Below are 121,896 nucleotides of genomic sequence, written 5' to 3'. Positions count from 1 at the left end.
GAACTGCAGATGCTGGAAAATCGAAGGTACACAAAAATGCTGGAGAAACTCAGCGGGTGCAGCAGCATCTATGGAGCGAAGGAAATAGGCTTTTCACTCAGGGTGGTGGGTGTATGGAACAAACTGCCAGAAGTGGTCGTTGAGGCAGGTACAATAACAATATTCAATAGACACTTGGGCAGGTCCATGGATAGGAAAAGCTGAGGGATACGGGCCAAATGCGGGCAGGTGGGACCAGTGTAGATGGGGGATCTAGGTTAGCATGCAAGCTGGGCCAAAGGGCCTGTTTCCGTGCTGTACAACTCGATACACCTCCGAACCTCAGAGGATGGTGGGAAGAGGGGCAAGATTAAAAGGAGAGAAATCCTCTGCAAGAAAATAATGCTCATTGTTAGAAGAAAAATGCCATTTTAATTATATATTATCTTTATTTATAAATATTTAAAGCTGCTTTCAATTTTATACATACAAAAGGTAACATATGGGAAAAGGCAGTACTACATACACTAATTTAGATTTAATTACAACAGTATATAGAACTATCTGGCAGAAAGTATGGAAGAGTGCCATGGGAGAAAGATATCTATTTACATTGAAAAGTAGGACAGAAGAAGAAAAAAAATGGAGGTGCAAATACTAACCAAAGAACTTTACAAAAAACCTTTTCAACCAAGTACAAAACCTGTTGATATCAGAAAATAATAGTTCTATTAATTTTTTGTTGAAACTTTTATAAAGTTGCCCAGGTTCCGTTTAGTGATCAAAAAAGGTTCTTTGTCGTGATTTCCCCGAAACTTACTCTTCAAACTGGAAATTTTAAAGATTCAAAACTTTACAGTAATCTACATTCAACTGGAAACATTTCATTATCTACTCTCATTACAATATGAACATTTAAACATTTTTTTTAAAAATGACCAATTTTCAGATGACAGACCAACTCCCCTGCACAACTTGCATCCGAGGTCCTGTGCTCCAGGGATAGTGGCGGGAGTGGAGAGCAGGGGGGGCGGGAGCAAGTTATTTTTACGAGGAACGGTTTGACAAGCAAAGGATAATCTACCAAGTAAGGTAGCCGAGCAAAACACAAAGTGCTGGAGGGACTCGGCGTTGCCAGGCAGCATCTGTGGAGGGAGTGGACAGACGAGGTTTTGGGTAGGTACTAATGGAGGTGTAGTGAGGGTGAGGGAAAGGGGTGGGACAAGACCTGGTGAGGGATTTATGGATGAATGCAGTTTTCTTCCTCTTCCTCCATCATCCCAAGCCCAAACGTCACTGTCCATTTCCTCCACAGATGCTGCCTGACCCACTGAGTTACTCCAGCATTGTGTGTTTTGCTCAGGATTCCAGCATCTGCTGTAACTTGCATTAAAGCTGCTCGTCAGTGTGGGGTAGAGGATATCCAGCCCCCCCCCCCCTCCACAAAGGCACAGACCCCGCACTGAGGGGCATCTGGTTCGGGCCACTGCTCACACACATGTTGGGGTGGGGAGGAAGAGGAGAGGCAACTTACTGTGATCTCTTCCCGTCTCTCACTCAGTACTGAGCCGGGAAAGGGATTTGGAGAGGGAGGGAGGGAGGGAGGAGGGGAGGTGATAACACAGGGGGAGAGGGGAGGCATGGGGGGTCACTCCCTCTCTTGGAAGCTCGCATCTGAAAAGCCCTGGCACTCTTGCGGAAATCTGTGCGGTGAAGGGGGCTGAGACAGCCATTGATTGCTGTCTTGTGAAAAGCCGTGCTTGAAGGCTAAAGGTGGTGATAGAGCGACTGAAGCTGTGGACAGGGAGTGGGGGCTCTGTCACGAGGCTTGATCCACACTGGAGAAGATGGCAGCAGGGACCAGCGGCAGGGGAGGAGACTATGAGCACCGTCTAGGACTTGATGCAACCAGCACATCAGGAGGTGGGAGTCACAACATAGCTTTTTTTTTTGTGCTTTTTCTAAAAAAAAAAATAAACTATTTACATTTTTACATAGTTCAGATCCATCACACAGTCAATCTGATACCTACCTCAGTTTACAGGTAATATTTACACTGAGAAAGCAAGGGTAATAAACCTTTAAATGACAAAACATACAAAAATAAATCCGATTCCTGAAAAACTCAGGCTGCTGCACTACATTTTGTAATGAAAAAAGTACAGAGAGCGCGCTCGGAAATCGCTCTCTCATCGGCTTTTATTTGGCTGTACAATTGTGTTTTTTCTTTTTAAAAAAGCGCTCTCCTCTTGCCTGCCTGCCTGCCTGCCTGCCTGCCTGCGCCAGGTGAGCTCAGCACAGCACAGCTTCCTCACGAGTCCCTGGGTTCACGAAGGCCAGTCCACTCAGTCCATGTCGGTGTTGTTGGCAGTGAAGGCGTGCAGGTTCCCCATCTGACTCAGTCCACTCTGGATGTGTGCAACGTGGATTTCGACATTGTTTTGGAAGCAGCTGCAAAAAGCAAGGACAGGAAGTCAGATGCAGTTTTGGAAGAGTTGTTGTAGCATTGCGTTGATGGTTTGGTTTACAGATGCAGGCCCTCCAGCCCACCAAGTCTACGCTGACCAGCCATCGCCCGTTCACACTCGTTCTATGGTCTCCCACTTTTCCCCATCCACTCCCTATACATTTGAGGCAATTTAGAGGCCAATTAACCTACAACCCCATACGTCTTTGAGATGTGGGGTGGTGAGGGGGGATACAGGAGCACCCAGAGGAAATCTACCCGGTGGCAGAGAAAACGAGCAAACTCCACACACGGACAGCAACCTGGGTCTCTGGCGCTGTGAGGCAGCAGCTCTAACAGCTGTGCCACCCTATTTGAAGCATTGAGTGTAGTTCTGGTCGGCCCACTACAGGAAAGATGTGGAGGCTTCGGAGAGGGTGCAGAGGTTGTTTACCAGAATGCTGCCTGGGTTAGAGGGTAAGGTTGGACAAACTTGAGGTTGAAGGGAGTCCTGATAGAAGAATATAAAATTGTGAAGGTAGACAGAACCTTTTACCTCTGGGTGGAAATGTGAAAGACAATGGAGGCCAAAGCTTTAAGGTGAGTGGGACAAAGTTTAAAGGAGATGTGCGGGGCAAGTTTTTTTTACACAGGTGGTCAGTGCCTGGAACGTGCTACCAGGGGGTGGTGGTGGAAGCAGATATGATAGTGGTGTTTGAGAGGCATTTGGATCGGCACATTGATACGCAGGGAAAGGAGGGAAACGGATCATGTAGGTATGTTGCAAAGCCTACCTGAAGCGTCCTTGAAAATCTTCCGTTGCGGGTGTGCGCGATTTTGGCGCCGTTTAGAGGGGGGCGGGTTTAAAACGCGATTTTCTCTAAGCTGTTCCAATCGAAAATGTTCAGCCTAGTTAATTATTAACGAAAAATCGCTGGAAGACCCCGTCGCAAAAGCTATTATTAGGTTTAAAGGCCTTGAATAATAGTTATAGTAGTTTAAAAATCAATCTCTAAACCCGCGACCGTCAGCAACCGCAGGGTCTCATAAAGCAAATAGCAGAAGTTAAGTTGTATATTTTTACATTAAAAAGGGCTTCTAAAGATCCCTTTATACAAAGTTTAATATTGCGAGTAGCTCAATTTGGGCCCATTATATCCCGCAGTATTTTTCTCGGCATTTGGGGCACAAATCTAGCGCAATGTGAACGTTCTAAACCAGCGCGTTCCACAGGGACCCACTGGAAAGCTGATTTAAATGGGCATTTATTTACAGCAATTAAACACTAAATTCCTTCCATTTGGCCTATAAATTAATGTAAATGAGATTTAAAAATCATGTTTTATTGTGAATTATTTGTGAATATTATTTGGACATTTAGGCTATTTAAAAATGTTAATCATTTATTAAGAAATGGATAGATGTTTAGATCTAGTAATTGAAGTCTGAAATTAGCTACAATTAGGTAACTAACTAATTATATGCTTTAATTTCAGGTCATCCAAGTAAGATTATTTTATATTTGTTTCAGAATGCTTCAATCTATGATAACTGAAAATTTCATTCAGTTCTCTTAATTTTTAAGAAAGTTATGGGCTTTTGACTGTTCACGGTCACAGCTTTTTTGTTATGTCCATAGAAAATCAATAGGGAACAAGATGCTCATTTCCCAGTATGAAAATGGCCATAACTTTTTAAATACTTGAGATATGAAAGTGAATTAGGTGTCAAATTAAACTTATTTTTATGCTTTATCTGATGGGATAAATTACAGACTTGATTTTTAAAATCTCAAAATTTTGTAACATTGCTAGATCATGTGCAGGCAGTTATGATCTCTTATTGGCATAATGTTCAGAATGAACATCATGGACCGAAAGGCCTGTTCCTGTTCTGTGAAGATGCAAGGAACTGAAGACACTGTTTGACCTCCTGTAATGGGGCAAAGAGCCAGAAAATGAAGACCAAAGAGTGCCAAAAGCTGACTGTTATAGAGTTATATACAGCATGAAACAGGCCCTTCGGCCCAACTCATCCATGCCGACCAAGGTTCCCCATCTAAGCTAGCCCCATAACCCTCCATGGGCCTGGAGATTAGGAAAATGAATGAGATTTATTGAATTAAATGATTGAAAGATACAGCATGGAAACAGGCCCTTCGGCCCAACGAGTCCACACTGACCATCGATCACCCATCCACGCTCGTTCTATGTTATCCCACTTCCGCGTCCAATCCCGACACATCAGGGGTAATTTACAGAGGTCAATTAACCTACAAACCCGCACGTCTTTGGCGTGTGGGAGTTAACCCATGCGGTCACAGGAGGACGTGCAAACTCCGCACAGACAGCACCCGAGGTCAGGATCGAACCCTGGGTCTCTGGCGCTGTGAGGCAGAGGCACTAGCCTATTCAGCTCCACACCTGGAGTTCTCATTCCACCCACCTTACATTGGAGGAGTCTATAGAGCTCTTGATGTCATTCAACGAGTCTGTTAACGACTTGAATTCAAAAGAGTTTAAGTCCCCTCCTTCTGCCAGACACTGTGGAGAGGAAAAGAAATTAGGATTCACTAATGAATTTCTCACTAATCAAAAACCTTTCAGCTTCTAACATATAAAAGTTCAACTTATCTGAGCTGATTTGACCTGAACTGGGCACCTCAATCCCAGCACTGCCAAATACAGTCTTTTACCTAGAGTCAGGGAATCCAGACCCAGAGGACATGTTTATGATGAGGGGCAAGATTTAATAGGAACCTGAAGAGCAACTTGTTCACTGAGGGTAGTGGATATATGGAAGGAGCTGCCAGATGAAGGTTTAGAGGGATATGGGCCAAATGCAGGTAAATGGGACTAGCATGAATTGAGTTGAAGGGCCTGTCTCTGTTCTGTATGACGCGGTGATTAATCCCTGTGTGATGTGGATCCGGGAGGCAGCCTCTGACTTACATAGAACAGTACAGCACCGGAACAGGCCCTTCGGCCCACAGTGTCTGTCCCGAACATGATGCCGGGCTAAACCAATCCCCTCTGCATGCACGTGATCCATATCCCTCTTTGCATCGGTGTTCCCTGCATATCCATGTCCTTTTCCAAAAACACCACTATCGTATCTGCCTCCATGTCTGGATCAAATACAATCACTATGTTGAAGAGGCACTTTCAACAAGGCATGGAGCACTAATGCAGGCAAACGGGATTAGTGTGGACGGCCACAAGGGTCAGCATTGACGTGGTGGGCTGTTTCTGTGCTGTACCATGCTGCAAGGCCTGAATCAGCAAGTTACCAATCTGTGATATTGTAGAATCACAGAGTCAGAGTCATACATCACAGAAACAGGCCCTTCAGCCTAACTTGTCCACGCAGACTAAGATAAACTCGTCCCACCTGCCCAGGTTTGGCCTTTCCAATCCACGTACCTGTCCCAAGTGTCATTTAAATGCTTTGATCGTACCTGCCTCAGCTACCTCCTCTGGCAGCTCGTTCCACACACCCACCACCATTTACCCTTCACCTTAAACCTATATCCTCTGGTTCTATTACCCTCATGATTTTATATACCTCTATAAGATCACCCTTCAGCCTCCTGTGTTTCAAGGAATAACGTCCGGACTGCACCAACTGAGACATTTATGAGACCCAAAGTGCTGGAATAACAGCAGGTCAGACTTATCATGCACGCTACAATAATAAACCAATACCAACAGGTGGAGTGACGGAGGAAGCAAGTCGGCCAGGCAGCTTTTGTGGACAGAATGGACAGGTGATGTTTCAGGTCGGGACCCTTCTTCAGACAAATGTCCTCTGTCCATTCCCTCCACAGTCTGAAGAAGGGACTCGACCCAAAACATCACCGATCCATGATCTCCAGAGATGCCGCTTGAACTGCAGTGTTCCTTCAGCAGATTGTGTCTTTTTTTTGTACACCAGCAGAGTCAGGGGATATGGGGAGAAGGCAGGAACGGGGCACTGATTGTGGATGATCAGCCATGATCACATTGAATGGCCCTGCTGGCTCGAAGGGCCGAATGGCCTACTCCTGCACCTATTGTCTATTGTCAATGTTCCTCGATTTAACTCAATCGTCTATTTAACTCACCATAGATGTTGCCTGACCCACTGAGTTACTCCAGCACTTTGTGTCTTTCTTTTTGTAAACCAGCATCTGCATGTTCCTCGTTTCTGCGCACCACAGCTGCTGCCTGACCTGCTGAGTGACTCCGGCACTGGGTCTCTCAGTTATTTCAGGGCCGGGGCTGTGACGGTCACACTTACTTTGATCTGCAGCAGGACGGCGGTGAGCCTGGCGATCAGGTCGGTGAGGTTCTCGTTCCTGACACTGGCCTGGCCAGTCTGCGAGCTGTTTGCCTGCCGCACCAGCTCCTGAGCCTCCTCTTCGCACCGTCGTCGCATGTCCGTCGGCTGATCCATGGGCTGCAGGCCCTGGTCGGGAGCCAGCTGTTGGCACGGCGCACACAAGAGGCAACGTTAGACGCCAGAAATCACCGTCCAGAGATCAACAGCTACCAACAATATGCGCAACAGGCAAATCAAGTGTACAAAATCAAGAGGGGAACATACAGGGTGAATGCAGAGTCGTTTACCCAGGGGCTGGGAATCAAGATCCAGAGGTGATATGTTTGAGGTGAGAGGGGAAATATCTGATAGGAACCTGAGGGGCAACTTTTTCCACACATAGGGTGGTGGGTGTATGGAGCGAGGAGTTAGTTAAGGCAGATACTATAACAACAATTAAAACACATTTGGACAGGCACATGGATAGGAAGGGATTAGAGGAATATGGACCAAATGTGGGCAGGTGGGACTAGTGTAGATGAAGCATGTTGGTTGGCATGGGGTAAGCTTGTTCTTTTTACAGAGGGTGGTGGGAGCCTAGAACACACTGCTGGTTGGTGGCAGGTCAGATAATGGTGGTTAAGCAGCTTTTACATGGGTACATGGATATGTAGGGAACGGGGGGGTGTGGGGGTGTGGATCACATGCAGGCAGCGGAGATGCCAATTTAATTTGGCATCAGGCCCAGCACAGGCATAGAAGGTCAAAGGGCCTCTTGCTGTTCTATGTACCATTCTATGATCACAGGCTTTTGGGTTAGAAACATAGAAAATAGGTGCAGGAGTAGGCCATTCGGCCCTTCGAGCCTGCACCGCCATTCAATATGATCATGGCTGATCATCCAACTCAGTATCCTGTATGGAGCCTTCTCTCCATACCCCCTGATCCCTTTAGCCACAAGGGCAACATCTAACTCCCTCTTAAATATAGCCAACGAACTGGCCTCAACTACCTTCTGTGGCAGAGAATTCCAGAGATTCACCACTCTCTGTGTGAAAAATGTTTTTTTCATCTCGGTCCTAAAAGATTTCCCCCTTATCCTTAAATGTGACCCCTTGTTCTGGACTTCCCCAACATCGGGAACAATCTTCCTGCATCTTAACGTGTACAGGGGCATCTAGGTGAGAGTGGGCAGGGGAGTGCAGCAGAAACAAAAGCAAAGGAATACACATGCATGGGGGAGCGGGAGATGGGGAGCACAGACATCTGGGTTGGAGGGTACTACTAGCAAGCAAGACTACAAGCACTCACCTCATAACAAAACTGCTGGACTTTATTCAACACCTTGTTCAGATCCTTGTTGAGTTGCTCCAATTCTAAAACAATGGTCGCATACCGTTTCTGAAAGTCTATTCCAATGGAGGCAGAGTAGGATTTCTAATGGAAGGAGAGAAGACAGCTAGTCACTTCCTGGCCTTAGTGGGCCCTGTATTATCCTTTACACCAGCTCCTGGAGGGAGAGCTGGCAGGGAGGAGAACATTTACTTTCATTAATCACCAAATCCCAGTGACCACTGGACTCGGTTAGAATGCAGGAACACAGGAAGTGTAGATGCTGGAACCTTGAGTAAAACACAAAGTGCTGGAGTAACTCAGCAGGTCAGGCAACATCGCTGTTGAAGGAAAGGATAGTCTGAAGACCCAAAACATCGTCTGTCCATTTCATCCACAGATAGAGATACAAAGTGCTGGACCAGCACAAAAGGTTGGGCAGTATCTGGGGAGGGAATGGAGAAGTGACGTTTTGGGTCGAGACCCATCGTCAGGTTAATGAATCTGAAAAGTCTGAAGAAAGGCCCGTGACCTGAAACGCCACCTGTCCATCTAGAGAAGCTGGCTGAGCTGCGGGGTTCCTCTAGCACGTTGTATTTTGCTTGTTTGTTATGCTTCTCCTCACACTCTTGGAACACCCACCAAGCCTGCCTTCAACAAGCCACTTCACTTCAGTCTGTGGTATTCCTACTCCCTGCCTGCTTACTACAGGGCCATTCATCCCAGCCTGATGGAAGTGTGCCTATCAAATTTAGGGCGGTCACGGTGGTGCAGCGGTAGAGTTGCTGCCCGGCAGCGAATGCAGCGCCGGAGACTCGGGTTCCATCCTGACTACGGGTGCTGTCTTTACGGAGTTTGTACGTTCTCCCTGTGGGTTTTCTCCGAGATCTTCGGTTTCCTCCCACACTCCAAAGACGTATAGATTTATAGGTTAATTGGCTTGGTAAAATGTAAACATTGTCCCTAGTGGGTGTAGGATAGTGCTAATGTGTGGGGATCGCTGGTCGGCACGGACCCAGTGGGCCGAAGGGCCTGTTTCCGCGCTGTATCACTAAATTAGTTCCACCTCATTCAATCCCTACAGCCCTACAAATCTCTCCAGGACTTGAGGGCCTGGCTAAAGGGAAAGGTTGGGCAGGCTAGGACTTTATTCCTTGGAGCTCTGTAGGCTGAGGGGTTCATATAGAGGTGTATATAGTCATGAAGGGAATAGATAGGATGAATACAGAGTATTTTTCCCAGGGTAGGGGAATGAAGAATGAGAGGGCAGAGGTTTAAGGTAGGGGAGGGGGGAAGATTTAAGAAGAACCTGAGGGGCAACATTTGGAACGAACTGTCTGGAACGAACTGCCAGAGGAGGAAGTTGAGTCAGATACTTTGACAGCATTTATAAGACACTTGGAGGAAAGATAAGGTTTAGAGGGAAATGGGTTAAATGTAGATGGGGCATCTTGGTTAGCATGGACGAGTTGGGCTTAAGGGCCTGTTTCCTGCTGCATGACTCTTTGACTAGCTCTGACTAAGTATGGAGTGACATATTTTGGAAAGCATGGCAAGCAGCAGAGCGCTGGGGAGAGTGGTTGAACAGAGAGACCTTGTGGTACAAGTACATAGTTCTCTAAAGAGGGTAGAGAGGATGGTGAAGGGGGAGTGTGGCATGCTTGCCACCATCAGCAGAGGCACCAATACAAGAACTGTCGTCATGTTTACAGTACAACAAACTGCTTAGCCTGCGCAAGGTGCTGCCTACCGTTCTGGTCACCACTTTACAGGTAAGGTGCTTCTGCTAGAGGTTGGTAGAGTTGCTGCCTCACAGCACCAGAGACCTGGGTTCGATCCCGACCTCGTGTGCTGTCTGTGTGTGTGTGTGTGTGGAGTTTGCGCATTCTCCCTGTGACGGTATGGGTGTCCTCTGGGTGCTCCGGTTTCCTCCCACATCCCAAAGACGTGCGTGTTTGTGGGTTAATTGGCCTCTGTAAATGATCCCCTAATGTGTTGGGAGTGGGTGAGAAAGTGGGATAACATAGAACTAGCGTGAACGGGTGATCGATCACCAGCGTGGACCATAGGCGATTCAAACTGATTTTTTTCCTGGAATGGAAGGCCCGAGTTAATGGAGAGATTGGAAGAACAGTCTCTTTTCCCTGGAGCGGAGGAGGCCGAGAAGTTTATAAAATTACAAGGGGCATAGATAGAGTATCTGACCAGGGCCTGTCTCCCATGCTTGGGTGAGAGGGAGAATGTTTAATGGGGTTCTGAGGGGTTAATTGTACACACAGAGAATAGTTGGTATCTGGAGTAAGTTGCCAGAGGCAGGAATAATAATAACACCCAAGGATTGAGAGTGGATTAGAGGAATATGGAATGAATGCAGGCAAGTAGGATTAGTGAGGATAGGTATGATGGTCAGCATGGATGCGGTTTGGTGAAGGGCTTGTTTCTCTGCTGCACAACTCAAATAGAATCAGGGAATAAGCAATTTGTGCAGGAAAGCGGTGTTGAAGGTGAAAGTTCCCAAAGTGGAAATGTCAAAGACTAGCTTGTAGGTGAAAGATTAAATGAGAAGTGTGGGACAAGGTTTTTTGTTTTGTTTTACACAGAGGATGGTGGGTGCCTGGAGTATGCTGCCAGGGGTGGTGGTGGTGGAGGCAGAGATGATAGTGGTGTACAATAGGCTTCTTGTACACCACTATATATGAAACATATAAGATTGTTAAGGGCTTGGACACGCTAGGGGCAGGAAACATGTTCCTGAGGTTGGGGGGAGTCCAGAACCAGGGGCCACAGTTTAAGAATAAGGAGTAAGCCATTTAGAACGGAGACGAGGAAACACTTTTTCTCACAGAGTGGTGAGTCTGTGGAATTCTCTGCCTCAGAGGGCGGTGGAGGCAGGTTCTCTGGATGCTTTCAAGAGAGAGCTAGATAGGGCTCTTAAAAATAGCGGAGTTAGGGGATATGGGGAAAAGGCAGGAACGGGGTACTGATTGTGGATGATCAGCCATGATCACATTGAATGACAGTGCTGGCTCGAAGGGCCAAATGGCCTACTCCTGCACCTATTGTCTATTCTAGATAGGCACATGGATATGCAGGGGATTGAGGGATATGGATCAGATGCAGGCAGAGGTGATTAGTATAATTTGTCATAATGCTCAGCATGGACAATGTGGGCTGAAGGGCCTGTCCCTGTGCAGTACTGGTCAGTGATCCCACTGGATGGCAGAGCAGACATGGACATGAGATTGTATACACTTTCCTTGGACTGTGAACATCTAAAAGATTAGTTGCCGAAGTTTGGAGGAAACACAGATAATCGGCATCAAGTCACAACCAAAAGCAAGAAGATTCTTTACCAGTTTCTCCGCGTCAGTGTTCATTTCTTTCAACTGTTTGATGTGCTCCTTCTTGATCATGAGTATTTTGGATAGTCTTGTCTAAGAGGAGAAGGAAAGGCAACAGGATATGCATGAGTGTGAAGAAACAAGCTGAGAGTGCAGGAGGCACTTTGCTGCACAAGTAATGGCTTGTAAGATATTGCCAGTAACCCAGGCCAGTGCACAACTGATTGATGGAATCAACATAACCAACTTACCAAACAAAGGTTGCCGTTCGGTTTAGGTCTATTATTGTCACATGTACCAAGGTACAGTGAAGAGCTATGTTTTGCATGCTATCCAATCGTCAGATAAAACTATGTATGGATACAACAAGTCAAACTCAAGTACAATAGGTAGAGCAGAGGGGAAGAAGCTGTTCCTGAGTCTGGTGGTGCGCATTTTCAAGCTTCTGTACCTTTTGCCGGACGGGAGCGGGGAGAAGAAGGACTGGCCGGGGTGGGACAAGTCTTTGATTGTGTTGGCTGCTTTCCCAAGGCAGCGTGAAGTGTAGATGGAGTCGATGGTGGGGAGTCTGGCCTGTGTGTGTGACGGACTGGGCTACATCCACAACTCTCTGCGATTTCTTGCGGTGTTGGGCAGAGCTGTTCCCAAACCAGGCTGTGATGCCACCCGACAGTGTGCTTACTATGGAGCATCTGTAGACGTTTGTGGGAGTCACCGACATGCTGAATTGCCTCGGTATCCTCAGCGAGTAGAGGAGTTGGTGTGACGTCTTGGTTGTCGCATCCACGTGGTTAGTCCAATGCGGCAACCCTTCCACCTGACCCGAAACGTCACCTAGCCATGTTCTCCAGAGATGCTGCCTGAGCCGCTGAGTTATTCCAGCACTTTGTGAAACGTCACCTAGCCATGTTCTCCAGAGATGCTGCCTGAGCTGCTGAGTTACTCCAGCACTTTGTGAAACGTCACCTAGCCATGTTCTCCAGAGATGCTGCCTGAGTCGCTGAGTTATTCCAGCACTTTGTGAAACGTCACCTAGCCATGTTCTCCAGAGATGCTGCCTGAGCTGCTGAGTTACTCCAGCACTTTGTGAAACGTCACCTAGCCATGTTCTCCAGAGATGCTGCCTGAGCCGCTGAGTTACTCCAGCACTTTGTGAAACGTCACCTAGCCATGTTCTCTAGAGATGCTGCCTGAGCCGCTGAGTTACTCCAGCACTTTGTGTCGTTTTGTTTGTAAACCAGCATGCTTACATCTCCTGCTTATCTAAATACGTGAGTGTTAGGAGAGTGTCTGCGTCACTTGTGTACTCAGGCAGCACGTTCCTGAGGGGCCGGAGTAACCTTTACATGAGAAGATATTCACACACAGTACGTCAAAAAATAAAATCATTTGTAGCCTACTGCTTATTGAAGGCTTTTGAAACTGGCGGTTTGCTCCAGTGCCGGGGAGAGGGGAGAGCATTGTTGAAGGTCCCTGGCTGCAGCCTGACCTCAGTTAGTCACACACTCTTCACAGCCGGAGGTTAATGCTTCAAATTCCTTAGTATGCACATCTCTGAAGATCTGTCCTGGGCCCAGCATGTTGATGCAATCACTAAAGCCCATCAACTCCTCTACTTCCTTAGACGATTGAGGAGATTGGGCATGTCGATGAACATCAGATGTACAGCAGAGACCATAATGATTGGTTGCATCATGTCCTGGTTCGGCAACTCCAACGCCCTGGGATGAAGGAATTACAAAAAGTGGTGGACACTGCCCGGGTCCATCATGGGTACTCACTTCCCCACCATCGAATACATCTACAGGCGGCACTGCCTCAAAAAGGCAGCCTGCATCATCAAGAGACCCACAGACCCACACCATCCTGCCCACACTCTCATTTCCCCCCGATCATCGAGAAGGTGATACAGTAGTCTGAAAACCGTGCCCACCAGGTTCAGGAACAGCTTCTTCCCTTCTTGAACACTGCACAACACTAACCATCCTCAGTAACTATGATCTTCCATGGACTTCATATTTGATTGCACTACTGTTTTCAGTTTTGCACTATTATGGTTATCTTGTATTACGGATCATGAATTTATTATAATTTGTATTATTATACATTATTCTGTGTGTTATTCTGTTAATGGGCCCATAAGCTGCAGCAAGTAAGAATTTCATTTGCCAGTACATATGACAATTAAACACTTGACAATGCTTGTAGGATCACTCTCTCTGACTTGTCCCACCCTGGTCATTCCTTCTTCTCCCCGCTCCCGTCCGGCAGAAGGTACAGAAACTTGAAAGCGCACACCACCAGATTCAGGAAGTGCAGCAGGCAGTGAAGAAAGCGAATGGTATGTTAGCATTCATAGCAAAAGGATTTGAGTATAGGAGCAGGGAGGTTCTACTGCAGTTGTACAGGGTCTTGGTGAGACCACACCTGGAGTATTGCGTACAGTTTTGGTCTCCTAATCTGAGGAAAGACATTCTTGCCATAGAGGGAGTGCAGAGAAGATTCACCAGACTGATTCCTGGGATGTCAGGACTTTCATATGAAGAAAGACGGGATAGACTCGGCTTGTACTCGCTAGAATTTAGAAGATTGAGGGGGGATCTTATAGAAACTTACAAAATTCTTAAGGTGTTGGACAGGCTAGATGCAGGAAGATTGTTCCCGATGTTGGGGAAGTCCAGAACAAGGGGTCACAGTTTAAGGATAAGGGGGAAATCGTTTAGGACCGAGATGAGAAAAACATTTTTCACACAGAGAGTGGTGAATCTCTGGAATTCTCTGCCACAGAAGGTAGTTGAGGCCAGTTCATTGGCTATATTTAAGAGGGAGTTAGATGTGGCCCTTGTGGCTAAAGGGATCAGGGGGTATGGAGAGAAGGCAGGTACAGGATACTGAGTTGGATAATCAGCCATGATCATATTGAATGGCGGTGCAAGCTCGAAGGGCCGAATGGCCTACTCCTGCACCTATTTTCTATGTTTCTATATGTTTCTCGGAACAGCTTCTTCCCCTCTGTTGTCAGATTTCTGAACGCCCCTTCCATAGGGAAGATAGATCGAATGGCGGAGTAGACTCGATGGACCTAATTCTAATCCTTTGTCTTATGAACTAATTACATACAATTTATGCCTACTACATTTCCGTAACAAGTCACTAAATTCATTAAAAACTGAGAGCGAGGCCATTCCTTGCCCCCATTTTCCAAGCAGGATTCCTGTCCCCCACATATCCCTTTCTAGGTTTGATTTATAAGGCAAATACAATTTATGAAGTGAACAAATCCATTAACGTTACGGGCGGATACACAAGGAAAGAACACTTACCACCTGGATGAGGAATTCTATAGGAAACCCCCCAAGTGTGTCTCCATCCGTGGCCGATAGTTTGCTTTTCCAGGGTGACTGACCCAAAAGTGGATCGTTGTCCTGCCAAGGAGAGATCGAATAAGGCAATGTCACAAAAGCAGTGGCAATGGCAGCAAGCAGGATAACCGGGCGGCACACTGGCACAGCTGGTAAAGCCGCTGCCTCACAGTGCCAGAGAACGGGGTTCGATCCTGACATCAATGCTGTTTGCGTGGAGTTTGCATGCAAGATAGATAGAACTATCTGAGATACAACTGAGATACACAACTGAAGATGTGTCTGATTGGTAGCAAAATCACCTAGTGGTCACCCCCAAGAATACCGGGTGTCAGTTGTGGTGAAGAACCCTAGGGATTGTAACATCCAGTCCTACTAATCAATACAAAATGCTGGAGTAACTCAGTGGGTCAGGCAGCATCTCTGGAGAAAAGGAATAGGTGACGCTTTCGGGGCTGAACCCTTCTTCATAAGAAGTCTGAAGAAGAGCTCTGACCCAGAACGTCACCTAGTCCTTTTCTCCAGAGATGCTGCCTGACCCGCTGAGTTACTCCAGCATTTTACATCTATTTTCGGTATAAACCAGCATCTGCAGCTCTTTCCTACACATTCTCCCTGTGATTGCGAGGGTTTCCTCCGGGTGCTCCGGTTTCCTGCCACATCTCAAAGACGTGCGGGTTTGCGTGGATATTGGTCCTCTGTAGACCGCCCCTAGTGTGCTGGCAATGGATGAGAAAGTGGGATAACATAGAATTAGTGTGAAAAGGTAATCGATGTTGGGTGTGGACTTGGTGGGCCGAAGGGCCTGTTTCCTTTCTGTAATTCTCAATGATTCAATGACTCATCTTGAATAAGGTGGATTTTTCAAGACAGACGTGCTGGCAATTATTTCCAAACCCGTAGGCTTGGGAGGGGTTTAAAGACTTAGTCGTAAGAGGCAATGTGTGATCGTTCCACTGGGGTTACCAACATCTTGGATGGTCTGAGAATCTCCTAGAAAGAGAAGGATAGGTCCCAACATCCAGAGGCCATGACCTCACAATAAAAGGTCCTTTAGAAAGGAGATGAGGAGGAATTTCGTTAGTCAGAGGGTGGTGAATCTGTGGAATTCTTTGCCACAAATGGCTGTGGAGGCCAAGTCAATAGATATTTTTAAAGCGGAAATGAACAGATACTTGATTAGTATGGGTAGTAGGCAGGAGAATGGGGTGAGAGGGAAAGATCGATCAGCCATAATTGAATGGCGGAGTAGATTTGATGGGCCGATTGGCCTAATTCTGCTCCGATGACATGAACTTGCTCACGGCAACAACCGTTTCCGTTGCTGCCACTGAACTCCCCCCTCAGCTCAGTACAATCCCTGCCAGCGCCGTCAGTTCCTGCCCAAAGGTACAGGAAGATCTTTCAATCAATCAGTGATTGCAGTGAGGTGAAGGCAGCAACGTACCGTGATGGGCGATTGCCCGCTGGTAGTGTAAGGCAGCCGGGGTGGCGTCAGGTAGTATCTGGACGGTCGCTGCTTCTGTGCAAAGGCGGTGATGGGCATGGTTTCGTGCGTCTCGTTGCTCTGAAAAAGGAGAGAGATTTAACAATTAGGATCTTCATCTCAGCTTCCTTTACAAAATGCAATCACAGTTTACAGCCAGAGTCGTGTAAGAGGTGGTTCGCAGTGTTCACTGCCCAATCCATCATCGGCTCTGACCTTCCTTCCATCGAGGGGATTTATTGCAGTCGCTGCCTCAAAAAGGCTGGCAGTATCATCAAAGACCCACACCATCCTGGCCACACACTCATCTCCCTGCTATCTTCAGGTAGAAGGTACAGGAGCCTGAAGACTGCAACGACCAGGTTCAGGAATAGCTACTTCCCCACAGCCATCAGGCTATTAAACCTGGCTCGGACAAAACTCTGAACATTAATAACCCATTATCTGCTATTTGCACTTTATCAGTTTATTTATACATGTGTTGTAGTCAATGCCTACTATGTTCTGTGTGCTGAAGCAAAGCAAGAATGTCATTGTCCTATCGGGGACACATGACAATAAACTCACCTGAACTTGAACTTCTCTAAAGTAGTTTGCTGGCTTCGACACTGTGCAAACAAGCCCACATCCTAACATAGACCCAGGAACTACACAGAGTGGTGGGGATTGCTCACTCCATCACGGGTACTGAACTCCCACCCATCCAAGGTTATCTACAGGAGGCGCTGCCTCAAAAGACCATTTCATATCAACAAAGGCCCCCACACCACCCTGGCCCACACTCACCGCACTACTAACATCGGAAAGAGATACATGAGGACGGAAACCGTGACCTCCAGGTTCAGTTCAGTTCAGTGTCACATATACAGGTACAGTGAAAAGCTTTTGTTGCGATCCCCGCACACTAACACGACCCTACACACACTTACACACACACTTTGCATTTACACGAAGCCAATTATCCTACAAACCTGTACGTCTTTGGAGTGTGGGAGGAAACTGAAGATATCGGAGAGAGCCCACGCAGATCAAGGGGGAGCACATACAAACTCCGTACAGACAGGACCCATAGTCAGGATTGAACCCGGGTCCCTGGCACTGTAAGGCAGCAACTCTACCGCTGCACTACAGAGTTTTTGCATTTTATTTTATTTGTTGTACTTTTATTCCTTTAGATCCTAGCTCCAAGACTTTGATACACACCTCTCACACACTAAAACATACTCTGGCATTATCTACTTACAAGAACTTCATAGTCGGGCACAGTGTGCGTTCCAAGCCCCGTCCGGTCAAACGTGACTCTGTAGGTTGCGTTAATAGTGTCGACTGCGTCTATTTGTCCCGTAAACAAGCCGTCGTGATCACCTCGAAGTCGTGCTGGAAGAAAGAGAAACTGATCACAACTTGAATGAGGATAAGCCACCAAATATATTACTTTTGTCTCAACAACCTGATACTTGCTACAGAAAACATACCATCAGGTTACATCACAGCTTGGTTTGGGAACAACTCCGCTCATAAATGCAAGAAACTGCAGAGAGTTGTGGATGTAGCCCAGTCCGTCACACACAGACCAGACTCCCCACCATCGACTCCATCTACACTTCACGCTGCCTCGGGAAAGCAGCCAACACAATCAAAGACTTGTCCCACCCCCGGTCATTCCTCCTTCTCCCCGCTCCCGTCCGGCAGAAGGTACAGAAGCTTGAAAGCGCGCACCGCCAGACTCAGGAACAGCTTCTTCCCCTCTGTTATCAGGCTTCTGAACGGCCCTTCCATAAGCTAGGGTACTGTCCGATTCACCTCTACCCCATTGTGGACATTGGACTTTATCACTGGAACTAGTGCGCTACAATGCTGAGAACTATATTCTGCACTCTGTATCTTCCCCTTTGCTCTACCTATTGTACGAATTTGACTTGGTTGTATTTACGTATCTATTTGGATATATGGATTACTGATCTATTTGGATATTACACTAGCACTATCCTGCACACTAGGGACTGTTTACAATTTACAGCAGCCAAGTAGCCTACAAACTTGCACATCTTTGGGGTGTGGGACAAAGTCAGAGCATGGATTCCATGTTCCAGACCAGCCGAGTCCATGTGGACAACATCAGCTGCCTTACCCTCATCAATCATCCTCGTCACAGCACCTGTTACTCCAGCATTTTGTGTCTGCCTTCGGTGTCAACCAACATCTGCAGTTCCTTCTTATACAGACCATTGAACCACTTTGTCCATGCACACCAACCTGGCATTCTGGGCTAGTCCTATTTGTCTGCATTTGTCCATCTAAACCCTAAAGGGCCTGTCCCACGAGCATGCGACTCCATGCGGCAAGCGCGACCTAAAGCCCGCAGCCGCCTCGACGCCATACGCACGGAGGTCGAGTGAATGACGTGAAGTTCGAGTGAAGTCCGACGGACGTACGGGCCGGCAGGCCGTTGCCGCGTGGAATTTTTGAACCCGGTCAGTTTTTCGGAGCCCCGCTCCGCACAACTCCATACGGCTCCGGCGATCGAAGTGGGACCAGCCCCCGCGAAGCCGTACGGCTCAAGCGACGTTAGGTCGCGCTTGCCGCATGGAGTCGCACGCTGGTGGGACAGGCCCTTTACTGTTCACATATCTGTCCAAATGTCCTTTACTAGTTGTCATTGTATCCGCCTCTGCAGCTTCCTCTGGCAGCTCATTCCAGATACTGACCACCCTCAGTGAAAAAAAAGTTGGCCCCGACATCCGTCATAAATCTCTCCTTAACCATGAAGGACTTTCACGTGACATGGACTGGGCAAGCAAATGGATTGCAACTGTGGAGAGGAGGAATTCCTAAAATGTTCAGCACATTAAGGAAGCAGTCTGGTAACAGGCCACATTAGATCTAGCATTGTTTGAGGAGAAAGACTTTATTGAGGATATCTTCTTTAAACGTTGCACCTCTCACCTTAAAGTTATGCCTTCTAGAATTTTATATTATCCTCTTTAGTCAGAGGGTGGTGAATCTGTGGAATTCGTTGCCACAGAAGGCTGTGGAGGCCAAGTCAGTGGATATTTTTAAGGCGGTGATAGATTCTTGATTAGAACGGGTGTCAGAGGTTATAGGGAGAAGGCAGGAGAACAGGGTTAGGAGGGAGAGATAGATCAGCCAAGATTGAATGGCAGAGTAGACTTGATGGGCAGAATGGCCTAATCCTACTCCTATTCCTAATGACATTATGGAAAGATTATGACCGTCTCCCCTATCGATGGCTCTAATGATGTATAACACTTCTATAGGTCTCTCCTCAGCCTCCAACGATCCTAGTTTGTCCAACCTCTCCCAGTTAATCCCCTCTAATCCAAGTAGTATTCTGGAAGACCTCTTCTGTACCCTCTCCATATCCTCCCTGTAAGTGGACCAGAACCATAGTTTCTGGATTAGGTTTATTGTCATGTGGACTGAGATACAGTGAAAAGCTTTGTTTTGGTTGCTATCCACTCAGATCAGAAATATTATACATAAATAAAATCAAGTCAAACTCAAGTACAACAGGTAGCGCAAAGGGGGAGATACAGAGTGCAGAATATAGTTCTCAGCATTGTAGCGCACCAGTTCCACAGACAAAGTCCAATGTCCGCAATGGGGTAGAGGTGAATATGACAGTAGCATAGCTTATGGAAGGACCGTTCAGGAGCATAAGGCTCTGATGAACTAATTTTGCACATGGAGCACTAGTCTCTTGGAATTGACTTACCAGTAACTTTTGTCCCTATAACTAGTGGTAACGGGATTTCGTCTGGGAGGTCTTTGTACTGGGACAGCTCCGTCACTTTCCTCTGCTGCAGGACTCTGATCTTCTGTCGCTTGTGTTGCAAGGCAGACCGCTCCTCCGCAAAGAAAGCTGCCGAACAGCTGCGGCACAGGAGAGAGTGTTACCACTATGCAGGCGGTGGGCCTCCAGCTCAATGGCACCAGTCGCTCGGGTATCACACGCACCAGTCTCATTACAGGGTGTAGCCTAGTGGGGGACCTCAGGGTGACTTTCATTCCCACAGTGCCAGAGTAACTCAGCGGGTCAGGCAGTATCTCTGCGGGCATGAATAGATTTAAGACGGGTCCCGACCCGAAACTATCCATGGCCTCCAGAGATGCTTCCTGACCAGATGCGTTACTCCTGCACATTGTGTCCTTCTTTTATTAACATCTGCAGTTTGTCCCACAGGTCTGTCATCCAGGCTACTATTCAGCCACATAGTGCCCAGTGAATCTGCTCAGAGATATAAACAAAAGCGTCCACTTTAATCTATTTCACATCCTCTTTCCATCTCCTTCATTTATTTGTATGTAATATCTTTTGCATCGTTGATCCCTCCCAGCTTTTCACTCATTTTTCTTGATTGAAAGATACAGCATGGAAACAGACCATTCGGTCCACCGGGTCCATGCCAACCATCGATCACCCGCTCACACCAGTTCTATTTTATCCCACTTACTCATCCACTCCCTACACACGAGTGGCGGTTTGCAGAGGCCAATTGACTCGACAAGCCTGCACGTCTTTGGGATGTGGGAGGAATCCGGAGCACCCGGAGGAAACCCACGCGGTCACGGGTAGAACGTGCAAACTCCACACACACACACACACACACAGACAGACACACCGACAGACACACAGACACAGCATCGGAGGTCAGGATTGAACTCGGGTCTCTGGCACTGTGTGGCAGCAGCTCTTACCAGCTGCGCCACTGTGTGAGCCCCTACCCTTAAGGATTGGACAGGCTAGATGCAGGAAAAATGTTCCTCATGTTGGGGGAGTCCAGATTTATAATAAGAGGAAGGCCATTTAGGACTGAGATGAGGAAAAACATTTTCACCCAGAGAGTTGTGAATCTGTGGAATTCTCTGCCACAGAAGGCAGTGGAGGCCAATTCGCTGGATGTTTTCAAGAGTGTTATATTTAGCTCTTCGGGGTAAAGGAATCAAGGGATATGTGAAGAAAGTAGGAATGGGGTACTGATTTTGGATGATCATATTGAATGGCGATGCTTGCTCAAAGGGCCGAATGGACTATTCCTGCACTTATTTTCTATGTTTATACCACTGTGTCTCCACAAGTGCAGATAAATCACGAGAGGAATAGATCGGGTAGATGCACAGTCTCTTGCCTAGAGTAGGCGAATTGAGGACCAGAGGACATAGGTTTAATGTGAAGGGAAAACATTTAAAAGGAATCTGAGGGGTAACCTTTTCACACAAAGGACGGCGGGTGTATGGAACAAGCTGCCAGAGGAGGTAGTTGAGGATGGGACTATCCCAACACTTAAGAAACAGTTAGACAAGTACATTGATAGGACAGGTTTGGAGGGATATGGACCAAACGCGGGCAGGTGGGACTAGTGTAGCTGGGACATGTTGGCTGGTGTGGCCGAGTTGGGCCGAAGGGCCTGTTTCCACACTGTATCACTCTATGACTCCAAATCAAGATAGCAGCTCTCATTCAGAATGGCATGGAGGGGCTGCTAGATGATTGTTGGGACGGGACGGAAGGGTCTTGGGCTGATGCTGTCCCATGGTGGGTTCAGGTGGATTACAGGAGGGTGGGCAGACCAAGTGCTTTTGCATGGGGAGGGGACTGCAGATGCTGGTTTACACTGAAGATAGACACAAAAAGCTGGAGTAACTCAGCGGGACAGGCGACATCTGTGGAGAAAAGGAATAGGTGACATTTCGGGTCGAGACCCTTCTTCTGACCGAAGGAGAATCTCGAGCCGAAACGTCACCTATTCCTTTTCTCTAGAGATGCTGCTTGACCTGCGGAGCTACTCCAGTATTTTGTGTCTATCTCAGAGTGCTTTTGCGTTGTTCTAGCAAAGCTCCAGAAGTGACCACCTTTCTGCTTCCAATGGAGGTGTCACAGCAGGAGCACACAGACCCGAATGCGGTCAAATCAATGGATCTAGGTAAGAAGCAAAGCCCCCCCCCCACACACCATCAGGAGGGTGGGACAGAGGACTGAGAACCGTGACCTCCGGGTTCAAGAACAGCTTCTTCCCAGTAACCATCCGTCACAGGCTTCCCTGCTCCTGGCCCCAGCTCTGCTGCACCTGCCCCTCTGAGGAGTATTTTTCCAATGACGTTGTGCACAACCACAGCAAGCCAGATCCATGTTAAGTTCTGTTTACAAATACAGGGTGGAAACAGGGCCTTTGGCCCCGAGTCTGCACCGACGAGCCGACACATGCACTTGTTCTATCCTACACACATTGGGACAATTTATACAGAAGCCAATTAACCTACAAATCTGTACGACGTCTTAGGGATGTGGGAGGAAACCGGAGCACCCGGAGAAAACCCACGCGGTCACAGTGAGATTGTACAGACTCTGTACAGACAGCACCCGTAGCCAGGATGAAACCTGGGTCTCTGGCGCTGTGAGGCAGCAAACCTTCCGCTGCGCCACTTTTAGATACAAAAAGACACCATACGCTGCAGTAATCAGCTGGTCAGGTGGAATCAATGTAGAACATGGACAGGCGACATTTCGGGTCTGCTGATGTCGCCTTTCCATGTTCTCCAGAAATGCTGCCTGACCCGTTGAGTTGTTCCAGCACTGTGTGTCTTTTTTGGTATAACCAGCATCTGCATTTCCTAGTATCTCCGTGTTTTGATCATCCCGGCCCTTTGAATGTTCCTTGCCCGTCAGTTGGGTGGCTTGGACAGGTAACAACCTGGCACTGTGCCACAGTGAGAGCAAGTCGACCATGCCAAGGGGTGTGGTTAGTCAGTGCCCTGTGGGCACGTACTATATTCCAGCTGCTTTCCCTGACTCCTGACGACTGCCCGACCACGAGGGGCAATTTCATCCTTCCCAACGGTGGTAAACACTGCATTCACGCCTCTGCCGGCCGGCCTGCCTCCCTCCCTCCCCCAGCACTTACCGTCTGGGTTTCCCCATCAGCCTCCTGATCTTTCCCCACTCCACTCTGGTCAGCTTCCTGGTTTTTAGATTTGGGAAGGACTCCTTCAGGCACACACAGAAATCATTATCCCCCTCGAAAAGCGGCCTAGGAAATGGGACAGACGTGGATTTACACACGCACCAAAGGCAAGGAGCCCAGAGCTTGCAGACCGACCGTGAGAGAGAGTCAAAAATGGCCTACTTGTCAATGTTCGAGTAAAACCACTCGTAGATGCACCACTTGTGGGCCTTGGGCAGCTTCAGCAGGTTCCGGAGCCGCAAGCCGATCTTCTGGGCGGCCTTCTTGTCAGGTGTCGCCAAGACGGCCGGGAATTTCTGTCGAGACATTATAGCTAATTGAAAACGGCCAGAGTATATCATTCAGAACATTGCACTCTCCAATTTGAGATGACTATGTCGCCCAGTGAGTGAGGTGCATCTTCAGTGTAAACAGCAAACAGGAACAGGTTTTGTGCCTAACTAGATTCAGTCTTTTGGGAAAAATGAGCCAAGTCTTTTGGGATCCATGCCTCTTGCCTCTCAGGGCAACACAGCAGCCCTGCTGGTAGAGCTGCCACCTCACCCCGCGAGAGATGTGGGTTTGATCCTGATCTCGGGTTCTCTCTGTGTTCAGTTTAGTTTAGTTTAGAGATACAGCGCGGAAACAGGTCCTTCGGCCCACCAGGTCCGTGCCGACCAGCGATCCCCGCCCATTGACACTATCCTACACCCACTTGGGACAATTTTTACATTTACCAAGACAATTAACCTACAAACCTGCACGTCCTTGGAGTGTGGGAGGAAACCGAAGATCTCAGAGAAAACCCACGCAGGTAATGGGGAGAACGTACAAACTCCGTACAGACAGCTCCCGTAGTCAGGATTGAACCTGGGTCTCCGGCGCTGCATTCGCTGTAAGGCAGCAACTCTACTGCTGCGCAACAGTGACGGCCTTGAGATTGCACAGTCTCACCATGACCGTGTGAGTTCCTTCCAGGTTCTTTGGTTTGTACCAAGACATGCAGACTTTTCAGTTAATTGACCTCGGTAAAATGCCCCGAGGGGGTAGGGAGCGGATGTTTAAGCGGTATAACAGAACTAGTGTGAACGAACGGGTGATCAACGATCGCCATGGACTCGATGAGCTGAAGGGCGTAATTTGTGCTGTGTATCGAATCAATGATAGTCACGGCATGTACAGAACTTTCTAACATCACTCTTAAATGTCTGCTGGCAGAGCGAACCAGTGCCCAGTTGTGGTTTAGTTACCAAGTTCCTTGGTGTAGCATCCTTCATGGTTGGCAATGCCTAACCAAATGCCTTCAGCCGATGGTGCTGGGGATGACGTTAATGCACCTCCCAGAAGCTTTCGTAGGGTGATGTACTGTGTCTTGGAAAGAGCTGTTCACGGGATGGGGAAGAGGAGATCAAGGTTTCTATCGGGAATTTTACAGGGCCCCGTCTCCTGATAAGTACAGGCAGAACTCAAAAGTCTGCCCTGCCCAAGGATCTGTATGCAGTTAATACACAACACCCTCCACCTTACACAGACTCATTTTGTGTGCTTCATCAGCATGTTGACAGGCACAATTGTGCAAGAGAGGTTTTGTTTAGTGATGCAGCATAGATACAGGCCCTTCGGCCCATCAAGTCCACACCGACCAGCGGTCCCCGTACACGACACTATCTGACACACTAGGGACAATTTACCATCTTTACTGAAGCCAATTAGCCTACAAACCTGTACGACTTTGGTGGGAGGCACCAGGGGAAAACCCAGGGAAAACATACAAACTTTGTGCAGACAGCACCCGTAGTCAAGATCAAACCCGGGTCTCTGGCGCTGCAAGGCAGCAGCTTTACTGCTGCGTCACCATGCCGCCCCAAAGCAGTGTAGAAAATAATGTGAAAAAGGGAAGGAGAGGCAGGAGGATTGACAAGTTTGTTCAGATAGCTTGTTCAGGCTGATGAGCAATGCATTGGCAGCCATGGAAAGAAAAAGCAATTGTGTTGCTTTCAAACCAACTCAAGCTGCAAGCAGCTTGTAAGCCTGTGAATTGCATAGCCCATTCTGAAATACAAGTCCATCATAGAGCAAAAAAAAAGAGAAAAAGTTTCTGGTTGAGACCCTTGATTGATTGATTGAAAGGTACAGCATGGAAACAGACCCTTCAATCCACCAAGGCCACTCTGACTCTAGATCACCCGTCCACACTAGTTCTATGTTCTTCTTCTTCTTCTTCTTCTTCTTCTTGCATATGGCGTGCACAGCCTAAAGTTATAGGACAACTTGTTCTATTTGATCTTATTTGATTGTGAGTTCTATGTTAGACCATTCTCATTTACTCCCTTACGCACAAGGGTCATTTAAAAAAAAATATAGAGGCCAATTAATCTACAAACCCACACGACTTTGGGATGTGGGAGGAAACTGGAGCACACGGAGGAAACCCCACACAGTCACAGGGAAAATGATTCAACCACATAGACAGCTGATAGACGGTGTATGATGCACCCTCTATCATTTGCCGGACTTTGTCCCTTTGCCAGATTTCTCCCCCCCTACTCCATTAGACTGAAGGGGGGGGGTCCAGATCTGAAACATCATCTGACCATTCCATCTTGGAATGACCCGCCGAGTTCCTCCAGCACTTTGTGTATTTGCTCAAAATACCATCTGCTATAGTTTCAGTTTCGTTTTAGAGATAGTGTGGAAACAGGCCCTTCGGCCCACTAAGTCCACACCGACCATCGATCCTCGCACATTTACACTATCCTACACACTAGGGACAATTTACACATGCACCAAGCCAATTAACCTACATACCTGTATGTCTTTGGAGTGTGGGAGGAAACCGAAGATCTCGGAGAAAACCCACGCAGGTAATGGGGAGAACGTACAAACTCCGTACAGACAGCTCCCATAGACAGGATTGAACCTGGGTCTCCGGCGCTGCATTCGCTGTAAGGCAGCAACTCTACCGCTGCGCCACCGTGGCCGCCCTGTTCCTCGCGGCTCCATCGCAAAATAGAGGTGGATTTAAAGCGGAGGAGATCCTACCTGAGGATGCATGGCAACTCGCTGGCTCCTCTTGGGAGACTTAGTGCTCTGCAGATGCCTCTCGTCCTCCTCATTGAAGAGTCGACTCCTCTTCGTGCTTCTTGTTGGCTGGATGGATTGAACATTTTACACCATTGAAGGGATCTGTCAAAGACCCACACCCTGGCTACGCACTGGCCAAGCATTGGGAAGAAGGAGCTCGAGAACTGTGACCTCCAGTTTCCAGAATAGCTTCTTCCCGGCAACCATCAGGCGCTTGCTCACACACTTCACAACACTGACCACCACCCAACCTCACCAACGATCTTCAATGGACTTTGCTTTGGATTACACCATGTACTTCAGTTCTGCGCTATCATGGTCTAGCTACCTCATTACAATTATCTATTTATTATATTTGTGTGTGTGTGTGTGTGTGTGTGTGTGTGTGTGTGTGTGTGTGTGTGTGTGTGTGTGTGTGTTTGTGTGTGTGCGTGTGTGTGTATACATGCACAACGATATCTACATGTAAACGTACGTTAGTGTGTTTACATATATATGCGTACGTGTGTGTGCGTGTGTGTGCGCGTGCATACGTTACGTGTGTGATATTGCATTAAACTTGTAAAGTTGCAGCAAGCAAGAATTTCATCGTTCTGTCCCTTGTACACGATAATGACACACTCTGACACTCTTACATCAAGGTATATCCTGCTGCCACTGCACCATTGCTCACAACCCCATTCATCTGTTTACAAACTGATTCGAAGACAAAGTCTCTCTGCTCCGCAGTTATTTAAAGCAGCTCGACAGCTTGCGACCCACCTGGTACAGAGCGATTGTGAGATCAGACTGCCTTTACAGCAAGACCCCCACTGTAACATTAGTCCATAAACCACTCATGTTGCAGGTACAACACACACCGTTCTCTGCCACATTTGCTCAATTACATTTTCTGTTACATGCACTTGCACAAGCAGACCTCTGACCTGATAGATTTGTGCAGTCCCCCCCAAGTGAAGTGTAAGATACATCCCAGCTGATGCGCTGTCCAAGGAACTGGTGCGCTACAATGCTGAGATCTGCACTCTGTATCTTCCAATTTGCATTCAAAACGGTACAATCAAGCCAAACAAATTTAGGTTTATTATTATTGCGTATACCGAGGTACAGTGAAAAGCTTAGCTTTGCAGGTTATTCAAATCAAATGTTGATATACATAAATACAATCGAGTCACGGCACCTCAGGTAGCGTCATAGAGAAAAATACCAGCGTGCAGGATATCATTTGCACAGGATTGTAGTGTTACTGAATTACAGAAAATGTCCAATGTCTACAATGAGGTTGGTTGAAAGATCGGAACCACAGCCCGGATTATGGAAGGACCGTTCAGAAGCCCGAAGGGGGGGGGGGGTGGTGGTGGAGGGGGGGAAGAAAGGTCCACGATTCTTTTGCTTGTTATCGCGTATGGATGTTTTTATCTGGAAACCATTCAAAACAAAGTTTTTCACTGCATCTCGATCAGCCTTACAATAAATGAGATGTCTTTAGGGCAATGCCTGACAAAATGAAGATGGATCGTTACACGTTACAGGATGCAAGAAAAAGGAAAGTAAAATAGAGTATCTTACAGTCTCAACAGCCGAGCAGGAGTTCCTTCCTTTCCATGGAGGAGTCTTGGATAATGCAATGCACTTCTCATTCCATGTGCTGGACAAGCTACCCTCTGTTGAGGTAAGAAAATGTCAGTCAGGACTGAAACTATCTTTGAAAAGACACAAAATGCTGGAGGAACTCGGCGGGACAGGCAGCATCTCTGGAGAGAAGGAATTCCTGCACCTGCAGTTCCTTCATACACATAGAAACTATCTTTGTGTGTTCATCCACTCCCACACGGGTACCAGACAAAATACAGGCGGTTGACAATTATTCAGACACTTTTAACAGGCTCAGCTGGCATGTTGGCAGAGTATGGCATAGATTAGAAAGTCCACGTGCTAAAGTTCAGAGGACACACCCAGAGATTGTGGCGGCACGGTGGCGCAGCGGTAGAATGGCTGCCTTACAGCGAATGCAGCGCCGGAGACCCGGGTTTGATCCCGACTACGGGTTCTGTCTGTACGGAGTTTGTACGTTCTCCCCATGACCTGCGTGGGCTTTCTCAGAGATCTTCGGTTTCATCCCACACTGCAAAGACGTACAGGTTTGTAGGTTAATTGGCTTTGGTAATATGAAAAAATATGTAATGTGCGGGGATTGGTGGTCGGCATGGACCCGGTGGGCCGAAGGGCCTGTTTCTGCGCTGTATCTCCAAAACTAAAACGTACAGGTTTTTAAGTTAATTGGCTTCTGTAAATTTTAAATTGTTCCTCGTGTGTAGGATAGTACCAGTGAATGGGGTGATGCCTGGTTGACATGGACTATAAGTGTGTTTCCACGCTGTATCTCAAATGTAAAGATGGATTTGGTCAAATACCAGGCTAGTTTTGCTCCAATCCACAGCATGCAAAGATGTTGACAGGACTCGAGAGATGCTTCCTGACCCGGAGTTACTCCAGCACTTTGTCTTGTACACAAGGCCCCAGCACCTGCAGTTCCTTGGGTCCCTCAAGGTTCAGGGGGGGTGGATCAAACGTGGGCAAAAGGGACCAGCATGGACTGACTGGGTTGGGCTAACGGGTGTATTTTATACTGTGAGTGTCGGACTCTAAACACAAAGTGCTGAAGGAACTCAGCAGGTCTGGCAACATCTGTGGAGTGAATGGACAGACAACGTTTCAGGCTGGGACACTTCTTCAGATCAGCGGCCTGTCCTCCTGCACTATGTGTTTAGTTCAAGATCCAAGCATCTGCATTCATTCTCTACGATTCATTTTCCATGCCAAGCCCGAAAGGCTCCAACGTGAAATGATTGCTGGTAAGCCCTGTCCAGTTATGAATCCAGCAGCATCTTTTAATTCAACAGCACGGAAAGATCGGTTTGAGTGTGGCACTGGGGAAGCCAGTCTTTGGTAATGAGGGGGAAGAGTCACACTGAGCAGAGGGAGCTTTACCCTGCACACAGCTCCACTACACAGCGTTTGATGCTTAAAATGGGAGGCATCGTGGAGACAAAGGATATTTTACCGTTGGAAAAAGGAACATGCCTTACCTTTCAAACTCACAAGAGCCTTTGCTGACGAACCTGTAAGTGAAAAACAAAGTTGGTTAGTTTACAGAGTATGGACTGATGCTTTATCAAACAATCAAAAATATTTTAAAGTCACTAAAGGAATTCAAAGTCCATTTTATTGAAAAATTGTAGCAACAACTCATGTATGAAGAAAGACTGGATAGACTTGGCTTATACATAGAAACATAGAAATTAGGTGCAGGAGTAGGCCATTCGGCCCTTCGAGCCTGCACCGCCATTCAATATGATCATGGCTGATCATCCAACTCAGTATCCCGTACCTGCCTTCTCTCCATACCCTCTGATCCCCTTAGCCACAAGGGCCACATCTAACCCCCTCTTAAATATAGCCAATGAACTGGCCTCGACTACCCTCTGTGGCAGGGAGTTCCAGAGATTCACCACTCTCTGGAATACTCGCTAGAATTTAGGAGATTGAGAGGGGATCTTATAGAAACGTACAAAATTCTTATGGGGTTGGACAGGCTAGATGCAGGAAGATTGTTCCCGATGTTGGGGAAGTCCAGGACAAGGGGTCACAGCTTAAGGAAAAGGGGGAAATCCTTTAGGACCGAGATGAGAAGAAACTTTTTCACACAGAGAGTGGTGAATCTCTGGAACTCTCTGCCACAGAGGGTAGTTGAGGCCAGTTCATTGGCTATATTTAAGAGGGAGTTAGATGTGGCCTTTGTGACTAAAGGGATCAGGGGGTATGGAGAGAAGGCAGGTACGGGATACTGAGTTGGATGATCAGCCATGATCATATTGAATGGCAGTGCAGGCTCAAAGGGCCGAATGGCCTACTCCTGCACCTATTTTCTATGTATCTATGTATGTACTTATCACCATTAATGCCTCATCAGCATAAAGAAAACTGCAAAGAAATATTTGTTTTGATTGATTCAAAAATACAGCAGGAATACAGGCCCTTCGGCCCACTGAGTCCTCATTCTCCCTAGCAAACAATGGCCTGTTTCCTTTAGCATTGTTACTTTTTTGCATATCTTTCATTCATTTGTTCTCTATCTCTTCACATCACCGTCTATATCTCTCGTTTCCCTTTCCCCTGACTCTCAGTCTGAAGAAGGGTCGCGACCCAAAAAGTCGCCTATCCCTTTTCTCTCCAGAGATGATGCCCGACTTGCTGACTTATTCCAGCCTTTTGTGTCGATCTTTGATCACCCATTCACACTGGTTTTATGTTATCCCACTTTCACATCCACTCCCCACACACGAGGGACAATTACAGAGGCTACGACAGAGGTCAAGGAACCTACAAACCCACTGAAGTCTGAAGAAGGGTTTCGGCCCAAAATGTTGCCTATTTCCTTCGCTCCATAGATGCTGCTGCACCCGCTGAGTTTCTCCAGCATTTTTGTCTACCTACAAACCCACACGTCTTTGGGATGTGGGAGGAAACCGGAGGACCCAGAGGTAACCCATGCTGTCACAGGGAGAACGTGCAAACTTCGCACAAACAACACAGGATCGAACGTGGGTCTCTAGCGTTGTGAGGCAGCGGCTCTACCAGCTGCGTCACCCAACAACACAGAATTTAGTGAGATGCAGAAGTGTGGCTACCAGACCACAAGGCTTTTGAACTGAAACATCACACATTCCTTTTCTCCAGAAATGCTGTCTGACCCACAGAGCTACTCCAGCTTTTTGAGTGTATCTTCAGTTTAAACCAGCATCTGCAGTTCATTCCCACACAAGGGCAATATCTATGTGGATTCCAATTTGTTTAATGCCAAGTTAATCTCCTCTGCCTGCACATTAATAGTAGTTACTAGTTACTAGTTACTATTAATAGTAGGCTAGATTATTGCAACGGTCTCCTTGCAGGTCTTCCAAAAAAAACTGTCAGGCAGCTACAGCTTGTTCAGAACGCTGTTGCTAGAGTTCTAACAAAAACCAAAAAATTTGAGCATATTACACCAATTCTTAAATCCTTACATTGGCTCCCTGTATGTCAGAGAATTGATTTTAAAATCCTGCTGCTCACCTATAAATCACTACATGGTTTAGGGCCAAAGTATATCACTGACATGCTTCCACTATATAAGCCTTCTAGACCGCTAAGATCTTCTGAAACCAATCTGCTAGTGATTCCCAGAGTAAATACAAAACATGGGAAAGCAGGATTTAGTTACTATGCAACAAATAGCTGGAATAAACTTCCTGAAGATTTAAGGACTTGCCTCAACTTTGACCACTTTTAAAACAAGACTGAAAACTTTTATGTTTACTTTAGCTTTCAGCTAAATCTTAACTACATTGCACTTTTAACTTTTGCACTTTTTATAATGCATTTTTAATTTTGTTTTTCTTTTCTTTTAGTTCTTCTATTTTATTTCATTTTATTATTTCATTTATTGTATGACATGTTTGTATGTGAAGCACTTTGAGTCTGCCTCGTGTATGAAATGTGCTATATAAATAAAGTTGCCTTGCCTTGCCTTGCCTTGCACATGATGCATTCCTTTCCTATCCATGCTTTCTAGAGAGTTCATTCCAGTCTCTGCCAGCAAGGAAACTAGTTTGCACCTTCAGCCCTACAGGATTGTGCACACTTGGTGCTCGCCTGTCTCTGGTCTGCTTCTGTACTTCCTCCACTCACTGCACCATCCCACGCTACAGTCTCTCTCAGCCTTCCTTGTTCTTCCGACCCAAAACGTCACCCATTCCTTCTCTCCAGGAATGCTGCCTGACCCGCTTAGTTACTCCAGCACTTTGTGTCTATCTTCGGTCTAAACCAGCATCTGCAGCTCTTTCCCACACAAGATTAAATTAATTCATTTGCAAAAATTCTTTCTAATGGTTTAGGTTTACTATTATCGTGAGGTATAGTGAAAAGCTTTGTTTTGCTCGCTATCCAGTCAGATATAATTACAACTAAGCAAAAGTACAGTGAAGAGCTATGTTTTGCATGTTATCCAATCCTCAGATAAGACTATGGATAGATACAAAGTCAAACTCAACTCATAGGTAGAGCAAAGGGGAAGATACAGAGTGCAGAATATATATTTCCCAGCATTGTAGCGCACCAGTTCCACAGACAAAGTCCAATGTCCGCAATGGGGTAGAGGTGAATCGGACCGTACACCAGCTGATGGAAGGACTGTTTAGAAGCCAGATAACGGAGGGGAAGAAGCTGTTATCAGTATGCCTGGATTCTCTCAAGGCCCACACATTCCATGTGTAGTCGAGTCTTAGAGACTGCCGAGCTCAGAGACTACATGGACAATGCCAGCATCTCTCTCAGCCTGCGCACAGCTCTGAAGCCAGTGTGAAGCACTTACAATGGGCTTGGATGGAAACTTGCATCGCTCTGGATTCAGTGGTTTAAAGGTTCATTTATTATCACGTGTACCAAGGTACATTCATTTTTTGAATATTCATTGTTGCTATAAACAAGGCCAATCCCCAATTATCTACTGAATGCATGGAAACAGCCCACTGAGTCCATATGCAAGAGTTGCCAGGATTTTGGCACCATTTTCACATTGCTTCACTGAACCCGATGCGATCCCTGAAGAGATAAAAACACTTATTTCAGTAGCAAGGCCCAGGAAAGTGGCACAGGTGTCCTCATCAGAACTGACATTTTGACAGGCCGAGCTCTGAGCAGAAATGATAAAAACCAAGGTTAGAGGTAGTTTGGAGACACTTTGAGGTGATGCCAGAGGTTTGGTCACAGTCAGCTTGAAGCACAAGCCATCGGATGTGCAGCCATTGAAATCAGAGATCAGAGGAGCACAGAGATCTTGGAGGGTCGTATAACCAGAGGTAGTTTCAGAAATAGGAAGGAGCAAGGTCATGGATAGGAACTGAAGCAATTAAATAATTAAATTAAATAAACTTTTTTTTTTAAATCATGCAATGTGAAAGACCATGAATTAAACCTGGAACCAAGGCTACGCAGCTGGAGGCTGTAAGGTTCAGCTTGGCATTATAATTTGATAGACCGTTAAACAGTACAGCACAGGAACAGGCCATTCAGCCCACAATGTCTGTGCTGTACATAATGCGAAGACCACTCTTATTTGCCTGCCATAATCCCTATCCCTCCATATCCATGTACATGTCCAAAAGATTGATTGAAAGATACAGCATGCAAACAGGTCCTTCGGCCCACACCGACCATCGATCATCCGTTCACACTAGTTCTGTGTGTGTGTCCCACTTTCTCATCCACCTCCTACACACTAGGGGAAATTTACAGAGGCTAATTAACCTACAACCCCACACGGCCTTGATACGTGTGAGGAAACTGGAACACCGGGAGGAAATCCACGTGGTCACAGGGAGAACGTGCAAACTCCACACACACTGACAGCACCCGAGGTCAGGATTTAACCCAGGTTCTCGGGTACGGTGAGGCAGCGGCTCTACCAGCTGCGTCACTGTGCTGCCTCAGTTCAGCTTCTGGCTCACACTTTTCTCTGGGAACCTCACATTGAATTGAATTTGAATTGAATTGAATTGAATTGAATTGAATTGAATACCTTTATTGTCATTCAGACCTTACGGTCTGAACGAAATTTCGTGCCTGCAGTCATACATACAATCATACAATAATAAACAACAATAAACACAAATTAACACCACCACAGTGTATCCTCCAAGCACCTCCTCACTGTGGTGGAGGCAAAAATCTTAGGGCTGCAGTCTCTTCCCTCCTCTTCTCCCTCTGCGCTGAGGCGATTCCCCACCGGGCGATGGCACAACAGTCCCGCGGCTCACCGAACCCCGCAAACGGGCCGGTTCAAACACCGCGGCCCGGGGGTGGTCGAAGCTGCCGCCCTCCAGTCCAGCACACGCAGCCGCTGGCCCGCGGCTGAACCCCGGACTCAGGTCACCCCCTCAGAACGCCGTCCCAGCCACCGTTCCATTACTGGGAAGAGCTGCACTCTTCAATTTACCAAGGTCCTCGCTGACTATTTTGGAATTCCCTTTGTGGGCACAGAAGAATTTGGTGAATGTCTGAACTACACACATCTGCTTCCTTTCTCCCCTACAGAAAATTCCAGTGCTGAACTAAATAGTTCCTTCGTAACTACTCTGCTGCCAGAAAACCCAGAGATCCTAATTAACTCAACGGCAACCAGCAATGGAATTTAACTGGACCATCCAAGAGGAAAATGTATTACAGTTATGCACATGGGCAACAAAAGGCCCTGTATCCCTGAAATATGCATGGTTTACACTAACAGATTACTCATGAAGGATGTAATGTTGAGGCTCTACAAGGTGCTGGTCAGGCTGCATTTGGAATATTGAGAGCAATTTTGGACCCCATATCTGAGGAAGGATGTGCTGGCTCTGGAGAGGGTCCAGAGGAGGTTTACAAGAATAATCCCAGGAATGAGGTTAACATATATGATGAGCGTTTGACGGCACTGGGCCTGTACTCACTGGAGTTTAGATGAATGAGGGGGGACCTCATTGAAACGTACAGAATAGTGAAAGGCTTGGATAGAGTGCATGTCGAGAGGATATTTCCACTAGTGGGAGAGTCTATCAGAATTAAAGGACGCTCTTTTAGCAAGGAGATGAGGAGGAATTTCTTTAGTCAGAGGGTGGTGAATCTGTGGAATTCTTTGCCACAGAAGGCTGTGGAGGCCAAGTCAATGGATATATTTAAGTCAGAGATAGATAGATTCGTGATTAGTACGGGTGTCAGAGGTTATGGGGAGAAGGCAGGAAAATGGGGTTAGGAGGGAGGGATAGATCAACCATGATTGAATGGTGGAGGAGACTTGATGGGCCGAATGGCCTCATTCTGCTCCAATCGTTTATGATGTTATGACCATGAGAGAGAATGTAAGAAGTGACATCTCAGAGGGGTCAAGAAGCAAAGCCTAATATTGGTATATTATTGTCACTTGTACTGCGGGACAGTGAGAAGTTCTTGTTTGCATGCTATCCAGTCAAATCATACTACACACAAGTACGATCCAGTCATGTACAAGTACAACAGGTACGGCAAAGAGAAATATAGCAGAGTGCAACCTATAACTTTCAGCATTGTAGCACAGCAGTTCCAAGGATAAAGTCCAATGTCTGCAGTATGTAGGTTGGACAACTGGGACAGTACCTAGCTTATGGGAGGACCGTTCAGAAACCTATTAATAGAGGGAAGGAAGCTGTTCCCGAGTCTGGTGGTGCACATGTTCAAGCTTCTGGATCTCCTGCCCAGTGGGACAGGAGGGAAGAGGGAATGACCGGGGAATGGGTCCGGTGTAGTCAGAGGAGACCTGGCATCATTTTTTCAAGAGAGAGTTAGATTTAGCTCTTAGCGCTAAGGTAATCAACGGATATGGGGAAAAAGCCGGAACGGGGTACTGATTTTGGATGATCAGCCATGATCATGTTGAATGGCGGTGCTGGCTCGAAGGGCTCCTGCACCTATTTTCTATGTTTCTACCATGTTCAGCACGGACATTGTGGGCTGAAGGGCCTGTTCCTGTGTTGCAATCTTCTACCTTCTGTAGTTCGCATTCGAACAACAACAGCACCAGTATGAAATGACTTTCATTTTTCACCAGTCAGAATGTACAGTAACTGAAGTCGTCTGTAACCACAAGACAGTGTGCGGTTTCAGAGTCTGTGACACCAGTATCCAGTTGAGTAACCGGGGACACTGATTATTATTAGAGAGAATGGTCTCACCACAAGAATTCAGACAATACGCTTACTAGTATCAAAGGTAAAGCGCAGCGAGCATTTAATCAAAATACACCACAGCATGGTTTGGGAACAACTCCATCCAAGACCACAAGAAATTGCAGAGAACTGTGGACACAGGCCAGACCATTGCACAAACTAACCTCCCTTCCATTGACTCCATCCACACAGTGCCTCGGCAGAGCCACCAGCATAATCAAGAACCAGTCACACTCCCTCTTCTCCCCTCCCATCAGGCTCGAGGTAGAGAAGTGTGAAAACGCACACCTCCAGATTCAGGGACAGTTTCTTCCCAGCTGTTATCAGGCAAATGAATCATCCTACCAACAACTGGAGAGCAGTCCTGAGCTACTATCTACCTCATTGGAGACCTTCGGACTATCCTTGATCAGACTTTACTGGACTTTTACCTTGCACTAAACGTTATTCATGTTATTTCCTTTATCATGTACCTTGCACCATGTATCATGGATGGCTCGTGTGGAAATCATGTGTTGTCTTTCCGCTGACTGGTTAGCACACAACAAAAGCTTTTGACTGTACCTCAGTACATGTGACAATAAACTAAACTAAAACAAAGCTAAAAACATTATGGGAAAGTGATTTTCTTTTGGGAAACGCTAGTCAGTGAATAGTCATCCTGAAAAATTTAGCGCTCATGTTCTGAGAGATTCTGAGAGATAGTCCTCGTCATGAGACACAGCTGTTCTCCCCAGCTAATGGCATTCGAAAAAAGATATCAGGTTAAAATGACATGCCTTCTTGCCAGGCAGTGGTCACCATTTCACACCAAGTATTTCTTAAAGCTTTGATTACAACTGCATTTGGATCATATTGTGCTTGGTATAGCGGGCGAATAAGCAAGCCGTGCGTGGTGAATCAGTGATCTTTATTGCTGAAGTAAAGAGAACAACACACGAATGGGGGAAGGCTGACCCGGGGCTCAATACTTATACTAGGACAACTCCATCCTGCCATTACCCAGTCACGTGACCCTACCCCCGACTGCCGAGGGTTAGAATAGTAAGTGGCCTAATCACTGGGTGGCACCACAATGGTGTGATGATGCCTGGCTCACATTGTACAAGGGCACGGAGACACCACAAGGAAGCCTTTTCTGGATTGAAGGTAAACACAAAATGCTGGAGTAACTCAGCTGGACAGGCAGCATCTCTGGAGAGAAGGAATGGGTGACGTTTCGGGTCGAGACCCTTCTTCAGATTCAGTCTGAAGAGGAGTCGCGACCCGAAATGTCCCCCATTCCTTCTCTCCAGAGATTCTGCCCGAGTTACTCCAACATTTTGTGTCTACCTTCGATTTAAACCAGCATCTGCAGTTCTTTCCTACTATTCTGTATTGAGTTGAGTTAATTGTCACGTGTACCGAGGTACAGTGAAAAGCTTTTGTAATTGAGAGTTGGAGAGCGAGCATGGCAAAAGCTCGACCGAGAGAGGAGACTCAAGGAACTGCAGCAGCTGGAATCTTGAACAAATTGCAAAGTGCTGGAGGAACTCAACAGGTCAGGGCAGCACCCGTGGAGGGAATGGACAGGTGCCGTTTCAGGTGCCTCGAGTTCTTCCAGCAGCCGCAGTTCCTTGTGCTAAAGAGGGGTCCCTGACCCAAAACATCACCTGTCTATTCCCTCCACAGATGCTGCCGGACTCACTTGGATCCACCTGCACATTGTGTTTTCATCAAGATACAAAGGGTTTCTGCACATCTGAAGGCAGCCAGCAACGCTTGATTACACAACCATGTTAGAGTGTGCTTGGTAAAGCCACCCGCTGCTGTAGATGCTGGCAAGCTGCAGCCATACCCCAACAGCAGGCCCGGCTTGCCTGGCGCAGAAGTGTGAGGGGGCCGCCCGGAAGACCGAGCATCGGAGAGGAAGCGGAGGGAGTCAGCAACGGTGGCGGAGGCCGGGCAAGAAGAACCGTGGGTTGGGGTCTTGCCCTCCGCACCCTCAAGGTCGGTTGTGCGAGGTGCCCCCACAGGGCATGAAGGTCGAGCACAGCTGGGCGAGGAGAGGGACGACGGTTCATGGGACGACCGGATGGAGGCGACGGCTGCAATAGGCCTTTATGGTCAGCTGCAGCTGGGACTGTGAGTTGGCACCAAAACCCAGCGACTCTTGCATATGGACTCAGTGTTTCTATGCATTATATATTAACTGGGAAACATACTTATCTGTGACAATAACCTCACTGATCCATATGGAAAAAAAGGATCTCACTGTACCTTGGTACACATGATAATAATGGAAGTTTGGAAATCTTCCCCTCAAGTCCACTTGTTAGTCTGGTGTGGAATTTGGGAGATTATTTACCCAAGGCAGTAAAGGATGCAGGACAAATCCCCACATATAGAAGAAAGAAAGTAAAGCATCATTATATGCACAAATACCTTCAAATGATCAGGAATTCAGGAATTAAATTGAATACGGTGTTGTCACGTGACAAGTCACAGTGAAATTTTTTGCTTGCAGACCCAAGGTATGCAAATAGTCACCCATAAAGGGTGGGTACAAAGTACCCCCATGCCAGGTTGCCCTTTGTTCTCCCCTTCATCACAGCATTTTCCCCTCCCCCCCACGGCAGTCCCCCCATCCCACGCCGAGTCCTCCTTTGTTCCTTCCCTCGGCAGCGACGTCCTCACTTCATGTGGTCCGTCCTCGTCCGGCACTATCGTAGACCATCACACCGACATCTCCACTAGCTCCTCTCCGGACGCCTCCGTGGCACTGACCCAGGCCCCAGCACGCGGGCTCCGTTGACCCAGGGTCTGTTTGTCGACCCGTGAGGCTCCACCTCCGACCAGCGGCATTTTGACTATATCTGGGAATAAAAGTCGGCCAATTTCCTCTCAGGCCTGTCTCCTATTCCTGACCGATGTGAGACTCAAACACACTGTAACCGGCACACAACAAGAAAGCTTTGCCATTTTATTTTGTCAGCATCAGATTGTAAAATTAATTAACTTGGTTTGTCACAAAGCATTCCACATTTCATGCACAGAGGATAATTTCCACTACGATTTCACCCAAGAGACACCTTAAGTAGAAGTCTTTGGTTAGGGACAAATTTGCTACACTTGGAGTATTGCATGGGTCATCCCAATACAGGAAGGATGTGGAGGCTTAGGAGAGGGTGGGGTGGAAGATTGCAATCTTCACGTGGTCCGCCCTGTTTCGACTAATGCAATCAACTTGACGTGCACAAACGGAAGATCAAATAGAACAAGTTGTCCAACAACTTTAGGCTGTGCACGCCACACGAAAGAAGAAGGAGAGGGTGCAGAGGAGGTTTACCAGAATTATGCCTGGATTAGAGCGTATCAGCTACAGGGAGAGGCTGCACAAATTTGGGTTGTTTTCTCTGAAGAGTCAGAGGTCAGAGCCCATGGAAGTATACAAAATCGAGAGGCATAGATAGGGTAGACAGTCAGAACCTTTTTTCCCAGGTGGAAATGTCAAAGACTGGAGGCCTGGCAGGATGGTTGCAGAGCATGGTGACTCTTTACGTGCTGGGTCGATTATCATCCGATACAGTCGGCCCATCCTTAAATCTCTTTTTTGGCTATATCCTGCACTCTCAATTTTTCCATTTGCTCTACCTATTGTACTTGAATTTGGCTGAATTGTATCTTTGTATCTGATTGGATTGGATAGCATTCAAAACAAAGCTTTTCACAGTACCTCGGTGCACATGACAATAAAAAACGCAAATGCAAGCCGAGTCCTTTATAACATTTTTTGTTCCCGAGTCTTAGCCCTTTTAACCAGTGTAGATAACTTCTTGCTATTCCATGTACTGCCGCCACCAACACCGACCAGCAGTTTCTAGTCTCTCCACGTATTGCCTTAAGTCACTTGAAACTAATCTCTCTGTCAACCTTCTAAACTCCAGGGACTGATACTCATCGGTGCCATATCGCCACTTCACCTCAGAAAGCAGGTAACGATCCAGCAAATTTATGCTGCCCTACCCCCATTATCAATTAGCCAAGGGTGTGGTGCCCAGAATTATTCACAGGATACAGGCAGGATCTCTGAATGCATCATCAGCAGATTAATTTGGCCAAGGAAGGTTCCAAGTTCATTTTTAATTAAATCCACCAGAAAACTGAATAGCAGTATTTGCCAGCTTTTAGTTTTAGTTTTAGAGATACAGCGTGGAAACAACTTCTTTGGCCCACCATGTTCACGCCGACCAACGATCAGCCATACACTAGTTCTATCCTACACACAAGGGACAATATGCACCTTTGGAACGTGGGTGGAAACCAGGGCACCCGGATAAAACTCACGCAGTCATTGGGAGAACATGCAGATTCCACACAGACAGCACCCATAGTCGGGGTCAAACAGGGTCCTTGGCCCAGAGAAGCAGCAATTCTACTGCTGTGCCACCGTGTCACCCGCCCAAGACACTATTCTTGTTTCTTGTTCAAGAACAAGAATTCTCCCTGGTGTTAGTCACCTTGCCCTACTTCAGCAGTCTAATTAAAGCTGCACTTCACATTCACCTCCCCTTTTTTCTAATGTCCCACCAAATTAGATCACAGAAACAGAACAGACAAGCCATTCAGAAACACAAGGAAGTGCAGATGCTGGAATCTTGAGCAAACTATAAAGTGCTGTGGGAACTCAGCGGGTCAGGAGATGCTCAAATATTGTGCTCTTGCTCAGATCATGGCCTTTGTCCACGATTCCCACGATAGGAAACAAGGTAGTACGTATCTGGCCTTAGTTTGCCCTACTCAAGGGAATTGAGACCACATTCAGGCAACCTCACCTCCTAACTTAACCTCTAAAATCCGGAAAAGGGCCCCGATCCAAAATGTCGTCTGTCCATTCCCCCCGTAGATGCTGTACGAGTTCCTCCAGTCTGAAGGGTCCCGACCCGAAAGGTCCTCCGTCCATTCCCTCCACAGATGCTGCCTGACCTGCTGAGTTTGTCCACCATCTGCAACATCAGAGCTGACTAGTTCCGCTGGAACTCATCCATCTATAATACTGGCACATTACCTCTCAAAAGATGCCTTCCTCTGTTGCTCATCCCCACAACATCTACACTCGAGTAGATTAACCAATACAGCAGGTCTCTAAAATCTTGGACATTTTCTGAAGAAGCGTCTCGACCTGAAACGTCACCCATTCCTTCTCCCCGGAGATGCTGTTTGTCCTACTGAGCCATTCCAGCATTTTCTGTCTAACTTCGGAGGGATATGGATCATGGGCAGGCAAGAGGGATTGATTTAATCTGGCGTCGAGTTCAGCACAGGCATTGTGGGCCGAAAGGTCTGTTCCTGAACTGTACTGATCCATGTTCTACGCAACGCACGGCATCTCTAGGAACATTTCTGCTGGCAAGCAGTGCCAGAAGCTGTGTTAGAAAGCATTTTCACAATTTTGCAGTCAACACTAAAAAGCAAAACAGCATGTCCTTAAATAACCTCTGTAATTTGACCTGAAAGTGAACAAATGCCAAGAACTTGATTTTGGCACATTTCTTAGATCCTGATTTTCTTTTTAAAGCGTAAATCTACATCCTGTTCAAATGCAATTGGCAGGATGCTTGATCACAAATCCGTATTGGTGAATGGGCACTGGTGATACCAAGATTAACTTTCGTATAACATTCAATGTGCCAGGCATTTATTGCTTTTATTGAAGAGTCACAAATGATTAAGGTAATCCGCCGAGCTTCTCCAGCATTTTGTGTCTATCTTTGGTGTAAACCAGCATCTGCAATTCCTTCCTACACTTGGGTAAATATCAAACACTTGCTTCTAATGAAGTTACAACCTGCCAAGGAATGTATCCCCCTTTGCTCTACCTAATGTACTTGAGTTTGGCTTAATTGCATTTATGTATAATATTATCGCATTTGATTGGAATGCTTGCAAAATACAGCTTTTCACTGTACCTCAGCACATGTTAAATAACAAGCATAAAACATTCTTCTCAGGCCCCCTTCGGTCGTGGCTGACCATGGGTGTCTCCAGGGTGCTATTCCCTATATGGAGGACGCCTGTGCGTGACTTTGTTTAACGTGGGGAGACTGGTGCACAGACAGCCACCACACGGTCCTTGACAGATCTGGGTCAGGATCCAGTGGCATGGAGTCCAAGACGACCGGGGACCCTTTTCTGCTGCAGCCTTCATCCGCCTTCCCAGCCGTTGTGACACTCCACTAAGGTCAGCCATCGTCCCCCGCCTGTTCCACCGTTGAGGTCTTGGTTGGATTGCTCTTTGTCAGAGACCTCCCCCTCCCACCATGGGTGGCCCTACCAGGAGCATAGCTCCAAACAGCATCACTCTGAGGATCTCAGGACCACACAAGCTCCACCACGACAAGATGATAATCCACGGAGAAAAAATATTAAGGGCAAAGGAAATATATGCAAATACGAAATGACTCGTTTCCTAACCCATTGACTGAGAAATAAGGTTTGATTAGCTATTTAATTTACAAGGACGGAGTCCAAGAACTGGAGCTCTAATGGTTTCAGATTTAGATTCAGATCAGATTCAGATTCAACTTTAATTGTCATTGTCAGTGTACAGTACAGAGACAACAAAATGCAGTTAGCATCTCCCTGGAAGAGCGACAGAGAATATGATTTCAATAAATAAATCTATTTACATGCATACAGTCATAGTGTTTTTCCTGTGGGAGGAGTGTCCGGGGGGGGGGGGTGATTGGCAGTCACCGAGGTACATTGTTGAGTAGAGTGACAGCCGCAGGGAAGAAGCTGTTCCTGGACCTGCTGGTCCGGCAACGGAGAGACCTGTAGCGCCTCCCGGATGGTAGGAGGGTAAACAGTCCATGGTTGGGGTGAGAGCAGTCCTTGGCGATGCTGAGCGCCCTTCGCAGACAACGCTTTCTTTGGACAGACTCAATGGAGGGGAGCGAGGAACCGGTGATGCGTTGGGCAATTTTCACCACCCTCTGCAGTGCTTTCTGGTCGGAGACAGAGCAGTTGCCATACCATACTGTGATACAGTTGGTAAGGATGCTCTCGATGGTGCAGCGGTAGAAGTTCACCAGGATCTGAGGAGACAGGTGGACCTTCTTCAGTCTCCTCAGGAAGAAGAGACGCTGGTGAGCCTTCTTGATCAGAGTTGAGGTATTGTGGGTCCAAGAGAGGTCATCGGAGATGTTGACCCCCAGGAACCTGAAGCTGGAAACACGTTCCACCTCCGTCCCGTTGATGTGGATGGGGGTGTGCGTGCCGCCCCTAGACTTCCTGAAGTCTACAATGAGCTCTTCGGTCTTCTTGGAGTTAAGGGCCAGGTTGTTGTCAGCGGACCATGCTGCTAGGAGCTGGACCTCCTCCCTATAGGCCGACTCATCGTTGTTGCTGATGAGGCCAATCACCGTTGTATCATCTGCATACTTGATGATGGTGTTAGTACCATGTACAGGTGTGCAGTCGTAGATGAAGAGGGAGTAGAGGAGAGGGCTCAGCACACAGCCCTGTGGAACGCCAGTGATCAGGGTGAGGGTTGAAGAGGTGTGCTTGTCTAACCTAACAGACTGGGGTCCAGTATCCAGTTGCAGAGGGAGGGGTCGATGCCCAGGTTACAGAGTTTGGTGATCAGTTTCGAGGGTATAATGGTGTTGAATGCTGAGCTGTAATCGATGAACAACATTCTTACGTAAGTGTCTCTGTTGTCGAGGTGGGAGAGGGCGGAGTGAAGTGCCGTTTAGATGGCATCCTCCATACTCCTGTTCTTGTGGTTTGGGGTTACTGAAGAACATTTTCTTGAAAAGGCAATTATTAGATACTGGTCTTGGAGAAAATCTAAAGAGCAGAAAATGCTGAATGTGACATAGCAAACGAGACACCATCTTTGGAGAGAACAATTATCAGGTATACCCTCGGAGTTTCTTGTCATGAGTAGAGGAATTGAGAACCAGAGGACATAGTGCTGGAGAAACTCAGCGGGTGCAGCAGCATCTATTGAGTGAAGGAAATAGGCAACATTTTGGCCCAAAACGTTGCCTATTTCCTTCGCTCCATAGATGCCGCTGCACCTACTGAGTTTCTCCAGCACTTTTGTGTACCTACGATTTTCCAGCATCTGCAGTTCCTTCTTAAACACCAGAGGACATAGGTTTAGAGGAACAATAACGGGACAAACTTGGGCAGGTGGGACTAGTGTAAATGGGACGTTGATCGATGTGGGCAAGTTGTGCCTGTTTCCACACTGTATGACTATGATTAAATTTTAACTCTCTCTACAGTTGAATATTTCTCACAGCTTCTGCTACATTCGTTTGACAGATCAAATCCAGTCTAAAACGTTTGCCAAATAAAGCATGAAGTTGTGTCCAAGACAACAACATTCACAAAGTTGGGAATGGAATTGAATCAGGTCAACAAACAATTTCTTCAACTGGGAGAACTGCCAAAAACGAAGATTTGACATCGACCACATCAAAAGAAACCACATTTGCCACAAGTTATAGACCACATGGTGAAACTTAGGCAGAGCGGGGAACAGTAGAGTGTGCAAGAACAAAACAGAAAAATGCTGACATAAGCTGCCGAATCTGCAGCTGGAATCTTGTGCCGATCACAGAGTGCTGGAGTAACTCAGTGGGTCAGGCAGCATCTCTGGGGGACATGGATAGGCAACCTCCTCAGCCTGAAAAATGGTCTCAACCCAAAACATTGCCTATCCATGTCCTCCTCCGAGATTGAGGGGGGAATCTTATAGAAACTTACAAAATTCTTAAGGGGTTGGACAGGCTAGATGCAGGAAGATTGTTCCCGATGTTGGGGAAGTCCAGAACAAGGGGTCACAGTTTAAGGATAAGGTGGAAATCTTTTAGGACCGAGATGAGGAAAACATTTTTCACACAGAGAGTGGTGAATCTCTGGAATTCTCTGCCACAGAAGGTAGTTGAGGCCAGTTCATTGGCTATATTTAAGAGGGAGTTAGATGTGGCCCTTGTGGCTAAGGGGGTATGGAGAGAAGGCAGGTACGGGATACTGAGTTGGATGATCAGCCATGATCATATTGAATGGCGGTGCAGGCTTGAAGGGCCGAATGGATCAGTCCTGCACCTAATTTCTGTGTTTCTACTCCAGAGCTTTGTGTTCTACGGAAAATGCATTTTTCCTCCAGGTTTGTGGAGAAACAGGGATTGGGATCGAACCAATAGAAGTAACCAACAGAACCAAATATAAGGGAAGATGACTTTGCTCCTGTCGGACACAAAACAGGTAAATTGATTGATGAAAGATACAATACGGAAACAGGTCCTCCTTCAGCACACCAAGTCCACGCCAACTACTGATGACCCATTCACACAAGTTCTACGTTATATCCACTCCCTACACACTGGGTAAGACACTACAAACCTGCAAAATGATGTGAGAGGAAACCGGCGCACCCACAACAAACCCACACGGTCACAGAGAGAACATGCAATATTCACTCTCACACATACACCGAGATCATGATCAAACCCAGATCTCTAGCTCTATCAGCTGCGCCACTGTGCCGCCCCTGGGTCTAGTTCAGGAAGGCACCTTGGCAGGCATGGACTATTTGCTCCGACGGGCCCGTTTCCATGCTGTGTACCCTTTTCCCCCCCCAAATGACAGTACCACCAGCATTTTCCCAAAAACTAAATGTTTCCTCCTCACCGACCCGCGCGTGCTTTGATCGCCTCTGAACCTCCACCATTCCCCTTTCATTAAAATCTAAATAATTACTACCTGCTTTCTATCGAATGCATCAATCTCCGGGCAACACCACAGGTCAAAGTCTTCGGTCATACAAACTCCTGTCAACTACACTCTTCAGTTTCCCACCTCAAAGCAAGTTTATCGGAAACCTGCAGAGCTGTTAAACCCCACACACGATGTAAAGGAAGTGTTAGGGAAATTGTTACTAAATCACGCTTCTTGTGAAAGTGAAAATACCAGCTGCATCGGATAGCGATAACAACACACACGCACGAACACACACAACCTTGCACTCAACGTAATTCCCTTTATCATAAATCTGTATACGGTGGATGGCTCGACTGTAATCATGTATTGTCTTTCCGCTGACTAGTTAACACACAACAAAAGCTTTTCACTGTAACTCGGTACATGTGGCAATAAACTCAACAAACACACAGTGGTACATTTTGACATCCTAATTTTGTTTTTTAACTACTCAGCAAATCAGCAAGTCGTGCCATATTCTTCACATACAATATTGCGAAACAAACACTGACAGTGGGTGTCCCTAAGCAATTCATATCCAGCCAAGGGCAATTTACCATCTATATTCATAACTTTGAGATGGGGACACAGTGCATGGTACCACATTTGCTAATGATGTGAGAATAGTCAAAAGAGCATTCTGCAGAGAGGATATATGCACAAAGTTTGAGCGACTAGGCTAAAAATTGGCAAATGACGTTTAATATAGCAAAGTGCAAGGTCATACATTTGAGTAGGAGGAGTCAGAAGGCAGGTGATTATCTTAATGAAGAACGTGGGTGATTTTCCACAGGGATCTACTTAACCGGGACAAAACACTGACATGCGGGCACAGCAGGTAATTGAGACAAATGCAATTTATGAACCTTTTTTGGCTAGGGAATTGGAATATAAAAATAGAAGAACTGCTATAATTATTTATGGGCGCTGGTAAGACCGACCTGGGGTGCAGCGTGTGCTTCTGCCCCAAAATTCATCGCCTTTCACGCTGCTGGGATTTCTCAGAATTTTGCTCAGATTTTGTTTACAATCAGGGTGGCACAGTGGCACAGTAGGTAGAGCAACTCCCTCACAGCACCAGAGACCCAGGTTGGATTTTGACCTGGGGCGCTGTCTGTGCAGAGTCTGCATGTTCTCCCTGCACGAGCTCCGGCTTCCTCACACATCCCAAAGACGTGCGGGTCTGCAGGTTAAATGGTCTCTGCGAATTGCCCCCTAGTGTGTGGAGAGAGAACTAATGTCGTGGATGATTGATGGTCGGGGTGGAGTTGGCGGGACGAAGGGCCCGTTTCCCTGATGAATCTGCTGTTCAGGCAGCACAGTGGCAGTGGTAGAGCTGATGCCTCGCATCGCCAGAGACCTGGGTTCAATCCTGACTTCTGGCGTTTAGTTTAGAGACACAAGAGATCTCTGCATTTACAGCATCTCGTATGGAGATGTGCGAGGAAACTTGAGCACCTGCAGGAAACCCAGGGGTCACAGGGAGAAGACTCCACACAAACAGCACCCGAGGTCAGAATCGAATCCAGGTCTCTGTCTCGATGAAACAGCAGCTCTACTATGCCAAACTGAAACAATTGATAGGTAGACTGGAGAAGGGGTTGAGGAATACTTCATGGGCACTAAAAGGAAACGATTAATCGCGGCACAGGGCGGTACAGTGGCTCAGGGGTGGAGCTGCACTTACAGCACCAGGGACCTGGGTTCCATCCTGAATGTCTGTATGGAGTTTGCATGTCCTCTCTGTAATTGCGTGGGTTTCCTCTGGGTGCTCTGGTTTCTTCCCACATGCCAAAGACGTGCGGATTTGCAGGTTGCTTGGCCTCTTTAAATTGCCCCTAGTGTGTAGGGAGTGAATGAGAAAGTCAGATGACATCAAACTAGTATGAACAGGTGATTAATGGTCAGCATGGACTCGGTGGGCAATATCTCTACAACTGAAGGTTGTAATGCAAATGCAGTTCACTCATTTGGCTGCTCCACCTGCCCAAACTCCATCTTTTAGTTGGTGTTGAACAGAAAAAGATATTGTGATTATAACCACTAAGTAAGGTAGCTGCAGATCTCCAGCAGAGATGAAACACACAAGCAGCAAAATCTGTGATACAATAGTACAGAGTCAATGTGCAATCATTTTTAAGTTTAGTGTAGAGATACATTGCGGAAAAAGGCCCTCTGCCCACAGAGTCTGTGCCGACCAGCGATCCCCGCACACACGCTATCCTACACACACTAGGGGCAATTTAATTTATACCAAGTCAATTAACCTACAAACCTGCCGAGTGTGGGAAGAAACCGGAGTACCCAGAGAAAACCCATGTAGGTCACGGGGAGAACGTAAAACTCCGTACAGACAGCAACCGGAGTCAAGGTTGAACCTGGATCTCAGGCGCTATAAAGCAGCAACTCTACCACTGCGTCACTGTACCGCCCTAATTGTTTAGCGTGGATGTGGACAGAACACACCATAGCTTTTAAGTTAACTTTCCACAGCACATACAAGCCCAGGAGCATTATTCGTCCACATAGGAGAAAATATTTCTGATGGGAAAAAGTTTCTCCTCTGGTTTTCTCAATCCAGTGCTAACTGTTTAATATGGATTGGTGACGTTTGGGGCTGGGACACTTCTTCAGTCTGAATGTAACGTGGGGGGGGGGGAGGGAAGAAAGCTGGAAGAGAGGAGCGGCAGGACAAAGCATGGCAGGTATTAGGCGAACATAGGGGAGGAGAGTTTCTGATAGGCAGATGGTTGGACTAAGGCCAGAGAAGAAAAAGGTATGAGACAAATGGATTGAAGAAGTGATTTGTGAAGTCAATCTCAGACATCACTGTGAGAATAAGGGATATGGTCAGAAACACAGAAGGCTGAGGGACCTGCCTCAAACCAAACCAGTCCATTTGGCTCAACCCTGTACATATTCCAACTTGCCCATTTTCATCTCCATCCAAAAGTTTCAAATTTTACCTCCACGTGAAGACTCCGATCACTTAATTAAATCAAACACAACTTCCCGCATCCCAGGTTTAGACCTGCAAGTATGGAACACCATTTGTTAATCTTGCATACACCAATGAGTTCCCACCTTCCTTGCTATTTTTCTTGTAGCTTCAACTCAGTCATTCGGTCCAAGCCTATGGATGTTGGTTTTAAACTGAAAAGCATTCTAGAATCCAATCGGCAGCTTACTGCACTCAACTCTATTGCATCATTAGCTGTGCAAGCCACGGAGAAGTTCTGGGATCATCCTTTACCAGCTTGGTAAGTTATGCCCCTGTCCCACTTAGGAAACCTTAACGGAAACCTCTGGAGACTTTGCGCCCCACCCAAGTTTTCCGTGCGGTTCACTGAGGCGGAGGTTGCAGGTAGTGGAAGCAGGTAGGGAGACTGACAAAAACCTCCGGGAACCGCACGGAAACCTTGGGTGGGGCACAAAGTCTCCAGAGGTTACCGTTCAGGTTTCCTAAGTGGGACAGGGGCATAAGTGGGACAGGGGCATTACTGACACTCTTACATATCAAATAGGTGGCTGTGGGTCGAAGTCGAAGTTGACCCTCCCCTCCAGTGTTAAATTTGGGAGCACTATATTATGAGAAGGGGAATAAAGCGGAGCATTGTAACAAATGAAGTTGTACAATGACTGGGTCACTTCTGGTGACGAGGTAGATGTCAAAGTTGCCACTATGTTATTGGAAATGCAATATTACTGCTTCAATCAATGCTGACTACATGCAGACAGATGGGACAAGCCCAATATGCCAACTTGGGTCAGTGTGGAGAAGATGGACCGAAGGGCCTGTTTCTGTACTGTACAGCTCCGCATCTCTCCGACTACATGGGCGTCACAGTGGCACAGCTGATGGAAGCACTGCCTCACAGCGCCAGAGATGCGGGTTCGGTCCTGACCTCGGGTGCTGTCTGTGTGCGGAGTTTGTACATTTTCCCCATGACTGCGTGGGCTTCCTCTGGGCGCTCCGGTTTCATCTTTGCCAAAGATGACAACACCAAGGGAAGAGGAAATAATGTCTGCTATTCACCTCTTCTTTAAAATTAATTTCAGAACATGGGCAGTTGACCAGGTTAGCATTTACTGCCATCCCTAATTGCCCTGGTAATACTCAGGTCTCCTTGCCCCACACATTTGACCTTAACCTGGCTCCGAAAAAATCTCAGACATGCATCATCAACAGAACGGCAGCACGGAAATGCAGACTCAATGATATACATGAATGCAGCAGATTATCCAAAAACAATGTTTCAGCAAACTTCCTTGTAACCGGTGAACCTTACTGCCACATGCTGGAGAACAACACAGTGAAGCAGCCATTTCGACGACTTCAGGAATGGTCCAATTGAACGACTTGCAAGTTTGCTGATGACCCAAAACAAAGTTTGAGTGTGAAGAGTGATGAGGATACAAAGAGGCTTGGTTAGGACACAAACGGGCCAAGACAGTGGGCACAGTATGGCAAACGCAGTACAATATTGACAATGAATAATTATACACTTCAGTAATGAAAAGAGTGCGTTTTTTTTTTTTAATATGGTGAGATGAGGTCAAATGGACCTGAATGTTCATGCACAAAAGCCGGTATAAGTGTGCACGGAAATGCAACAGGTAGTTATGAAAGCAAACAGTATTTTAATAAATTCAGATTGAGATTATGGTTATGTACACCAGGGAGCAATAAAATTCCTTATTCACATCACATGAAGACTGCAGAGTAAACAGTATACAGATAGTAATGCCAAATGCAACGAGTGCAGAACAGCAGAATGGTGCGAGATTACAGAGCAAAATCCAAGGAGTGCAAAATATCCCCATACTTGCACTATCCTACACGCCCCAGGGATCCCCACACACTTGCACTACCCTGCACGCCCCAGGGATCCCCACACACTTGCACTACCCTACACGCCCCAGCGATCCCCACACACTTGCACTACCCTACACGCCCCAGCGATCCCCACACACTTGCACTATCCTACACGCCCCAGGGATCCCCACACACTTGCACTACCCTGCACGCCCCAGCGATCCCCACACACTTGCACTACCCTACACGCCCCAGCGATCCCCACACACTTGCACTACCCTACACGCCCCAGCGATCCCCACACACTTGCACTACCCTACACGCCCCAGGGATCCCCACACACTTGCACTACCCTGCACGCCCCAGCGATCCCCACACACTTGCACTACCCTGCACGCCCCAGCGATCCCCACACACTTGCACTACCCTACACGCCCCAGCGATCCCCACACACTTGCACTACCCTACACGCCCCAGCGATCCCCACACACTTGCACTACCCTGCACGCCCCAGCGATCCCCACACGCTTGCACTACCCTACACGCCCCAGCGATCCCCACACTTGCACTACCCTGCACACCCCAGCGATCCCCACACTTGCACTACCCTGCACACCCCAGCGATCCCCACACTTGCACTATCCTGCACACCCCAGCGATCCCCACACACTTGCACTATCCTGCACACCCCAGCGATCCCCACACACTTGCACTATCCTGCACGCCCCAGCGATCCCCACACTTGCACTATCCTACACGCCCCAGCGATCCCCACATACTTGCACTATCCTACACGTCCCAGTGATCCCCACACACTTGCACTATCCTACACGTCCCAGTGATCCCCACACACTTGCACTATCCTACACACACTAGGGACAATTTAATTTATACCAAGTCAATTAACCTACAAACCTGCATGTCTTTGGAGTGTGGGAAGAAACCGGAGTACCCAGAGAAAACCCATGCAGGTCACGGGGAGAACGTAAAACTCCGTACAGACAGCAACCGGAGTCAAGGTTGAACCTGGATCTCAGGCGCTATAAAGCAGCAACTCTACCACTGCGTCACTGTACCGCCCTAATTGTTTAGCGTGGATGTGGACAGAACACACCATAGCTTTTAAGTTAACTTTCCACAGCACATCTAAGCCCAGGAGCATTATTCGTCCACATAGGAGAAATCCTATTAACCTACAAACCCGTACGACTTTGGAGTGTGGGAGGAAACTGGAGCACCCAGAGAAAACCCACGCAGGTCATGGGGAGAATGTACAAACTACGTATAAACAAACACCCACAGTCAGGTTCGAACTGGGGTCTTTTCAAGAGAGAGCTAGATAGGGCTCTTAAAAATAGCGGAGTCAGGGGATATGGTGCGAAGGCAGGAACGGGGTACTGATTGGGGATGATCAGCCATAATCACATTGAATGGCGGTGCTGGCTCGAAGGGCCGAATGGCCTACTCTTGCACCTATTGTCTATTGTCTCTGGCGCTGTAAGGCAGCAACTCAACCACTGCGCCACCGTGCCACCCATCTGAATATTAAAGGAATCGAGAGATATGGGGATAGGGCAATTAAATTGAGGTGGATGAGGAGCCAAGATCTTGTTGAATCGCAGAGCATACTCGAAGGACCAAATGGTGTCCTGCTAATCCAAGTGTGAAATTGCATTCTAGTCAACTGGTGTTTTCATCTGTTTATGTGCATCTAAATATTTGTTTCCTAAAAGTGTTATATAAATTAGTATCTTTACAGTGTATTTAAAGAATATTATTCAGAATTTCTCAAGACTAATAGTCCTGAAAATATAAGAATATGACATTTAAATGTCATGTCATGTCACGAGTTGTCAAATGAATGCAACATTAATTCTCGGTAAGATCCAGCAAACCCTATGCAGTCTGGTCTTTCATGTCCCTACCCACCCCGCACAGGTTACCACTGACTAAAAAAAAAAAAGAGTTTAATAGAGCCGAAGTGAGGAGGATGGTCGGTAGTGCATCGCAATAGTGCCAAATAAAATGGGAACAATGAAAACTGATCAGCTTTTTTCCCCAGTTATGAGTACCCTAGATCATTTCACCCGCACAGGTGAAACATTAACTGCTTTACGCTGGCCTGTGTAATATATTTGTTATCTACCTCTACTGATTAGTCATATTAAAGAATCAATAGCAATTAAATATCATAGAGTCAAAGAGCGATACAGCACGGAAACAAGCCCTTCTGCCCAACATGCATGCCGAACAAGGTGCCCCGTCAGGGTTAGCGAAAGCTGTATGTTAGTTTAAAACTAAAACAGAACCTTCCGTAATTAATCAGCAGGTCAGGCAGCATCCAAGCAAAGAGAAAGAGTCAATATTTCAGGGCAGAGTCTGGTGAGTATTTCTATTTTTGTTCTAAATTTCTTTAAATTTCTCTGCAGTTTAGTCAATGCCCACTTTTTGTAATCAGCGTATCTGAAGGAGATCAAGCCTGGCGCTGCAGTAATCAGTAATGGGAATCTAGTTACCATTAATGAGTGAGTCTAAAATCAGAGGGAACAGCCTCAGAATGTACAGACATAACTTTATAATGATGACGGGGAATTTCTTTAGCCAGAGGGTGGTGAATCCATGGAATTCATTGCCACAGAAGGCTACGGAAACCATTGAGTATTCTTAAACTGGAAATCGATAGGTTGTTGATTAGCAAGGGTGTAAAAGGTTACGGGGAGAAGGCAGGAGAATGGGGTTGAGGTGGAAAATAGATCGGCCATGATTGAATGGCGGAGTAGACTCAATGGGCCGAATTGCCTAATTCTGCTCCCATGTCTTATGGTCCAACAACCACACCACCCTAGCCACACTCTCATCTTGCTGCTGCCATGGGGAAGGTGGTACGAATGCCTAAAAAACGTAACCTCAAGGTTCAAGAACCGCTTCTTCCCAACAACCATCAGCCTCTTGAACACTACAGGACAGTCTCAACCATTAGCTTCTATGGATTGTCTTTGGTTGCTCTGGGACTTTGTTTCTTTGCACGAGTATTGTTATTAATTTCTTGATTTTTTAACATATATTATTTGTGCAATTTGCATTGGCCTGTAAAGCTGCTGCAAGTTAGAATTCGATTGGTCTGTTGTCGTTACATGACAATTACACACTAATTGGCTTGAACTATTAATCCTGATATTTACGCTTCTTCATAAACCCAAAATACCCTCAATTTTCCATGGTTTTCCACCCCCATCTAAAATACAGATTTAGGAACTCAAGAGTGTTTAATTATCAGGTGTGCCAACAACAGAACAGCTAAATTCTTACTTGCAACAGCATGACAAGTCTGTAGACACAGTATACATTAATAACATTCAACAAACAAAAAAAATCAATTAATAATTGTATTAATCACATAAATTAATACTAATGCAAAAAAAAGTCCTTAGTGCAACCAAAGAATGTCTACAGTGCAGTTTAGTTTGTGTTTTATAGTGCAATCAGAGTTTGATTGTGGCACAAGAGACTGCAGATAAAGGGTCTCAACTTGAAACTTCAACTGCCCATTCCCCTGCACAGATGCCACCAGGCCTGCTGAGTTCCTCCAGCAGTGGCGCAGCAGCTAGAGCCGCTGCCTCACAGTGCTAGAGACCCGGGTTCGATCCTGACCCCGGGTGCTGTCTGCGTGGAGTTTGCACGTTCTCGCTGTGACTGCGTGGGTTTCCTCCCACATACCAGAGACATGTGCGTTTGTAGGTTAATTGGCCCTCTGTAAATTGTCCCTGGAGTGTAGGGAAGCAGGAAACATAGAACTACTGTATGGTCAATCGATAGTCAGTAGAGACCCGGCGGACCTGTTGCCAGGCTGTATCTTTCAATCAATCAGTTTGCATCTTCCTTTGAGCCTTATAAAAACCTAGTTTAGCATCATGAAGCCATGAATTGTCCATAACACCCCTGGGTCTCTGCTCCCTCTTGCTTCAAGCCCCTCTCTCACTTCAAAGCCATAACCTAGGCTGACACCTCAGTGTGTTACTGAGCAAGTGCTACAATGGAGGAACCAAAGCTATCTCTCCCAGAGAAAGCTTGGCAAAGCAAGTTGTTACACTCCGATGGGTGTTTAATTGGCTGCAAAGCTCTATCCTGAGAAAACAAAATTATTATATAACTGAATACTGCTCAGCAAGATTAGATCCCTACAAGGCACAAGCAAAAGTGGTCCAGCCATGACAAACATGACAAAAGTGGTCCAACCATGACATTGGATCACAGGAATGGTTGTATATTGTTGCCTTAAAAAAAATCCAAAAAGAACAAGGGATGGGGGAAAAAATGTTGAATTGTGCAAAGGCAGACCAAGGCATTGATAATGGAAAATAGAATATGAGATTATGCTGGCATACTTCAAATTCTTGGGTGTGTATATCTCTGAAGATCTGTCCTAGACCCAGCCAATTAATGCATTCATAAAGAAAGCCCATCAAGACCTCTACTTCCTTAGATATTTGAGGAGATTCATAATGTCAACAAATATTCTCTTGAACTTCTACAGGTGCACAGGGACGAGCATAATTGACTGGTTGCATCACGGCCTGGTTCGGCAACTTGAATGCCAAGCAACAAAGACGACTGCAAAATGTGATGAGCACTGCCCAGTTCATCACAAGTACTGACCTCCCACCGTCAAAGAGATCTACAGGAGTCACTGCTGCAAAGGCAGCCAGCATCATCAGAGCACCCGACGCCACCTTGAAGTTGGATGTTACAGCTTGCAGGCTGCTATATTTTCTTCCCGATGCCAGGAGTGAAATGAGTGGCACACAATCATTTCACTCCTGCCATCAGGAAGAAGATATAGAAGCCTGAAATTTCAGAAACAGCTTCTTCTCTATAACCACTGGGCTATTAAACACGACAACCTCTAAATAAGCTCCGAACTACATAGACACACACATATATATTTATATATAGATATACACACACACAACTCAGCAGGACAGGCACATGAGATGCTGCCTCTCCCGCTGAGTTACTCTTGCATTTTGTGTCCATCTTCACATACATATATACGCACACTCATTTTTAAAAAATATCACATGTACACATCTAGAACTTGTTTTTGCTATTTATTATTGGTGTCTTCAGAGTACTATGTTTTCTTATCAGTTTCAGGTCTTGACAAACAAAACACTCTCCACATTGTCCAGGACATTGTGAAGAGAGCAAGATCTGGCTCAGCCCCTGGCCCGAGCGGAGTTCCGTACAGGGTCTACAAGAACTGCCCCTTGTTACTGAAACGGCTGTGGAAGAACCTGAAAGGAGGAGAGTGGCGCAGCAGTGGCGATTCGCTGAAGGAGTCTGGATCCCAAAGGAAGAAGATTCCAAGAAGATCGATCAGTTCAGGATCATCTCTTTGTTCAGCGTTGAAGGCAAGAACTTCTTCAGCATAGTGGCGAGGCAGCTGACCTACTTCCTCTCCAGCAATCGACAGCTCAGTGCAAAAGGGAGGCTTATCTGGGTGTCTAGAGCACACGGGAGTAATGACCCAGCTCATCAGAGAAGCCAGGGAGAACGAGGGAGACCTGACAGTGCTCTGGCTTGACCTGGCCAACGCCTACGGCCCCATCCCACACAAGCTGATCCAGACAGTCATGGTCAAGCATCATGTGCCGAGCCAAGTGGCAGATCTCATCCTGGACTATTACAACCAGTTCAGCATGAGTGTCTCATCAGGGTCAGTAACATCAGAGTGGCACAGACTGGAGGTTGGGATCATCACAGGCTGTACTATCTCTGTGATCCTTTTTGCCTTGGCGATGAACATGATCGTCAAGTCTGCTGAGCCAGAGTGCCGGGGCCCTCGGACCAAGTCAGGAATACGCCAACCACCAATCAGAGCCTTCATGGACGACCTGACTGTCACCACTGAGTCAGTGCCAGGAGGCAGGTGGATCCTGCAGGGGTTGGAGAAACTGATTGGATGGGCAAGGATGAGGTTTAAGCCAGGAAAATCAAGGTCACTGGTGCTGAAGAAGGGCAAAGTCATGGACAGGTTCCGCTTCAGCATCGATGGGACACCAATCCCAACTGTCTCCGAAAGGCCAGTGAAGAGTCTTGGCAAGGTGTTTAACAACACCCTGAAGGATACAGCATCAGTCCAGGCAACCTGTCAGGAGCTGGAGAGCTGGTTGAGAGCAGTGGACCGGTCGGGGCTTCCCAGCAAGTTAAAGGCATGGATTTACCAGCATGGTATCCTGCCAAGGATACTCTGGCCACTGCTTGTCTACGAAGTCCCAATATCCATCGTAGAGAGATTGGAGAGGAAAGTCAGCAGCTTTCTCAGGAGGTGGCTGGGACTGCCCAGGAACCTTAGCAGCATCGCCCTTTACGGAAATAACACCAAGCTCCAGCTGCCCCTGAAGTCCCTGGAGGAGGAGTTTAAGGTGACTCGGGTGAAAACTGGGAGGAAGTGGAGAGCCGGTGAAGCCGTACTACAAGCAGAGTCTCGGATACGCCACAAAGTCCTGGTGGGAGCAGTGACTCGGGGAAGAGCTGGCCTCGGAATCTTCCCAACTCCCCAGTTTGACAAGGCCAAGGGGAAGGAGAGGCGCAGGCTGATCCAGGAGGAAGTGAGGGCAGCGGTGGAGGAGGAGAGGTGTACCAGAGTGGTTGGCTTGAGGCAGCAAGAGGCCTGGACAAGGTGGGAACAGGCCATGGACCGAAAAGTCACATGGACTGAGCTCTGGCAGGCTGAACCACAGGGCATCAAGTTCCTGGTCCAGGCAGTGTATGATGTCCTGCCCAGCCCATTGAACCTCTTCATCTGGGGCAAAGCGGAATCCCCAGATTGCCCGCAATGCTCAGGCAAGGGGACGTTGGAACATATCCTGAGCTGTTGCCCAAAGGCTCTTGGGCAGGGCCGGTACATCTGGCGTCACGACCAGGTTCTTAAACCCATTGCAGAAGCCATCAGCATGGGAATCAGCAGCTGCAGACGAGCACACTCCACCACCCAGATGATCATCTTCGTGAAGGCTGGAGTGCAGCTGCCAAGAACCACAGCAGCCAGGAATCAGTCAGGAATCCTAGCGACTGCGCAGGGCTGGCAGCTTTCTTTAGACCTGGTGAAACAGTTGAAGTTCCCACAGAACATTGCCACGACCACCGAGGCCAGATATCCTCCTGGTCTCAGAGGCGACCAAAAACATCATCTTCGTGGAACTGACAGTGCCGTGGGAGGACCGTCTGGAGGAGGCCCACGAGAGGAAGGTGACCAAGTATGAAGACTGCCGCAAGCAGGGCTGAAAGGCAAGGTGTATGCCCATCGAGGTTGGTTGCAGAGGTTTTGCAGGGCAATCGCTCTACAAAGCCTTAAGTGCACTGGGCCTCAATGGAATGGAGAGGAGGTCCATGGAGAGGAGCGAATGCCACGTGAACACGTCGTGGTCTGATCAACTACGGCTGGGTCGCCTGGGCGAGGGTGTCTGATGTTGAAAGACCCGAAACACCCAATGACCCCAGGTTACATCACTGATGATGTGTTCAGGAGCATCAAGAGATGCATTTTTATCAATCAATGCTATTTTTTCAAAAAAACTTGCCAAAATACCAATAGATAACGCACATGAGAAGCTCCACAAGAAGCAGCTAAAACCAAAGACCTGGCCACACACATCTCATTGCTACCGTCAGGAAGGTGGAACGACAACCGTGACCTCCAGGTTCAAGAACAGCCTCTTATCAGCAACCACAAGGCAATTGAACTGTACTCTGTATCTTCCTTTGCTCCACATAGTATGCTTGAGGTTGACTTCATTATATGTATGCGCAGAATTATCTAATCTGTGTGGATAGCATGCAAAACAAAGCTTTACACTGTACCTCCGTACAGGTGACGATAATACAGTTAAACCTCTTGAACCACCCCTAACCACAACCTCATTCTAGCAACAAATTACTATGGACTACTAAGGTTGTACTATGTACTCCGGCTTTGCCATAAAACCAGAGCCAAGAAACGCATCCTTCGGCCCAACTTGTCCACGCCGACCAAGGTGGCCCAGAAATGCTAGCTCATTAAAAGTATTCCCACTCTTTCGATCTTCTTCCATAACCCTACAAATATTTGTGGTTTAAACCAAAATTCTCCATCTACAGTACTTCTAGGCACAGCTTTTCCATTATAGGGGGTTGCACGTAAGGTCACTGGGTCATAGGGCTTGACGCATGGAACCGCTCAATCCATCTGGAGGACATCCGTAACTTCGGGTATATGTTATTAATGCAAGAAACGCGTACTTTCCTACCTGTTAAAAATCGCCAAAATGTTGAATTTCTGCGCTGTAAAAATTTGTGGAAGTCGGGGTAAGCGTGAGAGACATCTATCCAACTTTAGAATTCCAAAAGTGAAGCGAAATGAAGGTAAAGAGAAGCGAGAGCAGAAGAGACAACAACAGCTAAAGTGCTTGGTGAACACTGGCCGTGCAGATACCGGAATTGAAAATATTGGGAATTATCATGTTTGCTCACTGCATTTCATCAACAGTATGGCATTATTTGTGTTTTTCTTGATTCCTTTGGCATCTAAAAAGTCTCAGAAGTGATAAATCTGGCTGTAAATTTTGCTTCAGAGGCGTTTTCTTTTTGTATGTAAAAACCCACTTGAGAACCATGGGCGATTTAAAAATTTTACAGCCAGATTTATCACTTCTGAATCTTTTTAGATGCCAAAGGAATAAAGAAAAAACAAAATAATGCCTTAGTTAATGAAATGCAGTGAGCAAACGGCCAATGTTCGTCAAGCACTTTGGCTGTTGTTGTCCCTTCAGCTCTGGCTTCTATTTCTCCTCACTTTTGGAATTCTGAAGTAGGCTAAATGTCTCTCACGCTTATCCCGATTTCCATAATTATTTACAGCGCTAAAATTGACCATTTCGGCGGGTTTTAACAGGCCCACTACGCTGGAAACAATGGTAAGTGCCTACCTGCAGTTCATCGCGTGTACTCCACTTGGAGTAGCGTAGCAACATTACGGGTCATGGGTCGTGACCCGACTGCCGTGAAACCCCCCTATAATCCACTGTTTAAAAGGTATTCTCATCTCAGTGCTTGTGCCTTTTGCCAGTTGCTTTTGATCCATCCTCTTGGAACTAATCTTACTGCTGTCAAATGCCCCCTATCTGCACTCAATATATTCCCTGTGCTTGAACCAATCACCAACATTTCTCAAAGAGACAACGAACGGACTGCAGATGCTAGAATCTCGAGCAAAAAAAACTTCCTGGAAGAAGTCAGAAGAAGGGTGCGAACCTCAAAACCTCAGTCCATTCCCTCCACAGTTGCTGAATTCCACCAGTCCTTTATTTTTAACTAGCGTTTCCCAGTAAACCAAACAATTGTACAGAGAGGCGAAAACATGTTTTTTTTAAATACAAGAGGAGAGAAAAGGGAAAAGGACACTTTGAAAATTGTGGCCTTAATGAATTTGTCTTCTCATATGCGAGGCAAAAGCTTGAGCTAGTCGTAATTTTGAATCGAACAAGAGATGAGAGGCAATTGGTTGGGCAGTCACGGGTGGCGCAGCGGTAGAGTTGCTGCCTTACAGCGAATGCATCGCCGGGGACCCGGGTTCCTTCCCGACTACGGGTGCTGTCTGTATGGAGTTTGTACGTTCTCCCCATGACCTGCGTGGGTTTTCTCCGAAATCTTCGGTTTCCCCCCCACACTCCAAAGACGTACAGGTTTGTAGGTTAATTGGCTTGGTAAGTGTAAAAATTATCCCTAGTGGGTGTAGGATAGTGTTAAAGTGCGGGGATCGCTGGTCGGCGCGGACCTGGTGGGCCGAAGGGCCTGTTTCCGCGCTGTATCTCAAAACTAAACTAAATATACACACCTGGTACTCTATGTCACTTTGAAGACAGCTTCTATTTATATCACCAACAGATGCACTCAGGGAATAGCCTACCAGATAAGAAAATTACCACCTTCTCCTCTGCCTATCCTAGAATTAACAAGTCATCGAGATACTAAACTCCAGAGCCAATCATAGCTAGTTTTAAGCCATAAATAAAACTAATGCCCAATTTAAAAAAGACTTTGAGTGAAAGACAAGTCACTTATTTTGCCACAGATCAGCAAAGCACATTTGTTTGAGGGGCAACTTTTTCCACACAGACGGTGGTGGGTATATGAAGCGAGCTGCCAGAGGTGGTGGTTGGGGCAGGTAATATAACAATGTATTAAAGACTCTTGGATAGGTACATAGACAGGAAAGGTTTAGAGGGATACGGGTCAAACACGGGCAAACGGGGAATCTTGGTCGGCATGGACAAGTTGGACCGAAGGGCCTGTTTCTGTGATTCTCTCTCAGCGTTCACCCTTTATCTTACTCCAAATCCAAGGCCAACATGCACCAGATGACTGCCCGGCGTTCTCAGCTGTGCAGCGTATCAGTTTCATAGACAAAGACCAATGTCTACAATGGGGTAGAGGTGAACCGGTCCAGTATGGTCCTTCGTTTAAGAAAGAACTGAAGATGCTGGAAAAATCGAAGGTAGACAAAAATGCTGGAGAAACTCAGCGGGTGAGGCAGCATCTATGGAGCGAAGGAATAGGTGACATTTCGGGTCGAGACCCTTATTCAGACAGTCTTTAGACGTCACCCATTCCTTCTCTCCAGGGATGCTGCCTCACCCGCTGAGTTACTCCAACATTGTGTGTCTGGCCATGTAATCTCTCTCTATAGATGCTGTTTGACCCAAGTCTGACGCCATTACAAGAAGGACATGGAGGCTTTGGAGAGGGTGCAGAGGTGGTTACCAGAATGATGCCTGGATCACAGGGTATAAGCTACACGAAGAGGTTGGACAGAATTGGATTGTTTTCTCCGGATTGCCACCATGATGGGCATGGATACTGTGGGCCGAAGGGCCTGTTCTTGCGCTGTACTGTTTTATGTTCTGAATGTGTTGATGCCAAGTGTTCATAGCAGTTCTTATCTTTAAATGCTTCCAGGATAGTCACACAATGTGGAAATACCAAATCCACACCGAGCAGCTGTGATTTGAGGTGAGTGGGAAAGGAGAAAATACAAACCACTTATTTATCCCAGGACAGGGAACCCAAGAGCTCAGTCAACTCCTTTGTGACCTTGTGAAGTGATGAATGAACCCAAGATTACAACTATCAAAGTTTCCAAAGCACTCTGAAGTCTAGGGTATAGCTGCTGCATTGAAACCGTCTACTGCTATTTTATACAAGAGCAAATGACAGGAATAATATTTATAACGTCGGTTTAGTTTAGTTTCGTTTAGAGATACAGCACGGAAACAGGCCCTTCGGCCCACGCCGACCAGCGATCCCCACACATTAATGCGATCCTACACACACTAGGGACAATCTTTATATTTAAACCGCTGTCCCACGGTACGAGTTCATTACAAGAGTTCTCCCGAGTTTGCCCTGATTCGAACTCGGAGATTTACGGTAATGGCCACTCGTCGGCACTCGGGGCTCTCGTGGACATTTTTCAACATGTTGAAAAATATTCACGAGTCTTCCCATGCTTACCTGCCGTTAGCGAGTCTTCCCAAGAACCTGCCGTTAGCGTTACAAGCCGCTAAGAGACGTCCCCGAGCTCCGACGTACCTGCTACGTTCATTCTCCGTGCTTACCCCGAGCTTGATTTTTTTTTTCACTCGGGAGAGCTCTTGGAATGAACTCGTACCGTGGGATAGGGCTATTACTAAGCCAATTAACCTAAAAACCTGTACGTCTTTGGTGTGTGGGAGGAAACCGAAGATCTCGGAGAAAACCCACGCAGATTACGGGGAGAACGTATGAACTCCGTACAGACATCACCCGTAGTCGGGATCGAACCCGGGTCTCCGGCGCTGCATTCGCTGTAAGACAGCAACTTTACCGCTGCACCACCGTGACTGCCTTTAATTAAAAGAATGTTAAATCAATACCTGGGTCGTCAGACAAAAGATGTAATATGGTGGGAGGGATTTGCTGAATTCACCAAATTGCTTTCCGATATTCACCTGGTTTCAAAGTCAAGCATGTTGAATGCTAAACATGCAGACAGATTTCTGCACCACAATAACAAGGGTGCCAGCTTATGGTCCAAGCCAGAATTAGGAGTGGGTATTCTGCCCGCACTGTCATTCAATGAAGAATCCAGGCAAATATTTAACACCAGATACAAGGATCTGCAGAAGCTGGTTAACAAAAAAGAGACTGGAGAACATGGATAGGTGATGTTTCAGGACGAGGCACTTCGGCAGTGGTTCAGGCAACATCTCTGGAGAACTTGGAGAGTTAATGTTTCGGGCTAAAGTGCCTCGATCTGAATCATTACCTGTCCATGTTCTCCAGTGATACGGCCTGTCTCGGTGAGTTACTCCAGCACTTTGCATCTTTTTTTGTAAACCAGAATCTGCAGTTCCGTGTGTCTCTCCATCTTTAGAAAACAGATTGGCGACATTTGTATTGGGAGCTTCACCCTCCAGGTCCACGTCAACCATCAATCCCCTGTTCACACTGGTTGTATTATCCCACTTTCTCGTCCACTCCCTACACACACGGTGCAATTTGCAAAGGGCCAATTAACTTACAAACCCGCACGTCTTTGGGATGCGAGTGGAAACCGGAGCACCTGGAGGAAACCCACGCAGTCACAGGGAGAACGTGCAAATTCCACACAGACAGCACCCGAGATCAGGATCGTACCCAGGTCACTATCGCAGTGAGGCAGCAGCTCTATCAGCTGTGCCACCCTTATTAGTGCCACTTTTCCCCCACTTACCTCCATAGCCTTTTAATTCCTTTAAAAGCCAAAAGTCTCATAAGATCATAAGTGATAGGAGTAGAATTAGGACATTCGGCCCATCAAGTCTACTCTGCCATTCAATCATGGCTGATCTACCTCTCCCTCCCAACCCCATTCTCCTGCCTTCTCCCCATAACCCCCGACACCCGTACTAATCAAGAATCTATCTATCGCTGCCATAAATATATCTACTGACTTGGCCTCCACAGCCTTCTGTGGCAAAGAATCCCACAGATTCACCACCCTCTGTCTCCTGTGCAAACAGGAATGTCCTGAGATCCTACAATCACTTCACCAGCCCATAAGACCACAGCCAATCTGCAATGTATTCACAATTGTGTGCCCACCTATCTCTGCATCCTCTCTCATGAACATGCTCAGTGATTGTGCCTCCATCGGCCTTGGTCAGCAATTCCAAGGATTCTCCACCCTCCTGAGAAAAGTTCTTCAGTCTAAAAGCAATTTGCTCGAATACAATTTTCTCTCAATGATCAGTCTGAAGAAAGGTCCTGACCAGAAACATCATCTATCCATGTCCTCCAGAGATGCTGCCTGACCCCGCAGAGTTACTCCAGCAGTGTGTGTCTTTTGCTGAAGATTCCAGCATCTGCAGTTCCTTGTGTCTGCCAATAATCAAACTTATCAATTCTGCTATCTAGACACCCAAAATACTTCAACTAGCTGAATAGCATCTATCGGTAGCACCACCAGCGGCAGAAGGTGACAGACCAGATAGTATGGAGAAACCTGAAGATTACAGACATTTGAATGAAGTTCCTAAGTTCATAGCTTCTAGGAGCAGAATTAGGCCATTCAGCCATCATGTATACTCCGCCATTCAATCATGGCCGATCTATCTTTCCTTCTCAATCCCGTACTCCTGCCTTCGCCCCATAACACCCTTACTAAGCAAGAATCTGTCAATCTCTGCATAAAAATATCCATTGACTTGGCTTCCATATAACCATATAACAATTACAGCACGGAAACAGGCCATCTCGACCCTTCTAGTCCATGCCGAACACGTATTCTCCCCTAGTCCCATATACCTGCGCTCACACCATAACCCTCCATTCCTTTCCCGTCCATATAACTATCCAATTTATTTTTAAATGATAAAAACAAACCTGCCTCCACCACCTTCACTGGAAGCTCATTCCACACAGCCACCACTCTCTGAGTAAAGAAATTCCCCCCTCATGTTATCCCTAAACTTCTGTCCCTTAATTCTCAAGTCATGTCCCCTTGTTTGAATCTTCCCTACTCTCAGTGGGAAAAGCTTATCCACGTCAACTCTGTCTATCCCTCTCATCATTTTAAAGACCTCTATCAAGTCCCCCCTTAACCTTCTGCGCTCCAAAGAATAAAGCCCTAACTTGTTCAACCTTTCTCTGTAACTTAGTTGCTGAAACCCAGGCAACATTCTAGTAAATCTCCTCTGTACTCTCTCTATTTTGTTGACATCCTTCCTATAATTAGGCGACCAAAATTGTACACCATACTCCAGAATTGGCCTCACCAATGCCTTGTACAATTTTAACATTACATCCCAACTTCTATACTCAATGCTCTGATTTATAAAGGCCAGCACACCAAAAGCTTTCTTTACCACCCTATCTACATGAGATTCCACTTTCAGGGAACTGTGCACAGTTATTCCCAGATCCCTCTGTTCACCTGCATTCTTCAATTCTCTACCATTTACCATGTACGTCCTATTTTGATTTGTCCTGCCAAGATGTAGCACCTCACACTTATCAGCATTAAACTCCATCTGCCATCTTTCAGCCCACTCTTCCCTGAAAGTTTCCATATTGCAGGCGGATAGGATGGGTTATAAGAAATAAAGAGTGAGGGGAAAGATTTCAAAAGGCACCAGAAAGGTGCAACTTTTTCACATAGAAGATGTGATATATGAACATAGAAGAGCAGATCCCACAATGTCCGTGTCGAACATGATGCCAAGTTAAACTAATCCCCTCTGCCTGCACGTAATCCATATCCCTCCATTCCCTGCGTATCCATGTGCCAAGTTAAAAGTCTCGTAAACACCACCATAGTATCTGCCTCCACCACCACTCCCAGCAGCGCGTTCCAGGCACCCATCACTCTCTGTGTAAAAAACCTTGCTCCGCACATCTTTAAACTTTCCCCCTCTCACCGTAAAGGTATGCCCTCCTGTTTATGTCATTCCCACACTAGGAAAAAGACTGACTGTTAATTATATGTATGTCTCTCTGAATTTTATAAACCTATCAGATCTCCCCAGAGCCTCTGGCATTCCAGGGAAAACAATTCAAATTTGTCAGCTTCTCCTTATTGCTAATATCCTTCAATCCAGGCATTATTCTTAGAAAGAAGATAGACATGAAATGCTGGAGTAGCTCAGCGGGTCAGGCAGCATCACTGGAGAAAAGGAATAGGTGACGTCTTGGGTCGAGACCCTTCTTCAAACATTCCTTTTCTCCAGAGATGCTGCCTGACCCTCTGAGTCACTCCAGCATTTTGTGCCTATCTTCGGCGTAGACCTATCTGCAGTTCCTTCTGATACATTAATCTCATAAACCTCTTCCACACCCTCTCCAAATGAAACAAGCTCCCAGACAAAGTGGTTGAGGCAGGTACGATAACATTTAACAGAATGGTGGACAGGTACTCGGATAAGGTACGTTGGAGGAGGGTCATAATAGAATGCAGATGCTGGAATCATGAGCAAAGCACAAAATGATGGAGTAACTCAATGCGTCAGGCAGCATCTGTGGATGGAATGGATAGACACTTTTCAGGACTGAAGAAATGGTCCCAACCCAAAATATCAGCTGTCCATTCCCAATACAGTTGCTACCTGATCTGCCGAGTTCTTCCAGCACTTTGTTTATTGCACAAGATTTCAGTATCTTGCGTCTTCCTTTAAGATTTAGAAAGATATTGGGTAAACGAGACCAGCTTGGATTGGTCATCTCAATCGGCATGGACGAGTCAGACGAAGGGCCCATTTCCATACTGTATGACTCTGTTGTGGTACCAGAGAATGAGGCTATTCATCACACCTGCGTGATCTCCTCAAACAGAACTCTCCTGCTCCCCCCCACCCACCCCCCTCACTGCATAACCCTAAAAAGCTTTCAGGTCCTTGTCCAATTCATGTAAATGCAGGCACCACAGTGAAGAGTTTCTATCACAGGTTACATTTCATAGGGGCATTTAGTCAATTGAATGCTAAGATTATATTTCAAGGCTATGATGGGATCATAGCTACACTGAGACTTCAATTTATTTTCAAGGCAAATACCTGTGAAACGTTGCACATGCTTGTGATGCACACTTCACATCATAGCCGCAACTCAGAATATTAAATGAGGAAAGCATCTAAATACAAAACTGGTGGAAGCTCTATCCCAAGGAGCCAACTTTCATCCAGTGCTTTCCAACAGTGTGGAAACATTACTCCTCTCCCTCCCACGAAAACCAACTTATGGGAGGAGAGCACCAACTTTCAAACAAGTCATCAGCTTCTCAAAATCAAAAATCTTCATTTCCAAACTGTCAACATAAAAACTATGGTTAGACACAAATTGCTGGAGTAACTCAGAAGGACAGGCAGCATCTCTGGAGAGAGGGAATGAGTGACATTTTGGGTCGAGACCCCCCTTCAGACTGAGAGTCAGTGGAGATATGGAATATATCTAGTCTCCCTCTCCCCTGATTCTCAGTCTAAAGAAGGCTCTTGACCTGAAACGTCACCCATTCCTTGTCTCCAGAGATGCTACCTGTCCTGCATTCCAGCATTTACTGTCCATCTTCAGTTTAAACCAGCATCTGCCGTTGCTGCCTAAGTATAAAAACTATAACTCACTCTCAGTGCTGCCCTTTTCAGAGAACAAAAGAGTAATATTAAAAATAATCACAAGGGTAATGTTAAGACACTCACAGGCCCACCAACTTCACAGCCAACATAATCTCAAGAGACACAACTTTAAAAACAACAACCTTGAGGCCTCCGGAGTAGAGAAATAAAACGGTTAGCCTCGGATGCTTCCACCCATCACACCATACAAGGATTTTGGGCCAGATGTAAACAGCAAAGGATCAGGCTGACCAAGGTTAACAACGTATTCGGATGGTAATAAAAGGGTAAAATCACAACACTGATAGCCGATTTACGGCCACAAACAAACCCGTCATCGCCTACAGAAGTAAATCGCAGATTTAGATTTTATGCAGTGGAGGGAACGGGTTAGAAGCAATTCCCTTTGCTACCAGTCCCTCCTATCTAATGTCTAAATGCTATCCTGAACCAATGCCTATTATTACACCCCCCACACTGCAAACCAGCATCACTCCCCTCGTCTGACCTCCCCCTACCTCATCATCCTCCTACCTCCACCACCCCCCCGTAGTTTCCCCAGCCTATCTCCCCACTTACTTCTCAGCCCCCATTTCATCCCACCTTTCCCTGCCTCTCTTCCCCCCACCCCGTTTACCCTCTCCTCCCAACTTGTCTCCACACTCCGACCTCCCAACCCATCTCATGTAGGAAGGAACTGCAGATGCCGTTTTTAACCAAAGATAGACACAAAATGCTGGAGTAACTCAGTGGATCAGACGCATCTCTGGAGAAAAGGATAGATGACCTTTCCTTGTCGAGCCTGAAGAGTCTCTATCCGAAACGTCACCTATCCCTTTTCTCCAGAGATGCTGCCTGACCCACTGAGTTTCTCCATCTTTTAGTGTCTATATTCCCAACCTATCTCCCCCCCTCCCCCCCCACTTGCCTCTCTCCTCCCCAACCGCTTCGATGCCCCAATCTTGTCTCCCCACCCACTGTTCACCCCTCATTGCACCAACCTGTCTTTGCCCTCCTCCCTGCAGTGTCTCCCCGACCCCATCTCCCCATTCCTCCCAGCTTGTCTCCCCGCCCACCCACTTGTCTATCCCCCATGTTGTCCCCTCTCTCTCCCCGCCCTCCCTATCCCCAAGACAACCCAGCCCATCTCCCCCCCCGCTCCTGTCACCTCTCCCCGTCCCCAACCCAGCGGCCGTGTTCACTGACAGTCGCCGCTGCCCCGGGGAGCCGAGTGGGTGGGAGCTGACGTCCGGCCCCCGGGCGGTGAGGGGGTGATGGTGATGCCGACCGACCCCCGTCTCTGCACAGACAGCCCGGGTGGGCCGGGCCGGACCGGACCCGCCGCCATCCATCACTGGGCTCTGGGCTCTCCGGCCCCCTCTCCTCACTCTCTCTCCTCTCCCCCTCTCGGTGCTGCAACCCCCTCACTCTCTTTCCACCCCTCCACTCGGTGCTACCCCCTCTCCTCCATTCGCCCCCTTCTCCACTCGACACTCCCCTCCCCTCCTCCTCTCCACCTTCCCTCGGGCCCCTTCTTGTCCCCTCTCCTCCTGCTCCGCTCTAACCCCTGCCCCCCGCCGTTGTCGTCTCCTCCTCCCCAGCCCCGTTCACCAGCCGGGCCCCGTCCCCCGCTGCTCAGCCCCACTACCCGGCCCCGTCCCCCCGCTGCTCAGCCCCCACTGCCCGGCCCCCAACTCACTCTCGTCCGGCAGCTCCTCCGCCTCCGCCATCTTGAATCGGCCGCGCCGCTTTTCAAAGGCCGCCGCGCGGCATTCTGGGCCAGGGCGGCACAGCCCCCGGGGGGGGGGGGGGGGGGGCCCCCCAGTCAGGGAACACGGGGCCGGGGGGGAGCGGGGAGAGCGACGGACTGCGGGGCACAAGGTGGAGGAGGGGGACGGGGAAAAGGGGACGGACTGCGGGGCAGGGAGACAAATGCATTCCTGACCAGAGACGGGGTGGACGAGTTCCAGGGAGGAGTAGGAGGGGGAGGAGTGGGTGCAACACAAAAGTGTCACAAGAATGCTGGAGAGACTCAGCGGGTGCAGCAGCAGCAGCATCTATGCAGCGAAGGAAATAGGCAACGTTTCGTGCCGAAACCCTTCTTCAGACGTAGCTCGGGTCACCTGTTTCAAGGGGGCAGGGTCTCGACCCGAAACGTCACCTATTCCTTCTCTCCACAGATGCTGCCTCACCTGCTGAGTTTCTCCAGCATTTTTTGGTCTACCATAAAGTGGGGGCAAGGAGGGAGGGACATGCTGAGTACTGTATTCTGCACTCTGTATCTTCCCTTTTGCTCTAAAACCGAATGCAATACTCCAAGGTAGACGCAAAATGCTGGAGTAACTCAGCGGGACAGGCAGCATCTCTGGAGAGAAGCAATGGGCGACGTTTCGGGTTGAGACCCTTCGTCTGAAGAAGGGTCCCGTCCTAAAATGTCACCCATTGCTTCTCTCCAGAGATGCTACCTGTCCCGATGAGTTTCTCCAGCTTTTGTGTCTACAGTTTAAACCAGCATCTGCAGTTCCTTCCTATATAATGCTCCAAATGTGGCTTCACCAAACTGCAACATAACCATCCCAACTTGGGTTTGAAGAAGGGTTTCGGCCCGAAACATTGCCTATCTCCTTCGCTCCATAGATGCTGCTGCACCCGCTGAGTTTCTCCAGCATTTTTGTGTACCTTCTATGCTCGATACCCTGACTGATGGAGACGAGCATGCCAAGATCCTTCTTCTCCACCATCTATATGCGACACCACTTTCAGCTAACTATACCAGCACTCCTAGATCCATCCTTCTGCCATATGCTACCCAGAGCCCTATTGTTCACTTTGAAGATCATGCCCTGGTTTGACTTTCTAATATGCAACACCTCACACTTACCTGAATTGAACTCCATTCCTCGGTCCACTTGATCAAGATCACCTGTAACTCTTGATAACCATCTTCACTGTCTACAATACCATCTATTTTATGTCAGCGGGTACCTGTGGGGAGGGTTGCTTTTCTGAATGGAAGCTTGTGTCCAGTGGAGTGCCGCAGGGGTCAGTGCTTCATCCAGAGGTGGCTGGGGAGAAATTTGAAGGACCTCGGGTGCAATCTTTCCCCCCAGAACATAGTCTGTATATGGAACAAGCTGATGTTACAGAAATGGATGCAAGTATGTTTTTATAAAGACATTTGAACAGATATATGGCAGAGGGATATAGGCCAAATACAGGCAAATGGGATTAGCCCACTCTGCCAACTGGGACCGAAGGGCCTGTTTCCTTACCGTATCTCTCTATGATGCAAAGTCCTTCGAGTACTCTGTTCAATTTTGCTCATCCTACTATAAGTAGGATGTCATTAAGCTGGAAAGAGTAAAGAGAACATCTGAGCTAAAGGAAGAGATTGGGCAGGCGAGGTCTTTATTTCTTGGAGTGGAGGAGGTCGAAGGACGGTTTTATTGAGGTGTATAAAATCGTGATGGGATTGGATAGTTAATACAGTCTCTTTCCCAAGAAAGGGAATAAAGAACCAGTTAAATATAGGTTTATGGTGAGAGGGGAATGATTTAATAGACACTTGGACAGGAGCATGGCTAGGAAAGGTTTAGAGGAAGGCACAAGGAACTGCAGATGCTGGTTTACAAAAAAGGACACAAAGTGCTGGAGTAACTCAGCAGGGCAGGCAGCACATGTGGAGAACATGTTCAGACTCGTAACGTCACCAATGCATGTTCTCCAGAAATGCCTCCTGCCCCGCTGATTTAGCCTAGCACTTTGTGTCTTTTTCTCTAAAGCAGCATCTGCAGTTCCTTGCATTTTGCTGCCTTCCCCCTCATAATCCCCGATACCTGTTCAGGTCGGCATCCTTCCTCACACCGATTGTACGAGGGGAGAGAAAGCTGGAAAGGGAGGTGTGGGCTGGACAGAACCCGGCAAGTGATAGGCAGATAAATATGTGCCGAATGTGGGCAAATAGGGCTAGCTTAGATTGGAGCAAATTGGTAAAAAGACACGTGGACAGGAAAGGTTCAGAGTTGATGTGGGCCCAACATGGGCAAATTGGACTAGAGTAGATGCGGCACCTCGGTCAGCATGGACAAGTTGGGCCGAAGGGCCTGTTTCTGTGCTGTATGACTCTATGACCCCCGAGAGCAAGCAGTTGTTATAATGAACACAGGCACGAGGACAGTACTGTCAGTTCAAGCCATCCTTTTATTTTTCACAACATATAAAAAAAGGGGGGGATGGGGGGAAATCAACAAACCTGAAGGAAAAGAAGTGAGGGGAGAGGAAGAGAGAGAACCTCCCTTCAACAGAAGGCAAACAAAGATGGGAGTGAATGCAAAGGTTTGCAGCCCCTGGTCAGGTCTGACTTGCCCATCAGTCCCGTTCCCCCGTCAATAGTTTCCCACAAGTAAACCAAAAGTCCGAACAGTTTACACTAACAACAAAGCCTCCTCCACAATCCACCGTCACCCGAGCCAAATAAACTGCAGCATTTATTATTTGCGTTTAAAAATCTAAAACAATGCTTGCGTATGTATAGCTTTTTGTCAGCTTCGAGTTCTGGGATTGGGGTTGGGGAGGAGGAGGCAGGGAGGGGGAGATTCTTCTGACCCTCCCCCCACCCCGCCCCACTTCCCTGGTTCAGTGGCTACATGGGAGCAGGGCCTTGTGTCACAGCCGCTCCCTCTCCTCCCCAGCCCGGGGGCGTGGGGTGGAACTGAGAGCCTTCACCACAGGGAGGTCTTGTACTTGAAGTTCAACCGGAGCAGGTACTTGATGTTGACCTGAGCCACGTCGTAGACAATGTACCTGAGCACGGGTGGGTTAAGGTAGACGGCAGGCAGACAGATAGACAGACAGACAGACAGACATTCCAGGCCCAGCACTACACCCTCCCTCCTTGAGAGACACTACTGTCCTCCCCCATTCTCCCCCAACCCACCATGAGTTTCGGAGCCACCCCTCCAAAAAGCAGCCAAACCTATCATAGACTTGTCCCACCCTGGTCATTCCATCTCCTCCCCGCTCCCGTCAGGTAGAAGGTACAGAAGCTTGCACTCGATTCTTTGATTGCCCAAGGCCGCAAGAAGTAGCGGAGAATTGTAGATGAAGCCCAATCCATCACACAGGCCAGACTCCCCATCATCGACACTTCACGCCGTTATCAGGCTTCTGAACGGTCCTTCCATAAGCTAGGGTACTGTCCGATTCACCTCTACCCCTTTGCGGACATTGGACTTTGTCTGTGGAACTGGTGTTCTGCACTATATTCTGCACTCTGTATCTCCCCCTTTGCTCTACCTGTTGTATTTGAGTTTGACTTGCTAGTATCTAAGTGTACTATTATCTGGTCTGATTGGAGAGTGTGCTCAACAAAGATTTTCATGATACCTTGGTACACGTGACAATAATAAACCAGAACCAAGTCCAATCCAAGAACTCGATGTCCCTTCCTCTAGCTGGTCAGGGAAGTATAGCTGGATGTTCAGAACCTGTTCCCCCACCCTGTCCACTCGCCATTTCCCTCCCTTGTCCCGTTTCCCTCCTCCTGCCTTACCCCTTCCCCGTCTATTTCCCACCCAGCCCCGTTATCCCTCCCACCGCCCCCCAACCCGAGCCCTGCCCGTTCGCGTTTGGGAAGGATACTCGTTGTACAGGAGGCTGGAGTCTGCAGCCGGTGTCTGCATTCCTTTGCCCAGCGGCACCTCCACTCCGTCCAGCTTGATGGTGGCGCTGGGGTCCGGGGCCGTCTTGCCCACGCCTGGAGGGGAAGAGGGGCTTCTACCATCACCGACTGACTGACCCCCACCCCACCAACCCCCTTACACCCAGCGGGGGAGTCAACACCAGGACATCCAATGGCAGCCACAGCTTGGCCCCAGGAGGTTGTTGGACTGGAGAAGGGAAGGGAAGGTGGGTTCCTTGCAGAGGAGACCTGAAGAGATGGTTGGTCTTTGGACAGGAGACCATGGGAGAGGCCAAGGGAACAGAAGTGTAAGAAGGAACAGCAGGTGCTGGTTTAAACCAAAGGGAAGAGATGGTTGGTCCATGGGGAGACCATGAGAAGGGATGTTGGTTCCTGAGAGACCACGAGGGATGGTCCTTTCACAGAAGGCCAGGGAAAGGACAGATAAGTCAACAGACCGCTCCTTGCTGGATGCCACCTCTTTACAGTGACCACAAGGGAGCAGGGCAAGAGGGCCTCTGGAACGTACTAGGCTGAGGGTGTCCCATGTACAGATGCAGGCACCGTGGTGGGCAGAGATAGTGTGGGGCATTCTCCCAGAGGGCGGTGGATCTCTGAAATGCTCTACCCCGGAGGGGTGTGGAGGCCGGATCGAGGGGACACACACACACACACGGTGGTGGAGGATACGTTTACGGAAGACCAGGGAAGTGAGGGCTCTGTGGAACTGGCACAGGGGAGGAGATAAGGCCAGGTGGGCAGATCTGCCGTTGGGGCAGAGTTTGAGGAAGTGAGTATCTTGGGAACAAAGTTCAGGGGTTGAGCGACAAACGGGGTGGGGGGAGGGGGGGGGGGGGTGTGTAACGATGGAGGGGGGGGGGGAAAGTGGGGAATGGTGGGGGGTCAGAGATGGGGGGAATGGTGGGGAGAAAATGATGGGGGAGAGCAGGACAGAGAGCGGGTAATGGTGTGGCAGGGGGAGGGGGAAGAGACCGGGGGAGGATGGCTGGGGTGGGACGACGGGGGGGTGGGGGGGGGGTATGGGCACGACGGAGTGACGGTCCTCACCTTTCACGCTGTGCTTGCCCTTGGGCAGCTTGGTGACGTGGCTTGCCCGCTTCAGCTCGTGCCTGGTGGTGAAGCAGAGGCGGTGGTGAGACCACTCCCAGTATCTCCCACCCCCTCCCCCCCACACACCTCCAAACCCAGCCCCAGCGCAACTTCCACTGTGACCCCACCCCCACAGCCAATCACCGCTATCACCCCCACCCCGGACCACCGCGGTGGCAGCCCCTCCCACAACCACCCCCCGACTCCCACCATGACTCAACCGCTGGCACCCCCCACCCTCTTAAATGACAACCCCCTCCTTGCTCCACAGCTGTCGAAACCACCCCACCCCCCCCCCCCATCCACCACCTCTCTCTTCCTTCATCTCCTGCCTCCCCTCTCTCCTCGCCTTCACCCCCCCTCCCCAGCCCCCCTTCTCACCCCTCCCAACCTCATCTCCACCCACCCACCCACCCATCTCCTACCTCCCTCTCACCCCCTCCATGACTCTAAGACACACGAGATGTCAGGATAGATGACTGAAGGTTGGTTAAGGTGGGACCAGTTTAGGGGGGGAATCTAGGTCAGTTGGGCCGAAGGGCCTGTTTCCATGTTGTATGACTGTGTGTAATTGATGAAAGAACAGAGCGATGGGCAGATTGGCCAGATGGGGCCGGTCATTGACTGTGGGGGCGACTTTACTAAAACCTCACATATAGTGTAAGGCCTGGATAGAGTGGATGTTTACACTGCTGGGGAAACCCAGGACCAGAAGGCACAGACTCGCGAATAAAAGGACGATTAGAAAGAAGATGCGGAGGAGTTTCTTTATCCAGAGGGTGGTGAATCTGTGGAACTCTTTGCCACAGAAAGCTGTGGAGGCCAAGTCAATGGGTATTTTCAAAGTGGAGATTGATTAGTACAGGTATCAGGGGCTGTGGGGAGGAGGCAGGAGAATGGGGTTTAGAGGGAAATATAGATCGACCGTGATTGAATGGCGGAGTAGACGATGGGCCGAATGGCCTGATTCTGCTGCTATGATGGGTGGGGAGAGAGGGAGGGAGGGAGCCGGCCGGTACTCACATGTTGCCCAGGGCGACGTCGGCCAGCAGGACCAGTCCGACGGGATCAGCCTGCGACGTGTGGCAGTAGTTGGTACTCTTGGACACCATGTCGGCAAAGTAGACCCCCTTCCCAAACATGTAGCCCGTCTGTGGGGGCAAGGAGGGAACACCAGTTAGTGGGCAGCACCCAGACCATCACCCCCCCCCCAGACCACGGCCGTCCACAGAGGGAGGCCGGGAACACACAGAGACACGCACATACAGACAAGTGCATTTGCACACACGGGCAGACACAGATTGATAAACGGACACACACTCGTGTACACAGACATGCTTACGCACACGAACAAGCACTCGCGCACACGGAAATGACCAGTCACAGACACGCCCTCGCTGGCGGACACACATTCGCGCTCGGACAAACACAGGCGCTCACAGACATGCACAGACACACATAGGTGCACACAGACACGCACATGCGCACACGGACACACACACGCGCACACGGACATGCACACACACAGGCGCACACGGACATGCACACGAACACACACAGGCGCACACGGACATGCACACGCGCATGCACACCCGGAGGTGGGAGAGAGACAGGACAGAGAGATGGGAAGAACGGGAGGGGGGGAGGGGAGGAGACAGAGAGGGGGGGGGAGCTGGAGACACCAGACAGGGAGGGAGACATGGACGGGGACGGAGCTGGTAGGGTGGGTTTCCCCTCGCTCGCTCGCTCGCTCACTCACCACGGGGGCCTCTGGGGGGGCGATGCGGAGCCCCTGGGACAGGATGCCGGCGAAGTTGGTGGTGCGGGAACCGTGCCACAGCAGCTGGCGGTTGTGCAGCTCACTGAAGGGCTGGAAGCGCTGTTCCTCATTCTCCCTCCGCACACGGAATATCTGTGGGAGACAAGACAAGGCCAGCGTGAGGGGCAGCTGGACTCCGACCCCCCCCCCCCCATTCACTCCCCTCCACTCCTGCCCCGTATGAGAGAGGACAACCCCCACTCAACCAGGCCAGGGGTCCCTTCCTCTAGGATGCAGACCCCACCCCCGCGTGAAAACCTCCCCATCTCCCTGCCTCCACCTCTGAAGCCAATGCCACTGGCCTAGGAGATTTCCCCCACCCCACAGACCATCGGAAGTCACCCCCCCACCTTCTTCCCCGTCCAACTGCGTGGCCAAGGTCAACGAACGGCGGTGTTGGCTCGAAGGGCCGAATGGCCTACTTCTGCACCTATTTTCTGTTTTCGATGTTTCTAGACCATCTGAAGACCATTGGCCGGGGAGATCCCGCCACCCCCACAGGGCGGTTGAAGACCCCTCTCCCCACCCAACCAAGATCAACCCCACCGGCCAGGGAGGTCCCACCGCTCCCATAGACCGCCCGAAGTCCCCTCCACATCCAACTGTATGCCCAGGGCCCAGACAAAGTGGTGAGAAGATCCTTGCACCCTACATGGCCCCTGAAGAAAACCTATCCCCATTCAACTTTACGCCCAAGGTGAACACTAATAGCTGTGGAGGTCCCACCACTCCCATAGACCACCCGAAGATTCCTCTCCCCACCCAACTGTACAACAAAGTCATAGTTAAAGCGTCATACAGAGTGGACACAGGCCCTTTGGCCCAACTTGCCCATGCCAACCAAGATGCTCCATCTATACTACAGGGCTCTCGCTTAACTTTTTTCCCCTGTTGCCAGCCGGGCAACCTTGGCAGCTTTTTAGGTTGCCAAATGACAGTTTAGGTGGTCATTTAAGATGGCTTGCATGACGCGTGCAATAATGTGCTCGGACGAAGTGCGTAGTTACCAGTCGGAATTATACTCAATGAAGCATTCACATATTATTTCTGCTTCAAATAAAGTCACAAACTAAACATTCACCAATCAAGACATGATATATCCCACAATGACATGCAGCAAAATTATAAGACAGTATCTCAACTCTTTTTACACATTGCAATTAATGCAATTTCTATTAGTTCTTTCCACTTCCAAACAAAAATGTGGTTGAATTATTCAGCGTATGATCAACCTGTGTCAATAAATCCTGGACCATGGTAACATATATGCGTACGTATAGTTGTGAATGTTGCTCATTAAATAACTACAGTACTGATACTCCATATTAAGAGCATTGATTTGCCGTTAAAATGAATTCTGTAATAACGTCTCAACGGTAGGAGTGACAATCGAACACTGCGGTTTTAATGTTCCACATGTTCACAATTTAATTAATCCATCTTTATGGATTAAAACAAATAATAACATTGGGAATTAAAACACATTTAATTGCATTCCGTTATCAAACATAGTCAATATTCGCTCTGAAGACATTTCCAGGACAATAGGGTCAGGGAAGGGGGTGTGTGTGAATCAGTGCGGGGTGGATAGATGGGGGGGGGGGGGGGGGGGTTAGAAGGCAGTCGGTGCAGAATGGATGGATTGAGGCAGGTGAATTAGTACGTGTTGGTTGGAGTAGGTAAATTGTGAGGGGAGAGCACGGGGGATGTCAGTGGTTTTGAATGGTGGGGGGTTTCAGTACGGGATGGATGGGGTAGACAAAAGTGCTGGAGAAACTCAGCTGGTGAGGCAGCATCTATGGAGCGAAGGAAATAGGCAACGTTTCGGGTTGAGAACCTTCTTCAGACTGTTCCCCCCATTCTTCTTGAATGGGAGGATCAGTACAGGATGGATGGGGATTCAGTGCAGGATGGATGGGGGGGGGGGGGGGGGCGGGAGAATCAATGCGAGGTGGATAGGGTGATCAGCGCAGGATGAATAGATTGGGGGGGGGGGGGGAGATGGGAAGGGGAGCACAGGGGATGTCAGTGAGGACTGAATAGAGGCGGGAATGGGGATCAGTGCCGGATGTAGAGGAGGGGTCTGAGAGAGAGAGAGAGAGAGAGAGAGGGGCGAGGTGGGGAGGAAGGAAGGTCAACGTTCCTCGGATAACATCGCCCCGCTGCCTTGGCCGTTGGGATTTCCTCGCAACCGCCTCCCTCCTCCGCCAGCCAACGGCAAGGTGCGGGGCCGAGCGGTGCAGCTCAAAGACCCTATAGCTAAAGGATCTATGGTGCAGCTGCTTCAGAAGTGTCGGAGCGAATGACGGGTCCCGCACAGCAGCGGCCGCGGCAGCAATCCCGCTAACGGCGAAAAACGCTATTAAAAAAAAAACCCTCCCGCACGCCGAGGCCGGGAGGAGGGAGGGAGGGGGAGGGTTTTTTTTTTTTTAAAGCAGCGTTAGCGGCAAAGATCCTATAGCTCTGCTATAAGATCTTTGGTTAGCGGGTTTGCAGGCAGCGGCCCTTACCAGGGCGGGCGGGGGGCGGGAGGAGGAGGAGATGACGCCGCTGTCGCTGTTCGGGGCCATCATTCGCTGTGACCCTTTGTCACCCCGCACCTAGTATCTTGCCCACGCAATAAAGCCGTCACCGCCGACACAAAACGTTGCGTTCCTTTTCTCCAGAGATGCTGCCTGACCCGCGGAGTTACTCCAGTTTTTCGTGTCTATCTTCGGTACAAACCAGTATCTGGTTGCCAAGCCGGGCAAAACGACTTGGTGTTTAGGTTGCCCGGCGGCGCTTTGAGTGGTCAGTGGCACCCGGGCAACCGTTAATTTCGAGCCCTGTACTAGTCCCACCTGTCTGCATTTGGCCCATATATATCCCTCTAAATATATCCTACCCATGTACCAGTCCAAATGGGGTTTTTTTACACGACTTTAAAAGTTTTTTTTAATGTTTTTTTATGGTCCAGATCAATGTTGGCGGCCCCTCTCCCACTCCAACTGAACACCCAAGGCGGACATCAATGGCTAGGGAGATTCCACCACCTCCAAAGACTATTTGAAGACCCAACCCCCTATTATTCACACGGTCAATGTCAACGGCGATGACGATCCCACCGCCTCAAGACCATCCTCCATCCCACCAGGGTCAACCCCAATTTTGTGGAGATCCCACCCTATCCTTAGACCAAGGTCAATACCAACGGCTGTGAAGACCACACTGCCATAAACCCCCACCCGAGAACCTTTCTTCCCCTCCAACCAAGGTCAACACCAATAGCTGGGAGATCCCACCACCACCGCCGTAGACAACCCGAACACCCCTCGCCCTGTCCAACCAGGGCCAACACCAACTGGTGTGGAGAACCCACCAGCTCGACAGAGAGCCTGCAGATTCTCCCTTCGTCCCATCCAACCTGGTACCCGACACCCTTCACATGGCCATGGTCCACACCAATGGCTGTGGATATCCGCCACCCCCACAGAGCATCAGAAGACCCCCCCCCACAACCTCCAACTGCACCCCCAACCCCATCCAGGGTTGCTTTGACCGGGACAACAAAACTCCAGCCATCAAAGTTGCTCCACCCCCGAATGAACAACCCCTCAGTCTCTCCACCTCTGCTGTACAAGATGCACTGAGCAAGGTGAATGAGCACAAAGCTGCCGGCCCCGATGGCATCCCCGGGCGGGTGCTCAGGGCATGTGCTGGACAACTATCCCTGGTCTTCACTGACATTTTCAATCTGTCACTGGCCCAGGGTGTTGTCCCCACTTGCCTCAAGACATCAACCATTGTGCCAGTGCCCAAACAATCAGCTACAGAGATTCTCAACGATTTCCGCCCAGTGGCACTCACCCCTGTCATTGCTAAGTGCTTTGAGCGGCTGATCTTGGCTCACCTCAAAGCCAGCCTCCCCCCCACACTGGACCCCCATCAGTTTGCCTACCGGACCAACAGGTCTACAGAGGACGCCATATCGGCGGCCCTACACTCTGCCCTGACCCACCTGGACAGCAATAACACCTACATCAGGAAGCTGTTCATTGATTTCAGCTCCGCCTTTAACACTGTCATCCCCGCCAGCTTGATCACCAAACTCAGCGGACTTGGCATCTCCACCTCCCTCTGCAATTGGACACTGGATTTCCTCACCAACAGACCACAGTCTGTTAGGGTCAACAACCTCACCTCCTCCACTATAACACTGAACACCGGCGTGCCACAGGGCTGTGTGCTCAGCCCTCTCCTCTACTCCATCTTCACCCATGACTGCATCCCTAAGAATGGCTCCAACGCCATCCTTAAATTTGCTGACGACACCACGGTGGTAGGACTGATCAGTGACAACGACTAGTCAGCCTACCGAGAGGAGGTCCAGCACCTGACAACCTGGTGTGCCAACAATAACCTCGTCCTCAACTCCAAGAAGACAAAGGAAATTATTGTTGACTTCAGGATGATCAGAGGGGGCAGACATACCCCCATCCATATAAACGGAACTGAGGTGGAGCGCGTCTCCAACTACAAATTCCTCGGGGTACACATCTCGGAGGATCTGTCCTGGTCCCTCAACACCTCCAAGCTGATCAAAAAAGGCGCAGCAGCGCCTTTACTTCCTGAGGAGGCTCAAGAAAGCTCACCTGTCCCCCCAGATCCTGACCAACTTTTACCGCTGTACCATCGAAAGCATCCTGACCACCTGCTTCACGGTATGGTACAGCAGTTGCACCGTAGCGGACAGGAAGGCACTACAACGGGTGGTGAAAACTGCTCAGTACATCATCGGTGCCCCGCTCCCTGCCATGGATGCCCTCCACCGAAAACGGTGTCTGAGACGGGCCGGGAAGATCATCAAAGACCCCTCCCACCCCAACCATGGACTGTTTGCCCTCCTCCCATCAGGGTGGCAGTACAGGAGCCTCAGGTCTCGTACTAGTAGGATGAGGAACAGCTTCTACAACAACACTATCACATTGCTGAACTCGGAGTCCCGCCGATAGATTTCTCCAGTCTCTCCGTCCACATTGTTTGCTTATTCTGTATTTTTATTCCTATATTGCACTATTACTACGGACTGACGCTAAACTGCATTTCGTTGTACCCATACTTGTATCTGTGCAATGACATTAAAGTTGAATTGAATTGAATTGAATTGAGTCCAGCCAGGCATACAAGATCCTTCTCTCCAACCAACCAACGCCAATGGCTAGGACGATCCCACCACCTCACTAGACCACCTGAATACATCTCTCCCCGTCCGACCAAGGTCAACGCCAATGTTGTGGAGATCCCACAGAGCAGCTGAAGTACCCCCACGCCCCACAACAAGGCGTACAAGATCCGTCTCCCCACTGACTACACGCCCAGGGTCAGGCCAACCGCAGGGCGCACTCACCTCCAACACCTCGAGGTCGTACTGGTTGTGGGTGGCTGCGTGCGTGTTCTTCACGTAGTCCGTGATGATCTTGGCCTCGTCCGTGTGTTTATCCACCACCTGAGAGAGAGAGAGAGAGAGAGTTTGGGGAGATGAGCTGAGCGTGGGGAAGGCCACAAGGCGGTGTGTACACCCCTGGCCCAGCAGCGGGGACAGAAGCTGCAGCCTCCCACCCACCCAACCCGGGGCCGCTCATCCGCACTCTCAACAAGCCCACGACAGCACTGCTTCTCAGACCAGAGTAACCATGGGTTCAGAGACACAGCACGGAAACAGGCCCTTCGGCCCACCGAGCTCATGCCGACCAGCGATCACCCGTTCACACCAGTTCTATGCTGGCCCACTTTCTCATCCCCTCCAATTCACGGAGGGACACGTCTTTGGGATGTGGGAGGAAACTGGAACACGTGGGGGGGGGGGGGGGAAATCGCACGCGGTCACAGGGAGAACGTGCAAGCTCCACACAGACAGCACCCGAGGACAGGATGGAACCGGGGACCCCGGTGCTGTGAGGCAGCGGCTCTACCTCCACCCACCTTGATGTCCGTGTGCAGCTTCTCATAGTTGATGTCGATGGGATCCTTGGCCTCGTCGTCTAGGCCTCCCTTCAGCAGGCTGTAGGCCACCTCTATGTCCAGCAGACTGTCCAGCATCTGCACCTTGGCCTGGAGACAGGGGGGGGGAAGCACAGAGAGAGGGGGGGGTCAGAACACAGTCACGGGAGAACACTCACATGGCAATGGGGCGCAGGGGCCGGGGGAAGGAAGATAAAGTCAAGAGAGAGGGTGGGAGTGAGACAGAGCAAGAAAGAAAGACAGTGCAAGAGGGAGATGAGACAGAAAGAGAGAGCGGGGAGAGAGAAAGTGGGGGAAGAGAAAGGGGGAGAGAGAGAGGGAGGAGAGAGAGGAAGGGGGGGAGAGAGAGGAAGGGGAGGAGAGAGAGGGAGAGGAAGGGGGGAGAGAGAGAGTAAGGGGGGAGAGAGAGAGAGAGAGAGAGAGAGAGGAAGGGGGAGAGGAAGAGGGGGGAAAAGAGAGGGGAAGGGGCAGGGGACGAGAGGAGAGAGAGGAAGGGGGAGAGAGAAGGAGGAAGGGGGGAGAGAGAGGAAGGGGAGTGAGGGAGGGGTGGGAGAGAGAAAGACCGAGGGAGGGGAAGGAGGGCGAGAGGGAGCTGGCCAGAACGATGCTCCCCACAGCTCCCCAACCGCTGCCGTGGTTGCCGTAGTTACCTGTATGTAGGCCTCGTTGTTGAGCAGGGGGGGCTTCTTCATGCCAAAGTCGTGCGGGATGAGAGTGTAGAAGCGGTTGGACAGGTCCAGTATGTGAGAGTCGGGCCCAGCACTGGCAACAACCTCAACACAACACACAACATACTCAGTCAGTCAGTCTCTGCCCCTGGAAACAGCAACTCTCCTCAACCCCTCTCCACCCCTCCTCACCCCAACCCCTCCCCCTCCCCACCCCAACGCTCTCCACCCCCCTCCTCTCTACAGACCCCAACCACTAACACACCACTGGCGCTATAAACATCGACCTGCAAATCACAGGAACAGGCCCTTCGGCCCAAAGTCCGTGCCAAACTGAACTCTCTGCCTGCACGTGATCCATATCCCTCCATTCCCTGCATGTCCACGTGCCTATCCAAATGCCTCTTAAACGCCACTAACGTATCTCCCTCCACCTCCACCCGTGGCAGCACGTTCCAGGCACCCACCACCCTCTGTGTAACATAACCTGCCACTGCTCATTTTCTGTACACTTTGTCTCTCTCGCCGTAAAGCTGTGCCCTCTAGTCTTTGATATTTCCCCTCCTGGGAATAAGGTTCTGGCTGTCTACCCTGTCTACGCCTCTCAGAAGTTTATAAATTCCCCTCAGCCTCTGACGTTCCAGAGTAAATAATCCAAGTCTGTCCAACCTCTCCCTGCAGGTCATGACCCTGTGATCCAGGCAACATTCTGGTGAACCTCATCTGCACCCTCTCCAAAACCCCCACATCCTTCCTGTAATGGGGTGACTCTTATACTCAACGCCCCGACCTAATTAACCAAGCGTACCATATGCCTTCTTTACCATTTTACCTATTTGTGTTGCCACTTTCAAAGAGTTATGGACTTGGACCCCAAGATCCCTGCCCACGTCTTCACACGGACAAACAGAGACTTGCGGGAGGGTGGGGAGAGGAGTGAATGTGGGAGGAGGGGGGGTTCTGGAGGAGGCAGGTGGGGAGAGGGGGAGGGGATGGGGAGTAGGGGGCAGAGGGGGAGGGGAGCCCTACCTGCTGAACCTCGTTGAGGATGGAGTAAGCGCTCTGGATCTGCCTCTTGCTCAGTTTGCCCAGGGGCATCTTCTGCAGGTCGATCTGTCCGAGGGGAAGAAACATAGTGAGGGACCGGCCCTCTCCGCAACGTTCGACCGCCAACTCCCTCCCCCTCCCCGACTCAGAACCTCCGACAGTCGCCCCCCCCTCCCTCCCACAAAGGTCCTGCACATGGAAACACCTTTCACCCCCAGGAGTCCACCATCTGCCTCCACCATCACCCTCATGTCTAATGTCACACGGCACGGAAACAGGCCCTTCGGCCCCAATGAGCTCATGCTGACCGAGATGCCCATGGACTGTGTTTGGCCCATATCCCTCTTAACCTGCCCTATCCATGTACCTGTCCAGGTATCCATTGACTGTCATTATCGTGCCTGCCTCAACCACCCCCTATGACAGCTCGTTCCATACACCCACCCTCTCACTTTTATACTATCCTCTGGTTCTTGATACCCCTAGTCTGAGTAAACAACTGTGTCCGTTCATCAGTTCAGTTCAGTTTAGACAACAGAGCGGAAACAGGCCCTTCGGCCCACCGGATCCGTGCCGACCAGCGATCCCTGCATATTAACACTACACCCACTAGGGACAATTTTTACATGTGCCAAGCCAATTAACCTACAAACCTGTACGTCTTTGGAGTGTGGGAGGAAACCGAAGATCTCGGAGAAAACCCACGCAGAGAAAACCTACTCAATAACCAAAAGTTTGTAGCCTCCTTTTGCTACATATTTTAATTCATTCGCATGTTTAAAGTATAATGTTTTATTACTAATTGTTAACTGTATGTCGTGTTGTTACTTGCGAGCGGAGCACCAAGGTAAATTCCTTGTATGTGAACATACTTGGCCAATAAACTTATTCATTCATTCAAGATAGATTCAAGATTCAAGATCACGGGGAGAACGTACCAACTCCGTACAGACAGCACCCATAGTCAGGATCGAATCCGGGTCTCTGGCGATGCATTCGCTGTAAAGCAGCAACTCTACCGCTGCGCCACCCTCATGATTCTACACACCTCTATAAGATCACCCCTCAGCCTCCAAGGAATAAAGTCCCAGCCTGCCCCACCTCGGCCTCTTGTCTGAAGCAGAACTAGCACGGATGAGTTGGGCCGAAGGACCCTTTACCGCCGTGTATGACCCTATAGTTGATTGGCTAGTCATGTGCGGTGTGATTTGATTAGCATGACTTAGAGTCATACAGCGCAGTAATAGGCCCTTCATCCCAACTTGTCCATGCCGACCAGGAGGCCCCATCTACGCTTGTCCCACACCCTAAGCCGTCCCTATCCATGTAGTTGCCTGGACGGCACACAAGGTTTTCCCACTGTATCCCAGTAGACAAGACAATAATAAACCAATATCCACACTTTCCCTCCCTCCCCTCTCACCCTCCCTCCCCTCTCACTTTCCCCTCCCCTTTTATCCCTTTCCTCTCTGGTGCTTTGTCTTTCCCCTCCACCTTCCCTTCCTTCCCCCCCCATCCCCTCTCATCCCCTCCCTCTCCCCCGTACCTCGAACTCCACCATGGCCTTCTTCATGCTCTCCACATCGAAGATGGCGCGGATCAGTTCCTGGACTGCTTTCTCCAGCTTGGACCTGGTGCCCGAGCTGGCCGTCAGCTTCTTCACCGCCTCCTCGTCCTTGGGGAGAGAGCAAAGGACGGGTAAGCGGGCCACTCGGCCCCTTGAGTCGGTACTACCACTGACCTCGTGCACGAGCGCCCCTCTCAGTCACAACATGAAGCAGTACAGCACAGGAACAGGCCCCCAATCGACAGTGTGTACACACTTCCATCAGGTCGCCCCTCAACCTCCCACACTCAGCTGTCTGTTGAGTGAGATGGGGTGGGGGAGGGGGAGGGGGGGGGGGTGGGGGGAGCTGGGGTCAGGAGACAGGAGCAGCAGGGGATGGGGCAGGAGAGGGGGGATGGGACGGAGAGGACAGGTGGCGGGGGCATGAGGGTGTGGGTGAACTCCTCCGAGAGTGGCTGGGCCAGGCTGAGACTGGGTGGTGGTTGGGGGGGTTGAGGGGAGGTGGTCCACCCACCTGCCCGTAGTCGATCTCCAGCGGGTAGAACTTGTTGGGGTACTTGGTGAAGTTGCTGGACTGCCAGGCGTTGCCCGTCTTCTCCTCGTACAGGCCCAGGAAGTGGTCGACCGCGTGCTCCCGCGACGACATCTTCTCCACCTTGTTGCCCCCGATGGTGGTGCCCACCCGGCCCCAGGAGCGGAACACCCAGTACCTACGGGGAGGAAAATGCCCTGGTGACCGTGGCCTTAACCCACTCCTCCCCATCCCCCATCCCCCCTCCCCCCCCCCCCCTCCTCTACCCACCCACTCATCCCCATCCCCACCCACCCCATACTCCACCACTGATTTTCCGGCACCTCCTTTATTCCGGACAAAATTAGGAGAGCGCATTTGAACCCCCCCCCCCGGAAATGTGGCGCCTGGGTCGTGCAGGCGTCCGATCTCAACCTCATCGGGACTTCTGCAGCCGATCGGCGGGTTGAACTTTCCACCATGCGGCCGGGTTTCTGGAACTCTGGCCCGGCATTCCTGGGAGTCGGCTTTGTGGGCCGGTATCCCGGCTCCCTGCCGGACTGTTTCCCTACCGTCCAGACTCCTCTCGGGGGGCCGTGACCGGCAAAACGTTTAATCCAGCAAGGTCCTGGAACCAAGGGTGCCGGAAAATCAGCGTTGGGCCTGTGCTCATATCAGGTATCTCTCCCCTTTTGAGGTCCAACAGCCCCCACCCTGAGCTGTAGCCCTGCATGGGGGGGGGGGGGGGGGTTTCCCCAGGGTCCCGGTGCCCACCTCTTCCTGTGGTCATCCTCCAGCAGCTGCAGCTTGTAGTAGGAGTTGGTGCCGCGGCTGATGTCGACCAGGCCCAGCGTGGCGCTGAGGATGCGCCCGCCCTGCTCCAGCACGTGGGCCGTGTCCTCCAGACCTGCGGGGGACGAGGGGAGACTCCAGCGTCTGCCGTCATGTACCCACCCCCCCCCCCCCCCGTCACGTGTACCCACCGCCCCTTCCCATCAGGCCATGCACACCCCCTCACACGTAGTCTAGCGCTCGCAGTGTCCACTCACACACGCACCGGCCGTGCGCACGCACTATCCTGTACGCCCCGCCCCGTCCCATCACGCGTTGTCTCGCCCACACGCACCGTCCCGTCCCGTCTCCTACCTCACCCGGAGACCCAAACCACTCCCCCACCCCAGCCCCAACACCTGCGGTCACACAGCATGGAAACAGGCCCTTCAGCCCAACCTGTCCATACCGACCAAGATGCCCCATCTACACTTGTCCCACTTGCCCACATCCCTCGAAACCTTTCCTATCCTTGTCCTTATGTCTTTTAAAGGTTGTTATAATACCTGCCTCAACTACCTCCTCTGGCAGCTCGTTCCATGTATCCGCCACTCTCAGAGTGAAAAGGTTTCAACTCGGGTTTCTATTAAATCTTTCCCCCTCTCATCTTAAGCCCCTGCCTTCTCGTTCTTGATTTGCCCTACTCTGGGGAAAAGGTTCTCTGCATTCCCTTCATGATTACACCTCTATATCATTTACCCCTCATCCTCCTGCGCTCCAAGGAATAAAGTCCTAGTCTGCTTGACCTCACCCTCTCACTCAGGCCCTCGAGTCCTGGCAACATCCTCGTAAATCTGCCCTGCACATTTGCCAGGTTAACAGCATCTCTCCTATAACAGTCACAATACTCCAAATGTGGCCTCACCAACGTCTTGTACAACTAGTAACATGATGTCCCAACTTCTATACTCAATACCCTGACCGATGATGGCTAATGTACCGAGAGCTTTCTTGACCACCCTGTCTTCCTTTGATGCCACTTTCAAGGAACTGTATATCGATCCCTCTGCTCTACAACACTCCCGAGGGCCCTGCCATTCACTGTGAAGGTCCTGCCCTGGTTTGACTTCCAAAAATACCATGGACCAAACGTGGGCAACTTGGATGGGACATCTTGGTCGGCATGAACAAGTTGAGTCGAAGAGCATGTTTCCATGCTGTTTAAAACTCCATGAAAAAACGTAACAAACCCACTAGGTCACAGTGAGACCATGCAAACTCCACACGGACAGCACCCGAGGTCGGGATCGAACCCGGGTCTCTGTAGTGGGGAGGCACTGCCTCTCCTGTCTTTAGCCAGCATAAAAGCGAAGGGCCAAATGGCCTTCCCCTGTCTCCGGGCAGTGACCTCGTGACCCCACAGGCCGGAGCCTGGGCCTGGATTTGCCCACTTACCCGAGTCGGGGTCCACGGCTCCCCCTCCTTTCACCGTCAACTTCATCTTCTTCTCCGACTTGCCAGAACCTGCAGGAGAGGAGGGAAGGGGGTCGGGATGAGACTCGGAGTGTCCGTGGGGAGGGGCAAAACTGTCCTGGAGTCTCCCCCAGTCAGGGGGCATCTACATGACCACACGTTAGGGAGTATTAGCCACAGGGAGAGGTCGACAGACTTTTTTCTCTGGAGCATCGGAAGTTGCAGGGAGGCCTGATAAAGGTTTGAGAGGCATAGATAGGTTAGACAGTCAAGACCTTCTCCCCCAGGATGGAAATGTCCAACACAAGAGGCCACAGCTTCATGGTGAGAGGACAAGTATTTTTTACACAGAGGGTGGTGGGTGCCTGGAACGTGCTGCCAGGGGGGGTGGTGGTGGAGGCAAATCCGATAGTGGTGTTTAAGAAGCTTCCATGGATATGCAAGGAATGGAGGGATACGAATCATGTGCAGGCAGGGGGGGGATAAGTTTAGTTTATGATTGTCACGTGGACCGAGGTACAGTGCTTTGCATTCAATCCAGTCAAGGAAGAATCTACATGAATACAATCAAGCTGTCCACAGTGCACAGATAACGGGTACAACGTTTTGTGCAAGATACATTGTGGGCCGAAGGACCTGTTCCTGTGCAGTACTCTTCAATGGTCTATTGTGGATGTGGAGAAAATACAAAACATGCCCAAATACCCCGGCTGGGGCCTGCAATTGAACCGTTGGCTTTCAAGGCAGGGACTGGGTTGGCGTGGGCAGTGGGTTGAATGCAAGCGGGGAGGTTTGTGAGGGCCTGGATAATCATGACCTCTGACCCAGACCTGGGGCCTACTCTGCCAGCTCGGGCCTGAACCCGCACACAGGCCCCACTCCGCCAGCGCAGGTCCAGGACACACTCCCCCCGGCCTTTAGAGGCAGGAACTGGGTCGGAGTGGACCAGGCCAGTGTCCAGGCAGGGAGATGTGTGGGCTCATGGACACTACTGACCTCTAACCCAGCCCAGCACCCACACCTGGGGCCCAACCTCCCAGCCCAGGCCTGAACCCTGACCCTGTGGTGAATCTGTGGAATACTTTGCCACAGAAGGCTGTGGAGGCAAAGTCAGTGAGATAGATAGATTCTTGATTAGCACGAGTGTCAGGGGTTGTGGGGAGAAGGTAGGAGAAATGGGTTTGGAGGGAGAGATAGATCAGCCATGATTGAACGGCGGAGTAGACTAGATGGGCCAAACGGCCTAATTCTGCTCCCATCAGTTATGATCTTGCTTCCGACCCCCGACCCCCAGCGACCGCCCCTCTCACCTTCCTCCTGCTTGACCTTGCTGCTGGCGTTCTTTGCTGCCTTGTTCCCGGCGGATTTGGCTGCGGCGGCGGTGGCAGCCGGCGGCTTGGAGACCTCGGCGCCCCAGGGGGAGATAGCGTGCGCGGAGAGCAGGTCCGGGAGCCCCTTCCCCGACCGCAGGTCCAGGAGGAAGTCCTCGGATACTACCCTGACGCTGGCCGCCTTCACCTCCTCCATCTTCTTGCTCATCTTGTCCACCTCCTCTGTCAGGGAAACACACCGTTAGGACACACGACCTCTCCCCCTGCAAGGGACCTCCAACTGGGAATGTGTTAGTTACAGTAATAGCATTGAGAATTTGATTTGTAAAGTATTGAAAACCTTTGTTGAGTCACCTTTGATATTTGGTCACCCAGTAAGGAAGGGGGGGATGGGACGGACACTAGGGGAGGATGTTCCCGGTCGCTTTGCTCCTGCGCCTGGCCGCGGTGGCCACTCACGGGTCCAGGAAGCGGGCAGTCGAGGGTCCAGCCCGTGTCGACTGCCTGTTCCTCTTCCGGGTCCAATTCCGTGCCGGCGGGTCCCTGGATCGGGACGAGGTGCCCACGGGGATCCTGGAGGCATTCCGTGGACGCTGATCGCCGCGGGGGGGGTCCAGTAAGCGTTGTGCTTACGAATGATAACTTTGTAATTTGATTGATTGACGATTTTGTAAACTGGTATTTGGCAGTATTGATCCTTCCAGTACTTGTACTGTGATCATGAAATAAAGAGGAATAAAATCTCTTTGTGAAAGAAAGGGGTCAGATACAGAGTGACGCTCCCACTGCACACTCCCAGGTCTCCCTGTTGGTTTGCTCCTGGGCCTGGCCAAGATGGCCATTTGCGGGTCCAGGCAGCGGGTAGTCGACGGCTGCACCGGGGTTGACTGCCTGCCCCTTTTCCGGGCCTACGTCCGTGCCCGTGTGTCCCTGGAGAGGGAACATGCAGTGTCCATGGGGACTCTGGAGGCCTGGTGTTTGTTACTATGTACGTGTATAATTGAATAAAAGCATTTTAGATTTACAACAAAAGGGATCAGACACAGTGAAGCTGTCTCCACATCACCCCATCGCAAACACCAGGGACAGGGACAGGGACGGGTATTGGGGCGAGGAGCAGAGGGACCGACAAGACGCGGGCAGCTACGTACTTTGGGAGCTGACGCAGAGCTGGGCCTTGTTCGCAGAGGTAGTGGTCTTGCCGCCCATCTCCTCCACCAGGTTCTTCAGCTCCTCCTTGTTCTTCGAGAGTTTCCCCACCAGAAGAACCTTCAGGTTGGTCAGCGGCGGGCCTGGGGAAGGAGAAGAGAGTGAGTCCAGGCGTCACGCGTGAAGGATTCCCCGCAGACTCTCTCGGCCCATGAACCATGCGGAAGAAGGCTTCGGCGCTCAGACCCTTCCCACCAGTAGCACCGTTTCTTGGTCTGGTGCTATAATGGATTCAATGGGCCGAATGGTCTCATTTGTCACGTAACGATAAGCTCCTCCTTAGGACAGCACAGGGACAGGCCCTTCAGCCCACAATTTCCATGCTAAACATGATGCTAAGTTAATCTCCTCTGCCTGCACGTGATCCGTATCCCTTTGTTCCCCACATATCCATGTGCCGATTCAAATGCTTCTTAAATATCACTATGTCATCTGCCTTCACCACCACCCCTGGCAGATGAAATAGTGTTCCTGGCACGTACCAGCCTCTGTGTAAACATTTGCTCCACACATCTCCTTTAAACTTTTCCCCCACTCGCCTTAAAGCTATGCCCTCTAGTCTTTGACATTTCCATCCTGGGGAAAAGGTTCTGACTGTCTTCTCCATCTGCACCTCTCAGTATATACTTGTATTAGGTCTCCCCTCAACCTCCGATGTTGCAGAGAAAACTATCCAAGTTTGTCCGACCTCCTCCCCCTGCAGCTCACACCCTCTAAACCAGGCATCATTCTGGTAAACCTGCGCCCTTTCCGAAGTCTCCACATTGTTCTTTATGGGTCTTTCTACATGCGTTGGCACAGTCAGGGAGCTATGGACATAGACGCCAAGATCCCTTCGTACATCAATACTATTGAGGGTCATGCCATTTACTGTACACTTGTATTTGACCTCCCTTTATATTTGACCTCCCAAAGTGCAATATCTCCCACTGCTTGGATTAAACTTCAACTGCCATTTCTCTGCACATTTCCGAAGCTGATCAATAACCCGCTGTATACCTTGATCGCCTTCCTCAAAGTCGGCGACCCCAGCAATCTTGGTGTCATCTGCAAACTTACTAACCAACCCGTCTACGATTATGGCAAAGTCACTTATACTACCTTTCCAAAGCCTCCTCATCCTTCATGCAATGGGGCAGTCAGAACTGCACGCAATACTCGAGTTTAGGAGCAAGGAGGTTCTACTGCAGTTGTACAGGGCCCTGGTGAGACCACACCTGGAGTATTGTGTGCAGTTTCGGTCTCCTAATTTGAGGAAGGACATTATTGCGATTGAGGGATTGCAGCGCAGGTTCACCAGGTTAATTCCCAGACTGTCATATGTTGATAGAATGGGTCGACTGGGCTTGTATTCACTGGAATTTTGAAGGATGAGAGGGGATCAGATAGAAACATGTAAAATTCTTAAAGGATTGGACAAGCTCGATGCAGGAAAATTGTTCCCGATGTTGGGGGAGTCCAGAACCAGGGGTCACAGTTTAAGAATAAGGGGTAAGCCATTTAGGACTAAGATGAAGAAAAACGTTTTCACCGAGAGTTGTGAATTTGTTGGATTCACATTCTTGTTCCAACTCTTTGTGAAGAGGAGGCCAATTAACTGGATGTTTTCAAGAGGGAGTTAGATTCAGCTCTTCGGGTTAAAGGAATCAAGGGATACGAGGAGAAAGCAGGAACGGGGTTGATTTTGGATGATCAGCCATGATCATATTGAATGGCGGCGCTGGCTCGAAGGGCCAAATGGCCTACTCCTGCACCTATTTTCTATGTTTTCTAAATGCGGCCTGACAAAAGTCCTATAAATTTGAATCATGACTTCCTGACTCTTATACTCACTGCTCCTAACAATGAAAGCATGCATACTGTACAAAGCTTTCTTTGCCACTCGATCTACGTGTGTTGCCAGTGTCAGGCAGTAATGGAGTTTAGGACCACAAGATCCCTCTGTACATCAATGCTTTTCATGGTCATGCCATGATTTGTCATTTTCCCCTTTACATTTGACCTCCCAAAGTGCACCACCTCACACCTGCTCAGGTTGCTTGGTCAACTCCTGACAGAAAGTTCTCCCTGCGCCCACTCTGTCCCAGTCATTTTTTTTAGACAAGAGATACAGTGTGGGAACAGTCCATTCGGCCCACCGAGTCCGCGCTGACCAGCGATCCCTGTACACTCGCACTATCTTGCACACTAGGGTCTTACTCACCAACCCGTCTGCGTTTATGACAAAGTAACTCTCCTTGTCGCTCACACTCTCTGATCCAGGCATCATTCTGGCTAAGGTAGACACAAAATGCTGGAGTAACTCAGCGGGTGAGGCAGCATCTTCTTCAGGCTCAGTCTCGACCCAAAACGGCGCCCATTTCTTCTCTCCAGAGATGCTGCCTGTCCAGCTGAGTTACTCCAGCATTTTGTGTCTACCTTCGATTTAAACCAGCATCCGCAGTTCTTTCATACACACCATTCTGGCTAACCACCTCTGTACCCTCTCCACAGCCTCCACCCCCCCCCCCCCCCCCCACAATGGGGCGACCAAGACTGCCCGCGACACCCCCACTGCAGGGGATCGTGGCGGGCGCATCCTCCCGTGCTGTCCCGCAGCAGACCGGAGGCACACTCACCTGCCGCGGCCGTGGGAGTGTCGGTGTCACCGGGCCGGCAATCGGCTGCCGGAGGCTCCGGCAGGAAGATCCGGCCCTGCCTCTTGAACTTGAACTTCTTCAGGTAGGCGACGCAGTGGAACTCCTGGAGGTCAAACGCAGGTCAGAGGCGGGCGGGGGATGGGAGCGGGTGACCTCTCGGTGGTTGAGGGGGCGACTGATCCGGGGGACAGACTAGGGGGGTGGAGGGTAAGTGCTCAAACTGTGGCCAGAGGCATTCCAGGTAGTCCTCAGCCGAGAGTATATTGACAATTGGACTTCTACAGGTGTACTGTACGGAGGATATTGACCTTTAGACTGAAGAGATACAGCGTGCAAACAGGCCCTTCAGCCCACCATGTCCGCGCTGTCCACCGATCAACTCGTGCTATCCTACACACTAGGGGCAATTTGCAATCTACGGAAGCCAGTTAACCTACAAGCCTGCACGTCTTTGGGATGTGGGAGGAAACCGGAGCACCCGGTGAAGACCCACGCGATAACAGGGAGAACATGCAAACTCCATACAGACAGCACCCTTAGTCAGGATCGAACCCAGGTTTCTGGCGCAGAGAGGCAGCAACTGAATCGTTGCACCGCTGTGCTGCCCATTGCACCGTGCCCTGGTTTGGCAACTCGAACGCCCAGGAACAAAGGAGATTACAGAGAGTGGTGGACACTGCCTGGTCCATCACGGGTACTGACCTCCCCACCATCAAAGGGGTCTACAGGAGGCGCTGCCTCAAAAAGGCAACTAGCATCACCAGAGACACACACCACCCTGGACACGCTCTCATTTCACTCCTGCCATCGGGAAGAAGGCTCAGGAAACATTACCTCCAAGTTCAAGAACAGCTTCTTCCCAACAATCATAGGGCTTTTCAACACTACATAACACAAACTAAACCACGAATAGATGGTTGCACTCGGAACCTCAGCCTTTGGTTTAACACTAATATTGTTTTTTTTTTTAATGTATTGAACTTTCTATTATGTTATCTATGAATACTGTGTTAACAAGCCTGTTTAGCTGCTGCCGGTAATAAAATCATTGTTGCGTTTTCAGCACATATGACAATGAAATACTCACAATTCTTTATTTTAGATGTAACCCAGTCCGTCACACAGACCGGGCTCCCCACCGCTGACTCTATCTACCCTTCACGCTGCCTCGGGTAAGCAGGCAACATTACCAGTTCCACAGACAAAGTCCAATGTCCGCAATGGGGTAGAGGTGAATCGGACAGTACCCTAGCTTATGGAAGGACCGTTCAGAAGCCCCGTAACAGAGGGGAAGAAGCTGTTCCTGAATCTGGTGGTGCGCGCTTTCAAGCTTCTGTACCTTCTGCCGGACGGGAGCAGGGAGAAGAAGGAATGACCAGGGTGGGATAAATCAGAGCGAGTGATCCTACAAGCATTGTCAAGTCAGTACCCGAGCCGAAGGAAAGACTGGGCAGAAGCTGACTGAGGTGTGCACGCTGAAGTTGATCTCAATGCCAAAGACCTTGAAGTTCTCAACTATCTCCACCATTGATGCTGGTCGGGGAACGGGGCATGCACTTCTCCCACCATGCTTCCTGAAGTTGATAACTAGCTCCTTCATCTTGCTGACATTGAGTGACAGGTTGTTGTCCTGACCCCCAGGCCCTCCATCTCCTTCCTGTACTCAGGGGGTCAGGCAGCATCTGCGGAGGGAATGGAAGACGTAGGAAGCCAGGACCCGACTGGAGGGTCCCGACCTGGAAACGCCATCTGCCCGTGGCCTCCACGGATGCTGCCTGAGCCGCCGAGTTCCTCCGGCACTTTGTGCTCGGCTGAGGGTTCCAAGCTTGGCCTGAGTCTCAGTGCTGGGCGGTAGAGTGAGCGGCGGGCGTTGCGAGGGGCAGGGGAAGAGGGACAAACAGAGAGAGACTGACACAGAGATAGATACAGGAGCGCAGGTGCGCGCACACACACACACACACACACAGAGAGACAGACACACACGCACGCACACACACACGCACAGAGACAGAAGAACAGGTAAACGCGCGCGCTCACACACACACACACACAGAACCAGAAGCACAGGTAAACGCACGCGCACACACACACACACTGACACAGACACAGACGCACACGCGCACACACACACCTTGGGGGTGATCCAGTCCTTGCACTGGGGGCTCTTGGTGGTGAAGCTGCACTTGGTCCAGGCGGTGATGTTCCCGGTACAGGTGTAGGCATCATCCTTCAGCACCAGCTGCCCCTGGCACTGCCCGCAGGGCTGCAAGGCCCCGAAGGCCATCCCGTCCGACACCCGGTCCACAATCTGCGGGGGGGGGGGGTGAGGGGGAATAGAGGGTTGAGGGGAGAGAGGGTGAGAAAGGGAAGAGAGTGAGACTCTGGCCGCAGGACATGCCCTCCCCTGGCCCGGAGGGGAGGGAGTCACAGGTAACACAGAAGATGGCCCTCAGTCTCCCTCACAATCCCCGAGACCCCATCACCAGATACTGGACTCGACCCTCCCTGACCTCTGCAGCCTCGGGACACGTCGCCCCAAACCCCGACCCTTGACCTCGGCGGGTCCCAGACGACCCCGCGCCAGTTGCCAAGGCGACCACTCCGACCGACCGGTGGCAGTGGGAGACGTCACACGGGTTTGGGGTGTCCAGTCGGGGGGGGGGGGGGGGGGGGGAACGTTACCCCCCCCCCTCACCACCCCCTCCTCCCCACAGAGAACCCCCACCCTGCCATCCTGGGGACAAAGCCCCTGTGACCGTACTCCACTATGAGCACAGGCCCTGCCTCAGAAAACAACCCACAAACCCTTCCCGCCAGACCCCCTGGCACCGGGGGGAGGGGAGACATTGGGGAGACTCACTGCGGACTCCCCGGATGGGATCTCCTGTCCGTTGGCGATGAGCAGCTCCCGCATGTCGTTGGTGGAGCAGCTTTTCTTCAGGGAGTCCTTGATGCCCCAAATTAGCTGGCTCTGGTCCTGAAGGGCAAACGACAGGGGCATGAGAGGGGGGGGAGGGTGATGAAGGAAGAGGGGGGAGATAGGGAGGGAAGGGCAGGGAGAGGAGGAACGAATAAGGGGAACGAGGTTGGCAGGGAGAGGGTGTGGGGAGAGCGGGGTGAGTGGAGTAGGAGGGGGAGGCAGGGAGAGAGGTTGGGAGAGGGAGAGACTGTAGCCACTACGAGGTGGGGGCAGAAGGGGTGGGTGGCAATTGCCTGCAGTTCTGCTTGCCCCATTATAACAAAGAGGTGGAGGGTTTTGAGAAGGTGCACAGGAGGTTTACCAGGATGCCGTCTGGATTAGAGGGGATTAGCGACAGGGAGAGAGACACAAAATGCTGGAGTAACTCAGCGGGACAGGCAGGGTCTCTGGAGAAGGAATGGGCGACGTTGCGGGTCGAGACCCTTCGTCAGACACAGCTGCTGGGAGAGGTTGGACAGACTTGGATTGTTCGCTCTGGAGCGTTGGAGTTTGAGGGGAGACCTGGGAGAAGTAGATGAAACTATGAGACGCATATAGAGGGTCAGAACCCAGGATGGAAATATCAGACTAGAGGACACAGCTTTAAGGTAAGAGGGGGACATTTTAAGATGTGCGGGGCAAATTGTTTTTTTTACACACACAGGTGGTGGAGACCTAAAACGCGCTGCCAGGGGTGGTGTGGAGGCAGGCACGACAGTGGCGTTTAAGAATTGTTTAGACAGGCACATGGAATGGTGTTGAGCTTGGTATCATGTTGGGCACGGATATTGCGGGCCGTAGGAAGGGCCTGTTCTCGGACAAACCTTCAGCTCCTTCTCCTGCTTTGCCAGTTTCTCATCTTTCTTCTTTTTCTTCTTCCCGGTCGTTTCCCCGTCAGCCTCGTCCCCTTTCCTCTTCCTGCAGACCAGGACAGCAGGCACGCCGGTCACACATCCAGCTGTCCGCGACTCTCACACCCGTCCCCGCCCGTGCCAGCCGACACCTCCCCTCAACCAACCAGCCAGCGTTTGGCCCATATCCCCCCTCCTAAACCATCATGTGGTAAAAAGCAACTACACATGCTGGTTTCAACTGAAAGTAGACACAAAATGCTGGAGTGACTCAGCGGGACAGGCAGCATCTCTGGAGGTCGTGGATAGACAATGTTTTGGGTCGGATTTGAGGAAAGGTTCCAACCCAAAACGTCACCTCCAGAGATGCTGCCTGACCCGTGAGTTACTCGAGAATATTGTGTCTATCCTTCTAAACGTTTTCTATCCAGGTACCTGTCCAAGTACTTCTCCCCGCTCCCGTCCGGCAGAAGGTACAGAAGCTTGAAAGCGTGCACCACCAGACTCAGGAACAGCTTCTTCCCCTCTGTTATCAGGCTTCTGAACAGTCCTTCCATAAGCTAGGGTACTGTCCGATTCACCTCTACCCCATTGCGGACATTGGACTTTGTCTGTGGAACTGGTGCGGTACAATGCTGAGAACTATATTCTACACTCTGTATCTTCCCCTTTGCTCTACCTATTGTTTGACTTGATTGTCTGATGTATAGCATTATCTGTGCTATATAGTGTGCAAAACAAAGCCTTTCGCTGTACCTCTGTACACATGACAACAATAAACCTGAACCAAACATGGCAACTTTGTTTTTTTCACACAGAGGGTGGTGGGTGTATGTAACGAGCTGCCAGAGGAGGTAGTTGAGGCAGGTACTATAATAACATTTAAAAGACATTTGGACAGCTACTTAGATAGGAAAGGTTTAGAGGGATATGGACCAAACACAGACAGATGAGACTAGTTGAGTTTAGTTTAGAGAAACAGCACGGAAACAGACCCTTCGGCCCACCGAGTCTGCGCTGCCCAGCGTTCCCCGTACACTAGCACTATCCAACACATTAGGGACAATTTACAATTTACAGAAGCCAATTAACCCTACAAACCAACACGTCTTTGGAGTGTGGGAGGAAACCAGAGCACCTGGAGAAAATCCATGTGGTCACAGGGAGAACGTACAAACTCCGTACGGACAGCACCCATAGTCAGGATCGAACCCATGACTCCATCAGGACAAAGAGGTCACTCAAGTGACAGTCACTCAAGCTTACCCCTTTACTAACCTTGTGGTTTATATACCGAATAATGGGTACATAGACAATAGGTGCAGGAGTAGGCCATTCGGCCCTTCCAGCCAGCACCGCCATTCAATATCACTGCCACAGAAGGCAGTGGAGGCCAATTCACTGGTTGTTTTCAAGAGAGAGTTAGATTTAGCTCTTTGGGCGAAGGGAATGAAGGGATATGGGGAGAAAGCAGGAACGAGGGTACTGATTGGGGATGATCAGCCATGATCATATTGAATGGCGGTGCAGGCTCGAAGAGCCGAATTGCCTACTCCTGCACCTATTGTCTATGTTTCAATATGATCGTGGCTGATCATCCACAATCAGTACCCCGTTCCTGCTTTCTCCCCATATCCCTTGATTGCGTTGGCCCTGGGAGTGAGTACAGACTGGGGTGCAATCCAGGGGCTCAGGTACACTGATTAACTACTGGTCGAAGGTAGACACAAAATGCTGGAGTAACTCAGCGGGTGAGGTACCATCTATGGAGAGAAGGAATGGGCGACGTTTCGGGTCAAGACCCTGCTTCAGACTGAAGTAGATCAGTCTAAAGAAGGGTCTCCACCCGAAACATCGCCCATTCCTTCTCTCCATAGATGGTACGTCACCCACTGAGTTACTCCAGCATTTTGTGTCTACCTTCGATTTAAACCAGCATCAGCAGTTCTTTCTTACACAAATACTCGGTCAATGTACATTATCTCCGCAACGCAAGGGCAGAGGGCGCGGTAAAATACCCTTCGGTTTTGATTGCCGGAAGATCCTTCTTGAGGGTAGCCTTGTCGTCGGCGGAGAGACTGCTGAAGCCGCGGAGCTGGGCAGCGCTGTGGGTGGGCAGGAAGGCCAGCTCGGCCCTGCGGAACACAAAGCAGTCCGGGTGGTACCAGCGGTCGATCATCCCCAGCTGAGGCTTCTCCGGGTCCATCATCTTCTTGGAGAGGCGCACCTTATCCTGCAGCGAGCGAGTGAGGGTGAGATAGATCCCCCCCCAGGGTGGAGGCCGACCCTTGTCCAGACTTTCCTCACCATCCCCCCCCCCCCGCATCCCCCCATAGCAAGGGAACGTCTTCGCTAAACAAGACCCTCCCACCCTCCCCCTCCCACACCACTCCCTCCCTCTCCCCCCACTGACCATTCATCTGCCACACTCCCACCCCCCCCCACCAGACTCCTCCCCTCCCACAGCAGATCCCTCGCCCTCCATCAATAGACAATAGGTGCAGGAGGAGGCCATTCGGCCCTTCGAGCCAGCACCGCCATTCAATGTGATCAAGGCTGATCATACACAATCAGTGCCCCGTTCCTGCCTTCTCCCCATATCCCCTGACTCCGTTATCTTTAAGAGCTCTATCTAGCTCTCTCGCCATCAGCCTACCTCTCCCCCAGCCCCTCCCTGTCCATTTGCCCCCCTCCCTCCCAGCCCCCCACAGTCTGTTCCCCCCTCCCTCCCTCTCCACCCCCTCACCTTCTCGATCTTGGCGCCGCACCCTTTACACGTGCTCCGGTTGGACTTGGCGTACTCCACGGCAAAGTCAGCCAGGGTTTTCTCCCCCGCCTCGCCGCCCTTCCCTGCAGTCAGTGGAGAGGGTGCAAACCTCAGCGGCGTTCAGAGGGGAACGGGATCCGGGGGGGGGGGGGGAGGGGGGCGGCGCGTCAGAACTCCGCACGCAGCCAGGGATCGAGGGGACAGACGGCAGGAAGATACGGGTCAGAACGGTGGACGGAACCAACGGCCCAGCCTGACGGTACACGGGACAACCAGCGAGCTGAGAGCCAGTGAGCAGAACAGTCACGGGGAGGATGGCGAGGCCGGTTTCAGTTTAGTTTATTGTCACGTGTACCGAGGTACAGTGAAAAGCTTTTTGCTGCGTGCTAACCAGTCAGCTGACAGACAATGCATGATCGACAATCGAGCCATGTAGTGTCGAGAGAGATTTAAGAATGTGGAGCGATTGTAATATGTAATTGTAGGTCTGCTTCGGTGGTTAGTACGTAAATTGTCACCTGGGCTGGACGCCATCTTGGCCACACGGAGGTTTGTGTTCAGTTTTGAGTCACCCTGCTATAGGAAGGATGTCATTAAGCTAGATAGAGTGCAGAGAAGATCTATGAGGATGTTGCCAGTACCCAAGGACCTGTGCTATAGGGAGAGGTTGAGTAGGCCGGGACTTCGATTCCTTGGAGCGCAGGAGGATGAAGGGTGATCTTATAGAGGTGTACAAAATCATGAGGGGAATAGATCGGGTGAACTCACAGAGTCGTTTACTTAGAGTAAGGGATTCAAGAACCAGAGGACATAGATTTAAGGTGAGAAGAGAAAGATTTAATTGGAAGCTGAGAGGTAAATATTTCACACAGAGGGTGGTGGGTGCATGGAACGAGCTGCCAGAGGAAGTCGTTGAGGCTGTTACCATGACAGCATTTAAAAGGCATTTGAACGGGTATATGTATAAGAAAGGTTGAGGGAAATGGGCCAAACGTGGGCAGGTGAGACTCGTGTAGGTGGGGCATCTGGGTCAGCATGGGCGAGTTGGGCCGAAGGGCCTGTTACCGTGCTGTATGACTCTGTGGCCGGATCAGCTTAACCTCATGGGCCGACATCCAGAGGGAAGAACCCGGCAACAAACTGCAGATGCTGGGCTATACCAAAGATAGACACAAAATGCGGGAGTAACTCAGCGGGTCAGACAACATCGAAGGAAAGAATGTATGATATTTAGGTCAGGACACAAATGAAGGGCTCCGACCCGAAATGTCACCTATTCCTTCTCTCCAGAGATGCTGCTGAGTTACTCCAGTATTTTGAGTCTACCTTCAATTTAAACCAGCATCTGCAGTTCTTTCTTACACATGCTGCATGACCCACTGAGTTACTCCAAGACTTTGTGTTTTGTTCAGGATTCCCGCAGCTCCAGAGCGCGAAGGTTGGCCGGAGGGCCTGCTTCCGAGTTGTGCTGCTGTTCCAGGTTCGTCCATGTCTGATGGACAAACAGGGGTTTGCTCCTAAAGTCGCTGTGAAAGTATCCACCTGCGGCAGGTGGAGTGAGTGGGACCGGGGACATCTGTGTGTGTGTGTGTGTAAGGCGGGGTGGGGGGTGGAAGGCAAGGGGAACGCAGAGGGGATGTGGGAAAACAGTGGAGGGTGGGGGAAGAGGAGGAAAGGGAGGGGTGTGGTTGGGGTGTGTAGGGGAGACGCAGGAAGGGGGGGGCTGAGGGAGATGTTGATGGCAGGAAGTGCGATAAACAATAGGTGCAGGAGTAGGCCATTCGGCCCTTCGAGCCAGCACCGCCATTCAATGTGATCATGGCTGATCATCCACAATCGGTACCCCGTTCCTGCCTTCTCCCCATATCCCCTGACTCCGCTATCTTTAAGAGCCCTATCTAACTATCTTTTGAAAGCGTCCAGAGAATTGGCCTCCACAGAGAATTCCACAGACTCACAACTCTCTGGGTGAAAAAGTGTTACCTCATATCCGTTCTAAATGGCTTACTCCTTATTCTTAAACTGTGGCCCCTGGTTCTGGCCCAACATCGGGAACATGTTTCCTGCATCTAGCTTGTCCAATCCCTTGGCGGGAAGTGGGTGGGAGATGGAAGGGGGGCAAGGGGGGAGGGATGTGGGTGACGGGTCAGAGGCTGGGAGGAGGGGTCGGGGATGGGTGGGGGTCGGGAGAGAGAGACATAAGGAAGGAGGTTCTGCATCGAGGGGGGAGAGGCGGAGATGGGGGGGGCGCGGGGACAGGAGGGGGGGGGAATCAAGGCCGGACGCTGCACCCACCTCCTGTGCCGCCCCCACCGGTCTCCACGGACTTGCGGATCTTCTCCTGGTCTTCCCACCGCAGGTCGGACAGCCCGTCCACCTCTCCCGGAGCCCCCACCCTCGTCCGCTTCCAGAAGCAGGAGTAGTGGTGCCAGTGCGGGACCTTGCCGTCAAACATGGGCGACTGCCGGCAAAGGAGTGAGAGAGAGAGTGAGACAGGGTCAGCTGACTGTCAGCCCTGCCCAGCCAGCCGCACCACCAACCCCCATCCCACCCCAACATTGACACTCAGGGCTGAAGGGCCTGATCTCCACGCTGTGTGACACTGACCTTGGGCAGTGTTTGGTTTGGAGATACAGCCCGGAAACAGGCCCGTCGGCCCACCGAGTCGGCACTGGCCAGCGATCCCTGCACATTACACTAGGGACAATTTACATTTATACCAAGCCAATTAACCTACAAACCTGCATGCCTTTGGAGTGTGGGAGGAAACCGGTTCACTCGGAGAAAACCTACGCAAGTCTCGGGGAGAATGTACAAACTCCATACAGACAAGCACCTGTAGTCAGGATCGAACCCAGGTCTCTGGCGCGGTAAGGCAGCAACTCTACCGCAGAGCCACCGTGCTGCTCACGTTCTTGTACAGATTGGACACTGCCCGGTCCGTCACGGGTACTGACCTCCCCGTTGCCCGGTAAGCACTCTCTAGTTTAGTTTATATACAGAGCAGAAACATGCCTTTTGGCCCACTGAGTCTACACCGACCAGCATTCACCCCTTACAATAGCACCACCCTACACACTGGGGACAATTTACAATTTGTACAAACCTGTACGTGTTCGGAATGACTCTGAACAAACACTCTCTTGAACTCCTACAGGTGTACAGCAGAGAGCATACTGACTGGTCGCGTCACGGTCATGGAATTGACACAGAAACAGGCCCTTCGGCCCAATCCGTCCATGCCGACTAAGATGTCCCGTCTAAGCTAGTCCCACGTTCGGCCCATCTCCCTCTAAACCTTTCCTATCCATGTATCCGTCCAGGTGTGCTTTGAATGTTGTTATAGTACCCGCCTCAACTACCTCCTCTGGCAGCTCGTTCCATCCATCAACCTCTGTGTGAAAAGGTTGCCCCTCAGGTTCCTATTAAATCTTTCCCCCAGGGCCCGACATTTAAAAAGGTGTGAGGTAAAGATAGAAGAGGCAGCAAATTGTGAAGCTGGGCCTCGGGTTCGCCAAGACTTACGGGATCTCTTAGTTACAAACAATTTCAACTACCCTTCCCATTCGTATAGGGAGGTTTCACGGCAGTCTGGTCATGACCCATACTGTTGCTACGCTACTCCAAGTGGAGTACACGCGATGAACTGCAGGTAGGCACTTACCATTGTTTCCAGCGTAGCGGGCCCGTTAAAACCCGCCGAAATGGTCAATTTTTGCGCTGTAAATAATTATGGAAATCGGGATAAGCGTGAGAGACATTTAGCCTACTTCAGAATTCCAAAAGTGAGGAGAAATGACGGTAGATAGAAGCGAGAGCTGAAGGGACAACAGCAGCCAAAGTGCTTGACGAACATTGGCCGTTTGCTCACTGCATTTCATTAACTAAGGCATTATTTTTGTTTTTTCTTGATTCCTTTGGCATCTAAAAAGATTCAGAAGTGATAAATCTGGCTAAATTTTTTAAATCGCCCATGGTTCTCAAGTGGGTTTTTACGTACAAAAAGAAAACGCATCTGAAGCAAAATTTACAGCCAGATCTATCACTTCTGAGACTTTTTAGATACCAAAGGAATCAAGAAAAACACAAATAATGCCGTACTTGATGAAATGCAGTGAGCAAACATGATAATTCCCAATACTTTCAATTCCGATATCTGCACGGCCAGTGTTCACCAAGCACTTTAGCTGTTGTTGTCTCTTCAGCTCTCACTTCTCTTTACCTTCATTTCACTTCACGTTTGGAATTCTGAAGTTGGATAGATGTCTCTCACGCTTACCCCGACTTCCACAATTTGTTACAGCGCAAAAATTCAACATTTTGGCGGTTTTTAACAGGTAGGAAAGTACGCGTTTCTTGCATTAATAACATATACCGGAAGTTACGGATGTTCTCCAGTTGGATTGAGCGGCTCCGTGCGTCAAGCCCTATGACCCAGTGACCTTACGTGCAACCCCCCTATACTGACCTTTTAGTCCTGGGTCTCCTCCATTGCCAGAGTGAGACCACACACAAATTGGAGGAACAGAATCATATTCCACTTGGACAGCTTACAACCCAGCAGTATAAATGTTGAATTCTCTAATTTTAAGTAACGTAGATCCTGGTCTTTTCTCACCTCCTGTTCTTCACCTCCCCCCCTTTTTCTCTTTCAGTCTGGAGAAGGGTCCAGACCAGAAATATCACCCATTCTTTTTCTCCAAAGATGCTGCCTGACCCACTGAGTTACTCCAGCATTTTGTGTCTATCTACCTATTACTTTTGTAGGAAGGAACTGCAGATGCTAGTTTAAACCGAAGATTGACACAAAAAAAGCTGGAGTAACTCAGCAGGACAGGCAGCATCTCTGGAGAGAAGGAATGGGTGGTGTTTCGAATCGAGTCTGAAGGGTCTTTTTCTCCAGAGATGCTGCTTGACCCACTGAGACTCCAGCTTTTTGTGTCTCTCTACCTATCACTTGCCAGGTTTTGTCCTGCCCACAACTCTTTTCCAGCTTTTTTCCCTCCTCTCTCCCTCCCATCAGTTTGAAAGGTCCTGACCCCAAACATCGTCCCTCTCCAGATGCTGCCTGACACAACTGAGTTCCTCCAGCACTTTTGAGTTTTTTCGCTTAGGATTCCAGCACTTGCAGTTCCCTGAGTCTCCACATATCTGCAAGTAAACATTTGCACAAAGACTTCCTCCTTGTTCCAGAACCCGCTTCCATATCGCAGTATGCACTTCTTCACAACAATCAACTTAAAAAGCGGCCAACAGGCTCAGTAATTTCCGATGAGGATGTAACAACAGTCATTTTAAAACCTCAACCATTTAAAGTTTAACAAGGAAATCTGCACTGAATCGTTGTATTTTCACCCCCCAAAACTTATTTGCATCGTGCAAATTGAATTGAATGTGCATTTAAAAACGCCTGGTGAGACACAAAATGCTGGAGCAACTCAGCGGGAAAAGGCCTGCATTAAAGTCGAGATTGTAATTCAGATTTGCAAATGTTTACATGATTGGAAGAACTAATTCTTCGCGAAACTGGAACATGTGGGAGGTGGGCTGCTGCACCATTTCCAAATGCAAAAGGGGGTTTTGCAATGGAGTTGCACACGCAACTGAGTTGGAAATGTGTTTTTTTTATAAACCAAAAGCAACTCATTCATCATACCGGCCTTTTGGATGCGAGTATTGCAGGCTGCAGCCGGGCCTGGCTGAAAGAAAGCGCGATGCATGCATCAGCACAATACAGCGAACCAAAGCAAACGCGACTGAATAATGGGTGTGCAAAAGAGTTGCGTCCTCGCAAATTGCTGCAGCGTGCATCAATGCAAAATTGTCTTTCCTCCTTTGAGAAACAAAGTGCGCATCACAGGGGTTGAATGCTGCCGGCCCAAACTTGCACCACGAGGCCGGCGGGGCTGCAGCGGAGAGCCGCTACAGACAGAGCCGCTGGCCGGTCATCGCTACTCCCGCCGCCTCACCTGCACCATGATCGCGAGCCGCAGAGAGTCCTTGGCGATGCTCTCGCCGCATTTCTTGCAGGAGGCGCGCCCGCTCTTTGCATACTCGGCCTTGAAGAGCTTGTCCTCGGCCATGGCTGTGCATGCAAGCCGGGGAGGAGAGAGAGGAGAGGAGAGGAGAGGGGAGGAGAAGAGAGAAGAGGCGGGCACACCGCTGATTGGCAGGGGATCCAGGGACCAGGGTGCAGATTGATTGTATCATAAGGGATAGGAGTGAGAATTGGGCCATTCGGCCCATCAAGTCTACTCCGCCATTCAATCATGACTGATCTATCTCACCCCCCTAACCCCATCCTCCTGCCTTCTCCCCATAACCTCTGACACCCATACTAACCAAGAATCTATCTGTCTCTGCATTAAAAATATCCACTGACTTGACCTCCACAGACTTCTGTGGCAAATAATTCCACAGATTCACCACCCTCTGACTAAAGAAATGTCTCCTCATCTCCTTCCTTTAATTCTGAGGCTGTGCCCTCTGGTCCTAGACTCTCCCACTAGTGGACACATCCCCTCCACGTCCACTTTATCCAATCCTTTCACTATTCGGTAAGTTTCAATGAGGTCCCCCCCTCATTCTTCTAAACTCCAGTGAGTACAGTCAAATTCTCATTGTGTGTTAACCCATATGATTAATAGGGGATTCAGGGACCAGGATGCAGACTGATTCTAGACAGATCTAGGGTCCAGTGTGCAAACGTGCACACTTGCACCATGCCCCCATTTGCACCGATTGCATTCAATTAAAACATAGAATACTAAACAGGACAGGCCCTTCAGCCCACAATGTCTGTGCTGAACATGATGCCAAGTTGACAAAAGATACACAAAGTACTGGAGTAACTCAGTAAGTTAGGCAGCATCTCTGGAGAACATAGGTCGGTGACTATTTGGGTCGGGATCCTTCATCAGACCTCAGATGCCAAGTTAAACTAATCTCCTCTGCCTGCACGTATTCCGTATCCCTCCATTCCCTGTATGTCTGTGTGTCTATCTAAAAGCCTCTGAAACACCACTATCATATGTGCCTCCACCACCACCCCTGGGAAGCGCGTTCCAGACACCCACCACCCTCGTAAAAAACTTGCCCCGCATACCTCCTTTAAACTTTGCCCCTCTCACCTTAAAGCTATAATGGATGGGATTTATATAGCGCCTTTCTAATACTCAAGGCGCTTTACATCGCATTATTCATTCACTCCTCAGTCACACTCGGTGGTGGTAAGCTACTTCTGTAGCCACAGCTGCCCTGGGGCAGACTGACGGAAGCGTGGCTGCCAATCTGCGCCTACGGCCCCTCCGACCACCACCAATCACTCACACACATTCACACACAGGCAAAGGTGGGTGAAGTGTCTTGCCCAAGGACACAACGACAGTATGCACTCCAAGCGGGATTCGAACCGGCTACCTTCCGGTTGCCAGCCCTCTAGCTTTTGACATTTCCACCCTGGGAAAAGATTTTGACTATATAGGTATATAGGATATTGGCATTTAAGAGGCTTTTGTGTTTTTCCAGTTATTGAATTTAGGTGTAATATGTACAATTTATGTTTGTGTGTGTGTGTGTGGTCCAGGCACGTGCCATGAGTAATTACTCAGGGAAGGCACTGGGCAGTCAGTCGACCTTTAAAAATTGTTTTAAAAAATGCGCATGCGTAGGGGAAAAAACAATCGCAAAACTGCACATGCGCAGATCGGTCCTGTATAGTCTTTTAAAAAATCTTTAAAAAACGCACATGTGCAGATTGGTCTCCTCTCCTGTGGGCATACATAGAAACATAGAAATTAGGTGCAGGAATAGGCCATTCGGCCCTTCGAGCCTGCACCGCCATTCAATATGATCATGGCTGATCATCCAACTCAGTATCCTGTACCTGCCTTCTCTCCATACTCCATACGCAGCACCTTGCGTGTTACACCACGGTGCAAAGGCAGGATTTCAGCTGCCTTTATTGCCCGTGGTCAGTGAAGGCTTGAAACAGCGTCCACGGCACGCGAGTTGAACATAGTCACTGCACCACGAGACCGGAACCTCACTACCAGCGCACGCTGACCTAGGAACGGCTGCTGTGGAGAGGAGACGGTTGCCCACCTCTTTGCAGAGTGTGGATTTGCACCGCGGGTCTGGAGAGGTTTGCAAGGGTCCCTGTCACGGTTTATTCTGAACAGCTCCATCACAGAGGACTCTGTGATTTACGGACTGTTCCCAGGGACGCCTGCAGATCAAGTGCTGCTGGAAGGTCATCAACTCGGTGAAAGACGCTCTTTGGTCAGCCCGAGCGTTGTTCATCACCCAGCAGAGCGAGATGTCCGTCGGGGAATGTTGCCGACTGGCCCGCTGCAGACTGCAGGAGTACGTGCTGAGGGACGCACTGAAGCTCGGTGCAGCCAACGCCAAGGCTCGGTGGGGAGGACCACAGTCTAGTGCCCTTCCGATGCTGGACATGTGGGGCAGGGTGTGGTGGAGATCCCCCTCGAAATAAGGGATCACGCCAGTGGGCCACACGAGTGGCAAGGGTGGGGGGCAAAATCATGAAATTTGAGCAATGTATGTGAATGAATGAATACGTTTATTGTCATTGCACAATACTGTGCAACGAAATTCCATTACATCTCCTCCGGTTAAAAATAATACAAACATGACAACCAATGACACATATGTACACTTATTAGTAAAATAATAAATAAGTATTTAAAAAGAATTAAAAAGAATTTGGCGACATTTCTTGGAATTACATTTTGCTTCCCCAGTGTTCTATGTTGGAATTAAGTTCTTTTATCGCACTTGGGTAGAAACTATTTTTTAGTCTAGCCTTCAGAGATCTGTATCGCCTCCCAGAGGGTAGCAGAGTGAAAAGGTGGTTGGCAGGGTGGGATGTGTCCTGCTTGATGTTTGTGGCCCGGCGCAAGCATTGGGCCCTATATATATCATCCAAGGAGGGCAGTTGAGCATTTGTAATGCTCTGTGCAGTTTTTATAATTCCCTGCAGCGCCCTCCTCTCAGCCACAGTACAGCTAGCAAACCACACCAGGATTCCATAGGAGAGGATGCTTTCCACGGCGCATCGGTAGAAGGACAGCAGCAGCGGCTGTGAGACGTTTGCTCTCCGCAGAGACCTCAGGAAATACAGCCGCTGATGTGACTTCTTCACGAGAGTGACGGTGTTCATTTGCCATTTGAGGTCCTGGGAGATGTTTATTCCCAGGAACTTAAAGCCAGTGACTCTCTCCACCATGTCTCCTTTGATGTATAAGGGAGCAGGGAATATGTAGACTGTATTGAATAATTTGTATAGCCTCCGAAAATGTTGGATGAATTTTTTTGCACGGTTCATGTATTGTATATATTTATTATCTGAATAAAGTCTATTTTGAAATAAAATTTAAAAGTATTACGCATACTGCGGATCAAAGGCATAATGAAAGAATTATGCCTACCTAAGATTGATTATTAAAATAATAAGCATTTAATAATAAATATTGAATTTACTAAATGAATTGTGAATCTTTACTATTTATCTATATTACTAAAAGTCTGTTCTTGACCGGTTTTGGCTTTCTGTGCTGCGGTTTCCGAGAGTACGCCGCCACCTACGGCCGTCATTTTTGGCCACCTCGCTCAGAGCCCCCCTCTGCCGTATGTGTGCCGAGGATTTTTCCCGTCGATGAAAATGGACAGAGATATTAATGTTTTTACAACATTCCCCATTCTCTCTGCTGCCCCTGCTGGAAGGAGGGGGAGGGACTATAAAACCAGGAAGTAGTGTGCCTCAATCAGTCTCTGCAAGTGGTGTGCCTCAATCAGTCTCTGCAAGTGGTGTGCCTCAATCAGAGCTCTGAATGACACTGACAAATGTCTACAGCACTGTGAGTACCCTTAATTTGGTTTGAAAATGAAAATATGGTTAGAGGTAAAAAAGCTGTGAGTGGAATCGCGCCATTACAGCTCCGAAAAAAACTGAATTTAAAACGGGGGTAAAAGGGTCAAACATACGCACTTACCACAGGAGATCGATTGCGAACGGCTCCGGCAGCGTTTAAAAGGTGCGTGACGTCATCAGGCGCGCGATTTTAAGAAGAAATTATGACCCAGCGCTCCCCTCCCCCCACCACTGGAAAAAAATCTACGAGAAGGGAAACTGGCCTCAGCTCGGGTGCTGCTGCTGCTGCTGCTTCTCAAGAAGATGTCTCACAGAGGAAAGCTGAAATGGAGGAACTCAAGACTACCATTCTAGGTGAGATAAAGAAGCAGAGGAAGGAGTATATGGAGGAGATAAAGAAGCAGAGGAAGGAGTATATGGAGTATATGGAGGAGATAAAAAGTTTAAAAGCGGATATGCTGGTGTCTCACGAGAAAAATAAAGAAGACTTAATAAAACAAGTTATAACGACGGTAAAAAGTATGATGGATGAGTGGAAGGAAAAGGCTAATGCCGAGTTACAAACTCAAATGGAGGAGGTAAAGGATATAGCTGCTGGGATGGAAAGAAAGCTGGATGACAAGATAGATCCTACTATAATTTCGCTAGACCAACAAGGCGAAGCAATTAAAGAGCTAACTAAGATTGCTGAAGTGAATACTAAGGAGACCGAAAAACTCCGTGCCGAGAACAAACGCCTCTTAGAATTATTACGTAAAACAAACGAGAAATGTATTGATCTGGAGGGACGCCAACGCCGTAAAAATTTGCGTATAGTTGGTCTGAGCGAAGGTCGTGAGGGGAGTCAAGATCCTCGAAAATTTGTTGCAAAACTTTTAATGGATATTCTGAATTTGGATCATGAACCCCTGTTGAGCCGTGCACATAGGGCTCTAAGACGGACCCCTGGGATAGGTTCATCGCCCAGACAAATGATTGTAAAAGTGGCCTTTGACCATGTCTTCGAAGAAATGATGAAGATAATAATAAAAAAGAGAAACCTGAAATACGAGGGAGACAACATCAGTATTTTTAGAGACTACCCAGCAGAAGTGGCCAAGAAAAGATCACTATTTAAAGAAACAAAAGGTATCCTGAGGAATTTACAGAATACTAAGGATCTGAGATATGGCTTGATGTACCCAGCAACACTGAGAGTAACTTATGATGACAAGGAATATCGTTTCGTTAAGCATACTGAAGCATTGAAATTCGCCCGAGGCATACAGCAAAAGCCAGAAGATGAAGAGAGAGAAGACGCGGAGGAAGAACTCGAGGGAGAAGGAGAGGACTGAACTTTTATCATCGACCTGTGGTTATGAAATACTCACTTAGAAGGAAGTGGAATAATGGACATTTAGTTGTAGTTCTGTATTAATTATTAGAAAATATTTAATTATTCCATGATAATAGTATTACATATTATAGTATTAAATACAATTGATATTAGTAATTAGCAAATAGTAATATGAATAATAGAAATAATTACTAAGTACTAAGTATATAAAGTTAGTACCCCACCCCAATATATATAGCATTTGAGATAGGAGCTGGTATAATTAACATCTTTTTTTTTTATTAAAAAAATGGAAGTCTTTAGATTAATGGCCACGTTAGTGTGGCTTTCACCTTCACATACTACACACTATACAAGTGTAGTTTCTTTTTTTTCTGAGCACCCTATTAACACCCTTTACTTTTTTTTTATTATTGATATTTCTTATTGTTTTTGTTTTTTATTGATCTTATATTATATATTATTTGAATGTAGATGTGAAGGATATTATGTATCTAGCTTAAGAAGACATAGATGCGGATTAAGGTGGATAGAAATTCTCATTGGATTGATGTCCGGGTGCAACGGGGAGCTGGGGGAGTCAAGAAGGCTACTCCAAAAAAAGCCACCCTAATAGTAAAATGCATGATATAAAGGTGAAGACTGGGGGTGATGGAGTAACCTTCTGCAGTTGGAATGTAAAAGGAATTAATGAACCAATTAAAAGGGGAAAGGTGTTAGCTCAGTTGAACAGATTGAAGACAGATGTCATTTTCCTTCAAGAGACTCATCTTAAAAAAGATGCTCAACATAGATTAACAGCTAAATGGATTTCTAAGGTGTATCATTCTACATTTATTCCTAAATCTAGAGGAGTTGCAATAATTATTCGCAAAGGTATACCTTTCATACAAAGTTCTATTATAGAGGATAAAGAAGGCAGATATGTAATAATTACAGGGGAATTATATTCAAAAAAGGTAATTTTAATGAATATATATGCCCCTAATTTTGATAATCCACTATTTTTTAAGAAAATATTTAATAATATTCCTATATCCACTCAACACAATTTAATAATTGGAGGTGATTTAAATTGTACTTTAGATAACTATCTAGATAGATCATCTGCAAAAAGGAAAGCTGCCTCGAAATCAAGTAAATTCATGATGCTTTTATCAATACATCTAATATTAAAGACATCTGGAGGTTAGATAATCCATCCGGACGAGAATATTCTTTTTTCTCGCCCGTACATGGAACCTATTCGAGGATAGATTATTTTTTAATAGATTCTAAATTACTTCCTTTTACGTATGATGCAAAATATCATAATATTATCATCTCGGATCATGCGCCATTAACATTTAAGATAAAATTAAAAGATATATCTAATAAAACTACTACCTGGAGATTTAACCCTCAGATATTAAAGGACAATGACTGTTGTAAATATGTGATGGATCAGATTAAATTATTTTTTGAAACTAATGATAATCCTGAAACTTCTCCATCACTATTTTGGGACACATTTAAGGCATTCATGCGTGGCGCAATAATATCCGCACAAGCACATCTCAATAAAGAAAATCGAAAAATAGAACAAAATTTAGAAAATGAGATAAAACGTCTAGATAATGAAAATATAAAACAGCCTTCCAAAGAGTTAAGTAATAAAATTGCATCAGTAAAATATAGATTAAATAAAATATATTCTAATCAAGTGATTAAACTTTTTCAACAAACTAAGCAAGTGTATTTTGAATTTGGAGATAAGCCACAAAAATTACTAGCACGACAGCTTAGAAAATTAGAAGATGAGAAGATGATACACGGAATTAGATCTGAGTATGGAAATATATTAATTACTCCAAAAGATATTAATGATAGATTTTTACAATATTATAAAAATCTTTATTCGTCAAAACTAACAGGACAAACAGATAGTATGGAAATATTTTTACAAGAATGTCAAATCAATAGCTTAGATCAGGAAGGTAGAGAATTGTTAAATGCTGAAATAACAGTAAAAGACATTATAGAATCAATTAGTTCGCTAAAGAACGGAAAAGCAGCGGGCCCAGATGGCCTGAGTGCAGAATTTTATAAAAAATTTCAAGATCTGATTTCTCCAAGATTACAAATAATGTATAGATATGCATATGACCAAGGAAAATTACCAGAATCTCTAAATGAATCCACAATTACACTCATCCCTAAAGTAGATAAGGATTTGGAAGATCCTGGATCATATAGAGCGATTGCCCTTTTAAATACAGACCAAAAAATATTAACTAAGGTCTTATCTAGGAGATTAAGTTTAGTGATCTCTAAATTAATACATTATGATCAAACAGGTTTTATCCCAAAACGTTACTCATCCCATAATCTCAGACGTTTGTTTAATATTATATATTCAAAAAGAATACGAGATACGGAACTAGCGGTTATATCACTAGATGCAGAAAAAGCGTTTGATCAGGTGGAATGGATGTATTTATTTAATATAATGGAAAAGTTTCAATTGGGGGATAGATTTTGTAAATGGGTAAGAATTTTATACTCGAATCCTATGGCAAGAATTTTGACTAACCAAATTTTATCAGCCAAATTCAAACTCTCTAGGGGATGCAGACAGGGATGTCCGTTATCACCCTTATTGTTCGCATTGGTGATAGAACCATTGGCGGAAAAAATTAGATCTGAACCTGAAATATATGGCTATAATACTGATACAACAATTAATAAAATTTCTTTATATGCAGATGATGTTTTGATTTATATTACAAAACCGGAAATTAGTATTCCCAACCTGCTAAACATTATAACTAAGTTTGGTGCATTTTCTGGGTATAGGATTAATTGGGATAAAAGCGAGATTATGCCAATAACAGGAATAAATCTAAATACATTACAACAATACCCATTAAAAGTAGTTACAGACAAACTTAAATATTTAGGGATTAACGTAACTAAAACTCATAACTCATTAATAAAATCCAACTATCCTCAACTATTAGATAAACTTAGAAAAAAAAATTTATATTGGAAAACACTTCCTATATCCATGATTGGTAGAATAAGTGCCATAAAGATGGTATTTCTACCACAGTTGTTATATTTGTTTCAGGCTATTCCTTTTTTTCTTCCGAAAACTTTTTTTTTAAAAATTGATAATATTGTCAATAGTTTTATTTGGGATTATAAAAATCACAGAATAAATAAAAAACATCTATGCAAAGCTAAGATAAATGGAGGATTAGCACTTCCAAACTTTTTATATTATTTTTGGGCTGTTCAGATTAAGAATATGAATTTCTGGTGGGTAAATATGGATCATGAACCGACATGGTTAAATATAGAAAAGGAAGACTGTCTACCTTTCAATGTAGGTTCGATAATTTTTGCACCAACGGAAGTACAAAAAAAAAATTATAAAGACAACCTAATAATATATAATAATAGACGTATTTGGAAACAAATAGTTAAGACTCTACATTTGGATAATCTCTCATTTAGATTACCAATTATGAATAATCCATCGTTTAAACCGGCTATATTAGATGGGGGGTTTAAACAATGGGATGATTTAGGAATTACAAGGATAGAACACCTTTATAGAAAAGGAAAATTTCTTTTATTCCAGGAGTTACAAGATATTTATGGATTGTCTCCACAACATTTGTTTAGGTATTTACAAATTAGAGATTATATTAAATCCAATACACAAGATTATAAAAATAAAGAAGCAGGATTGTTAGACGAACTGTTTAATTTATATCCAAATACAGAAAAATTAATAGCCTATATATATAACATCATTTTGGATAAGGAGAATCCAATAACGGAAATATATCGTCAAGCATGGGAAAATGAAATGGGATTGGCTATAACAAAAGAAAACTGGGAAGAAAGTCTACAACGAATACACCGGTGTTCATTAAACGCCAGACATATACTGATACAATTTAAAGTATTATATAGGTTACATTATTCGAAAACTAAATTAAATAGTATTTTTCCGAATCTTTCCGCTATTTGTGATAAGTGCAAGAAAGCAGAGGCAAATTTAATACATAGTTTCGTTACATGTCCTAAATTGAATTATTACTGGACAGAAATTTTTAAAGTTATTTCTGAAGTCATCAAAGTTAAATTGGACCCTAACCCAACGCTAATAATATTTGGAATTCCGGATTTACATCTATCACTTACAGTAAATCAAAGAAATTTCTTTGATTACTGTTTGATAATTGGGAAAAAAATCATATTGAAATTTTGGAAGGGAACATTATCCCCCACAACCAAAATGTGGGCAACAGAGATGATGGAGACGTTACATCTGGAAAGAATTAGATTTGTCCTATTGGACAAGTATAATTCTTTTGAACAGATATGGTCTCCATATATACAGTATTTAGAGAAGTAGCTGTTCTTGGCAACACAGCTCGGCGTGCACCCTGCGGGATTTGGTGAGAATAATTCATTTTTATATTGGAATTAACATATATCTTTATCGATAATATCACTTGTAGTAGTGTTATTAATAATACATATTGTGGTTTCTAAATTTTTTTTTTTTTTTTTTTTTTTTTTTTTCGTTTCTCTTTTCTTTCTTATATATAATCAAATTATTATTTAATCACTCTCTTAATGATTTATAACTGTTCTATTCTTTCTCTATCATTATTTCTAAAAAAATAGTAGATAAGTATTACTAGTGTTTTACTTAATGCAAATTGAATTAATTTGATATAAAGTTGTTTGAAGCATTGTAATTGATTACCTTTAATAAAAAAATATATTAAAAAAAAGAAACGAAAATTACAGATCAAAAGGAGCACTTACGATTTCTGATGAAGTTACAAGCGGAAGTGTTCAGGTACTTTTAGAAAGTTGTCAAAATGAGCCAGACAGCCATTGCTATAAAAAGGCGAGAAGGTTACTTAAAGAACGTTTTGGTTATGAACAGAGAATTGCTAATGCATACATGGAGAAGGCCCATGCTTGGAAAGAAATCAAGCCGGAAGATGGGGATGCATTGAGTGATTATGCAATATTTCTGAGAGGTTGTTGCAGCTCGATGAAAAATATTGGCCACATGGAGGAAATGAATCTTCCAAGTAATACTAGAATCATCATTAGCAAGTTGCCCAGAAGACTGAGAGAAAGGTGGAGATACGAAGCAGGCGGAATAATGGATAAGAGGAACCAAGTTGCCAGGCTACCAGACCTGGTGGATTTCTTGGACAGGGAAGTACGGTACATGTTAGAGCCACACTACGGGACTATTGAAGATTACAAACCGATTGCAACTAACAAAGGTTCTACCTTTACCAAAACTGAAGAAAGATCAGAACCTAAGAGAAGTAGTTTTGCTATCACGACCAGACCTGTGGAAACGACAGATGGAATGAAAGGAAATGTGTCTACTAGCAAGCAAATAGTATTTTGTTTGTTATGTGATGAAGTTGGTCACACCATAAGATGGTGTCCAAGATTCAAGATGAAAGAATATGAAGACAAGATGGATTTCTTGAAAGAGAAGGGAATCTGTTTTGGATGTTTGAAAAAAGGACATATGATAAGAGACTGTAAGAGTCCTATAATTTGTTATAAGTGCAAGCAATATCATCCTGAAGCACTTCACACTGAAGAAGAGCTACCAGAGCATTGGGAAGAGGAAGAATTGGAACAAATAGATGGACAGCTATCAGAAGATAGAGGATAGAAGAGGATGAATTGGAGCAAACAGAACAGAAGAAGAAGCCAACTACTAGAAATGATATCACCTCGCCTCAAGTAACTGCTCATATTGGGGCCGGGGGTAAAGCTTGTAATTTTTCTATCTTACCAGTACAGGTAAGGAACAGTAAAACAAAAACAGTGTTGCAAACATATGCTTTTCTGGATCACGGAAGTTCGACTACCTTTTGCACAGAAAACCTGACGAGAAGGCTGAACATCACAGGAGAAGAGACTAAGATTCAATTACGTACCACGACTAAAGATAAAGAGAGCCTGAGTCATTACATTACGAGTATGGAGATATCCAGTTTGGATAAAGATAATTTTATACCAATATCTGAAGTGTTTACACATGAAACCATGTCTGTTGGTCGTCAACATATACCAAGACATGAAGACTTGAAACAATGGCCCTACGTGAAGGATGTCAAGATATCTGAAATAATTCTAGTGTTGATCTATTTATCGGAACGAATGTTTTGAAGGCATTGGAACCTATACAGATTGTTAGGAGCCAATGTGATGGACTGTATGCTACAAAAATCTGACTTGGATGGGTTATCTATGGTTCCTCGAAAAGGAATAATGAAAATGGGAATCAGAGGAACTATCCTACCATTGCTGTTAATTAACGATCTACTGATAAATTAGAAGAGTCGGTGATGAAGTCATACAATCATGACTTCAATGAAAGTACCAGCAAAGAATCTGAAGAGATGTTGAATGAAGAGTTGAAGTTCATGGATATTATGAACTACTCAGTAAAGATTGACGGACACTATTGTCTGGACTTACCTTTCAAACAAGAAAGTGTTAGTTTAACGAATAATCTTAGAGCAATGTATCCAGAATTTGAAACGCAAGTTTGGCGAGAATACTAAATTTCATGAAGTAAGAATCTCTTTGAAGAATAATTTCTACGAGGATAATTGTTTAAGATCCATGTCTACTGAGCAGGAAGCAATTCTACCAGCAGAACATCTGACTTCTCTTTGCAATAAGGGAGGATTCACACTTTCTAAGTGGAACAGCGACAATTATGAAAGCATTCACTAGATGATAGAGCCAAAGAAACCAATATCTGGACAGAGACAATCTGCCAATGGAAAGAGCATTGGGAGTTACTAATGTTGTCCAACTGAAATACGTTAACACAAAAGAAAATCTTGCGGATGAAGTTTCCAGAGAACTGACAGCGAACCGCTTCTTCAGCGATAAGAGATGGATGAATGAACTAGAGTGGCTCTGTAAGCCAGACAGAGAATGGCCAAAACATGAGCTGGGATTTGAAATCTCTGTTAATGATCCGGAAATCAAACCAAACCTAACGGTGAACTTTATTGCTAAAAATCCTGTTAATCTTTTGAAGGATTTTCACACTTCAACATTGCTGTTACAACACATCCATTAGTTGATCGGACATGGAGGAAGACGTTTCATGCTGTCAAAGCTTTGGACTGTACACAAAAATGCTGGAGAAACTCAGCGGGTGCAGCTGCATCTATGGAGCGAAGGAAATAGGCAACGTTTCGGCCTGAAACCCTTCGGCTCGAAACGTTGCCTATTTCCTTCGCTCCATAGATGCTGCTGCACCCGCTGAGTTTCTCCAGCATTTTTGTGTACCTTCGATTTTCCCGCATCTGCAGTTCCTTCTTAAAAGCTTTGAACTGTTATGTTTTGGACTATAAATTGGGTATTATGCTTGATTTAAAGGGTTTGGTGCGCACGGTACGACATTAAACTAGAACCAGCGTTTTAATAAGATTAATAATCAAGTTATGCTTGCTTCTAGAAGGCGAAAGTGAAGATGGAAGAGTCGATGAAGAATTCTGATTGCGGATATATAGTGCATGGTATTTTTTCCTCGTTAGTATAATGATTAGTATTCCCGCCTGTCATGCGGGAGGCCAGGATTCAATTCCCTAACGAGGAACCATGGGGTTCAATTCCCTGATTTTTTTGCTTTTGATATATGTTAAACCTTCATGGCTACTTTCTTGATGTTTATTAATAATTGCCTTGTTATATACTCAGAAGAATTAGGGGCCGGTATGTAGTGGCCATTTGGCCTGTTTTGTGTGTCATTAATTATGGCGTGTGTCTTTAAATTTTAGACTGCCCGTTATATTGTGGGTGGGATTTATGATGTATTTTTGGGCGTGTTTAGAGCTAAGTTTCTTGCGCAGAAGCCTAGTTTTTAGTTTAGTATTGGACCAGGATGGAGAAGGTTTACCCTTTGACCATGCGAAGTGTAACGGTGACACAAGGATTTTTCTAATGTTTAAAGCGATAAGCTGGAGATCGATGAAGATTATAGTAACGAGTCGGAAGAAGTTTGGATGCACCTTATTGTTTTTCACCAACAATAAAGAATTTATCAATCAAAAGGACTGTGTTTGGAAGACTTATGTGTGAAGAAGCTCTGAAGGTCTCAGACGGAGAGCTCGCATGCGTATAACGCATTCCCCTTAACCGTACAGTCTACTTAGCGGCTAGAGAGAGTAATCTCTTGAACGATATAAAAATCTGCCGCTACAGAACCCATTGAGTGGAATGTGGGGAGAATAAAATAGTGTTCATGCAAATGGGTGCTAGATGGTCATCAGAAACTCAGTGGGCCGAAGGGCCTGCTCCTTCCCTGTGACTTATCAATCAATGCCTGTTGTATCGGGCCCCTATTTATGTATTAAAACTGGAAGTTCAGTATCTGTCTTATTAAAGGGACAGTAGCATTTGAGAGCCTTTCAGATGGCCACATGGATATGCAGGGAATGGAGGGATATGGATCACGTGCAGGCAGAGGAGATCAGTTGAACTTGGCATGGACATTGTGGGCCGAAGGGCCTGTTCCCGTTCTAGGTTCAAGTAAACATCACTTCTACGAGTCAATGCTTAGCCAGCAGATGGCGGTAACAGAAACAAGGAACTGCAGATGCTAAAGGGGCTGGAGTAACTCGGGTCTGAAGAAGGGTCTCAACCCGAAACATCACCTATTTCTTTCCCCAGCGATGCTGCCTGATCCGCCTAGTTACTGCAGCACTTTGTGTCCTTTTTTTATAAACCAATGGTTCAATGGTTCTCAGGTACACAAAATTGCTGGGGAAACTCAGCGGGTGCAGCAGCATCTATGGAGCGAAGGAAATAGGCGACGTTTCGGGCCGAAACCCTTCTTCAGACTGATGGGGGGTGGGAGAAAGAAGGAAAAGGGGAGGAGGGGGAGGAGCCCGAGGGCGGGCGGATGGGAGGGTGGGAGGAGACAGCTAGAGGGTTAAGGAAGGGGAGGAGACAGCAAGGGCTAGCAAAATTGGGAGAATTCAATGTTAATGCCATACGGACGCAAGGTCCCCAGACGGAATATGAGGTGCTGTTCCTCCAATTTCCGCTGTTGCTCACTCTGGCAATGGAGGTGACCCAGGACAGAGAGGTCGGATTGGGAATGGGAGGGGGAGTTGAAGTGCTGAGCCACCGGGAGTTCAGGTAGGTAATTGCGGACTGAGCGGAGGTGTTCGGCGAAACGATCGCCCAACCTCCGCTTGGTCTCCCCGATGTAAATCAGCTGACATCTAGAGCAGCGGATGCAGTAGATGAGGTTGGAGGAGATACAGGTGAACCTTTGTCGCACCTGGAACGACTGCTTGGGTCCTTGAATGGAGTCGAGGGGGGAGGTGAAGGGACAGGTATTGCATTTCTTGCGGTTGCAACGGAAAGTGCCCGGGGAGGGGGTGGTGCGGGAGGGAAGGGAAGAATTGACGAGGGAGTTGCGGAGGGAGCGGTCTTTGCGGAAGGCAGACATGGGGGGAGATGGGAAGATGTGGCGAGTGGTGGGGTCACGTTGGAGGTGGCGGAAATGGCGGAGGATTATGTGTTGTATTTGGCGGCTAGTGGGGTGAAAGGTGAGGACCAGAGGGACTCTGCCCTTGTTGCGAGTGCGGGGATGGGGAGAGAGAGCAGTGTTATGGGGTATGGATGAGACCCTGGTGTGAGCCTCATCTATGGTGGCGGAGGGGAATCCCCGTTCCCTGAAGAACGAGGACATTTCCGATGCCCTGGTGTGGAATGTCTCATCCTGGGAACAGATGCGGCGTATGCGGAGGAATTGGGAGTAGGGGATGGAGTCTTTACAGGGAGCAGGGTGGGAAGATGTGTAGTCCAGATAGCCATGTGAGTCAGTGGGTTTGTAATGTATGTCGGTCAGGAGTCTGTCCCCTGCGATGGAGATGGTGAGGTCAAGGAATGGTAGGGAAGTGTCGGAAATCGTCCAGGTGTATTGGAGTACCGGATGGAAGTTGGTGGTGAAGTGGATGAAGTCAGTCAGTTGTGTGTAGGTGCAGGAGGTGGCCCCAAAGCAGTCGTCAAAGTAACGGAGGTAGAGGTCGGGGATGGGGCCCTGGTACGTCTCGAACAAGGATTGTTCAACGTACCCGACAAAGAGGCAGGCGTAGCTGGGGCCCATGCGTGTGCCCATAGCTACGCCTTGTGTTTGGAGGAAATGGGAGGAGTCAAATGTAAAGTTGTTGAGGGTGAGGACCAACTCCGCTAAGCGGAGGAGAGTGTCAGTGGCTGGGTATAGGTTGCTCCTCTGGTCGAGGAAGAACCGGAGGGCTCCGAGGCCATCCTGGTGGGGGATGGAGGTGTAGAGTGACCGGACATCCATGGTGAAGATGAGGGGGTGAGGGCCCAGAGAGTGGAATGCGTGGAGGCGGCGGAGAGTGTCTGAGGTGTCTAGAACATAGGTGGGGAGGGATTTGACCAAGGGGGATAGGATGGAGTAAAGGTATGTGGAGATGAGTTCGATGGGGCACGAACACGCAGAGACAATGGGTCTGCCGGGAGAACCGGGTTTGTGGATTTTGGGGAGAAAGTAAAAACGGGCCGTGCGGGGCTGGGGAACGATGAGGTTGGAAGTTTGGTCGGGCAGGGCGTGGGAATTGATGAAGTCGGTGATGGTGCTAGAAATGGTGGCCTGGTGCTCGTCAGTGGGGTCATGGTCCAAGGGTAAGTAGGAGGAGGTGTCCGAGAGTTGGCGCGTGGCCTCAGCTTTGTAGAGATCGGCGCGCCAGACTACCACGGCACCTCCCTTGTCGGCTGGTTTGATGACCCAATCTGGGTTTTTGCGGAGTGATTCAATGGCAGTGCGTTCAGAGGGGGAAAGATTAGAGTGAGACAGGGGAGTGGAGAAGTTGAGGCGGTTGATGTCGCGGCGGCAGTTCTGGATAAAGAGTTCTGGATCAATGGTTCT

At 48.3% G+C, this 121,896-nt stretch overlaps 2 protein-coding genes across 3 annotated transcripts; both read right to left on the bottom strand.

Moving 5' to 3' along the window:
* Positions 1-1,693: 1,693 nt before the first annotated feature.
* lin9 (lin-9 DREAM MuvB core complex component) lies at positions 1,694-69,046 on the bottom strand. 2 transcript variants are annotated; one of them, XM_033020628.1, is made up of 15 exons: positions 69,000-69,046; positions 29,381-29,413; positions 27,861-27,955; positions 26,250-26,357; positions 23,391-23,524; positions 23,169-23,294; positions 19,982-20,139; positions 17,489-17,622; positions 16,207-16,326; positions 14,721-14,822; positions 11,410-11,490; positions 8,036-8,161; positions 6,704-6,886; positions 4,871-4,968; positions 1,694-2,430 (listed from the first exon to the last, which is right to left on the bottom strand). In XM_033020628.1, exons 1-15 carry the CDS (start codon positions 69,028-69,030, stop codon positions 2,325-2,327), a joined length of 1,635 nt encoding a protein of 544 aa, XP_032876519.1. In that variant the 5' UTR covers positions 69,031-69,046; the 3' UTR covers positions 1,694-2,324. The 2 variants fall into 2 exon arrangements, with proteins under 2 accessions (XP_032876519.1, XP_032876520.1); XM_033020629.1 differs by lacking the exon at positions 4,871-4,968.
* Positions 69,047-71,480: 2,434 nt separating this feature from the next.
* parp1 (poly(ADP-ribose) polymerase 1) lies at positions 71,481-105,831 on the bottom strand. Its single transcript, XM_033020626.1, has 23 exons — positions 105,672-105,831; positions 101,998-102,163; positions 99,682-99,785; positions 98,954-99,168; positions 96,909-97,002; positions 95,986-96,102; positions 95,257-95,433; positions 93,105-93,228; positions 90,429-90,569; positions 89,257-89,499; positions 87,929-87,997; positions 86,477-86,609; positions 85,706-85,901; positions 85,171-85,299; positions 83,607-83,690; positions 82,560-82,682; positions 81,871-81,999; positions 81,296-81,394; positions 75,850-76,002; positions 75,114-75,241; positions 74,049-74,110; positions 72,941-73,055; positions 71,481-72,103 (listed from the first exon to the last, which is right to left on the bottom strand). The coding sequence occupies exons 1-23, from the start codon at positions 105,783-105,785 to the stop codon at positions 72,022-72,024; spliced, it is 2,997 nt and encodes a 998-aa protein (XP_032876517.1). The 5' UTR covers positions 105,786-105,831; the 3' UTR covers positions 71,481-72,021.
* Between the last annotated feature and the right edge of the window lie 16,065 nt (positions 105,832-121,896).

The sequence above is a fragment of the Amblyraja radiata genome, chromosome 5 (genome assembly GCF_010909765.2).
Source record: "Amblyraja radiata isolate CabotCenter1 chromosome 5, sAmbRad1.1.pri, whole genome shotgun sequence".
Lineage (NCBI taxonomy): Eukaryota > Metazoa > Chordata > Chondrichthyes > Rajiformes > Rajidae > Amblyraja > Amblyraja radiata.
Note: the sequence above shows the minus strand (reverse complement) of the source record. Positions and strands in the feature narration are given on the sequence as shown.

Excerpts from the sequence above, each read along its gene's own strand:
- lin9 (XM_033020628.1), bottom strand. The coding sequence starts at position 69,030 with ATGGCGGAGGCGGAGGAGCTGCCGGACGAGA. Across the intron at positions 17,623-19,981 it reads TATAGGGACAAAAGTTACTG|CACGACTTCGAGGTGATCAC; the intron begins GTAAGTCAATTC and ends TCTTTCTTCCAG. Across the intron at positions 11,491-14,720 it reads TAGAATTCCTCATCCAGGTG|ACAAGACTATCCAAAATACT; the intron begins GTAAGTGTTCTT and ends TTCTCCTCTTAG.
- parp1 (XM_033020626.1), bottom strand. The coding sequence starts at position 105,785 with ATGGCCGAGGACAAGCTCTTCAAGGCCGAGTATGCAAAGAGCGGGCGC. Across the intron at positions 85,902-86,476 it reads GAGGATGACCACAGGAAGAG|GTACTGGGTGTTCCGCTCCT; the intron begins GTGGGCACCGGG and ends TCCTCCCCGTAG. Across the intron at positions 74,111-75,113 it reads GACGTCGCCCTGGGCAACAT|GCACGAGCTGAAGCGGGCAA; the intron begins GTGAGTACCGGC and ends CTTCACCACCAG.